Genomic DNA, 144,179 nt, shown 5'->3' with positions numbered 1-144,179 from the left:
AATACACGTATCTGCGGAAAATAAATATCAGTGTGATTATCTGTGATTCGTGTCCTGTCACTAGCTGTACTGCTGAACTGTCTTTCAGGGCATCTATGTTCTCCAGGACAACAAGTTCCGATTACTGAGTCAGCTGTCAGCCGGGAAGCAGTACCTGGAACACGCCCCAAAGGTGCTCTGCCTCCATTTCAACAACTCTACTCTATTCTGACTTACTGCTCTGTTTCCTGGTTGTGAGGCAGCTGATCCCAGACCAGCAGGACTTCACTTGGCTCCAGACCCCCATTCAGATAACTTTTAAACGAGCAACATTGCACAGTTTAGGTTGATTAGCTGTGAGCAAACAGACTGCAGGTTACTCATGTTCCCTTTGTTACGTTCAGGCGCAGGGACGTCCTGGTCACATTCCAACTCTTGATATTGAGCATTTGCTGCCAAGTCACTCTGCATCTTTGATTAGATTGTCGTTGTATTAACAGGTTCCCAGTACTCAGCTTGAGTTGTATATGCATGAGTAGTTCTTCAAAAACATAAAGCCTATGTCACAGCTTCCCTATAGGCTTTCTTATAATGCTGTGTAATGCAGATAACCGTCAGGATTGTTTGGACAGGCTTTAGGCCACTTGTTTCTCCTCCTCCAGCATGGTGCAGTTTAAACCTTAACGTCCTTTACGCGCACACATACTGCTTGGTTTCATGCTCTCTTTAGATCATTCATTGCAAACACACATGATTTATATAGACGGGAGGTCAGGACATCCCAACTCCACTTCTGACACAGGTGACTGTTTGTCTCTCTGCAGTATCTGGCCTTCACCTGTGGTCTGGTGAGAGGAGCTCTGTCTAACTTGGGAGTGAAGAGTATTGTGACTGCTGAGGTGTCTGTCATGCCTGCTTGTAAGACACACATTGCTCGTCCAACATCCAATCAGACATGAGAAATATTGTAACTTTGACTTCTTTTTTTTTGGTTGGCTTTACTCTATGCTTTATGACTGCTTTATTCAGAGAGGGCTTGGGATCCACCAGATTTTAGTTGAGGGGAGAAAAAAACATGTGAAACCCATTTATGCAGAAGGAAATAGTATTTCTGAATGAGAATTGTGGACTAACACATGCTTTCTTTTCTCTCTGTTCTTTATATCTCTGCAGGTAAATTCCAGATAATGATCCAGAAAATGTGATGAGGCTACACTCACTCTGCACTTTATTGCTCTCATACATCCTTGAGTTGCCGCCATTAAAGGGAAATGCCGCCCGTCTTCATCAGTATAATGAATGTCACTCTGCACTGTAGTGTGTCTAGACTTCCACCGTCCAGAGCCCCATTTTAGTAAATATCTGTAGAGTGTTTCCTGCTGACGTGTTGTCATTGATATCACAAGTGGTCAAACACTGTCAATGCCATGAAAATTATGTTTGAGAATTAATTCACATCACATAGATCAGTGGTCTTTTATAATCTTTTATTTTTATTTTTTTAAGAAAATATTTTCATGGACCGGACTTCCCAGTGTAGCAGATAAATATGACATAATTTAATTATACAACCAGCAAAAAACAAATATAAAGTGCATAAATATACAACTCACTATTACACAACATTAGTGAGGCCCTGAGCTTGTTTCTTTGATACGAGCCGGTCCCATCTTGGGGTGACGGGAGACAACGACACCCAACATGTGTTCTGTATGTCCAGTCTACTTTGTAACTTAAACCTTTAGTTCAGTCTACTGCTCAACTAAACCTTTAGTCAGGTCTACTCTGTAACTTAAACCTTCAGTCCAGTCTACTCCGTAACTTAAACCCCGCTTCACAAAGACAGGCTGTTGGAAATGGAAGCAGGCTTTCAGATCTTTTTTGGCTTTTTTTTACTTTTAAGTTTTAACGTACCACGTGACCTCTTGACGTGTGTCAAGAGGCTTAAATGCACAGACAAATGTATCCGGTAATTTTTCTAAATAAAACATATTTCCGACCTTGATAATCAATAAACATTTTTTTCATTCATTCTTTCTGTGTGGCCCGATACCAAGGGATCCACAGACCGGTACTCAACACCAGCTGTCTGCTGCTGCCGGCCCCAGGCTGGAAGATCTGTTGACTGGCTGAGTTGGAATAATACAAATCATTGTAGGATTGAAGTGTTTATTTTATGAGGAATTCAGCACTGTTGCTAGAAAAGCAGACCAGGGAGCCGAAGAGCGACACCCTGTTAAAATACAATAAAATATATTGATTATGGTAGCTTTAATTAGTGCACTGTTTGCACTAAGTATGAAATGACAATGCACTTAGTCCCGCCCCCGAAACACAGAATGGCCAATCATAGCATATACTCATATAATCCCAAAATTCACTCACACTACTCCGCTCCCCGCGATCTCACTGGCTACCGGTGGCCGCCCGCATCCGCTTCAAAACATTGGTACTTAGGTACCGTGCTATGAACAGATTGGGTCCGACCTACATCCAGGACCCAGCTTGTTCACTGCGCTCAGCTTCAGCCAATCAGCTTGTCACTCCGTCACTGCGAACTAAACACCCGACAAAGTCACGACTGTTTGCTGTCCTGACTCCTCGATGGTGGAATGAGCTCCCCATTGACAACAGGACAGCAGAAAGTGTCGACATGTTTCGCCGCAAACCAAAAAGTCATCTCTTTCGACTACACTTTGAATAAAGACAGTAGTATCAGCACTTTGATGGCTCCTATTGATAGCACTTTGTAGTTTGACTTTATTGAAGAAATTGTACTCTCTTGATTCTTGTTGTTCTTAATTCATACTCAAGGTTGAATGCACTTATTGTGAGTCGCTTTGGATAAAAGCATCATCTAAATGACATGTAATGTAATGTAATAGCCTAGCATCGACCAGCTCTGTGTTTGACAGCTATCTATCTCTGCTTCATAAACCCTCGTCAGATGTTCTAAATTTTCAGTCTGTTCCGTGGATCTGGAGCTCGTCATTGTGAAACGTTGTGTAATAGAGGTCGAAGGAGATATACATTTCTAAAATGTTACTTTTTTACATGAAACCTGCGGAGCTAACATCAGCCTTGTATGTTGGAACATTACTAACTAACGTTAGCAGGTCTATGCTATACTAGCTACTGAAGGTATGCTGAACGTCTGCACATTCTGCTTTGGCTTTTTAATGATTAACAGTGAATAAAAATCTACCAACTTGACAGGAACAGAGTTGCCTTCTTTCTCAGACAGTCTGGAGGCTATACTTCAAATACACAAATAAATATGAAATTTCTTAAGGCCTTGGTTGTTATGAGACACCGTTATTGTGAATAAATAAATACAAAATAAATTAAAAAAAAGAGAAATTTGAAAACCGCCTCAAGTTTCCATGGATTGTGGCTGTATGGAACCGGTCCTGCCTGCTGCCTCCTTCTATGGCCCTGCTGATGCCCGTCTTCTCTACTTCCTTCTGCTGACATGGATCGTGGTTATCTGGATCGTGGTCTATGCTACACATATGAATAATTTCTGTCATATTCATGTAATGTGCTGTAACTTTGTAACATTGTTCATTCTGGTCATCGAATGAAATGACAGAATGACATCTATTGCTTCTATGCATCCTGGGAGAGGGATCCTCCTCTGTTGCTCTCCTGAAGGTTTCTTCGTTTATTCCCTGTGAAAGGGTTTTACTATCTTTATTTGGGGAAATTGTTCCTGATCCGATGTGAGGTCCTGGGACAGAGATGTTATGTATACAGATTGTGAAGCCCTCCAAGGATAATTTTGTATTTGTGATTTCAGGCTATACAAAATAAACAGAATTGAATTGAGTTATAAAATTGATACAAACTGTTCATTCTGTACACATGACATCTATTGTTCTGTGAGGGATCCTCCTCTGTTGCTCTCCTGAAGGGTTCTTCCCTTTTTTTTCCCTGTGAAAAGGTTTTTACTATCTTTAATTGGGGGAGTTTTTCCTGATCCAAAGTGAGGTCCCAGGACAGGGATGTCCATGTGTACAGATAGACAGGCAAATTTTGTATTTGTGATTTGGGGTTATACAAAATAAACTGAATTGAATTGAATACAAGCTCTCTCATGGGGTATCACAATAACGTAAATACCCCGACTTCCCTTTCATGATTGGTTGCCACAAAACTGCCTCAGCTGCAGTATGGACCGGATCATGACTCTCTCCTCTTTGCTTGTTCAGCCGAGGGTGCTTCCGCTTTGCCTGCATTTGATCCGTCTGCGCCATCCGCTTCAATCCCGGTTTTCCCATCAGCGTCCCGGCCTCTGGAATCCCCAGAGCAGCCCTGATATGTAGGAAACCTGCATATTCTCTTTATGTTGATGTTCACATACACATTATCACTTGAAATGCTTAATTCATGCTTAATAAACACTTAATAAAGAATGCATACCACAACTTTTATTTCACATATTATGTTATAACTTTTCTCTTTATTGCTCATAGCATTCTCACATGCTTCCATGGTGGATTTAAATCTTGAAAAATTTGACCACTCCACATTTCAATCAGTTGTGTTTTTTTCCCTTTTTAGGTCACACTGTAGGCACTTAGAGGTTGAAGAGAAATACTGCCACATCGTCCATTAAACAAACACGTCTAAGGAAACATATAAACAGTACTGTCATCAGTGTTGCTTTGCTTGTGGCAGTGCAAAGATTCCTTTGGACATTTGTATATGACTAAACTATTGAATTGGGACAGTATTGAACGATTGTATTAAAGAAATATTAATAATAATACAAGTTCAGATTAACCATATTAACCTTAGCAAGAGAGCATCACATGACCAGTTACACAACAGTTGAAAACTGTTTCCCTCTGCATTTGTCCTTAACGTAACCCTCATTCACAGTGTCAAACTGGTTTAGTCCCTGTATTTATGCAGTAAAGTATGGTCTACCAGCTATCCTTGTCACTTTGTAAGTGTTAAGTCCCGGGGAATCAAACCCTGGCGACACGCCTTTCCTATTAAAGAGATAAAAGTTAAAAAGCTGTCTGTCCTGTGCCTCCAGGGAGACAGAAGCACTGTTAACCTTCAGTTTGCAAGGGTATGGGCTCTCAAACACCACCCTGAAAACCCTGTCCCGCAGGTAATCCAGCCGAATAGTGCGGTACTTGGAGGGGACAGTTGTGTCCACCTGTGGTCCAAACTGCTGCATGACCAGCACCCCATCTGAGTCCACCTTAATCTCATAGAAGGTCATATTCCTGTAAGTAAAAAAACCCACATAGGGAGCTGAGTTGGGTGGCGGTCTGAGAATTCGTTGAGCGTTTCTAAAAGCCCTCTCCATTGCGGGGATGAGATAGCTGTAGGCCTGGCTCACAAGATCCTGGTCTGCAGGCCGAACCCCGGCCATCAGGATCACCAGTCCCAGTTTGAGCCGTGGCACCAGGGCGAGGGTGGCCGCATAACCGTCCAGGTCGCCGTCCTTCCTCACCACATCATAGCCAAACTGCTCGTTGATCTCCCAAGGTGTGCCGGTGGAGTTGGCAAAGTAGCCGCTGTGGCATCGAAAGAGTGGGGTCAGCATGGTGTTCAGGGTGTCCTGGCGAAGCAGGGTCCCGCTATATACGCCCAGAAGAGCCATCATGAGCTTGGCCATGTCAGCTGCTGTGGAATACATCTGCCCCGCAGGTCGGTACCAGCCTAAGTCATAGAGGGGAGCTGGCTGGCCATTGCTATATACACCCACAGCCATCTGCCTCCGAATGGATGGATTTAAGTTGAAACCAGTGTCCTCCATGCTGAGCTGCTCCAGAATGTTGTCTGACACCCAGCTCTCAAAATCTGAGCCGGTCACCCTCTGGGCCAAGATTTTGGCCAATAAGGAAAAAGCAACATTGCTGTAGTGGCATCTGAGGTAAAAAAAATAACATAAAGTCAGAAGCTTGCAAGCTATCTCTGGATGCAAAATACAAAAAGGAGCCTTGTTCTATACATTTAAAGAATACAAAAATGCATGGAAAGTCCAAAGTCTAAAGTCAAAAATAGAGCAACATAGGAAGGACACAGAGTCTTACTTGGTGCCGGGATCAGCCACAAGTACATCATCCTGCAACAAATTAAGGGCTGCTTTTGTGTCTCCATTCCAAAGGAGATTAGTTGACCTTAATCTTCTGGGTAACCCTGTAAAAATGTTGAAAAACCTCAGTGAGTAAAACTGGGGAGTAAATCTATAAACTAGGTCCTTTTTTACCCCAAAGTCAGTTAGTTGATCACTATGATCAATACTAAAACACCTGAGACTTTCTCGATCCCAACAGGATGTTTCCTCATAACTTTGATGATCATTCAAAGAACCATCTAGGTTGATTACACCAAGAGTGACATATTTTAACATCAACTTGATCCTATGATTTTGTGTGTATATGCGCAGCCCTCAGTCATACTTCCAATTGACTTTTCCTCTAGCATGAGGGGGATTCGTTTATTAGATAGATCACTATTAAAATTGACATACATTTACAAACCTCAGATGACTTATATAGCTGTCCCTGAAAGACTTGTACCCACAGCAAGGCATCCCCCTCCGTTAATCCCTCCTTTTCATTCTAAGTGCTCAGAGCTGATTAGCTCTATCTCTGGACACAGCTCAGTGTAAATATAGCCTCTCTCTCTGTTCATGTGAGCTCAGGTTAGCTAAGGTGCTGTAGTGGGTAGTAGAGACTTGTCCTTAACAGAAACACCATTGTGTGTATGACAGTATGACATTTTGACTAATGTACTTCCTTCACACACTGCTGCTGAGCTATTTGATGGTGATGAAATGGGATGATAGGATGTTGACACCAGTTACACAATGCAACAGCTTGGTTATTAACTTGCCAATTCAAGAAGCCCGAGACAGTATATACAGCGTTCATTTTTGCTGATGTTCACAACCTCTACAGGCTAAAATCTAAGGAAGTCTTCATCTATTGGATGTTTCTGCACCTCACAATGTATGTCCAATGCAGGGTTTTGTGGTAATGCAGGATTTATATGGATGTATCTTCTGTATCAAAGCTTAAAGACAGGGAGTGGAGGTCAGGATGGTCGATGATGTCGAAGTGCATTTGACTTTCATGAGAAAAACAAAAAGACCAGAAGTTATTGCTTGTTTAGCTCTAACTGCAAACTTTCATTGAGAGCATCATCTCCCCCGTACCCGCAGTACATTTAGTTCCATCCCACAATCACACTTTACAAAGGGATCGGTCGAGTTTGGTCCAGCTCGACACAGTATCAAATAAAATGTTGTTTGTTCCAAAGCATGATGATCAGACTGAATTGCCTTTGTGCTTTACTTTTTTATTTGTATTTATTATTGGATGTAGTTTTCTTTTGCCCAAAATAACCAGTGACAAATAGGTTTTGCCAAAGAAAACTGGAGTTCTTTGGAACAGTGAACTTATTTTTTCCTTGATTGTTTTAAAAGTTGTTTTAGAAGTGGACCTAGAACGACCTGTTCAGCTCTGACTCTTGCTTTTGCTTTTTTTTAAAATTTTATTTATTTTTTTACATTTTTGGCACTTTTGGCCAGGGTTCTGCCTCATTTGCTCTCCACACGGTCTGTTTACCTGCGTTCAACCAAAGCCTGCTCAAACATGATTGGTCAATACGACACAGACTGCAGTGGGAAAACAAAGCACTTCGGATATCAAAGTATCGTCCCATAGCCAACTATTCTGCATGTGAATGAAGAATCTGCAAAAAAGGTAACATGGGGATCAAGTCGAAACAAAGCTGAGCGATTTTGCACTTCTGTTTTCTGAGGAGGGAGGGAGGGGGGGGGGGGGGGTAGCTGCCTAAATAAAGTCTGCTGTTAACACAAGCTGAAGAGATTTTAACATTTTGTTCACCAACATGAAATACTTCAGTAAATATTCCACAAGCTCTTATGGATCTTTTTACGGCTCAATGAGAACGTCATCACACCGACTAGCCCGTCGCCAGCTTAGTGGTGGTGACGTGAAGCCACGCGGACGTTTGTTTATAGCCTAACTTCAGCTTTTTATTTTTGCTAATTGTATTGACACTTGAAATCCTAATAATTGGTGTTCATTTGTGAAAAGGATCTTCCACGGAACCATAGAAGCAATAATCCAAACCCCAATGGAAAAATGCCCATGGGCTTTTTCCATTGGGTTTTTGTTAAGGGCACCAATGAAATGCCAACTTCTGAGTTTGCCTACAAATGTGTCATCCCTGCAGTTCTCACTAAGGAGCATTAAGAGGAGTCAGACGAATCAGTTTCTATCCACAGGTTACTGTGATTAACAAAAGTATGACAAAAGGGTATTTTATATTAAAGAAGCCAACTGTAGCTTTGATGTAGATTATCATAGATCGTCACCTTGTCATTCAACACATACAAAAGTGTGGTTACCAGAGAGCTGGCCGGCCAGCCTGCGTAGGGTGAGTCCAGGTGAGTGGCTGCCGAAGGTCCTGGCTGACGAGGATGCTGCACCACCACCTTTCCACATAGGGTCCTTGATGGTGAAGTTGTCTGCGTATTTGTCCAGTGGGTCGTCCAGAGAGTCCACCAGGCCGTCCTCCCATAGCTTGTACAGCATCAGTGTGGGAAAGATCTTAGAGAGGCTCGCAATTCTGCAATCACAGTGATTAAAGTAATCGTAACACATGCACGTATCCTGCTTTAAAATACAGCATGCCCACTGGTGCTGCACAGATCAGGTTTAAGCACTTCATTTATTGAGTGGTTCAGTCTCATTGATCACTGATCCTATGTTGCACTTAACCTAATTCTAACACTCTAATGCTACGAATTATTATTGTTCGGATGGAGTCGCTAATATTATGGACTGGCTATCGTTATTATGAATGACTAAGTATTTGGTATTGAGACAAATCCATTCAAATATGATATCAAATATTACACAGATACGATAAAAGGGAAGTCCCCTTTGTCGTATCTCTGACATATTTTATGTTAATCTCTTCCACACCAGCTGTAAATCTCACCTGTACACTGTGTACTCATCGGGTGCAGATGAGGAGGGGTCGCTTATGTTCTTCTTGCCAAAGTTTCCATTCCACAAAACAGAGTCATTTAAAACCACGATGGCGGATATGGCTGGCAGCTTGGTGGTGTGAACACTCGCCCTCAGGAGGGCATCGATCTGTTAGGAGAACATTCAGTAAGAAACCTACAAGCATACTCAGCATATTGTCATGATACAATATTGTTATATGATAAAGGAAATGAGATAGAAAGAGTTTGACCTTTTCTAAGGCCACTCTCAGCGATGTGACAGGATGTGTGAGCGGCACAGGCTCGGGAAAGAGAGGGCACATATCCTCTACTGCCTCTGGTTGTCCAACCACTTCTGTGGAAAAGGGGAAAAAACAGAGTTATCATCACATGTGGAACATGTAGACATACGTCATCTGTAACTATTGGGGATACACACCCAGTTGCACAACTAGAGATGCACAGTGAGAACGTTTTAGCAGGTTCTGGACTGTACAACGTCTTGAGCTTAATGTCTTTAAAATAGATTTTAAGAGATTTTTTGACCATTTGTGAGACTTAGATGTTTGTTTTCGATCCTAAAGTCACATATTGACGAGTTCCACGTCATTTTTAGCCTAGCTTAGCGCAACAACAGGACAGGGGTAAACTGCGAGCCTATAGCTCAGTTAAAAGTGAGCCACAACATAAATACGGTCTATTGCTCATGTTGTATCTTGTGTTATCAACACTTGAGGAACACAAACACATTCAGCGTTGAGCGCTTGGTTGTATTAACTAACAGCAAAAAGGAGAAAGAAGTTGGACTTAATCAATATGACATTTCCATGAACATGACCTGCATGCTTCCCTTTATTTGGGATTTTATGAACATGTTTGATTGATAAACCTTTCTTCCCCTTCAATGATTATCTTCTAGTTTTCTGTTGTGTGAATAGTTCTTGCAAACCTGAATTGTGTAAGTCTTGTTTTTTGTTTAGTTATCTTTTCTTGAAAAATCTATTTTATAGATGCACTCTATATTTCTCTCTCATGTAAGTGTAAGAAAACGGCAGGCTTAAAATACAACACGTCACTTCTGTTATGTGCAGCATGTTAAAGTGTTGGCACACTGGCATTATGAAACACTGTAAGACTACAGATAGTGTGCAGATAGTTTTGGTTTTACTTGACCAGGTTCTAGGAAGTCTCATAGAATTGTTTTTCTATGCATAATATATTTTACTGTTTTTTTTTTTTTTTTTTTACTGTTTTACTGTGAGGAAACCCCTGTCCAGTTGGGTGGTTGATAAACTCTGACACATCTGTTACTGGTATGTTATACCTTATTACTAGTACATTACGCTATCTTATAGTCTTTGATAGGACAGTAATCTTCAGTTTGTATATTTACTACACTTAAGGTGCTAAAATCATGATTTATAATATTAGTAGTAATAGGTAGGGAATACAGGTTTTTGATACAACAAAAATGCTAAATGCTGTAAAACAATCATACTGTACCGTTTTTTATGAAGTGTTGTAAATATGTCAACCTGCTTTCATTTTCCCAGGAGTACCAGGTCATAAAGATGAGTGTTTTTTTTTTTAAATATGCGACCTCATGTTTGTCACAGTCAGGCAGTACACTCTGAACACTGAGACAAATTCAGATTTATATCACACACAACGCATGAGCAACTGAAGGATGAAGCTGTTGTCATTTGCTCAGCTGGACTTTTGCTCCTCCGTCTCTCAGCAGAAGTTAAAATCAGCTTTAATCCTGCTGCTACTATTTCCAGCTTTGTGTAATCCTGCTGCCGCTCCTGCAAACGAGCAATTACACCAAAGAAACTCAAGAGGCGCAGGCCAAAAAGTCGTTCCAGGTTGGAAGTTGCAAAGTCATGTGTGGGTGTTCTGAGGGTGTGAAGATGTGTTGGTCTGATGGACTTTACCTGTTTTCAGCTTTGGCATCCTGTACTGCCATATGAAGCAGCAGGTCATGACCACGGAGAGCAGAAAAAAGACAACCATGCCCAGCATGGTCCATTTCACCTTCATCTTGTCTTCTGGTTCTTATGGGTAGCAGTTTCAGTCTACAAAAAAAACAATGTTAGTGTGCGTAAAACGTATTGAAGAATGAGTGTACCTCAACATAAAGCACAAGCCTCATTCAGGTTTCAATGACGTTTTACAAGTTACATTTAAATTCCTCTCACAATTAGCAGCTGCAGGACAGATTCTTTATCTCACCAAAAGAAGGAAAACAAGCAGCAGATGTCTCTCATTGTCTTTTTGGTATTCCTCATCTTTAGACAGCTAAAATCCACATTACATTTTCTGCGAGGTCCACAGGAGGGAAGCCAGCAGGACTGCTCCTGAGCAGTCACTACAGAGCATTACCTATGCACTTAATCCTGTGGCTCCAGATGAAGGGCTGAATCTCCCACTCCATCGTGACATCATAATCTGCTGGGAGATTCAGCCGCAAGCCAAACGTATAGAGGGCTGTGGAAAGTAAACCTGCTAAGCACTCATTCTCAAATCATTTCACATCCTCTGAGGTTAATTCCACACATGCGTCACTCATCCAGCGGATGACTCCATCACCATGTCAGAGGGACGAGGAGGGTTAAATATCACGATTTAGCAGATATGAACAAACACAGGTCTGATGGTTACGTGCAGAGAAAGAGGACTAAATTATATATATTTATTTATAAATGTGCATTTGAGTTGGATGGTTTGTGCTAAGTACTGACTGCTCTTGACAGTTCAGCCTGACAAAGTCTCACTGGATGCTGCTGGTGGTCTTCCAGAAAGTTGAAGGAGGACGCTCCTCATTTGTTCTGGAGTGTCCTCCTGATTAGATAGTAGTTAACATTATTTATTGTCACATGCACAGCAATTTACAGGGCATTTTAATGGCATGGAAAATCTAAGATCTCAGGCTCCCTCCAAAAATGCTTATTAAATAGGTATTAAAATAAACTAAAAAAAAAAATCATAAAAAATAAAATGAAATGAAGCTCAAATCGATGCCACCCTTGTCCACCCTGGCTCCTCCAGTCAGCATCAGTCCTGTTCATCCTTCAGTGTCTGGACTCCAGGGGGATTCTGCTGCCGCAGATGTCAGCATCACGACCTCTTGCTTATCTTAATTCAGGATGGAGTCCAGTCGCCAAAGACTTTGCACTATTCAAATATATTCAATCGTAATAAATTATTGTTAAACTCTAAAACAAGTCTCTCCTGATTGAATAACAGTTAGACATAATTTTATCAGGGATGTAGAAATATGCGTAATGAAAAACATTAAAAGTATATAAATTGACTGTATAATGAAGTGGTTAGAGTTTAAATTGGGCTCGGTGGGTTTCCAGCGCATCACTCATGTCAATGTGAAGTTACTGATGTGTGGATGCTAGAGCAGGTCAGCTTGGTCAAAGTGTCATCCATACACCAGCATCATATATCATATTAGCTGAATCAGGAGCTGTTGTTCAAAATGCTCCATCTTCAAGTTGATACTCCAATGTATGTTTTTGTGTGGAGTTACCTCTCCAACCACTAGCTGGAGCTGTAGACTTCAAATTACATATGTAAATCCATCCTGCTGTCTCATTGTACTCTAAGAGCGTTCAACTTTATTGGGTTGAATTACTGACAAAATCCCTGAAAACATTTTTTAAATCATGGATTATACAATAATTCCTCAACTCACACATATAATATGAACATATCAACATGTATCTTTATTTGTTGAGTCTTAACAGTTATATAATATAGATGTCACTTTATTCACATATAGAAGGTGTTTGTATTGTGTATGTACTTTTTTGACAACACAATGCTCTGTCATTAGCCATCAGTGTCATGGTTTGAGTTTTGTTCCCTGTTTTATTTTGTAGTCTTGTGTCCCCTGTGTCTCTGCACTTCCTGCCCAGGTGATTGCCTGGGATCGTCTGTCTACCTGGTTCCTGATTGTGAATTCCCTGCACCTGTGCTGCCCTCATTGTGTCCACCTGTTGCTCGTTACCTCCTCTTGTATTAAACCCCATTTGTCTCCCTGTCAGTTTGTACTATGTACTCTGTGTGGTCTTGTGTTTCCTGTCTCTGTTCCTGGTTTTGTCTGCTATTTGAATCTGTTTGCTTTTGGAATACCCTTTTCCTTTTGTTTGAATTAAATATTATTTGAACTGTTGTTGGCGTTTGGGTCCTATTTCCTCCATCCCCTGGCAGTTTGCTGGAGTTGGATGTGTTTTTATCGCGAAGATGGCGCTGCCCTTGGGTGACATCACAGAGGTTACACCCATAGTTCATACAGGTGATGGATGTACATACTTCTAATTTGTCTTGCCTCTACCAACTGCAACATTTAAGTGTTAAACACGGTAATGTATCAATCATATCATGCCTAATAAGCAATTTTACTTTTACTTTTGGTATACATTGACGCTAATACTTTTACTTGTATGAATGCAGATATTTGACTTGTAAACTTCACGACACTGTTGTATTACTGCTTTTTTTAGTAAAGGGTCTGAGTTCTACTGTTCTGTTAGTTAAGACTGGAACCTCAACAGTGAGAGCAGCCACAGAAAGGCACCAGCTTTACAGCTCAATTTATGACCCTCAAGTCAGGACAGATTACGTCTGATTGGATCGCTGATGGCATGTCTGACCTACAATATGCTGCATTCCTGTCACCATCTCCCTCGGCCAAGGTTTCCATGGGAACAAGCCCTGGGCTTCTCTAATCTGTTGTTTTGCAACCCTCACTCATCTGGAGGCAGGCTGGATTCCTTTTTGTCGGGCCCATATTCTTCTGCTCTATTTCCTCCCAGAGTATACTCTCTGGCTCTCTCTCTCCCTCTGTCTCTTCCCCCAACCCTCTCTCTTTCTCTCTCTCTCTCTCTCTCTCTCTCTGTCAATTTTAAATTGTTTCATTGGCATGACAGAATCATTAAATCTGTGGTGGCAGTGCGTACACAAACATTCCTCTTGAGTCTTCACAATATTAAAAAGCGACCTCTTTGAATTTCATGTTCGTAGTCACACACTATGTATTTCGTTACAATGTTTTGGCTTTTTTATTTTTGCAATATTCTGCTAGTTGAATATCTGTATGAGTTTGTGTTGTATTTAATGTAATTTCCTCAATTGTTCCGTATATTCATACTTATTTTGTTTCAAATGTTCTAATTGTCAGTTCAGGATTATTTGTGGTTTGGACCAGCCACAAACCATGAAGAGATCAAGGTGCTCCTGTCTTGTTTCCAGGTCTTCTGGTCTTGTAAAGTTGCAATGCCACTTTTGAATTATTCAACATAATTGACAGTGATTATGCAATTTGACAATTTAGTACATTTCTATCACGACACCCAAACGATGAAGCCTTTGGTAGCTGAACATGACTATATAACAGCCTCTACTCTTCTGCTTTCCACCAGATGTTGGCTGCATGCTCCCATTCTGCCACAAGAGCATCAGGGAGATCCAACACTGATGTTGGTGGAGTGGACCAGTTCATCCCAAGGGGTTGAATGGGAATGCTAAATGGACCTGTACTTGTATAGCGCTTTTCTAGTCTTCTTTTTTAGGGTTAAGTGTCCTGCTCAAGGACGCATCGACATGGTCCAGCGGCATCGGAGATCAAACCACCAATCCTCTGATTGAAAGACGATCCTGCTCACCACTGAGCCACAGTCGCCCATATGGGTTTACATTGGGGTTGAGGTCAGCAAGTTCTTTCACACGAGACTGTAAAAACATTCTTTAATTAATGCAGCTGAACTTTACACTGAGGCATTTTCTGAAATGGGAACAGAAATATGTTGACACACGTTTAACCAACTCCATACTTCAGTCTCATGATAACACCTGAGCTGTCCCACACCTCAGCAAACTAAAACCAAAGTTGTGAGATGTGGTAGAAAGCTATGAAATACAGCCAGTAAGTGGAACTTGAGTTAAGATTATTTTGACAAACTACATGGACCACATTCAATTCAAGTTAATGAGGTAAGCAATGTACCTAATTTATACACACAATAAACTATAAAATAAATATTTCAATAAATGAGTTTGAGTTATTTAGAGTCTTCCTTATGCAATAGGCCAGTGATTTTTAGCCACTGTGCTGTGGCACACCACTGTGCCGTGAGAGGTCGTCAGGTCTGCCGTGGGAAAATGTCCAATTTCACTTAATCGGTCCAAAATTATATTATTTAGTTGCCGCAAAGAATTTTCCATTGTTGAGTGTCTGAGCCTGCAATGTAGTGGCTGGCCTATTAAAGAAACACTTCCATGCCAGTAGGTAACGCAATACTTCCCTACCATATATGCTGTATTATTCTACAATGTGACATTTTGTAAGTTTCTGGGTTGTTGAAATGTGCCGTCAAAAAAGATTTTTAAAAAAACACTGCAATAGGCACTGCATGGTTCATTTGTCATGGGATTTATTTCTTTGCCAAACCTCCCGGATCCCCTGATGATTATGCCTCGTGATTCTATTCCCTTCAATGTTTAAGTGTGGTACCTCCTAAAGAGAAATTGTGTTTAGACCTCTGTGGTGTCTAGTGCCCATTTGTTACAGAATGTTTCAGTAAGAGATTCTACTGTCAGCAGGATTCTGTTGGAGACAGAACTAGACCATCTCTGTGATGAACTTCAGTTATTTGCAATGTAGATTTTCTTTCATAGAAACCATCAAAACTTTAGGTACCCAAAATGAAACCCACTGAGGACTGATCCATTACGGCCCATAAATGTAAAACGTGTTTTGTTTACTGTCCTAAATTAGTTCTATGCTCTTACCTCAGGGTTCTATGTTCTGACCTCAGAGTTCTATCCTCTGACCTCATGGTTCTATGCTCTGATCACAGGATTCTATGCTCTGACCTCAGGGTTCTATGTTCTGACCTCAGGGTTCTATGTTCTGACCTCAGAGTTCTGTGCTCTGATCAAATGGTTCTATGCTCTGATCTCAGGATTCTATGCTCTGACCTCATGGTTCTATGCTCTGACCTCATTATTATTATTTAAATGATTGATAATAAAAGTAATTTAACATTTCTTTTAATAAATTGCTGGAAAATGTGGTTTGGTTTTTAAAATGAGAAGATGTTCTGTTTCATGTTTTCTGGTTGAGTTAATTGTTTCTTTTGTTTACTTCCTTTTATCTAACTTTAGCATCTTAACATTGTCCCAAGCAACTCCAAATTTCCCATGAATAATATATATATATATATATATATATATATATATATATATATATATATATATATATATATATATATATATATATATATATATATACATATATATAATATATATATATATATATATATATTATTCATGGGAAATTTATATATATATATATATATATATATATTCTATCCTATAAAGTAATAAAGTATGCCCTCAAATGCAACATATGACCTAAATCATTAATCAACCGATTTTTGAAAACCTGTTGACATTAAAACAAATGTATTTTCAACTTAGACCTCAACCTTTCATTTGCTGCTGGTGCAACTAACATAACTCCTATGAAATAACTTGAACTGGGACAGTGAAACCTGTGGGAACCAACCCCATCTCCCCTAAGATACAACTACCTAACATAGTACATTAGTAGCCATATTTTGCTGTAGTAAATGTGTACAGGCCGGATCAGTACTTTCCCCTGTAACTCCTCTGAAACAGGCATTCATTGGTAAAAAAAAAAAAAAAAAAGTAACGTCCCCTCCAGGACGAGTTCTGGAAGTAAACCCTGCGGTCAGTGAGATGCCGGTGTTGTGTTGTGCGGTATTTTCCGCCCCCTTCCAATTGGTTTCGCCCAAACTGGCCGGTGCAGCCGCTCCTCAGCCATTATCCTCTGCTGCTGATGGTGACGATGAGAAGGAAGATGCTCTGCAGCTCTCAATGAATCCACAGTGAAGGGCTCTGGATGGCTGTGCGATGAACGCATTGGCGTTTTACAGTCCAGTGCCCCGAATGACAATGATTATGGATATCTTGTATTTTCTATGGCTACTGCCAACGGTACGGGCTGTCGAAGGTAAGCAGGAGTTGAACTCTTCTTTGAGTGTGTTTGAATGTGTCGGGACGGCGCGGCGGGCGACAGGGACAGCAGCGCTCCATCATTAAGCACAAAGCAGACTCCTCTATGTTTTAACCGCGTCTTACAACAGGGGGACTCCTGTGGAAAACAGTGAAGTGATGGTGGGGCTTAGCTCTATTTACTGACCTGTAAAAGACTGAGGCTGCCAACATGTTTGTAAACTAGTCTGGAATTATGCTGCTTCTCTTGGTTTTATGTTTTGATCATACAGGAACATTCATCACTCCACTTCCCCGAATTGTATATATTATTAGATGTACTTGTTCACTTTGCACTGGTTATGAATTATGATCAGTCTACAGCCTATACTGTAAGCCTCGGCAACATGTGTGTTCATATGCTACGGTATAATATAGATTTGGTGTTTAAATCATTGCCACATTAAACGGAAGACCACAGAAAGTATATATATAGCTCTTCACTGACCACGAGCTTAATACATATAAAGCAACACAGGACAACATCCAGTGTATTGCTGCCCACTCTGCTCATGGGCAGCAGGAGTATTTTTAGATGTGCTCCATGTCTGTCATCCCTAACATGCATTAACCTTGTTCTGCATCAGTGAACATGCAGATGACTCAGCTTAATAATGGAAATAAAGTTCTATAGTATAAAATAAGAAACAAATCACTACCGTTAGTAGTGTGTCATATACAACTGGAATTCATTTGCTTACCTTTCAAACTCTCAATGATACTTTCTAACTTCTAAATAATAAAAAGCTGCATTAAAATTAAATCACTATATGACAGCATCCAGACAGTTCAGGGTGTTAATGGTGAGTCTGGATGGTAATGTGATTGTTTGAGGCTTCTCTCAGGCTGGAAGCCAAATTGTTTATTTGCCGTCATCAGAGGACAGGCTGCTCCAGCGATAGTGGATCGCTGCAGGGCTGGAACGCTTTCTCAGCCAATGATTCAATGTGTCATTTTATCGTGATGCTAACAGTGTTGAAGCTGTAAATGTGCTCAAATGCTTTTAAGCTACTGTACCATTCAGTCATCCTCAAACTTGATCTCCACTTTCTGCCAGGAGCATGTTCTCTGGAAGCATCCTACACTCCAGTATTCAGCCAAAAATGTAGACACGTGCTCTCAATCTTAATCCTTTACCATGCACAGATATTTTAGACAATAGTGTTTTTTAAAGTCTGTGCAACAAAGTAAAGTAGAACATCAACCTAATCCAGATCAGCCAACATCAGTGTTGCATTGTTGCTCTTCTGTCAGAATGGGAGCAAATCCCTGCGGCCAGGTTCCAACATCTGCCTGAAACCAGAAGTGGAGGCTGTTACAGCAGCACATTGATGCTCATGGTGTCAGACTTATTTGTTTAATTCACAATTAAGGCTGGAATGGCCATTTAGTTTGTAACAACTCTTAAAATCAAACTATGTAGCAGATGTCTTTTCAATTCAATTCAGTTTATTTTATATCGCCCAAAATCACATATAAAAAAATTGCTTCAGAGGGCTTTACAATCTGTACACATAACATCCCTGTCCTGGGACTTTTTATCGGATCAGGTAGGCATGGATCACGATCCAGATAACCACAATCCATGTCAGTAGAAGAAGGTAGAGAGAATGGGCATCAGCAGGGCCGCCATGGCAGGAGGCAGGACCGGTTCCAGACAGCCACAATCCATGGGAATTTGGGCAAAGAAGCAAAGAGGCTTTGGGGAAGAAGCAGAGTTAGTAATGTGCATTGAAGAGACATAAATTCATCCAGAAGGATAGAGAGAAGAGGAGAGGAGATCAGTGTATCTTAAGATGACCCCAGCAGTCTAGGTCTCTGGCAGCATAGGCTGAGGGCTGGACCAGGGAAAATGTGAGCCAGCCCTAACTACAAACCTGAGCCAGCCTTATCTATAAGCACGTTCAAAGAGGAAAGCCTAGTCTTAAATGAGGTGACTGTTTCTGCCCTATGGAAGTGGAAGCCGGTTCTACAGAATAGGAGCTTGATAAGTGAAGGATCTGGCTCCCATCCTACTTTTTAAGACTCTAGGAACCATAAGTAACCGTGCAATCAGGGAGCGCAACTCTCTAAAGGGGTTATATCGGACTATAAGCTCTCTACTGGGGTAATATGGTACTATGAGCTCTCTATATGGGGTAAAATGTACTATGAGCTCTGAGTTGCGTGGGTCCTTATCAAAAAGTTGGTGTATCTCCCTGCTCCAATCCCTGTTTTTTTCAGCTAGGACGTGTTTGGGTAAAATGTACCCTAGTAAGTGATAGAGGTATTACATTTTTTAAATGTTATGTAGGTGAAAAAATGGCAGTCCTTGAGAGTTAAAGGACAAGTTAAAGGACAAGTCCTGATCAAAGATAAGTCAGAGATCCTTTACGATGGTGCTGGATGCCAGAGCAATGCCACATAGAGAAACTATATCTTCATATAATTGATTTCTGAGGTGTTCCGGACCAAGTAAAATAACTTCAGTCTTGTCCGAGTTTAACAGCAGGAAGTTGCAGGTCATCCAGGTGTTTAATCTTTTTAAGACATGCTTGAAGTGTAGCGACCTGGTGGATTTCATCTGGCTTGATCTACAGATATAGTTGCGTATCACCTGCATAACAATGACACTTTAGGGAGTGTTTTCTGATTATATTGCCTAAAGGAAGTATATATAAGGTGAATACAATTGGTCCAAGCACAGAACCTTGTGGAACTGACGAACGGCGGAGATCATCGAGGCTTCATCGTTTACAGATACAAACTGAGAACGTTCTGATGAATAGGACTTAAACCAGCTTAGTGCGGTACCTTTAATACCAATCGACTGGTCTAGTCTCTGTAATAGGATGTCATGGTCAATGGTGTTGAATGCAGCACTAAGGTCCAACAAGACAAGTACACAGATAAGTCTTTTATCTGATGCAATTAGAAGGTCATTAGTAGCCATCTTCCCTTCACTGCTTTATGTGAGCCCCCTCAGACCTGACAGTTCAAGCCAAGTCACAGGACATCCAGTCAGCACTGGTCCTTTTACGCTGCTTTTCTCTGCTCTCCTTCCAGTTTCCTTTCATTCACACACTGGCAGTGTTTTACCTGGAAGGGTACATTTAGCAGCAGCAGTGCACAGATGTTACCAAGTGCTAATCCAGAGTATCATGCCTTCTGAGCTGCCTCTCAGCAGGACTTGTATTGCACGTAATTGCAATGTCTTGTTCCAACCTGCGCTGTGGCTGCCATTCACACTCCGCTGCCTCCACAAGCTCGCACGGAGAAACTGCCGTGTGTGGTTGCATGATAACTGTTTCCTTCACAACAGGAAGACTTGTGATTGGATACAGTACATGGTGCTGAGAGGAAACACTCATCAGCTTTCAGGACTAACGTTACAAAGTGAATCATATTTTCATTGAATTCCTATTGTTGGTGCTGTTGTTTGCACAGTCCTAGTTCAAGTTATTATCCATCTATCCATCCATTATCCAAACCGCTTATCCTCATTAGGGTCGCGGGGCGCTGGAGCCGATCCCAGCTGTCAATGGGCGAAGACAGGGTACACCCTGGACAAGTCGCCAGTCCATCACAAGTTATTATTGTAATATATATATATATATATATATATATATATATATATATATATATATATATATATATATATAGTTTAAAAAATTTTTTTCACCAATTGTGACCTAGGGCAATACATTACGCAAACCATATTCATTTACAACAATAACTATTGTCCAACAGGCATTGTAATTATTATTTCATAGTATAATTATTAAAAAGGTTTTTGCATAGAGTTTTTGCGATTCTTTTCAGCAGAGCTACATTTTTGGGACTATATGTTCTCAGTACTGTCATTTAAACAGTGTTTGATCAAGGTTGGTCAGCACCCTTGTTGTGTTAAAATTCATCATCTCAACAAGCTGAGCATTGTACTGCATACAATGGAATGTTGGAAGTATTTTATTGACTATGCCATTCTCCAGTCAGCAGAGCACCATGGAAGTGTGTCTCCTAGCAACACTGGCTCACAGTCATCACTCACCTGATGTTACAAACACTCAGAGGTTCATTGATTAGACTTTGTTTTTATATTATTATTGATATTTCCTTAAGCAAAATGTGACAAGACTTCCCATTAAAGTTAAAACTATTATTTGACCTTATTCAACCTAACATTTGTCCTCATCGCTTTTTGTTGTTCTTAGATAAAGCCAGCTCGGTCTCAGTGCCCTTTGCTGACGTTTCTCAGTGGAATCAGTTATCTAAACCAATCAATATTTAGTGTTTGGAGCAGCACATTGCTCTTTAGCCTCTGGGAGCACTGGTAGAAAACATTGAGCATCGTTCGTGCCCTCAACAGCGCCTGACCCACTTCTTCACTGGCTCATGGTCACTTCACCAAACTTGGGAACATGATAACAGGATGTGTGTTAGCATGACAAAGAGATGCCACAGTGTTACGTCCATGCCCAGACCCTGTCCACTGTGAAGCAGCAAGTCCATGAAATGTCTCCAGTGGGTTTACGTTTTATTTGAGTCTAGTCTGAGTCTGACATGTCTATTTACATAACCACATGCAATCTACTATTTTTTTAAATCATGGAATCAAATCAGGCAGTTTTGACAGTAAGACATATTAGAGTTCTTTCCTGGTACCATTTTAAACACTATCCATTTCGAAAAGCTGGTTGGATCTGTACTTTTGCAGCACATGCATTTTACATTCACCACCTTAGTGTGATGGACAAATTGAAATAATATCAAATATAAATGACGGAATACATTTGCAAGCATATATTTCACATTACATTGATATGGTGAACAGAATAGTATTTTACTGCAAAGCACTGTATTATATTAATGTTTATTTATTTTTTTGATTGCTGTAAAGTTAATTTGATCAAGGCATAATATTCTTAATGATACGTTTATATCCCACTGGACCAGTGTTTAATGTTCTAATAATGTAGTATTAGTATTTATACAAATCAACATACAATAAATATATTACAATAAAACGACATATACACAGAATAAACATACAAAAAACTTCAGTGAAGGACATTAGAGAATTATTATTATTATTTGGTACTATTTGGAGTCTGACCCTCCTAATGTCCCACCTCACACAAATTCACTACAGATCTCACTACAAAGGCATTTTTTTTATCCATCCCAGAATTTCTTCTAACCTTACTGCTTATCTGTGTCGGGTACAGCCAGAGCAGTCTTCTGGGTGGTGCCCCGGGTGATAAGATCACGCCACAATTTTCACATGCAAATCTACCAACCACTGAGAACAACAACAATACAAATCAGTTGTCAAGTTTGGAAAATAATTGCAGCAGCAAGCAACTGCACAGAAAGTGTTCAAGCCAGTATCAGGAAATTCATAGCGAGCTAAAGGCAAAAGTAAAAAGATGAGTTTGTAGCTTTCTTTGATAAAATATTTAACAAGCTGGCCCTGAGATAGTGTGTTCATAGCTTCCATAGCGTACTTGACTAAAGGCTGCTTCCCTGCTTTTCTTCTAGCTGTTGCTGGAAGCCTCCCATAAACCAGCAGTTATATCCAATGTGCTGGTATAGAGTGTCAGCATGACATTGAGGTATCATTGGCTACTTTATTAATCACTGATCACTCTACATGACTCATAATCCAGTGAAAAGCATTCCTGTTACAGCAGAGCACATTTTTACCTATTTTATGTTCACTCTGCATTTCAGTTAGATTTTCACCTTCCAACATTATTTTTCTAAAATGAGCTGATAAGGGACTTACCCGACTCTAGTCACACTTCTGGCAGGCGTAATAGTATTTCCCTATTGGAAGGACTTTCCAGTACTTCAGAGCATTTCCCTGACAAGACACTGAGACTGAACCCGCTGGAGCATAACTTTTTGTAACGCATAGATCCTCTGAAGCGTGTTTTCTTTCCTCAGGAGATCAGTAGACTTGTGACATCTGCTGAATCAGTCTCTGCACTGACGGTGCCAACCAGAGCCCGATGCCTCGATGAGAGACAGTTAAGTTAGAAGTATTTGACTGTAAGAAGACAGCAGAGTAAATGTAGTATCAGAATGTGAGAGAAGTTTGAAAACCCACACTGGCTGTGTGGGTTCCCTCCATGTTCTCCCTGTAGCAGTGTGGGTTCCCTCCACGTTCTCCCTGTAGCAGTGTGGGTTCCCTCCACGTTCTCCCCGTAGCAGAGTGGGTTCCCTCCACGTTCTCCCCGTAGCAGCGTGGGTTCCCTCCACGTTCTCCCTGTAGCAGTGTGGGTTCCCTCCACGTTCTCCCCGTGGCAGTGTGGGTTCCCTCCACGTTCTCCCCGTGGCAGTGTGGGTTCCCTCCATGTTCTCCCCGTGGCAGTGTGGGTTCCCTCCACGTTCTCCCTGTAGCAGTGTGGGTTCCCTCCACGTTTTCCCCGTAGCAGTGTGGGTTCCCTCCACGTTCTCCCCGTGGCAGTGTGGGTTCCCTCCATGTTCTTGCGTGGCAGTGTTGGTTCCCTCCACGTTCTCCCTATGGCAGCCTCGGTTTCCTCTATGTTGGATACACTTAACATATAAACTGATATACAATTGTTGCATTAATTGTTATCAATAATGCATTTCTATTCAGCTATTGAACTGTGTGGAGGAAAATTCTTTAATATTGACTTTTTATTCCTGCCTGTCTGTAACAGCAACCTGTGTGCAGACAGGACAGCCCTGTCAGCGATCACACCTCAATAACAATATAATACATGTATAATGTAGACCTGTATATGTAAATCCACTACAGACTGGTGGACAGTTGGCTTCTCAGCCCCGGAACTGACAGTGAATACACATCTGCAGTGCTGATAGTGTCAAAGTCCCTCGTCCTTCCTGAGAAGCTCAGTCCAAAGCACACCTTTTGTTTAACGGTTATTTCCTGTGACTCTGTTCCTAATCCGGACCAGAACTCACTCCGGTCAGCTTTGTTGTGAACCAGCTCATCTGAACCAGCCACATTGGAATATAATCATCACGACTTCATGTAAACAAGAAAACACTGCAGAACAACAGCCTGGAGGGAACATTAACATTTAAAAGATGAATCTTAGTGATGCTTACTGATCTTTCTTCGCTATTCCCCAAAAGAGATATCTTTGCAATAAAAATTAAAAAAACGTCTGTTTGAATTTAATTAATCTTTCAGCTCTACTGGAGACTGGTAGGGCAGAACCAAACACCCATGGACTGCTTTGATTTTGTTCTCTTGCTTCTTCTCTTCTTTTTTTCTTCTTCTGTTTACTTTTTGATTCTCACTCTATGCTGCGTTCATGGTTGAGGCAGCTGATGGCAGCGCCCCGCAGGCAGTGCGAGGTACATAAGGACAGTACACCGTGCCCACTGAGGTTCTTCTCTGAGCACACCATCTGGAGAAATGATCAAGGGAAAAAGTGATCTTTCTTTTTTCTCTTTCTCAATGTAGTCCAGGCCTCAAGTGGCCGAATGAAACGTCATCACATTGACTAGTCCGCCTTATAGCTTTGACTCATGCACCATGTATTTAGTCTATAACTTTAGTTAATGTCTGGAACCGATCCTGCCTCCTGTCTTTGCCCTGCTGAAGCCAATACTCTCTAACTCCTTCTACTGGCATGGATCGTGGTTATCTGGATTGTGGTCCATGCCTACCACTCATTATATGAATAATTTATGTCATATTCATGTAATGTGCTGTAACTCTGTTACGTTGCTCATCCTGGTCACAGGACATCTATTGCTTCTGTCCATCCGGGGAGAGGGATCTCCTGTGTTGCTCTCCTGAAGGGTTCTCCATTTCTCCCTGTGAAGGGGTTTTACTATCTTTATTTGGGGGAGTTGTTCCTGATCTGATGTGAGATCCTGGGACAGGATGTTGTGTGTACTGATTGTAAAGCCCTCCAAGGCATTTTTTTAATTTGTGATTTTGGGCTATACAAAATAAACATAATTGAATTGAATTGAGTTATAAAGTTGATATAAACTTGAAAATATTTTGAGAACAAATAGTCCTAGTGACGTGAGGGCTGAGTCACAGGGACCCCCTGGGGTCCAGTGAGGCACCAGTAAACTGGTTTGAACCAAATCTCACACATACATGAGAATCTAACGCCTGATTAGTGGCTTGTTCTAAACCAGTTCAGGCTTTCAAAATGACATGCAGGTCCCCTGTCTCGGGCCCCATGTGGTTTGTTTCAACTATAAGATGAAGTACAGATGGATTCAATAATCTCTCTGCTGAATGAATAGGCTATAATTACATACTATATGATCACAATGTATTGTAAACTTTTAATAAACGGCCCATTTACAACTCAGGCCACAAAATGAGCTAATATTTATATATATATATATATATATATATATATATATATATATATATATATATATATATATATATATATATATATATATATATATATACACACACACCCTATGCTGCAGGACTAATAAAAAATTATCTAATCTTATCAATCAAGAACCTGCTACTTGATACTGCAAGTCACGGTGTGGTTGTGGCATCCCAAGGCAGTTGTACACTTTGCCTGGATGCTAATTTGTGTAAGAGAAGATGTTGCACTGACCAATAAGGGTTGTATGTAAATATAATCTCTACTTGAATCATATCTACAATTTACATAATCACTTTTACAGTACAAGTCAGGTTACATTTAGGACCAAGCCGAATAATATATAAAACCTAATTAAGAAGAAAAACATCATCAGAACCTCACAGGACCCTGTGTTGGATTATGAAAGCTAGTGCCGACAGCAGCATGGCAGGCAGTGCTTGGACATAAAACAAAGTAAATTTGGCTGATATATCCCTGTGGGTTTAATCCAGCGTGGCGTACAGAGCGTGGCGCAGCCTACAAGGATTATGTGTGCTGGACTTGGCCCACTCTCTCCTCCTCTTTGCCCTACTTTTCATTGAATCATGCAGAGAAAGGCAGAACAAGAGCTCTCTCTATATATATACTGCAGGAATGCAAGGACTGATGGAGCCAGTGGGAAGGGGAGGAGCCATTATTGGACAGAGAAATAGAGAGCGAGCTCTACAGGCTACAATGTGGATAAGCTTCACACCCAAGTTTTACTGAAATGTGAATTCCCACCCTAAAGGGCAATTGTGTAGCGTCAGTACTTCTTGAGCAGGATGTCATTTGCGTGGAAGTCAGTCGCTCCGTCACGTCGTTTTGATTTCCAGCAGCATTATCCAGTCAGTTGTGATCTAACTGTGTAGAGACTCCGTAGCTGCATGACGAATGTCTCGTCACGAAAGGAGGGCAACATATACTAATGCACCCCCGCCCTCGCCAGCCCATTCTGTCCCCATTTCTCTGCTCCAGCCAAAGCCAGCCACCTGCATTTTAAATACACAACCGCAGCTTGGCTCTTCATTAATAACACATATAGACCCCCCCCACCCCCCTCCTCTTTCTCTCTCTCTCTCTCTCTCTCTCTCTCTCTCTCTCTCTCTCTGATCGTGACAGATTTCATGTTTGCTGTCTGGTTGGAAAAATGCATCTGAACACAGGCAGTGAGGTGGTAAATTCACAGGTCCATTTAACCTCAAGTGACCCTCCGTTTTAATTTACCTATGTATTTTTGTGCGAAACATTATTATATTACCTTTTTATAAAGATGCAGGTAAGAATCAACTGCACATAGAAAGTGTAAAGAACATCTAGCCAGTACCTGGAATATTGCAAACTACAAATATACATACCACAATCATATATAAAGATTGTACCTGTGACACATTAATACAAAATTGTCACAGCAGACAACAAGCCACCGTATAAATATTGATTTCTTTCCCAGGTTTGCTGCAGTCCTGATTGTGTAATTTTCCTTTTCAAAAACTGCATTCATATGTTTTTGTACATGTCTTTTAGTTTACTAGAGCTGGGTATATAGTTTTAATATTTGTATCCCACAGGCCGATCTAAAATGATAATAAAGCTGACATTAGAAGCAAATGCCAGTATGGGTCTTATTATTCTAATTTAACTGCCTGGAAATGTCTTGGAAACAGATTTTTATAAAAACAGAAAATACTTTTACAAAATATATTAAAACATCTTATTCAATAACGTTGTTTCTGTAATAACATGGTGCTTTAACTCATATAATGAGTTCCTTGTAGATAATTGATGAACGTGTAATAGACCATAAGCTCAGTTGCTGCTGTGGCACAGACACCGGCCTCCTCTGTCTCCCGCTCCCTTCTTGGTAGAGTCTCTGGGAATTGGTTGCGGGTCAGTGCTCATGGCCTCTTTATTCCTGTTTAGCGGCGGCTCTGACACCTGGCTCGTCGCTCCCTTCCAGCTCCTCATTAATCGTGGCTGATGCTAACAGGAAGCGAGCAGCCGGAAAAATGGACCATTTGGGTGCAACAGTGGATGCTTGCATCTCAGCCTGACTCTGTAAAGCTATACAAGACCGACATTAACAATATAAAGTTATAACCTCTATGGAAACATTCATAAATAAGTATTGTATAGTATTGTTCAGTTGGAATATATTCCTTATGTGTAACTTTAAAACTGTCAAAATGTTCAAAAAGTGGCCAATTTGACCCACTTTGTTAAAGAAAACATTTGTATGTATTTCTATGCTGAACATATACTGATTCAGAAATGGTCTAAATCTCTGATTACTGTTATATGTAAGGCTTCGTCTCACCATAATAGTCTCTATTGAGTCACTTGCAAACTGAAGGAGCTGGAATTAGAGAATGTTTGGGGATTGAAATGATTAATTCATTTTATCAAAAGTTGTCGCGTCTACATAAATGTTAAAATGACCTAATATGATTCAAACTCAATTCAGACCTGGGGCTCTCATAATAGCCTGTAACATGGTCTAAGAATAATTCAATTGTTGTTTATTCCTTTCACTGTATTCAAATTCAGGTGGTTTAATATTGTCTTTGTTATATAACCATGTATTGTCACAACAACTGGATGAAGACTATTGACTGGGAATTGTATGTTTGCTGCTTTATTTTGCTGTACAGGTTGTTTCAATTAGTTTGAGCCACTAAAATACATGAACAAACTATAACAATAACCACAAGGTAATATAGAATAAATACATTACATGTTAAAATATTACCAAGTCACCTATCTCTTCATTTGAGAACTGCATTATGTTAGATTTAGCAGCATTTAAAACCAGCTTTAGGTGTGAAAGCAAATCTGAATAATATTAAAAACAGCTTGCATATTAGGGTTGTCACAATACCAAAATTATGACTTTGATACAATACCTGCCTTAAATATCACAGTACCGATATTTACGATACAATACCAGAATTCAATACGATACCATAAATACGATACAATACTGGTATATTTATCTATAGTAGTAATAAATAAAACACCTTTTTGGTTCCCTTTTTTTTACCAGAGAGAGAGCGGAGCAGTTTTAGAGAAGCAAATTATTCAGAAGTATTGAAAGAATCAATACTTAAAACATGCAAAATCGTATCGTTTTTAACGTACGGGTAACGCAGTACCTTTTAAGTATCGGTATACCGTGCAACATTAATACACATTGAAACAATTCATTCATTTTACAATAGCTGCCAATTCATTTTCTCTTGATTGACTTATTGAACTCTCCAGGGCAAAGCTTGGCGTTGGAATATTTAGATTAATGGCCGCTGCCATTTTGTGTGGACACACTTTACTTTACTGTGCTGCAGTTCTGGTTTTGGTCCTCTGTTGGCTGAAGACACGTGGAACTGAAAGCTGCGTGTCTGAGGGTGCTCACTGAATTCCTTCTGCTCTGTTTGTGGGCTAATAGCTGCTTTTATGCATAGACTCATTGTGGGTAAATTGTGTGTGTGAGTTTGTACAGATGTGTGTATAAGGAGCCACTGCCACTTCAAAGTGTTTTATTGTTCACACTGATGTTACTGTTTTTATAGCTTTTATTTATATTTCTTCATTTTTTGTTAGCATTTTATTGACATGCACGCGTTGGTCTCAAATTATTAAGTTGCTGAATTGTTTTGGTCTGTTCCGTTGATTTCACGGTCCACATTTTTATCTGTGTCGCACTTAAAAATGCACTTACTTGTATGAAAGGTGCTTCACAAATCAAGTTTGATGGCTTGATTGATTGAAAAGTCTTTTGTAATTAAGGGACATGGAGGCAAGCAGTGATGATCTGTGTGCTGTACTAACATATGCGGATGAAGAGGTTTTACTCTCAGGATGAAGTCAATAATTCAAGATGTGTTGAATAGCAGCACGCTTTCACGTGGTCATGTTTCTCCTCCCTGGTGGGGGGATGACAGAGATTATGACCTCGCTCAGAGGCTTATGGATGTGGTGACAGAGAGAGCAGGTGTTTCTAGGCAGAGAGAGGGGCTGTCAGAATGTTTTGGTCTTTAGCTAAAATTAGCACTGTATGGACAATGTGATTGTATTGTATATCTTCATCTTAAAATCCAGTTAACAGGACAGGATTAATATGAGCGCTTTCTGTTTCTGTTATGTTGTTCCCGGGGAGTTACAGAATAAGAGCATTCTCTACTAACTAAAAACCAACAACTGGGTTTGAGAGACATGTGCTCTGAAATTGCCATTAAGAAAAAACAAACCTTTAATATCTGGCTAATTTCTATAAATGTATTTGTGTGATTTGTTTATACAGAAATTCAATCTTTTTTATTAATGAAATGAAAGGATATTTTAAATATATAAAAAATATATAAAAAATATATAAATTACAATTACTGAAATTATCAAAATTATCACTGTAATTTTTTTTAACTTGTTTTTTTCCCTGCAGAAGTGCTAATGGATTCAACGACAGCCACAGCAGAACTGGGCTGGACCATTCACCCATCAGAGGGGGTGAGTGGAACAAACCAAGATTAAAGGAACAATGTACATCTTGCGGTGCACAAATGTTGTGTTATGATGTGACAGGAGCAGTGATGACTTATGGGAACATCTTTTGATTGACAGCTGAAAACCTATACACGCCGAGCTCTTTTGGTTGAAATACCTCAAATGAAAGGACAGTGACTTCATCTGTATCTTACTTTAAATTAAACAAATTGTATTGTGCTCTGATTAGCAGTTTAGAGATCACTGACTCAGTGTTGACAGATGTTGACCAAATAGTCTAAAAACAATGAATTCTACAAAGTAAATTACGCTGGTGGAAGAAGTACTTAGATTGTGACTGAAGTAAAAGTACCAGTAAAACATGCAGTAAAGGTTCTATATTCAAAATCATTGTACAACAGTACATAAGTCTTCTCAGCGTCATAGTTAAAGTACACAAGTATAATCAAATACATGTAGGTAAAGTATCAGCAGTTAAAGTACACATGTAATATTCGCTTCATAAAGTATCAGCAGTAATGGTAGACAAGTAGTAGAAGTAGATGTTGTGGTTCTGCAGTAAAATGTCCACTGTGGTAAATATATTATGATGAAAGACATTATTGTTTTTTGTTACTCTGAGCGGTTATTTAATGAGATACCAAAAGAATGGAAAATAATGTCGAATTTGGATTAGCCTAACTCCCAGTTAATCAACAAATGGGCAAAGAGGTGACGTGTGGATAGAGCTGAGGTGAGCCAAATGAAGCACGGTTGCTGAAACATGTACAATTAGCTCAAAGCTCCAAATCTAGCTAACTTAGAGGCTCCTGGGAAAAAGTAGAGTTAATTCATCCAGAAGGAGAGATGAGAGAGAGATAAAAAGGAGAGAGGAGCTCAGTGTATCCTAAGATGTCCCCCAGCAGCCTATAGCACTTCTGAAAATCAAGAAGGTGGGGGTGTAATCTCTCTGACAGAATCACAGGGTGAGTTGCTCTTGTGAATTGCAAGGGGAGTTGTCTGACTCTCCCTCTCCTGACAGAGTCAGCATTAAGTATAAGCGCTATCAAAGAGGAAAGTCTACTCTTAAATGAGGTGACTGTCTGCCCCCCGGACTGAAAGTGGAAGCTAGTTATACAGAAGAGGAGCTTGATAACTGAAAGCTCTGGCTCCTATCCTACTGCATAGCTCTCCAGTGGGCTAATATGGCACTATAAGCTCCTTAAGATATGATGGTGCATCACCAGTTAAACCTTTTTAGGTAATTAGAAGGACTTTAAACTTGATTATTGACCTCGCGGGAAGCCAGTGGAGAGCAGCCAACACAGAAGTAATGTGATTTCTCTTCATAGTCCTCGTTCGTACACGAACTGCAGCATTCTGGAGCAACTGGAGAGACCCAAGAGCCTTACCGGAGCAGCCTGATAATAGTTACAGTAGTCCAGTCCCCAAGTACCAAATGTTTGAATCAAGTTTTCTGCATCACTCTGAGACTAAATGTGTTTGATTTTTTAAATGTTATGGAGTGTTTTCTGATAATATGGCCTAAAGGAAGTGTATACAAGGTGAATAAAAGTCGTCCAAGAACAGAACCTTGTGGAACTCCGTGATGAACGGCAGTGGTCATTGAGGCTTCATCGTTTACAAATACAAACTGAGAACGATCTGATGAATAGCACTTAAACCAGCTTAGTGCAGTACCTTTAATACCAATCGACTGGTCTAGTCTCTGTAATAGGACGTCATGGTCAATGGTGTTGAATGCGGCGCTAGGGTCTAACAAGACAAGGACCGAGACAAGTCCCCTATCTAATGCAACTAGGTCATTAGTAATTGTCACCAGCGCTGTCTCTGTGCTATGATCCTTTCTAAATCCTGACTAAAAGTTCCCAAACAAACTATAGTTATAAAATGGAATAGTTTTCATATCTATGTTCATATCTGTCTAAGAGTTGTTGTGTTTTTTATTAGCTTAAAATGGGTCCTTCATTTCATAATAGAAAGCTTGGCTTCTTCACAGAACCTGCATGTTTCTACAGTCGCCCAGAATAAATAAAACTAAACTGAGTAAACTAAATAAATAAAATAAACAGAATTGAAAACTGGCTCTAGAGAGTGTGTGTGTTAGGAGAGCAGCTGTGTGTGTTATCAAGGCTCAGCTCCTTCTCTAACAACCCTAGTCCCCCCCTTAACACACACACACACACACACACTTTCTTCCTCTCATTCATGACAAACAATCTTTTTTCTTGTTTAGGTTGGAGTTGCCATTTAGAACAGCTCTTGCTGTCAAAGTAATTACTGTGTGTTCATGAATATTTTGTTTCTTGTCTGTCTTCTAGTGGGAAGAAGTTAGCGGGTATGATGAAAACATGAACACCATCCGAACATACCAGGTGTGCAATGTCTTCGATAGCAGCCAGAACAACTGGGTACGCACCAAATACATCCTGCGCCGTGGTGCTCAGCGCATCCATGTCCAGATGAAGTTCTCAGTGCGCGACTGCAGTTCCATACCTAATGTCCCTGGCTCCTGCAAGGAGACCTTCAACCTGTATTATTATGAGTCTGACTCAGACACAGCCACTACATCATCCCCAGCCTGGATGGAGAACCCCTGGGTGAAAGTAGACACTATAGCAGCTGATGAGAGCTTCTCTCAGGTTGATCTTGGTGGCCGCATCATGAAGATCAACAGTGAAGTCCGGAGTTTTGGACCGGTTTCGCGCAATGGCTTCTACCTCGCTTTCCAGGATTATGGTGCCTGCATGTCACTCATTGCCGTTAGAGTCTTCTACAGGAAATGTACACGTGTGATCCAGAATGGCGCCATCTTCCCTGAAACTTTATCTGGAGCGGAAAGCACCTCTCTGGTGGCAGCCAGGGGGGTGTGTGTTCCCAATGGGGAGGAGGTGGATGTACCCATCAAGCTGTACTGTAACGGGGATGGCGAGTGGATGGTGCCCATCGGCCGCTGCATGTGCAAAGCCGGGTACGAGGCGGTGGAAAATGGTACAGTCTGCAGAGGTAAGGACACAAGGACTGCTCTACTATATGACACCTCGGACGTGTTTTCTTGATGCTTATCGCAGCAGATGTGTGTTTTCTTGGGTATGACGCTTACCTTCTTGTGTCTTGTGTTGACAGTTACTGTGTTCTTCACAGTAACTGTGTTCTCCACAGTTTCCCACAGTTACTGTGGAGAACACAGTTAATGATGTGTTCTCTACGTCTACTGTGTTCTCAACAATCAAATCTTACATATAAGTCATTAATTCCATCTTCAGGTTACTGTTATTGTCGAAAGAGCCACATGGAACAGTGCCTCTACTTGCTCAGAGCGCTGTCTTACATACCGTACTAGTCTTAACACTCTTCCAAGCAGATTTAATTCTGCCAGAGGCAAAGTTCAACTCTACTTTCTTTTTTAGTGATTTTAGCTTTTTTGATTTCTTCATTGGCCTGCACTTCTTCTATCTGGTATACCATCCTATTAATATTTAAGTTGGTCTTGGCGGACAGTATTTTTTTTGAGAGATTTATTTTGTCAAGGGCCCCGGGGCCAAAGGTCTCCTCACAAAACTAAAGGTAGCCACTAACAATGGATGGATTCATTTTTCTGTCTCTTAATAGTGCAAGTGACACGTTCTCTCTTGAGGAATATCGCTTTGTAAGGCAGTGTCATGATCAGCTGATCCATCGGAAAGTCTGGGATTGCTCTGAAGGATTTTGGGATGGTGTAGTAATATGATTGGAACAGATAGTGTCTTCTTCTTAGTCAGCATCCGTTTCAGGGTGGAGATAGACCACTCATATGAAAATCTGCAGGAACTTCCTCAGTAGATTTGAAGCTTGAGCTCGTGTATTTAAATTAAAATCTTTTAGATTGCCACTTTAAGAAAGCTGCGTACAATGTCTACACCGTAAATCTACAACATATTCAAACCAAATACTGTAGTTGTATAGTATTGTATAAGTATTGTGGATCCTTTGATAAAGGTTTCCCCTGATTTATGCTTCATTTGGGATTTTTAGTAATAAATACATAAATTTACTGACTGACCCATTGGGGTTGAACACTCATCATGCACATTGAGAGAAGCTATCACAGGCTTTGCTGCCAACAATATTTTAAAGCCTGTCTCCTAAGATCAGGATCTCATCAATACAAGATAGTATTCTCTGTATTAGAAGACATTGTCTTATGATTATAAAATAGTAAGTCGGCATCATGGGTAATTTAATGAATGGAAACAAATGGAGCACGCACATAAATATCCTCAGGGACCCACAAACTTTTCGACTGCACGACTTGATGAAACACTTATTTACACTACTTATATATCTTTCTAATATTGCTTTACATGTTGTTTGTATGGTCCCAATGTTTGCTTCTCTCCCACTGAATGTCTCTCTTTCCTTGTAAATATCTAGCTGCTCCGCAGGCTGTGTTGATGCATTTGTGCATGATTTAGCTAAGCACACAGTCTCACCTTTCTGATTGGTTCAGAGACAAAATGTCATCCATATACAACCAAATTCACGGACCTAGAAAGTTACTGGCGTGAATTTAAAAACAATGCTTTTTTCTGGTCTGGTAAAAAGTCTTTTTCAAAATATGAGCACGGACTCAAAATAATAATAATAAAAGCTGCTCGCAGCTGTGAGCGGGCCCTCGCCGGTTGATGCGACCTGAAACTTGCTTGACCATCAGACACTCCGTACACGAGTTAGATATTCCATGCATGGAGCAGTGCCGTCGTCATGTAATTTTGTAGGGGACAAGTAAGGAGTCAATAAGAAAAGGAGGCGCAGTGAAACCAGATGTAGAGAAAAGTGGGTTCAATTTGCTGTTAGTCGAATACTTAACTTTATAAACCCGTCATTTATATTAATTCCTACTGACTTGGCTTTAAAAATATTGTTAGCTCATTTTAGCTCTTAAAATATTTCAAATGTATATATTTAGCTATAATCCTCTTTAATTTGGTCTCAGAGTATCAGGCACATGCTGGATATAAGAAGAAGGACAAAGTCACCGTGACGGCACCCATTGGTTTGCGGACGATAGTGTTGAAGTCTTGAGTTTGGCTTTTTGTCCATCAAATCTTTATTTTTATTGTAACCAAAGTAATCTAAATGCTGAATAAGGCATTTTAACCAAGGAGGTTACAATTTAACTTTTTAAACGAAACAGGAGCAGTGTGTAAGATTTACGGGGATCTATCTACATATTGAGCGGGTCCTCCTCACGGAGCCCGCAGTGTCACACTGCCATGTTCTACAGTATCTCAGAATGGACAAACTAAAAACTAGCTTAGGAAAGAGCGTTTTGTATTTTCATAATCTGAAGGCCACCGTAGTTCTTCTCTACGCTTGGAAAGGGATGTGTTTGGTAGCAGTTTTCAACCTCCCCGCTAGATGCCCCCTAATGGACAACCTCCCAATCACCTTGTAGCCCCGCCCTAAAGCATTCCCTGCTTTATGGTCTATTTTACTCTAAATGGACCATAATTTACTAAATGAACATCAAGTTGTATTGAAGACTTGAAACTACAGATTGAGACATAAACGCATGTTTACAATGTTTACTGAGGGAATTTAAAAAAATACAGGTTTAAGGCACTTTAGCGTTGGCTTCACTTTTCAGAACTGGCGGTTGCAGCCAAGTATTACGTTTTTTTTTAAAGCAAATTAGTAATACCTGCTTATCGTTTAGAGGGTTGTAGGGTTCTGGTAAGAAAAACACGAATAAATACCAGCGCACTTGTGCTTTCTCTTATTTTGTCTTTCTTCGCTTTTGTAATCCCAGACTGTGTCCTTAGTTCCGCATGTTCTGACGTGTTTTATGATCCTGTGGACAGTAGAACTGACAGCATCTGAAGGACTCCCAGTACATGTCACTATGATGAGCTGACCTTTATAAGATGCTAACATATGCCGGCAGGGAAAATGTAGAGATGAAAAGGCTCGGACAGAGTTTTGTTGAATCTGACTACCAATACTGATGATTCTGATACCAAAATAGCCAACAGCCAACATGATTTTGAATTGACACTATAAACCTTTTTTCCTCCTGACAAACATGCATTTTGTTCATAATCGTGCTGGCCTAATTTCATTTTTCCGTCTTTTCTCTTTTCTTTGTGCACCTCTTCCGCTGCTGAATATCTCCCACACAGCATGTGTATCAGGCTTCTTCAAAGCTGCACAGGGAGACCACAAATGTCTGCAGTGCCCCATAAACAGTCGAACAACCAGCGAGGGAGCAACTAACTGTGTCTGTCGCAATGGCTACTACCGCAGTGACTCCGACCCTCCTCAGATGCCATGTACAAGTATGTATACACAAGACTGTACCAGCAGTGAACACATATCCATCTGACGACACAACAAACACAATTCAAACTGTTTTGTGATCCATTGCACTTTCACGGTAAAGGTGAAGTATCTTGTATGTCGCCTTTCTAGTCTTCCGACCATTCAAAGTGCTTTAACAGTACATGTCTTCATCGACCCATTTAAACACAGTAGGCACAGCCTTCAGGGGCACAAGGACACATCGGCATGGACAGGATAGGTTGATAGGTTCTAATCTGCCGTCAAGGAAAACATAAAATGCTTTAGTCCAGGGGTGTCCAATTGTTTCTTTTACTGAGGGCCACAAACATAAAAATATCCAAAAGTCTGGGCCAACGTTTTCAACATTCTTGAATCACAAACACAGGAGAGAAAACTTACAAACTGGATCATCAGAATGAATTGCTCCCCACTTGCCTCTCATTACACCATGTGAGTAATTACAATGGATACCTCTCGAGTCTGTTCATGAAGAGCACCTGCTGAAATTAAAAATCTGAAGGGTTGCGTGTATGTGTGATATGTTGGGTACTCGTTGAACAACAGAGGCTCAAAATAAACCCAGAAGAGGCAGTAAACTGAAGTGATGGAAAGCAGCAGGACATACATACAAATGAATTATTGTTACAATTACAAAACCTTTTTAAAGTAGTGCCCTGTTCTCTTCCAGCTGTTCCATCCGCTCCGCAGAACGTCATTTCCATCGTGAATGAGACATCTCTGAGGCTGGAGTGGAGCCCCCCACAAGAGGGCGGTGGCCGAGAAGACGTTGTCTATAACATCATATGTAAGAGCTGTGGCAGTGGGCGGGGCGGCTGCACACGCTGTGGAGACAACGTGCAGTTTGTCCCACGTCAGCTGGGACTGACCGACAGCAGCGTCCACATCAATGACCTCCTGGCTCACACACAGTACACCTTTGAAATACAAGCTGTCAATGGAGTGTCTGACCAGAGTCCTTATTCACCACAGTACACGTCTGTCAACATCACCACCAACCAGGCTGGTGAGTCAAACCGTGGGGCGCGACCCTCTTATGGGGCGCAGGGACAGGGACGTAAACGGCTTCCTTGGTACTTTTTTTTGCCAAATTTTTTTTTTTTTTGCACACATAACTTTATTTCAATTGTTTTAACAAAGATGATTGCACATGTTACTAGTTTTTTTTACTAGATTGAGCAATATGGTTTACTTGGGATTTCAATTTTCTTTAATCTATTAATTAAAAAAGCACGGATGGAGGAGTCTCAAAAAGTTGGACCATTTTGTTCCAGTGTTGTTGGGGCAGTGGGGCCCGAACATTTGTCTTCCTCCAATGTAGGGTGTGACAGAAAAAGTTTGAGAACCACTTCTCTTACCCAATATCTAACAGACAGGATTTCACCCTGAGTGATCACAAGTCTGTCCAACAGCTTCAGTAATATGTTTAGTTTCAGTGGTCAGTATTTCCTCTACAGCTTTTAACGTTGCTCCCCCTTGTTTTCTTCTCAGCACCATCAGCGGTGTCCATCATCCACCAGGTCAGCAGGGCCCCTAACAGCATCACCCTGTCCTGGTCCCAGCCTGATCAGCCCAATGGAGTGATTCTGGACTATGAACTGCAGTATTATGAGAAGGTACATCAGCGCTAATAATAAAGAGTTAGTCACTAATCCATAACTTGATAACTTGATTATAGTTAAATCTATTTGTCTGATTATTTTCTGATATCTTATTTCTGGTGCATGTGTTTTAGAACCGGGCTGAGTGGAATTCGTCTCTAACAAGGAGTCAGACCAACACAGTAGTCATACGGAGCTTGAAGCCTGGAACTATCTACGTCTTCCAGGTTCGGGCTCGGACTGTCGCCGGATTTGGACGCTTTAGTGGCAAAATGTACTTCCAAACCATGACTGAAGGTAGAAATGGCAATCAGTTTTACTGAACAACTAGATTGGCGCATACGTTCCCTCCGGGTGCTTCCTAGAAGGTAATCTCATCAATCACTGAACACAGTTCTTGGTCTTCTGTCGTTTCATCTGTAGAGGAATATAACTCCAGCATCCAGGAGAAGCTCCCACTAATCATCGGTTCTGCTGCTGCAGGAGTAGTCTTCATCATTGCTATCACTGTCTTCATAATTGTCTGCCGCAGGTGAGCCAGTAATGTCACAAACTCATTTGTCACTAAAATTCATAACAATAATAGATTAATACAGACAACCATACACAAAGTCCACAGCGCACAGCAGTCAAGAAACACATTACAAAGAACAAACAACACTATAAAATGCCATGAGCAACATGTCCGACATCAGAACGTGCTTAGTTATGTATACAACGTTGTAACACAATGGCTCAAAAACCAAAGTATTATGCATCAGACATAAGTTATTCTTTTCTAATACAAAACCTCAACTTTTGGCAAAACAATCACAAAATGTAAGGTTTACTTACCATCTTTTTCCAGAGCTTCATCCATATCAGTGGATGAAGTTGCACAGTTCCCGGGTCAGATCTCTTGACATGGAAGCCTCTGTGTTTTTGTCTTCAGCAGGAGAAGTCCTGAAAGACCAGAATCAGAGTACACAGACAAACTCCAACATTACACCAGTGGTCACAGTAAGTAACACAGTTTACTGTGCAAAATACATTATGTGTGAGCTTTTGATTTTGGAGAATATGTAAAAAATGCAGGATGATGGTATGTTTCAGTTTTGTGTGTGTAGCTGTTGCTGTCTCTTCTATCTCTCTGTTGAAGTGTCACCAGGAATGAAGATCTACATCGACCCCTTCACGTATGAGGACCCTAATGAAGCAGTTAGAGAGTTTGCAAAGGAGATTGACATGTCTTGTGTCAAGATTGAACAAGTTATTGGTGCAGGTAAATGAAAACAGTGCATGGCAATGAAATGGTACCAGTAAGGACTGAACAGAGGTTTTCAAAAGAGCACATCTTCAGCTACTTTCAAGAACTCTCGAGAAGGGCTCTGAGGGTACTCATTGCTAAGTCCATCGGGGAAGGCATCACGCATGTCATTTTACTCTGTGAATAATATCTAAGAGAAAACTCTGATAGTGACAGAGTAACTAAATGATTAGATCAAGTCTTCCTTGTTAATTCACTGACTGCCCTCACCTTCCTGTCAGGTGAGTTTGGGGAGGTGTGCAGTGGAAACCTCCGGCAGCCTGGGAAGAGGGAGATCCTGGTGGCTATTAAGGCGCTTAAGGCGGGCTACACTGATCGCCAGAGGCGGGATTTCTTGAGCGAGGCGTCCATCATGGGCCAGTTCGACCACCCAAACATCATCCATCTGGAGGGGGTAGTGACCAAGAGCAGCCCTGTGATGATCATCACCGAGTTCATGGAGAACGGATCCCTGGACTCCTTCCTCAGGGTAAAGGACATACGGACAGCTCATGCATTGCACTGCACTGCAATGAGGTTCTCAGTACATTTTATAATCCGTCTGCACATCACATTGACACACAACTGCCGTGGTAAAGCTATACTATGGTAGCAAGGTGGTGAACAAATACTAAACGTTTGACAGCTTAAACACATTCCATGGTATTTTACAGCAAATAGAACCAGGTCAAGTCAATTGAAAGCCCATAAAACATGACAAGTCATCAAGTTAAAGCACTAGTTCAAGTAGCTCTTAAAAGTGTTTCATGTTGTCATCAAAGAAATATTCCTGTGTCTAAAAAATCGTTCATAGGCAAACCTATCTCTGCCATGGTTTTCATTTTTGAGCGGGAAAAATAGTCAAAATGACAAACAAGATGTTATGCTTATCTAAAATTCAATGATATGAATAGTTTATATGGTATTTTGGTATATTGTTGTCATGTAATGATGATTGCTGGGTAATATGTAAGAATCAAAAGTTTCGGCTGTCTTTCTTGGGTTCCTTCCTCCGGTTCTCTTCGTTTACCTCCACAGACATCAAACTGAATCCATCTGGCTTTCCCTCAGAGGAGTTGATCTAAATCAAGCCAATCTACGTTCAGGTTTTGGTTCAAACTGAATTCCCTCCCAAATCCTTTCAGGCTTTAGGCATATCCTGTAACACATCTTTAGGCCTATCCTGTAACACATCGCAGCCACATGCAGGCTACATGACTACCGATTTGGGATATATTTCCCGTCAGCACCATGTTTGCAGTCTCTCCAAATGTAGTCATTTGTGTTCAGTCGTTTACATCATTCATCACAAAAGACAATGTGTATTTTTCTCCCAGCAAAATGATGGGCAGTTCACAGTGATCCAGCTGGTGGGAATGCTGCGTGGCATAGCGGCAGGAATGAAGTACCTGTGTGACATGAACTACGTCCATCGGGACTTGGCAGCTCGGAACATCCTGGTCAACAGCAACTTGGTGAGCAAAGTGTCTGACTTCGGCCTTTCCCGCTTCCTCGAGGACGACGCGTCAGACCCCACCTACACGAGCGCTCTGGTGAGTCTCCATCACAGACTTCTTGGGCTTAATAAATGAAACCAAATGAAACAAAAAACTAAATAACATTGGATCATTTTAAAATTTACATTATGTAATAAAATAAATAGCTGGAAGCAAAACAGAGCATGAAACAAACACAAATAGATGGCCAATCGGTTAATCAGTTAGGGAAGGACTCCTTTTTTTTGTTGGCCCACTGTGTCACTGTTGACCTTCACACTTGTTTTATTCCAGGGAGGGAAGATTCCCATCCGGTGGACGGCTCCGGAGGCCATCCAGTACAGGAAGTTCACCTCCTCCAGTGACTGCTGGAGCTATGGCATCGTCATGTGGGAGGTGATGTCATACGGAGAGAGGCCCTACTGGGACATGAGCAACCAAGATGTGAGTAAAGCCGTCAGTCAGCCAGCAATTCAATGTTACCACATGTTACAGTCGTCACATAGAAAGGTGATACGCCAGCTTATTTTTGACTCAGATCAAATTATTGATAAAAGATGAAACAAATAATAATAAATAAAAGATTGTAAAGCAGCCATGATATAATTGTCTTTGTTTATAGCATGTTTTGAGGGTATAAGTTGAGGGGCTGTATATCCAGAAGGAAGTGTTACAGACTCAACTCAGGCTCCGTAATCAAAATATATGTGAAGTGCTTCTCTCTTCACTCGTCATGTGGAGAGGAGACACAGTATTACGGGCTAGAATTGTTCCGTTAGTCACTTAGAAGGAGACACATATTTCCTCATGTTACATGTGACATTGATTATGTGACACATAATGTTTTAAAAAGAAACAAGTTCAATTTGAAATGCGGGCACCATCTAACATTGTAACTCCTCACATTCTGCTGATAAGATTAGTTCAGTGGTTTTAACCTAAAAATGAAAGTTTGGTTGTTGCTTTCTTATAAGCCACAATTATAAGAAAGCAACAACCAAACTTTCATTGTGGTTTTAAATGTCTGTCTTACCGGTTGAGTTCTTAGCTGGATCCAGTTCCAGTCATGTTCTGATACTCAACATTAGTTTTCATCTAAATTCTTCTAGGTTATCAATGCCATAGAGCAGGACTACAGGTTACCGCCCCCTATGGATTGTCCTAGTGCACTGCATCAGCTGATGCTAGATTGCTGGCAGAAAGACCGCAACAACCGACCCAAATTCAGCCAGATCGTCAGCACCCTGGACAAGATGATCCGCAACCCCAACAGCCTCAAGGCAACGACACCACTGTCATCAAGGTATGAAAGAGAGAGGACCTCCATCTCTTCACAATGTGGATAGCCGCCACCCCTCACAAGTCAACTTTCTCATGGGTTGTTGTCTTCTTCTTTTGTCTCCTTTCACCAGTGTTCACTTACCTTTGCTTGATCGCACCGCTCCAGACTTCTCCTCTTTCAGCACAGTGGATGAGTGGCTGGACGCCATCAAGATGGGCCAGTACAAGGAGAACTTTACCAACGAGGGCTTCACCAGCTTTGATGTGGTGTCTCAAATGACCATGGAGTATGTTTGATACATTTAATAGAGACAGAACACACCAAGACAGATATGGAGATGATACTTAACATCATGATTATTGTTGGTTAAATGTAATATATATCTCATAACCATAATTCTTGCTGTTTATAGATTTGGCAAAAGTGCTTTCATATTCCATTTAGTGTATCATCGTTTTTTCTTGAAAAGAAAAAAGCATTATAGTTGTAGGGTAATTTATCATTAGAAATCTCTGCCGTTAGTCAGCTGATACTTTTCTAATAAAAATGTAAAAAATTCTTTAATGGCTTATCTTTGATCAATTCCAATTACACAGCAACTTAGGAAAATAATAAAGGATAACGTTCTTTTCTTTTTTTCTTTCTTAAAGTCTAAACATAGTATTCAATAATCTTCCAAAAAGCCCCTAAGCAACTCACTGCAGATTTGTAGCTACCGTCATATTAAAAAACAAACATTTAGACTGGAATCGCATCCTCCAGAAAACAGGAAACGAGGAAGGCCTTGAAGTGTCTTGTCCTTTGTGTTCTTTGTGTTCTGAGGTGGAACTGACACAATATTTCTCTTCAGGGACATCATCAGAGTGGGAGTGGTGTTGGCCGGCCACCAGAAGAAGATCCTCAACAGCATCCAGTCCATGAGGGCCCAGATGAACCAGATCACTTCAGTGGAGGTGTGACCTCGCAGACCAGGACCACACATGCTTTGTTTACAGGAGGAAACCCAGCAGCCCCCAGCCACCAGCCACCAACCCTGTAAACCCCCTGGAAGCCTCTGCAACCCCTCCAAACTCTCGCCAGAAGGTGCTATCAGTCTGCAGCACCTGCAGATGTTTGGTAGTTTCCTTGTAGCTGCTGCACTTTCAGGAAAAAGTCACGCTCTGGGCTTGGTGTTGACCATAAATGCAGCCATCTTCAAACAGCTTCGTCCATGTCCATTTGATGGGACACCTTGTTTTTTGATTTATTCTATTCAATGATAACACACTATACGTGGCTCAAACATTCAGTGAGAAATCATTTTCCAAAACTGGCCATGCACTTTGAATTTTTTTCTACAAGACTCAATGTTGTAAATTAATATGAAGAAAGACAATTGGTCGCACCCACGTTGTTTCATGGAGAATTCAAAGGTGCTTACTGGCAGCAGGCTTTTACTGCGAGCTGCAACACAGTGATGTTGGCCCTCCAGATTTTGGCTGAGAGGCCTCATGGCACAGTGCTGGGACTCTGGTGGTTTTAGTTACCTATTCAAACGTCTAATCAGCAACATGTTCTTCTCTTAAGGCTATTTCTGATTGGCTATTCGTGTAACCCATTTATTTATTTTTTTGATTGGCTGATGAGTGGCAACTCACGGCAGAACTCCAGCGCGACCAGCTCATGTTTGCGAGCTGCGGCACATTAAATAGCCGAGAGTTTTTTTTTTTTCAGCGTGAGAAATACGATGTTTGGCGGGAGGGCGTGACTTAAGACCAAAATGTGTGACAGTCACGCTCAATGCGTGACACTTGAGAGCCCTCTAACATTACAGTACTGTTACCCAGACGGTGATTGTGTTGGGTTTTGCTTATTGTGTTTGTTGTCTCCCAGACTGGAAGGAAGTGTAGAGATGTTGCCCTTTAAAAGGGCTATTTAAAAGGTCACCATATGTCATGTCTGTGCTGTGTGTGTCAGAAGCTGCAGATGTTGTTTTCACTGGACATCTGAGACAAATGAAAGAACCACGTATCTGTCAACCCAGAGTCTTCCTTTGTGGCCTCCTCAATGAATCCCTTATGCTGGTCATCTGCAAAATGCAATGACTATAATATCTTAAAAAAACAACTGGTCAATATTTGTATGTCTTAAACAAATCTTCCTGTGCAGAAAGAGAAGAGAGAAAGAAGAGAGAGACACATACAGAGAGACAGAGGTGAGCTCTGATTGGATAAAGAGCCTTAAAGCGGCGTTCTCGGCCAGTGCCAGCTCGCTGGCCCCAGCAGAAACAGACAGCAAGCCATGAGGAACAGACAGGAGACAGGAGCTGGTCGGTGAGAAAATAAGCTGATAGGGAGAAATAATTATAATACATGCAATGTATTTGTGAAAAACAATTACATTATAAAATAGATATACCTTTTAATTATTAAGTTTTTTATTTTAATTTTAAAATAGCTATAACTTTGTGATTCTGTGTAGGCCAGCAGAGAAGGCCTAGCTGGCCCTGACGACCCGCCACTGGAAAATACCATATTTAACCTTGACATACACGTCAACCATCTGATATGCAAATATGAGGTGGCCTTCCCTGTGATTTCACTGTGGAGTGTTCGAGTTATTCAAAGTCAGAGTCAGGAAACAATACATTGCAATCCAAGTCTTCTCAGTGCTGCGCGTGTGTTTTGGAGATAAAGGAGCAAGGCTTGATCTTTTACGAGCAGTTATTGTTATCTTACATATCTACGTATCAATAAACTTTGCTTTATTTGTACATAGACCCCTACAAAAAGCTAAACAGTGTCTAGTTACCACTTCACCAGTAATGTGCAATTGTTGTTTGAGTGTTTTCAATATCTAAATACATCCAAATCCAAAAGTTATCCCACAGCTCAGTTGTGCTGTTTTAGCACATAACACAGGTTGAATAAGCATACATCGCACTCACTTGAGATAAAATATCTCAGTTACCTTAGAAGATGGTTCTCACCTAAAGTCCATGTGTCTGTTACTGTGTGTTCGTTAACTGAAGGATTCATTTGATTCAATGGCCTTTATCATTTAGCCAAACCTCTGTGTGCCCCTTCTTACCTGGGACTACCACAACAACATACAACATCTCGTTCTAGGGATGCATTGGTTAAAGAGATTACAAACTCAACATCTTGTAATTACTAGAAAACAATCTCTTATTTTTGGTCAAATTAGAGATTTAAGTGGGTTGTTTTGTATATTATGCCTAAATTGGAAGGCCAACAGCATTTGTCAGTAGTTTCCACAACCATGACATGGCTGTTAGAATCCATGTGGCTGCCGTCCCCTAGGTTCAGGTTTGATGAGGTGCGGGCAGCCAAAGCAATTTTGGTTCTTGGCACAAGAGTGTAACAGTGCTTCTGCCTTTGCTTGTGACAGACATCATTGTCAACTGGGCCTTTATAGCGGTAAGCAGAGGCTGTATTATTGACCAAACAGCGAGACAGTGTTTCTCCTCTCAGGTTTTCTGTAGGACGTGCAGGTCCTGTGCTGCATATTGACAACATGAAATATCTGATGATCTTCCATGTTTATATTACCTTCCTGGTTCAAAATTAACTAGCTGAGTGACAACAGAAATATTATCCTCATCTTTGGTCATGTGATGTTTCAGTGATTCTTTGTTTGGTATCAAGACATGTTAAACCTATTCCTTCTGTTGTACTCACACAGAACACAGGCTTGCCCATTCACTGTTTAAGTACCGAGTCTGTTCTAACCTGGAACCCATTGAACCTGGTCTGGTTTGTAATTGGTCAGAATGTATTCTATTCATTTGAGGGACAACACTCCTGATTTTGTGATAGAACCTCCAAATCTGTCTGATTTCCTCCCAGCTGACAGTTCTGATCTGCTCGCTAAATCATAATTTGTGAGCTAAAACCCAAACCTCACTTAACATGTGCAGTGCAATCTGAAATTTGTACTATTGTTTATTTCATGTGTTTCTCACACTTTCACCAGGCTGGATGACCAACTGGCAAAGCAAGAAAACCCAGGCCTAAAGGCTGTTGTAGGTTAGGGTTACACATGTATGATATGCTGGAGTTTGAAGAAATGCACTGAACTGACTTGTGCAACATTCAGCGGTGCATGTTTATATTTGAACATATAACCGTTGATTAGCGGACCGTACGAGACTATCTTATCTCATAGTTACATGTCCTGCACACAGTGGGTGTGCTCGGTGTCACACTTCCTGGAGTCAAACAACTTGTTTTTATAAAGAAAAGTGCTTCCACATCTATTTTGAACAAATTATTTTCGTTTTCACATCCTCCCTTTGCTTTTGATATTAAATAAATATTGTTGCATCAGGTTTTTCAATACTAGACTGCACTACTTTGCCATCTTGTGTGATGCAACACTGTAACATATGCACATCTGCATAACTCACATGTTTCAGCTGATCTGGTTCAAACTGGCACGTTTCTTTTAAAATCCAGTTCCTCTACTTTTTAAATATTCAGACCCTGTCTTACAAAATGTGAGCATATAATCATGATGGCTTGGACCAGGATGGGAATATGTGTGCTCCTCCATCAAAATAAGTAAAACACCCTGCACCCCGAACCATCTCTTATTGTTTAAGAGTATTTAAACAATGTATGAATGTCTGCTATCAACATGGGCTCAATTGGATGCACTAATGTGACAAATCTGTTTTCCGAAATGACATATTTATTTTGGAAGAATCAAGAAAGCAAAGTGAATACTTGTTGTTGTATGTGGGATATATTGCAAGTGTCAAATTTTCACACAAAATAACTGGATAATTCAGTGAAAGCTAGCAACTGAAAATACCTACTAGCTATGTAGCAGTGAGAGACGATACAGCATTCACTCGTTCCCTCCACTTGATATTATTTCTATTTGTTTGTTTTTTGTATCATTAAATGACTATGTAAGATTCGATCCAGCCACAGATGCACTCTATAAGAGAATAGAAATGACCTCACTTGCATAGGACCTCTTTATGTACAGTTCAAAGAACCACTCTGTATTGCGTGTGCGTGCGTGTGCATGCATGCGTGTGTGTGTGTGCGTGCGTGCGTGTGTGTGTGTGTGCTGCCCAGTACTCCTATAGAGCAGAAATGGTTCTGCTTCTGGAAGAAGACTTCAGTTTTATTCCTAGACAAGTTGGACGCGTTCACATTCTACACTTTCTAACTGCAAAGGAATGATGGGAAATTTGCTTTCTTTGTGGGAACGAGATGTTCAGATGAAATGAATAGAGACCAACTGATGAGTTAGCTTACCACAAACACATTAGTGTTGCCACTACTTCAGCCAGCCGTTGAGTAACCAGAAATTGCAAGCATGCCAAAATGTAGAAATTTATTTGACTGCACAGAGTCACTGAGTCCTGCTGGTGTTCATCTCACCATCTGAATGAAAGGGAAAAAAAAGAAAAGGGAACCAACTAGTGGTAGAAAAACAAGACATTTCATTCATTTTAAGGGTAGTGTCAAAACTTCAACAAAACTGAACTGAATGCAAATTGTTTTACAGTCCGAAGTCTCAGATTATTTCAGTTTTGTGGAGTACCTGTTCCCTTTTCACTGCACAATTGTCCTTTTTACCTGACCCAGGGTGGCCCTGACAACATTTTACTCTGTGTACACATGAGTTCTAAATGTATTTCCTGGACCCTTTTTTGGTCCAAAGCACATGACCCAGGGGTCAATGTCAGATTCCAGAGGGGTCACCCACAGCCAAACACGCCTCTCTTCTCAGCCCCTACCACTGTGATCTCACATTGACTTTGTTTTTTATATGTTATGCTTTTTCTGTATAAATGTATATTTGATGGTATACCTGTGAATGATGTATCAGTTTAAATTATTTGTAATACTGTTATTGATTTATTTTGTATAAAACAAGAAAATTAAAAGTAAAGAAGGAAAAGAAAACACAACAAACTGAGTTTTGTAGCAACTGTCTTAAAAAAATAAAAAATACAAATCAATGGGGACATGCAGTGTGTGTCGCACTTCATTCTTTGACAGGAACTTACTTTTGACTCAATGAGTTCTGCATGGATTATGAGCAGATTGTGATTATGCTGCAAAGATATACCATCACTCATCAGACAAGATGCCATTCTCCGTTCTGCACAAGAGCTCCTTTGCGGAAGTGTAATTCAAAAACATCTGGAGACAAAATGTCACTGATTTTTAAACAACACTGAACAGCCAAAGGCATGCAGTCACGTAAAGGTGTTCTTCACATTGTGATGCAAGCTCTGGACAGAAGAGGGAAGTAGAGAATCACTGTCATTCTGAACAAAGACAAGGATCACACTCAGTTTATATACTCACACATTCTCTGTTCTATCAGATATTTGAGTTGTTCTGTAAGAACGTTTATGAATCCCATGTTAGAATGTATTGCTGCTCAGACACATGCATAATACTCCATAAATAAAACAGTAATAAAGATGTTTGCATGCCTGTTTATCTGGATTATTTAGCAGCATAATCACAGCAGCTATTCTTCATATTCACTGTGACAAAACACATAACTCACACTGACATAATAATGATGTGGATCTGATACACAACAAAGATAACATAACACACGTAAAAAAAAAACGTAAGAAAAATTACAAAGACTAAGTTCTCTTTTCTGAATATGCTTTTCCCGAATATTTCAAGACAAACTGGAATGAATTCCATTCATATATTGCTCAACACATGTTATGACAAATGTTGGAAGGCGACTTGCTCTATGGACTGACTGCACAGCTAAGACCCAGGCGACGGCTCTGTTTGTTTTGTTGGTCATTTCTTGACCCATAGAGATCAAAATCACTTGTTTTACTGAATGTGGTGTCAACCCTTGTGACATCCTGGGACTATCCTGATTTCAAGAATTGCCTTTTTTCACTTACGTAATATTTTAAAAATCAGACATATTCTCCCTCAAAATGATGCAGAAACATTAATCCATGCATTTGTTACTTCAAGACTAGATTACTGTAACTCCTTATTATCAGGCTGCTCTGGTACGGCCCTTGGGTCTCTCCAGTTGATACAAAAGGCTGCAGCTCGTGTACTAACAAGGACTAGAAAAAGAGATCATCCTGTATTAGCTGCTCTCCACTGGATTTCTGTAAGATTTTGAATTATATTTAAAATCCTTCTCCTCACCTATAAAGCCTTAACTGGTAATGCACCATTATATCTTAAGGAGCTTATAGTGCCATACTACCCCACGAGAGAGTTACGTTCATTGAATGCAGGGTTACTTGTAGTTCCCAGAGTCTTAAAAAAAAATAGGTTGAAATAGCTTTCAGTTATCAAGCTCCTCTTTTGTGGAATAAGATTCCTCTTTCAGTCCAGGGGGCAGACACGGTCACTTCCTTTAAGAGTAGACTTAAAACTTTCCTCTTTGACAGTGCTTATAGTTAACCCCGATCTTTGATCCAGGAAGCTTTCTCTCAGAGGTTGGGTCAGACAACTCCACTCTAGATTCGCAAGGGTATCCACCCCGTGAGTCAGTCAGAAGGCTTCCTCCCCTCCTCCTCTCTCCCTAGATATGCTGCTATAGGCCTAGACTGCTGGGGGCATCTTAGGATACACTGAGCTCCTACTCTCCTCTTCTTATTTCTCTTCTTTTTCTCTTCTCCCCTCGCCTTTCTTCTCTTTCTTCTCTCCTTCTGGATAAATTATTGTCTTTCAATGCACATTACTAACTCTCCTCCTTTCCAGGAGCCTCTGTGCTTCCTTGCCCTCAAGTTTCCATGGACCGTGGCTGTCTGGAGCTGGACCTGCCCCGCCCCCATGGATGATGGCTGTGTGGAGCTGATCCGATGTGAGGTTCTGGGACAGGGATGTTATGTGTACAGATTGTAAAGCCCTCCGAGGCAAATCTTGCATTTGGATGGAAGTGTCTATGATCAGAAATGGTAAAGCTATTGACAAAAGGTATCCATAACTAATGGAGCCAAATTGCATTTTATTTGTTCTTTTTTATTAAAAGAAAATGTGCATGCAACAGACGAGGTCGAGAGGAAAATAAGTATTAAGGCTATTCAGTTTCCTGTCTACTGTCAAGTCATGCAAGGTATTAGCATTCACTATCTGATCATCAAAAGTAACATCCGTGTCAACACCCTGACAGGATTGATTGTCATACAGAAGGAAACAGATCAATCCTTTTTTTTTTCACATGATTTTGAAACAAGCTGATGGAATTCCATCCATGATGGAAGACTACACTGTTAAGGGTCTAATGCAGTTCAGAAGGTGAATGGTGTAGAACATCTCCACTGTCCACTGATCGGAAGGACTCCGCTAACCATCAACGACTTCACCCTTGGAAATTCAGAAACACACACATGCTGAGATGGGGAAGATGTGTTTAATTATCAGCCTCATCAATACACAAACATACAGCTATAGGTTGTTTTGCAGTCGTGAGTCAGCAAGGTGAAGAGCAGTGTGATGCTCCTCAAGCTGTTGTTGCTGACACGTAGCATCTGTGGCCTCTCAGTGAGGAAGTTTAGCAGCCAGTTACACAGCGAGGTGTTGAGCCCCAGCTGGTCAAGTTTGTCGATGAGTTGTTGTGGGATGATGGTGTTGATTGCTGAACGAAAGTCTATGAACTGCATTTTCACATATTAGTCTTTTGAGTTCATGTGGGTGAGGGCTGGGTTGAGAGCAGAGCAGATTGCATCCTCCGTGCACCATTTGGCACGTTATGCAAACTGGAAAGGGTCCAGAGTGGGAGAGGGGGATGGGGGGGGGGATGGATTTGATATGTGACATGACTAGTCATTCAAAGCACTTCTTCATTATGAGGGGGGTTAGTCTGACCTTTGAGGAGGCTTAAAGCAGTTGGTCACAGTGTTTGTATCGGCGACACCAGAGAACACCAAAATCACAACACAGCCCAGTGGCGCTCCTGAGGGCTTGCTGGGGCTAGAGCACTAAATGAGTTCTTGTCACAGCAGTTCAGCTCGGTCCAGTTCAGCTCTGTGCAGTGCGATGTGGGCGCTCAGCCTCTTCCTGACGAGACACTTTTCCTACACAGCGGGAGTGCATTTATTTATGTTGTCATCTCATCGCAAAACAGACATTTTATTTATTTATTATTTATGTATACTTTTTTTTTTACTGCAAAATTCTAAAGCATCAAACTGATATATTTCACCTCCTGCTAGGAAAAGACAATCATGAACAGGATGAACAATTATAGTAAATAAACATAGTAAACGTGACAGGTCGTGTGATTGTGATCAGATTTTTATATAATAATAACGTATAATATATAGCAATAATATAGTCCTGATGAGACAGAGCTGATTAAACATTCAGCCTCATCACAGCCTTCAACTTCAATGTAACTGCCTGAGCAGCAATGACACACCTTATAAAGGTGATATTTCAGCTGCGTGTGACGCCTTCCAAAGTGACATTTCCACGCCATGTGTGCAAATTCTGCTCCTGGCAGATGTTTTGGACCCGTTGTCATGGTGACAGGACCTCTTCTCCATCCCCATCCAGCGAGTGAAAGCAAGGCGAGAAAAAAAAAAGGAGACTGAAGGAGGAGGCAGCGAGGAAGAGTGGGGAAACGGCGGTGATTCCAGAGGACTGCGTCACATGTGAGTCACGGACGGGGATGGAATCCTCATACTCATTGGGGTCTGGCTGTGTGAAGGAGCCCGACAGGGTTTCAGTCAGTGAGGACTCTCCCTGCGGTTCTGCTCCACTGATCCGTCTGATGACAGCGGCAGCTGGTTTACCTCAGTGGCTGACTAATGAGGCATTGAGGGCTGTTCCTGCCAGTCCTCACAGACACAAACATGTCCTGTGGCTTACCCCACTAACCCCGCCCCCTCGCCTCTGGTTTGTTCGTCTCTATCTACCTCAGTGTTAATCCCCCCTACCCCCCTCCACCCCCACCTCCCTGCTCTCTTGCACACTCTCTCTTTTGCTCCTCCCCTCTCTTCCCTCAAAGCCAGCAGGCTGCTATTTGATTCAGACTGCTGGTTACATGATCTCCTGGAATACAACGCTCCCTCGCTATTCCATGGCTTTTCGGCTTGTTCTCGCTTTGCAGGGCAGAGAGCAAGGAAGGATGCCGGCTCCACGCTGAAGACCATCAACATCGCCTGGCCTTTCCTTCCCCTTCCCTTTCCCCTCCTGTGATCTGAACCTGTCTATCCGTCCGTGTCCCTGACCCCTCTTCTCACCCCCCATCTTCTATTTAATGCTGCCGCCCCTCAACAATGATACCATGCATTAACTGGCTGCAGCCTTTCCTTGCCTTGATCTCCTCAACCTTGCTTACGCGAGGCCATATCTGCCCGTCCAGCTGTTTGTGTCCGGACCACCACACTGTGGACTGCACCAGCCAAGGTCTGACCAGAGTCCCAGACTCCATCCCTCTGGATGTTCGACGTCTTCTGCTCTCCAACAACTGGATTCCCTGGATTCCCTCCGACTTCTTGGTCCTATACAGCGATTTGGTCTACCTAGACCTGAGGAATAATACCCTCTCTCAGTTGGAGCAAGGGACACTGAGCACCTCTTCTAGATTGGTCTTCTTGGACCTGGGGAGCAACAACCTGACAGAAATCTCTTCTGGAACATTTAGGGAGTCAAGGAGTTTGATAAAACTGAGGCTGGGTAACAACCCCTACCTAAACATGGTAGGCAGGGATGCTTTCACAGGGTTGACGTCTTTGAGGGAGCTGGAGCTGGAGAGGAATGGGCTCACGGCGCTGGATGTCTCGGTCCTTGAATCCCTGCCCTCTCTCCGGATGCTGCGTCTGGAGGGCAACCCTTGGCTCTGCAACTGCCACTTTGCCAAACTGTTTGTGTGGCTGACAGAGAACCGCCACAAGCTCCCACAGGGTAAGACATACGCTCCTGAGCAAAGGAAATCATTCAATATTATTAATTATTCAATAAAAAAAGAAGATTTTTATCTATGTATGGGAATTTTATTCATGTTTTCACTTGTATTTGTTTTTTTTCTTTACATACTCACTGTTACAACTTCCAACTGTATATCATAGCCTTCATAAGCAGTGCGGAGTTATAGATAATTTGTCAGGATATTTTGGTGATGTCAAGGCTGATATGACAGACAGAGGTCACACCACACTAGTATAGTCCTTTCTGTGGGAGACTGACTGTAAAGATGTGCAGTCGTTGGCTAAGAAATCATTAAGCGAGCATGTAAGCTAGCTAGCATGTCCGCTTTATCAACTGAAGCAAAGGTGCTAACTAATGTAACATTATTCAAACTGGTACTTTACTCTCAACTCATGGAAAATAAGAGAATCAATCACATGATAGTAGGTGACCATGCACTGTATGGGGGAGATCCTTCCTCTTTCTGTAGACCAACATGGAGTTGATGTTAGAACCAGTTTTAGTCTGCTGTAGAAGCTTTTGGTTTCTGGTAATAACAAAACGTCATATTTTACGTTTTTGTTGCAAAGTAACTTCTAACTGCAGCTACTAAATAAGTGTAGTGGAATAAATACTACTAAATTTGCTTGAAATGATCATAGAATATATGTTTGTAGTAGCAAGTACATAGTATAAAAACACAAGGAAAGTAAGTAAGCTGCAATACAAATGTAAAAAAAAACGTCCTAGTTACTTTGATAAGACTTACGTATACATTATATTACTTTTGCATACAGTGCAATAAGGTCTGTAGTTAGCATGTTGCTATATTATAACAGTGTCGGTGAGTCAACAATCAATAAGCTTACGAATGATTTTGGCATCAAAGGTCAATCCAATGCCGAGACACTGACCCGTCACGCAAAGTGTGACTTTGGAAATGGCATGGCTTGTTGGTTTTTAACTGGCCGTGTTGGTTCTGGAGTTTAGAAAGAGTTGCAAGGCAACCATCCTGTATACACCTCTGTTAATATCTCTCAGGACCAACGGGGAACCAGCAACACCTTCACTCAGCACCACATCTGATGCTGTGGCACCACAATACTGACACCACACACCTAGGTCAAGTCTCCTTCCTCTCAACACACACACACACACACCCACACACACACACACACACACACACACACACACACACACACACACACACACACACACACACACACACACACACACACACACACACATGGTTTCTGAAATTGAGTGAATAAACATGTTATGAGTTTTTTGAGGACATTGCCCTGCAGTCACTTTGTATCTGTGGTCCTGGTTACATTCATAAGGTGTTGTGTTTGTGTGTTTGCACCAGTCTGTGTTTGTGTATGTGTATATATGTGCCTGTCTTTTTCCATTTTGTGTTCCTGTGAATATGTCGATGTGCACCCCCATCATTGTTCATGTACTCCTTTGTGTGTGTTTGTATCTATGTGTGTATCTGTATGCACCTGAATACACACACATATTCACATTCCATTAAACAACTGTCTGCCTGGGTGAACTTATACATGTGTTGGTGGACATGTTTTTGTGCCATTATGTGTTTTCTTGTCTGTATTCAGATGGTGTCATGTGAATAAACTTATGTGTTCTTGTTCCTGTGTTTCTTTATCAATATAAATGGTTTGAGAGTGCTCAGTGGCTCACGTGCTGATGTCTGCGGCTTTATGTGTTTGATCTTTTTTATATTGACCTACATGTGTCTCTGTGTGCATGTGTGTGTGTGTGTGTGTGAGTGTGTGTGTGTGTGTGTGTATGTGTGTGTGTGTGTGTGTGTGTGTGTGTGTGTGTGTGTCTGTCTCTGTGTGCATGTGTGTGTGTGTGTTCTATGTGTGCATTGATGACTCTGGCTGCCCGTTGGAGTGCCACGTGACTGGAATATCACCAAGTGATGAGGTTACTGAGTCCCTTTTCATGTGGAAAACCCCTTCTGGTCTTACAGTGATTCACACACACACACACACACACACACACACACACACACACACACACACACACACACACACACACACACACACACACACACACACACACACACATACCACACACACCACACATATGCACACTTGACATTGATGTCTAGTGACTCCTGGGTGCAGCAACGCCACAGACAAATCGGGGTGAGATGGAAGTGCAGTAGACAGAATATTTTGTAGTTACAGTGCATCGGCACCAAAATGAAAAGCCATCTTCATTAAAAAATGTCTGACAGAGACTAAAAGGAATACACAAAAGAGTCAGTTTCTGTAATTGATGTTTGCCTTTGGGTTAAAATAGCTCTCAAATAATAATATTAATACCTGATTTCTGCTATTTTGATACATTCTGGTATGCAGCTGGCTTACTATTGGTGCGTCAGGCGGTTACAGCTCAGCATGAAGTCCACCGTAGCTTCCATATTGCTGCAGGCTACACCAACCGCTACACACATCGCCTCAACAAATGAAACTATGCTTTAGGACTACAGCAGCTACAAAGATAACACCATGGATGGTTTAACATCTGGCCTTGGCACACAATAGCAAGGGGCCCTAACAGCACGATGCTTACCATGCTTATCAGCTGGTTTGTGTTAACTTACAGTTTTTTTCAGGCGCTACCGAGCGTTTATCAGACCAGTGGTCACATTTTAAAAACTTTAAACACAATTAGCACAGCATCGGTCTTTTGTGGCCATACCAGCCACACATTTCATGTCGTTTTCAAACAATATGCGGTCAGTGAACACATTTTCACAATGCTTACATTTTCTTAACAGACAAGCTATACCTCCCAACAAGATGATGGATTGTTTTTGTATTGTTTACGAATGTTAACACACAGCATCCCACAATAGCAAAATCAATATTCCAAACCTTAGATACACTCTAAAAACCTCCTCTGCAATGATATCAGTTCTAAAACAATATACCTCATCTGATAATAAACAAACAATTGAATAATAATGAATATTGCATTTTACATAAATTGTTTCTATTCTCACTTGACATGTCATTAAGGCCATACAGTAATGTATATGTTGAATTTTTTTGTCCCTCTAAAGAATGCAACGTATTCCTCCCTCTGGGGGAAGAGGAAAGCTCCTCACTAATGATCAAGAGCTTGCCATTCTAGAAATGGTTGTTGCAAATAATGCAATAAAACTGAATGACATTCAAAGTAGAATAGTGGAGGACCATAAGATATTTGACAATATCGATAGCATCAGCCCCACAACCATTACGCAGACATTTACCAAACACAGAGTGCAGATGAAGCAGCTCTCCACTGTTCCCTTTGAGAGGAACAGTGAGAGAGTCAAGGAGCTATGACGACAATATGGCCAGGTATAGTGTATATTCAATTCAATGTCAAATGCAATCTGGTCTATTGTCTGACGATGATTTCACTTTTTATTGGTTTAAAATGATCTTGTTAACTGGCTACTTGTGAAACATTCATACACAGGGGTCTGAGATGAAATGCCCCACCACACAGACCAACAAGCAGACAATGCATGCACTAGAAAGGTAAATTGGAAGCACAGTATGTATGTACTGCATTCTCCATCCTCATTGTACACACTGTTTTGGACTTTTGCATATTGTGTGGGGCTGATGCATAACCCCGATGATGACGCGTCTGCAGCTGTCAGAGTAAGACTCGACAGTTCCTTTTGACAATATCCGTGTTGTCTTTAGGAATCTGTCCTTTAGAGAGCATAGTTTGTGTGTGTGTGTGTGTGTGTGTGTGTGTGTGTGTGTGTGCCTGTGTGTGGTGTTTTTGTTACACAACTGTGTGGGTGAAGAGCAAATACAGCTTAAGCAACATTGTATAAGTTGTTTTCTCTGTTTGGCTCAAATGTAAAACCAGGTCTAAAAAATATTCTATATATATATATATATATATATATATATATATATATATATATATATATATATATATATATATATATATATATATATATATATAAACACCATGAAGACTTTGTTTATTCAATTCATCAAGTGAAAGACATGTCATTAGGTACTCTTGACGTGTCATGTAATATCATACAGCCAAACCATGTACACACAGAGCTTCTCTGCATGAAGTTTCTGGCAGAATATCACAGTGAGTCTGATTTTTAGGATGCATTTGCTGTATTGCAAACTGAAACAGACTTTTTCGGGTCTGAGTTGACTACTCTAAAAACCTTAACTTTCTCACAATGCATCTGAACACGGAGTTAAACTGTATTAAAGGAAGCAGTATTTAAGAGCAAAGTGGGATCCTATCCAGGTTAAACCTTTGGTTTGTTGCACTTTGCAATGATTGGTGAGATGACTACTGTTGAAGCTCTAACACTAATCTTGTTTCTTCATTGCTGTGAAAAAATGTAAAACAAGGTTCTGTTTTCATGTAAAAAAAATACTTACCTCAACTTTTGAAACAAAGCAATGCAAACTAATCTTACAACTTCTCATGGTCGCCATTCAAACGTGCAAGTGTACATTTCTGATAGATTACTTTATTGCAAGAGCAGCATAGTTCTTGATTTTACCTCAACATTATTACACTGAAGGAGGGTCGGACCGTGGGTGTTGTAGTTACATGTGATATGAGCTTTTACCAAACTGCCCTCCTCTTGTTCTGTGTTTCTATTCAGTCCTAACGGACACATTTACCCTTTTAAGCAGGAAGTCCAGTACCTGGGTTCCTGTCAGCTGGTTAACTTGTTGATATCTCTTTTCCCAGGTATGGAGGGGATAGAGTGCGCCCTGCCTCTGGATGGGCGTCGTGTTCCCCTAAATTTACTCTCTGAAGATAGTTTTCGGGAGTGCCGTGGTACCCTCACCCTCACTGACTACCTCATCGTCATCTTCTCCGGCATCTCCGTCTCAGTGGCAGCCATCGTGGCCAGCTTCTTCCTCGCTTCCACAGTCCACTGCTTCCAGCGCCTCAGCAAAGGCAGCAAAGGAGACGAGGAAGAGGGCAACGACTGAATGAGGAAGGGAAAGAGGGAATGAAGTTATCAAACATACATGTTTCATACCAAACTCGTGCTCAGAACTCGACAAAACATGAGCACAAGAGAGAGTGTGGGGAAGCGGTGGAGTAAAGGAGTTAAAGGAAAATGCCACATCAACAAAGCTTCTATCTTATCAAAACCAAGACCACATTTGAGCTATCATAAGAATCAGGGACTGGCTTGGAAAACATCAGATAGGCTTGAATCTCTGTGAGCAGATTTGCACTCACAAAACGTAGCAATTTCTACTTCTGCCTAGCGTACTGACGGTAGGGACACTACACAGTGCAATGAAAAAAGTAGTTCTACAGAATCACGTCATTCTTGAAAATATGGATGCAGTCTTCATCATTAGGACTGAGATAAGTAAGTGTATACTAGATGGAGGTGAAGGGACAAATGTCACTGCACACAATAGGGGAAATACAAGTTCTGTCTCCAAATGATACGATGTACATTAAGGAAAGGTCTCCCTGTGGGAGGTGACCTTTAAAAGTACCATTCCTTTACTGTTGGTCCTCACAGGTCTGAACAATATACTTCACAAAAAGTAAATGTGACTCATGGCAGGATCAGATTACGGGTAGTTTTGGTCTTTAGAGATGGTCATTGTGTCAGATGAGACCGTTTGCTGATCACAGTTTCATACAGTCCTGCCGTGATATAGATGACTTCATGTTGGATCCTGACATACTAGACAAGAGTCACAGAACCCACAGCTTCATTTATATCTTCTGCATCTTTGCTCCTAGGGGCCAACACCACAGAACACTCTATAGAAGTTGTCAAATTAGGCAGAAAAAGCTTTTAATTGATTACTATGATTGTCAACCACTACAACACATTATACAAGATAAATTAAATAGTCATATAAATCATAGTCAACGCCAGTCAAAGCAGCTGAGCCGTGCTTGGAAAGTATTTGCAAAACTATTTACAGAAACTGTAGAAACTTCTTGACTTCCGCAAGTTCGCATAGGTTCAAAATTTCCCGAGACCTCTACTAAGAGGGAGTAAGTGCCTTGCCCAACAGCATATTGGTTGTTGAATTTGAAAATGTGTTTTCTAGCGTATTTACAACACTTCATTTTTATTGTACTTTTTTCTCTTATTATTTTTATTCCCATACTGGAACAAAAGCTTCATTTTGCTCCTTAAAATATACTCCAAAAGGATTCTGGTAACTTTGTACAATTGCAGTTTAATGTATGCTGTACGTGCGAATGTGTCATTTGGGTACATTTTACATTTGTTTCTCACAAGTAACTGAAGCACTTACATTGGTGTCATCAACAGGTACCTGTTGGGTGGGGCTGAGATCTAGGTCCTGTCCTTTAAATGTACATTGAATGCTAAAATCATCCAGCTAATTTGATTCTTTGAAATTAGCTTAAGGATTAAGTTGTTGTCTTCATAAAAGTATCCTGCCGTGTGCTCTTATTGTAAACTCATTACATTTGACTGTGGACGGCTCAGACCTGCAGAAGGTACAACGAGTAGGGGGTTGAAACCGTGAGCAGCATTCATATGATTGTCTGAGTGCTGATCATGTGATTGAGGTGTGCTGTGACCTGCCCCAGCATGCATTGGGGCAATAGATTCAGTCATAAGTTTTGTGTCCCTGCAATGTACTCCACGATATTTCAACTATTTCCACATGTAAGTGAGTGACTGATAAGGTTCTTCCTCATGCAAGAGACTTTTAAGTGATAACCATAAGCCTGTTATGAAAATGAAAATATTGTGAAAAGCTGCTTTAATTATGTAAATAATTCTAAACCTATACTTTATTTATTCATACAGCCCCTTTATTGCAGCACAGGTTCAAAATGAATATAAATACAACAATAGGACAGGGCAGGTGAGAGGTGTGCTCCATTCTCTACGATCTGTAGCTTATCCATTGTGTTCTTAGGTACACCAGGAAGTGGAGCATTGCAGTAATTAAGCCTGCTAGTGGTGAAAGCATGATTATGTCTCCTATTATCTGACTCGCAGAGAAATGTTTGCACTTTAACAATATTTATCAAGTGGTAAAAGGCAGTTTTAGTGAGATTATTGATGCAAGATTCAAAATTTAAATCAAGATCTAGAAGAACACAGCGATTTTTTTAATATGGGCCTGCCAAATTAGCGTGAGACATTTTAAGTCAATGCACAGCACCTCTCTCTGGAGCTTTGCTCCAATAATCAAAACTTCAGTCTTAATTTTGTTCACTAGCAAGAAATAATGTGACATCCACAACTTGATATGATCAATGCATTGTATCAATAGGGCTGATGTAATTTAAGTGATGTACAGTTGTGCATTATCGGCATGGCTTTGGAAATGAATTATGTGTTCTCTGATGACGTTTACCAATGGCAGCGTATAGAGACTTGACCACACAAGCTCCATTCTGGGGCCAAAAACCTGCATGCTATGCTAGTGTTAGCTGAGGAATGGTCACCAACGTAGACAAATAGTCTCTACAGGACAGCTACTTCCTAAACCAATCGAAAACTGAGCCAGAGAAAATACGCGTCTGAAGTCTGCTAATGTTGAGTCCATACTAACACCATACTGAGGTATTTTCTTAGTCATCTATGCTCATTCTTATGTCACTACTGCTAGTGCTGTTTCACTGCTGTGATGAGGATGAAAGCAGACTGAAACTTTTCAAATACTCAGCCAACATGTTGCTCATCATTTAGCTCTTGAACAATAATTCCTTCAGAATTCTCATTTTAAAAAAAAGAAGCTGTATCGTGGAAAATTGTTTAGCAGTAAAGGATTTTGGTTGTTTTTTTAGGAGAGGTTTCACAGTAACAGTTTTTAGTATGAGGGAGAAATGCCGGTGAGCAGGGAGTGATTTATAAACGCTATCACTTCATTTCTTGCCTTCAAATAGTCGTGGGGACTGAGCAGGAGGGCAGAGAGCTGATTCTCTCCATTAATTTTCTTGAGGGCTGTCACGTCGCCATACTATACTGTTATTGAGGAGGTGAGCACCCTTTCTATCACAGCTCTAAAGAGCTGTAACATTAAAAATTGTTGTAAGGTAATCGTTGTAATACTTTGGTTTTCTTCTGGATGATGGTTGAGATATCTTCCCATGTCAGGCAGGATGAGATTGAGATCCACTCTCTCTCGCACCTGGTTATAGATGACCAGCGGTACATGCTCTCATTCATTTTCACGGGAATCCAACTCAAATTCTTTGATTTGGTTGATTTTGGCTTACAGATTGTCATTGCCGCACTAGTCAGCCAGAAAGGAGACGTTATTGCCGTACACTGTCATCATTACAGGAAGTGATTCCCTAAAAAGCTGTATCCTCAGCCAACTCATTCAATTGTGTGGGAAATGTAATCATTGGTTTATGAACAGTGCTAATGGTCGAAGAGTTTGCAAATCTATTGTTGATTTTGACAACCTCTGTTTTACCCTAGTGGAAGTCTAAGACCCTGAGACAAAGAAACTACTTGTTGTAGCCTTGGAGGGATGATTGTATTCACATCTGACGAAGCATACTATTAATACTTACCATTTCATTGTTTGTTAACAGTAAAATAACTATGAACTCAAGTTCAATCAACTACCAATTGAACATGCGTTCATGATGGTGATTCGTAAGTGTAACAAGTACTTTGAAGTTGTTTTTATATACATCGGGGACAGAGGATGTCATATGTGTATGGATTGTATAGCCCTCTGAAGCAAATTTGGAATTTGAGATTTTTGGCTCTACAAAATAAATTGAATTGAATCCAAAATGTAAAAAAATGAAATTGACATCCCTGTTATAGCTTTGCTTCCTGTCAAATTACATTTGGTCCAGTGATGTGTGCAACATGCGGGGCCACTAGATACTGCAAATTCACTTGGAGACACAAATTCATATACAAGTTTAATTATATATGTAGCTGACTATATGTAAAGGAATGCCAAATAAAAATGGCATACCATACATTGGTTGTAGCAAAGGAGCTAACGCCGTGACCAAAAGCTGAAGCCAGAAGTGCCTTAACATGACCAATAGCTTCAAATATCTCCTGGGATTGAATTGAGATTCCCATCCACATTTATCTTTGAATATATTAGTCCATTCCTGTCATTAAGGACATTGAGGTCATTTCTTCTCATGGGTTTCTTGATAGAGATTTGATCAAAACGGTTGCAGGGACATCAGAAAGTTATGGGTTCATGACACAAAGACACCATTTCCCTAATTTTCCACTGTATATCTTTATGCTGTTAATGGCACCAAGGGTGATATTGCATATTGTTTCAAATATGATGAACTTGTTTATGTAACCTTTTAGCAGTATGTGGACACATTCATGGTGTCATCCATGGTGTCTTTGTAAATTTGAATATTTCCACCTGATGATAAGGAACATTCATATATATGGTCTGTGTATCGATCATCAGTTTTCCTCACATTCCCCCTCAGAAGATGTCTGATGAATACATTCCATGGGGCTGTTGACATACTCTAGAAATTAATTGCTCAGTTCATTTTTCAAAAGCCAGTTTGCTGTAGCAGTAATTCAGCCCTGTTTTCACTTTTGAGTGGGAATCCCCTTGTCATAAGAGTTAGCTTATGATAAGGTTTTTTTTTCTCGCTGGTTTCAATTGTCTTGAAGAATATGGGACCATAGACCTCAACAAAAGAGCAGTAATTACAGACTGTATACGTATCGGTGCTGGTCTATTTTAAGGGGTTTTCAGTGCTTGACATTAGGGGTTCTGTCAGCCATACTCCCAGTGTTACAGTGCAGTTACTTGGGTGCCAGCTAGGTTTGTAATCTCCAATTTGAAAGGGCTTTATGTGTTCTGATTATTGCGGATGAACAAGGATTATCAGGACTTTTCAGTGTGTGAAACAAAGGTGTGATAACTGAAAAGAGACAATAAAGATATTTTGCTTTGAAATGTGAATGGTGTAAGTCCATTTTGTTCTGTCTGATAAAACTGCATGAGCATCTGTTAACCTGCTTGAGTCTCTTTTAGAAGAACAGAGTCACTGCAAATACACACATTATCTTTACCTCGTCCAACAAGAGTTAAAGCCATCAGGTGACTCAGCCAGAATCTTCCTACAGCACTGATATTGACAACCTTTGGAAGATATGTACAAGATATGTGCAGGGTCTGCTGCTTTCCATGGCATAACAGAGATATGGTAGCTATGCTGAACACCGCTTATATTCATATCAAAACTGAGGGTTGTATGTGTATGAAAGAATACCTTTGTTACCTATAATACCTATATTCTGAATGTCCAATATCAAATCTCCCAACATCTATACATGTATTACATCAAAAAAACAAAAAAATGCAACAATAAATGTGTCACAATATTATTTATTATACATCTGTTCTTTTAAGCAAGCAAGGTGTGGCCAAGTACATATGTTAAAAAGTTTCTGTTTTACATTTGAATGTAAATGTGTTAAAGCACCTTGTCCTACGGTTGAAACGTCGACCAACAGACCTTAATCGACAAATGATATGCTTCTTCCTTGTGAATGCGTTCCAGTGAGGACACGTGGTGTCTTCCAGTCTTCCTGGCCTTTGCTCTCACAGTGTTCTCGGTTATTATCAGTTTGATTCCAGCAGCGGGCCTTGACCTACTTACCGCCTCACTGGGGCAACTGCAGCCTCCGGCTCTGCCCATCACCACTACAGGTATTAGCCAACCTGAGCATAGCACATGTGTGTAGTGGGAGAGAGTGGAGAGCGTCTCCAAGACCACAGCTTCTGACCAGCTGCCAGATTGTGGAATGGTAGTTGTCATGGGGCATTTTCCTTTTTGCTTAAAGAAGAACACTTTTTTCCTCTTTTTTGTCACCCCTTAAGTCCTGTGTGAGGTTTATGAACAAAAAACATTGTTAGTATTTCTTTCACAGAATGTTGTCATAAGGTCTCCCGTTATATTTATCAGGAAACAAAAAATACACTTTTTGGTTTCCCGAGGAGCATGAAGGTTTCTTCCTTTTCTTCCCTGTGAAAGGGTTTGTACTATCTTTATTTGGGGGCGTTGTTTCTGATCGGATGTGAGGTCCCGGGACAGGGATGCTATATGTACAGATTGTAAAGCCCTCTGAGGCAAACTATGTATTTGTGATTTTGGGCTATATAATATAAACTGAATTGAATTGAATAGAGTACATATTGGATCACGTTCCAGATTTTATTAATTCTCTGCCCAATAATATTTAATTTCCATACTTTCCAGCTCGAATAAACGGGTACTGAGTGAGAACACTAGTCTCTATTTTGCACTTGAGACTTAGAGAAGAGGAGGCCCTATCAAACGTCGGGCGATGGGGGGGAATCCTGAGTTCCGAATGATTTTTTTTTAAGAAGACATACTCATTTACAGGTTCACACTTGTATTTTGTATTTCTTCTAGAACATGTTTACAGGCTTTAATGTCTAAAACACTGTCTGTTTTAATACATCTGTATTTACCCCGACCCATTTTTGCTCATTTTAATGGAAGAACTGTGTTGCTAGGCAACAGCTTGGGTCCATGTTTACTTGCTTCAGCAGATGTCAACCACATACACTGGAACTACAAATGTAATGAAACCAACTGAGATTGGTATGTTTAAAATTGTTAAATGGTCTTCCTATTGTAGAGATGTGACATGACATCACACATCCTAACAACTCCTTTAAAGACCAGGAAAGCGGATCACATCACTCCAGTTCTGAGGTCTTTGCACTGACTTCCTGACAAACAAAGATTTGACTTTAAAATCCTGCTGCTGGCACGTCCAACTGGGAAGAGGCCCCGGGGAAGACCCAGGACACGCTGGAGGGATTATATCTCCCGGCTGGCCTGGGAACGTCTCGGGGTCCCCCAGAACGAGCTGGAAAATATTGCGGGTGAGAGGGAAGCCTGGGTCGGTCTGCTGGGTGTGCTGCCACCGCGACCCGACCCCGGATAAGCGGCGGAAAATGGATGGATGGATCCTGCTGCTGGTTTATAAGACACTGAATGGTAAGTGTGTCTGTGATCTGCTGCTACCTTATGAACCATCCCGACTCAGGTCGTCTGGTTCTGGTCTACTTTCTGTTCCAAAAGTCAGAACTAAACATGGAGAGGCAGCTTTCAGCTTTTCTGCTCCACAATGTCTGATAAGAGCTATTCATATTCATATTGAGGGTTTTACTTCGTTCCTACTAATATAGCACTGATACTTTTAGGATACAGGATGAGGTGGCTGTGGCTCAGGGTGTGGGTTCCCCGGCTTCTCCTGTCCACCGCTGTGTTGTATATTAATGTATATAATGATAAAAATCAAGCTTTTATTGTCAGTTTTACTTTAGGCTTTGCCTCTTCGTCAATACTGGGTACTTTTACAGTTGGAACAAAGGTTCAGCCCCCTCTGAAAACAAACCATTACTGAACAGTTTACAACTAATATGGAGCATGAGGATGGATGTATATATTTGGATCTAATTTAGTTTTTCATGTTACCTACTGACTGATTTTTTGTCATTGATTATTTAGTTGCTCTCCCACTAGGGATATGTCCCGGGACAGAGGATTTTGTATGTGTACAGATTGTAAAACCTTCAAAAACAAAATTTGTGACTTTGGGCTGTACAAATAAACTGAATTTAAATGAATTTTGTCAGTTGTTGCTTAACAAGCCTAGGACTGCAGCCTCATAGTTTTCATTTACATGTTTTTGTCAAAGTCGAATCATATTTTAGAATGCGCCGCTTGTATGTATTTTTTTGTGTATATTGTTAATAAATGTTCTTTTGGATCAGATACGTTTTTGGAACGGTAACATCATATGCCATTAAATGAACTTTCATGAACTACAAGAGTGACATGATGTGATGCGATGTGTTCACGTGCCATTCATCTTCAGTAGACTCGACTACTGTAACGATGTGTTCACAGGCCTCTGTAAAAAGTCAATCAGAAAGCTGCAGCTGATTCAGAACGCTGCAGCCTGAGTCCTCACTTAGACCAGGCAAGTGGATAACATCAATTTAGTTCTGAAGTTTTTGCACTGACTTCCTGTCCAACAAAACATTGACTTTAAATTCCTGCTGCTGGGTTTATAAAGCACTTAATCGTTTAGGGCCTAAGTATGTTTATGATCTGCTGCTACCTTATGAACTATCCAGACCCTACATACAATACTTGTTGAAATATCTAAATCTGGACCAAAGTGATGGACCGACTAGTAATAGCATCCCTAAATTTATACCAGGATTTCTATGATAATTGCTGTCATATTTGTGTGGCTAGGTTATGAACCATTCCTACAAGGAAGTGTAGTGTCGAAGTGCTGAATGGCTGTCTTTCCTCCTGTTAAGATTTAGAATGAAAGTTACTGGACTCATATCAGGTGCTGATGTGTAGGCAGGACGACGTGACGGCTCATCCAGATGTGGATGTCTGATAGTGGATCTGTGAGGTGGAACAGATGGCCCTGTGCCATTGCGGGCCGCCTCTGGATTATGTGGGGAAGTGACATAAGAGCCAACCAATGGGCTGGGGGTTTATTTGTGCCTGTGGTAGTGAAGCGAAGGATTCACATCTGCCAGGACGACTTATGCTCTTTCTTGCAACATGTCATGAACGAGGGCAATGTTGGATATTTTTAAACAGCAAGTGATATCAGGAAAGGGTCAGAGAGTTGAGGTGAAATATTTCCCTGATAGATATCTAGAGAAGTGTGTTCAAGTTGACACAGTTTAGCAGTGAAAGATCCCTCACTTCTAACACCTCTCTTATATAAACCATGTCACTTACAAGTTACCATCCAGTACAAACCACATTTCACATGACGGCTTCAATATCTGGCTCTGAAACCAAAGAGGAGCACGCCACGGCCCCACAAGGTGCTTGTGTTGCAATCACTTTGCTCGATAGTGCACTCTTTTCCAACACTTTATTTCCAAGTCATTGTATGTCATACAATACATGTTTCTTGTTTTAAGACATGTTGGATTTGTGTAATAACAGGATTGTTCCATGATGTAGTTATTATAAGAAGACTTGTGGCTGCAGAGATTACACAACGTGGTCTGAATGGATTAGTGTTCTCATTGCATTTAGCAGAGCTGATAAACTGCAGAGACGAAGCTGGGCCAGTAATTACTCATGCAGCTACAAAAACAATGGTTCATCTGAAACAGCAGTTTGCACTGTGGTGATGAAAGCAGCAGATAGTACCTGGAGAGCTATCATATAACATGTGTTTTCTCTAGAATCTATGAAGATTCCATTAAGAGTTGTTATTGTGTTCGCAAAAATGACTGAAATCCTACAATTCTGAATAATATACTGTTCACTGCATGTTGTCACACTACCACAAAACAATGCATCAGCGACCAATGTCTGAAAGCCCTGGTTGTGGATGAGAAGTTTGTTTTCTTTCATAATCATGTTTGTCTGATTGGGCACTTTTTCTTGTTTCTTCATTTACTTTGGTAAAAATATTTTTAAAACATGTAACAATAGGTACAAACAACATAAACACACTAAGACAACTGTCACACACTCCAAGAGACTTGCTTGATGCATTTATTCTCTCAATGTTGCTGTGACCCTGGATGATGAACGGTCAGATTATTTGTCCGATTGCGCAATGCACGCCCACCATCAAGACCATCCTGGTGCACAACGAGTTGCCCCTGTGAGGACAAACTAGAGATCTGCATGTTCCTGAATCAGACCAGTATTATTATTAGTATACTTTACTTCATTATCACTTTCATGTTGAAAGAACTGATGTAATGTGAGTAATTTACTCATTTGGCCTGAAAGGGGTATAGAACTAAATCCAGTTGAGTAATATTTCCTGAGCTCAGCTGTGCACATGCTCAGTAGAGTAAGTTATTGAAATTCAGTTAGTATTTACATTTGTCAGCTATATTTCTTTATTCACAAATTCATCTTAGCAGGCCATTCTTTCTGTTCAGACTGAACACATGTATTTCATTTGGCAATTTGAAGTGGAATAATGTAGAATAATGTAGGTCAATGTCACAAGTATATAAAGGAAACATAACTTTATATGTTATATTTACTTTTTCAAGGCATTATTTTCATATGATCAATCTTCGGTCAAAGGATCTAATGTTTACTCATAGAATTGATGGCATGCAACACCCCATGGACTATCATGCACATGCACAAACAACACAGGTAAATAAATAAACACTGTGTACAAAAAAGGCATATTACTGGATGTTCTTTGTAAATATTAAAGAGAAAGAGAGAGGCTCATCATTCCAAAATTCCTGTTGTTTGGTCATAACACCTTTCATGTTGTTCAAGTTCCTGGATCTTAAACGACAATTGATATCAGAAATGTGCAAAAGATTTGAGAGATATCACTATTGTTAAGTGTTTTAAATTGTAGCTATATTATAGTTATTGTTTACTTGGCTGTATTACAAATTGGACTTTTGGAAACATTAAAGTTCCCTACATTAAAGTCTTTTTTTGTTTTATTTTGTTTTTACAACAAATTTGAGAAAAACTTATAAATAAGGCCCATATCCAGACCTCCGGTAGTGAGACATAGTACAGCCCCTCTGATGTTCAGAATGTCCTCTGCTGACTCCTCTGAGTCCGCTTCACTTATCATCACACAGAGCACCATGTCCAGGGGAGGTTGCACTTCAAAGTCTTCAGCTTCTGCTTACTGGATGCATTCTTATTTATTTCCTTCATGCACAAATTGGCTGACAAGCTAAATTACCTATCTTTCATATCCTTGCACTGCATTTAATATAGTTTAGATTGTTTGTGGCATTCATGGCCTTTATTGGTAGCGACGGAAGAGGGACAGTCAAATGTGGAAAGAAAGATGGAATAATTCTGTCTCTAATGAAACCAGGAATGCTCCAGAGGGGCACAGGTTTGATTCCCGAACCTAGATGTTCCTTCTGTGAGGAGTTTGCCCGTTCTCCATGTGGCAACGTGGGTTCCCTCCATGTTCTCTGGTTTCTCCCACAGTCCAAAGACATGAGCTCAGGTTTACTAGCGGCTGAACAACTATTGTTTACTCACAGGCCTCTCTTCTACTATTTTGAAAGTTGGTTATTTTTACATCTGACATCTCAGGTCTTCATCACACTGTAGTGGAGATCCTATGAGCTGCTGAATGCTCGTTCCAGCTGGTCTCAGTGCAACAGCGACCCCCTGCGGAGGACCCGACAACACGTTGCCTACCTCGATTTGTTTTTTGCGAAGTCAGCCTTTTTTCTCTTTCGTGGCTGTGTACGAAATTTTGATCATTCAGATAACTAATCACAAATACGTCAGGGATATATTCTCACCACTACTATCCAAAACAAAAATATTGTTTTATCTGTCGGATCAATATTTAAAAAATACTACACAATCCTAATTAAAGTTTTATAAATAACTTGTATCGGAGCAATTGCATTACATTGCAATGTTTTTATCTAGCCCAGTTAGCTATTCATACCAGATAATACAGCTGTTGTTAAAAAGTTAAGGATACGGTTCAAATTCGTAGCGAAATACAACAAGTATCACTTTCCCCGATTTACTTTGAACGCCACATGAGAAGAACGGTTTGTTTTCGTCACATGACAGGAAGTATGTGTCGGACGTTCAGCGTTATTAGGAAGTGTGTCTGTTTACAATGCAGCGATACACAACTTTGAAGTCTCGAATTACAACAATTACCCATTAGCTCATGGAGTATTACGCGTGTTTTCAATGAAAACGGACGAGGCTAGTTTCCACCTTAAGTCCTTTTTGCCGCCAGCTGTCTCTTTTTGGTTGTGAGTGACGTTACTCAACCTTCGCGAGCTAGTTTTAGCCAAGTGGCTAGCTCAGTAAGATCACAACCTTGCCCTGTCCGTCACCACAACAACGCTGCGTGTTGTGTTGAGTGCTAATGGTGACAGCTTTTGTTTTAATCTGTTGTCGTTTTATATGTTAGTGAATGTCGGAACACTGCTTAACAGTCATCGGAGTGCAGCCCATTTAACTAACGCTAAGTCCTGTCCTGAGTGGGTTGACGGGACATGACCCGCTGCTGACGGTGCGTTAGGCTGGCATGGATTCAGTGCAGCTGGGTGGATGGAGAGCGAACTGTCGTCTAAGACGGTGAGTGAGAAACACGGCTGTTTGTTTGTTGATGCTAACTTTGGTGACTGCCAACATGGGATAAGAGTGGGCGGTCGATGGTAAGCCTTCGACTCTTTTAGGTCATTCTGTCACTCACTGTAACCTGTCATTGATGCGACGAACGTTTCCTTTTGGTGTCTACCGCCAAATTGTTGCTTGTCAACTTACAAAGGCACTACGTCTTTACAGATTAATAAAACATGTCCTCCGTTTGTCAGACATTGAACCCTATCAGGGCTTCAAACCAGACGGTCGTCAGAATTTCCCCCCAGCCCTTGGAGTAGCTGTCATCAGCCCTGAGCCTCCAGGATGTTGGAGGGCCTTGTTGCCTGGGTGCTAAACACATATCTGGGAAAATATGTCAGCAACTTGAACACAGATCAACTCTCCATCGCCCTGCTGAAAGGTAATCCCACGTGCATCCATCTATCTGGTCACTGGTTAACAATGAACATTTTCCTTCTTCCTACTCTGCCAGAAAATATGCTTGCACTGACTCAATACTTTGGTTGAGTAATCCATCAAAGTGAAAATTATTTCTGCTGAACTGTATTATTTCATCTACCCATTTGCAGAGGATGCCTAAATAACAAGAGCACCTGACAGTACAGTTCAACAGCACCCTTCTAAATGATCAAACAGCACTGAGGTACTCCTGTAGCCAGGTGTACCTAATATACTGGCCACAAAGTGTATGTTATTTCAGAAACAGATTTCAAACATTAAAAACCAGGGGAGTGATCCTTTACGTGAAAACACTCATTTACTCACTGTTATAAACAATTGTAACGGGTTTCATTGAAATGCTCAACACCTGTTGAGGAAAGTGAGTAAGACCAAACGTGGCAAAGACGGTGTTTGTCTGTTTGCTGTCGTTCCTCAGGTGCAGTGGAGCTGGAGAACCTCCCTCTGAGGAAAGATGCCCTTCGAGAGTTTGACCTGCCCTTTGAAGTTAAAGCAGGTAAGGCAGGCTAATGACCTCACAACATTTAATTGCCACTAACAAAACCGATAACTAAAGTGGGGACTTCTCTTTAAGGCAAAGGCAGCATATTTACTGTATGGCGGAGTCGATAATACAGCCTCTGTTTAGCATTCCTCTTTTGACTTGTAGGTGAAATGTCTCAACGAGCCCATCTGTAAGTCTGTTGTAACAAACTGAATCAGGATTTTCCTGTCAGGTGACGTGTGCTGTACAGTAAAGCCGAAGGAGCAGCATTCTTCATCATACATACCTGCTATCACCTGCTGCTTGCCATGTGGACTATGGTGGTTGGACAGTAAGAGGGCGATGTTCAGACACATCTGACCCTCATGTTTATGAAAGGCATATTTCTTTTAAACCACATGCCTCCAGTTTTTAATGTACACTGATGATTGGGGCAAGGTTGAACATTTAAACAACTCATTTGGCTGTTGAAATGTCAATACAACACTTCCAGCACACAGTTAGAAGAGATTATCCCAAACACCATCTAATCTGGATCAGAAAGGCTTGATTTGCATCTGGTTTCGTCAGAAATGACCCACAGACTGTTTCCTGAAGTGTGATCCATGCATCACATTGTCTCTTCCTAGGCTTCATTGGAAAGATTACTCTCCAGATCCCTTTCTACCGGCCTCACAGTGACCCGTGGGTCATTTCCATGTCCCAGCTCAACCTGATCATCGGCCCCGCCCAGCAGCAGGAATATGACGGAGAGAAGGAAAAAGAGGAGGAGAGGGAGCGCAAGAAACGCCTCCTCAAGGCGCTCGAAGACAAATTCAAAGTAGGTGGATGAACACTGGATTCGTGGGTCAAACACTGTGTTTTTGTTTGACCCATTAATGGTAAGAATTAGTCATCCGTCCATCATACTAGTGTTATGCTCTCTATGAGCATTACAGATTTACAGACTTATTTCTGGTGATTTCACAAAGATTTTAAAATGTGATACAAAAGAGAGCATTGCTATTAGATTATTCTGGTTGCAGCAGGAACCGTTTCCATGTCAGAATTATAAACGAATGGCCTTACCTAAGTTGAATAATGGGATCCCATTCAGTAGCTTAGGCTTCTTAACCAAATTTGTGTTCATTGTCTCCTTCACTTATTATTGTGTCTGACTTATGTATATATTTGTCTCCTCCAGAGTGAGTGTGAACAGAGGGGCGAGTCTTACTGGTATTCTGCCACGGCCTCAGCGGTCACTAGGATTGTGGAGAACATTGAGGTAAGCCATCCAATATTACGAGAGCTGGGAATGTATCAAAAACAACAATTGTATTTGTTAGAGCTGTGAATCTTCATGAGGCTCAGGACTCTTAACCCTTATTGTTTGCTCAGTTTTCTATATGACTGCACATGGCTACATTTTCATCAATTAATTTAAGAAACCTGATTAAGTTCTGTCACTGCATCGATGTAGAATTGTCCGCATCGCGGTGCTTCTTGAAATGGAGACATTTCCACACCTGTAGTATCCATTTATTCCAAGCCTATCCTAAAACAATATTCAGATGTCTATATGGACATTGAATCAGGGTTTGCTTGCTGTAATTATTCTTCCTGTTCATATTGACCAAAAAAAAGATCTCCTCCTAAAGGTATCTGAATGTAAATACTGGGGAACAAAATATGAGGCTTCAGCAGTCTGAGTCAGTCTAATCAATTATCTACAGTATCTTCCAAAATGTGCACTAAAAAGGCTTCAGAGGAGGAATCTGGTCTTTTAATGGCCAGTATGACCATGAGGAACAATTCCAGCCAGTAAACCCTGAGTCAGTTTACATATGGCTTGGCTGTAAAAACAAACTGATTAGGAAACAAAAGAACCATACACAACATAGACAAGATGTAACCCATACAAGCGTCAAAATTCCCGAATAAGTAAATACCTTCCAATTAATAATTTGGTAGTTGGTCATTATTGAGTTACAGATTGAACTTTAATTTTCTTATGCCTATGTGTAGCTGAAGATCCAAGATGTGCATCTTAGATTTGAAGATGACTTCTCCAACCCAGAGAAACCCTTTTCCTTTGGGGTTTGCATTAACAACGTTTCTGCTCAGAACCCATCCAAAGAGACGGTAAGGGACTTAAACTCACACTTCCTTTTTATGTATGCTTTTAGTGGATAAGATGACTTATATGTTTAGTGATGTTCATGATACAGATGCTACAGTAGTCAGCTTCTTTTTTTAAATGTAACACATGCAGTAGGCCAGTAATACATTACATTCACTGTAGAAGTGTTTCTTGTAGTAATAACTTAGTATCTTCTGTTTATGATAAAGGTGCTGCAGCTCATGTTGGCTTGATTACTAAATAATTTGATTCTATAAAAGTTGACCAGATGACAAATTTTCTACCATAAGTTGTGTCTCGAAGAGAAAGTGGACTATATTGCACATGCTGCCAAAACATGAACAGTTTATAAGATCTGTCAAAAAAAGAAGAAGAAGAATAGTCAGAATAGTGCCAATGGAGGTGTCTGATTAATTCTTCATCAGAGTTACGGCCAGTGTAAAGAAGCTGTTCCTGTGTCTGGTGGTTTTAGCGTACATAGGGCGCCAGTGCTTATGAGGAAGTTTGTTATCCACTGACAGGTGGTCGCTGGTACGGTGAACTGAGAGAGTTTGTGTTAGTACCTCCGGGATACCTCCGGGATGAAAGTGTTGAATGCAGAGCTGAAGTCCACAAACAGAACCCTTGCATATGTCCCTGGAGAGTCGAGGTGTTGCAGCATATGGTGCAGTCCCATGTTGACTGCATCGTCCACCGACCTGTTTGCGCAGTTTGCAAACTGCAGGGAGTCCAGCATGGGCCCTGTGAGGTACTTCAGATGGGTCAACACCAGTCTCTCAAAGAATTTCATGATCACAGACGTCAGGGCGACAGGTCTGTAGTCACTTAATCCTGTGATGGAGGATTTCTTGGGGACCGTGACGATCATGGAGCCCTTGAAGCAGGAGGGGACTTCACACAGCTCCAGTGATCGGTTGAAGATGGGGGCCAGCTGGTCAGCACAGGCTTTCAGGCAGGAGGGAGACACACCGTCCATACCCGGAGCCTTAGATATGATCTTTTTGAATCCCTTAATATTAAATGTTGTCCCGAATAGTGAGATTGATAAATAATGCTACACGATAAGCGGGCTTCAAATAGAGCTTTCGTTGGTCGATAGTGCTCGCAGGGATTGGCCCCAAACGTCCTGATCATCGGAGCACCCTTCTCTTTATTTATGGGATCACACACGACATAACGATACTTACAACATATGGCATGTTGTGGGGAACATTATGTCGTGGGCGATTCAGGACTACCACATGTCTGTATTTGAGATTAACAGGGATTTTATTTTTATCTGCAGGTCCAGAAGCTTCTCCGACAAAAGCAGCTGGAGATTGAAGACTTCAGCGTCTACTGGGATACTCAATGTGAAATTCTGGGAAGGCTGCCCGCAAATCAGATCCAGGTCAGAGACTCAATGGACTCCAACATTTTGGCTCCCTAGAGCTTATTAGATTGTACTAACGCAAACAGCATTGATTGATAGGGATTTGTTGTACTTAGGGTTAGAAGTGACTTCCAGGTGTATTTAATGCCATACCATAGCTGGTGATTGTCAGTAATGAATCATTGCTAGTGTCATCCTTCTGAAGGATCCTGTACAAGAGGTAAAGTTCCATAGGAGTGGTCTGATTGTTTTCTCACTGCACAGGATGCAATGACCCAGTGCATGCAGAGCCGGGAGCATCAGTACATCTTTGAACCAGTGTGTGCCTCCGCGCTGCTCAGGAGAAACGCCTCCAAGGAGTCTCTGAGGTCCCGACACACCCCTCGAATCGAAGGCCAAGTTCAGCTGGAGCCCATGTCCTTACGACTGTCACAGGTCGGTATGAACACCTGATGCCCTGACTTGTCACAAGGAAGCTGAATCCACAGGTTATACCTCTCAGTGTTATGAGACACCAGCCTGAAATTCCTGGAGGAGACCAATGATCCTTGTACTTCAGATTTTCCATCTTCAAACATAAGCCTATGTAAATAGAAACAGTTGAAATAATAAACAATTCATATTTTATTACTTAAAACCATTTTCCTGTGGGCCCCTGCTGTGACTTGCCGTTTTCCAAAGTCAGCTAAGCACCTTATTAATGAGTTTGTCTTTATTATTTAGTCAAGTTTTATTCATTCCCAGATGCACTGGTGTTTTTAATCTTTATTCAAAACTAAAAGTATTCACTGATTATGAAACACACAATTTTGATTATTGAATTACTTCTTTTTGAAAAGTTATTGTATAATCAACCCAACAACAATATTACAGGTTGAGGGAATATTTAAGGAACCTATATTTGAAAATGTAAGTGTAAGTAATCTCTCACGAATCCGCAACTCCTTGCCTTTAAAAATAATTAGACTTACTTTCTGCATAAATATGATTATTACTTATGATTGCTCCTTGAGTTTTTTAATTGTATTGATCGGTGCCTTCCCATCATGCCACAGAGTAATACTGCACATCTTTTGAAAGATTACAACCTAAAGGAGCTAAATCTGCAATATTAACCACAATAACACAATCATTGACATGTTTTAAAGCATTTTCAGTCAACACTGGTTGAAATTAAAAAATTACCTACTTTGACCTGAATCTTGCTCGTACCATAACAAGCTTGGTATAGAACTGACTGTCTCCTTCCGCATATGTCATCTGACGTGCTTTCAAACGAGTCTGAGGACCAATGAGATCGCAGGACCTTAAAAATAGAAAATAAAAACTCCCGCTTCGCAGTGCGAGACACCAATACTAATCAGTATGATACTCCCACAGTTTCGTAGGTTACAGGGAAGTTACTTTGAGTGAAATCCACTGTTGTTACTGTAGATACATGTAGATACATTAACTTTATATAATACTCACATGTAATTATAGTCAGATCTATCATGCTCTAGATGAAGCAGTTATATTATAAATCTATTAATTCACACTATGTCAGTCATGTTTTTTTACTTCTCATTTTAAACTGTGTTGCTTTTATTTTGAATTATGGCGTTACCTTCTTCGTACCTACTATTAAATTACGATCAATGTACGGAGCTTTTATACGAGTCATACGAGGCATGTCATGTGTTCAGCATAAATAACCATGACGACCCAGTAAGAAGTAAACATCTGAACTGAAAACCCATAAATTGTGTTTTTTGTTATCTACGTTGGCATCTTGACTGTAAGGTAGATGGGCGGGACAACTGAGTGTGATTCAACTCTTGTTTGTGAGTAGAGATGGAGATCTGCAGTCTCCTGAGCATGCTGACAAAGCAGTGACTGGCGGTGTGTTTGTTCTTTTGTAGGTCCAATACCAGCAGATAATGGCATTCCTTAAAGAGGTGGACCGTCGGGAGAGAGAGATGCTTTACCGGAAGTGGAGACCGAAAGTGCCGATTTCTGGGAAGTAAGTTCACTCTTATTTAGTGGGAACAAACAGTCCTTTGATCCTTGAGTCAGATCTGACTCTGTAATACATTGTTTTTATTTGCAGCTGCCGGAAGTGGTGGATGTTTGCCATCCAGGCCAACCTGAGTGAGATCAGGGAGCAGCGTCGGCGAGGCAGCTGGGGCTTTGCCTTGCAGCGGGCACGAGATGCCCAGACCTACACCAGCCTCTACTTCAGAAGGCTCAAAGGAGTCCAACTAAGTCTGCAGGAAGAGGTACTACACTGTAATGATCTATCAACAAACATTTAAGGAAATATGTTGCTCATATCCCCAAATATGAGTCTGAACAACAAACTAACAAATGTGTTTGATATTTTCCCTCTCATTCCATTTATTTTACTTACACAACTCAGAAAAAACGATCTGATTTACCAATGTCACAAATCTACGGAGCACGTGCACAACGCTTTTCCACTGAGAGTTGTATAGTTTATTAGGATGCTCAGGCAGTAGTGAGTTAGCTCACTCACAAGTTAACTAATGGGGGGATATACTAGCATGTATCTAGCAGACTGTGAACTTTATGCTAACTTTATGGTGGAAAATGTATTTATCAAAGAAATGTTTTACTTTAAAATGGATGAAATTAAAGAGCTAGCATGCTACATCAAGCTACATCCCACATGGTCACAGCTAACAAAACCTAGATGTGTTAATAATTTCTAAACTGTTTACTTAGGCAATAAGGTAGGAAAGGCAGTATTGTATCGTTTAATAATGTACTGTTCAAGGATGTTGTTAGGGTGTCGTCTCCTGTTTTATGCGCTCGCTTCCCGCTAATGACTCAAGCTAGAAATGACAACTAACGGTCGCGCAATTTAAAACACCTGTTATTTTCAGCGCACACTGATATAGAACGCTGGTTAATGTAAACAGGCTGTACAGTACTTTATGGCTGAATAATATCCACAACGTGATTCACTCTAAACCAATCAGAATGCTTAATTAATTTGATCTACCCGTATTATAATTTACTTTAGGCTACCACTTGGTGGTTCACTGGCATATCATAAAACACATCAAATATATTTACTCCAGTAATATAAACTCACCTCCATGTAGCCCTTTGGCTCAGACAAAGCACTAATGTTGGCAGTAGGGTGGCTGCACAGAATGCACTGTGCATGCAGAGGATTAATTCCGAGTAATATTGACCCCCTTGTAATATTTCTTGGTGCCTTATCACCGACTGTTAATGTGTGGATTAACATGCAATCAGTCAAAACTTCTGCACTTAGCTCCACAACAGCTCTGAAGTCCAAATCCTCTCACAATACTGTGTACTCGCATTACATTACATTAAATTTCATTTAGCTGACTCATTTATCCAACTTACAATAAGTGCATTCAACCGTGAGAACAAACTCAGAACAACAAGAATCAGGAGAGTACAATTTCTTTCATAAAGTTAAACTACTAAGTGCTACTTGAGTGCTTCTACTGCGCAACCTTCCTTATTCAAGGTGTCTTTGAAAAATATGTTTTTAATTTGCGATGGAAGATTTAGGCACTTCCTGCTGTCCATATGTCAATGGGGAGCTCATTCCACCATTGAGGAGCCAGGACAGCACTCACGTCTGACTCGAACACATTTGCACCTCAAAAACAGACACTAAGAAACTTTCTAGTGCTGAAAAGATCTGTTTATTGATGCAGTTCTTGATCAACAGTAAAACATAAAATGCAACTACATAACTAATGTATTGTTTAAGTCAAATCTCTACTTTCTAGGCTCACAAATGTGAATATGTGGTTGTCTATGACAGTGAATAATATCTTTTGAGTTATGGACCATTGGTCTGACAACCAGTTACTTGAAAAACTCAATTTGCCCTGTGTGTTGGACATTTTTCAGTAATGTAATATAGACCAGATGATTAATATATTCACCACATTAAATGATTGATAGAATCAGTGGATTCAGCAGGAATAAAAATAGGAATTAGTTTCCACCCTAGTGCCGGGTTATACAAGAAAAGAAGCCTTTTTCACAACCAGGTCAGAAATAAAAAAAGTTTCTAGTTGTTCTGAAGGGCCCACACTGGAAGGTGGCCTGGACAAAAAGTCATGGAATTGGCTAGATTCAGGGATAAAGGAAACAATGAGGCATTCTTAGTTGTGTCCCCTACACAGCTTACTATTCACAGAGATGATGTACTTTCAAACAGACTTGATTGCACTCATGCCTGAACTTGTCTTCATCACCTAGAGCGAGTTGGAGCGAGTGGAAGAGGAGCAGACTTTAGAGGAGCTGCAGTGTCTCAGAGAAGTTGTCCACGACTGGTTTCGAAAGCAGGAAGAGATGGCAGAGGTGAGCTGAGATGATTCATGCACAAATTGTTCAGTCGTGTTTAAAATACAATTTCCAATAATTCCAGTGGGCTTTGTGGGCCTTCTTTGTGCTTTCAACTGATGACACAAAAAATGACTGCCACAATCATCCATCAAACATTCACCGAGCCTCTGAACTTAGTTATAATTTCAGTCTGTGTTCTTCTTGTGCCTGTTTTCCAGAATGTGCGAGAGCCCAGCAGTGAACCCCAGCCCTGTTTACACACCACGTCCATCCCCAAAAGTGGGAGCTCAGGAATGATCCAGTACCTGCAGTCTTGGTTCCCAGGCTGGGGGGGCTGGTATGGAGACTCCCAGGACCCAGACAGGCCTGAAGAGCTCCTGCCAAGCCCATCCTCCTGGGACATTTTAGGTGAGAGGTTCACACCTTCTCTGAGGCCAGGGAAGGGCTTTTTTTCATTTCACTTTTCATTTTAATTGCATTATATATTCTGTTTCATCATATAATTAATTGAAGTCTCGACTCTGTATAATATATTATATTGTTTTGTATCATCTGGTATTCTGTAGTGTTGGTTGAAATTGTATTTTAGGCCTTCTGGCTGCTGACCCTGATGATATAATGCTTCTCTAGCAGAGACAGAAGACCTGTTTGATCCGTTAGAGGACTCTAACACTCTGAACACGTTCACGAGGCGAGATCACCTGTTTGCCCGGCTGGAGTTCTTGCTCGAGAAGGGTGGAGTCACGCTCTCCCACCAGGACCGGAAGGGGGACGTGCTGCACGAGAGCGGGGTCATCCAGTTGGAGTTCTCAGGTACACAAATGTTCACATGTGTCAGGGTTTTCTGGGTTGAGAGTGCATCAATATGCCAGTTTGATCAATAGAGTCAGACATTTATAATACAATTCTCTCACCTTTATTCATTCAGGGGAGAATTTTTCTGAGAGCAATGCCCCAATACAATTATTATCTGATCACTGAGCAGATTAAGGGCTTCCCTCTTTTCTTGCTGTTTTTCACTTCCTACACACAGATTTAGGAACCGTTCAGCCACCACTGGCCCATTAGTTAGGAGTGGGTGATCTGGATGAAATGTTGCTGTACGGTAAATGTATATAACCATCTGGATTAATAGAGTTATATAATAAAATATTTTCATTTCAGATTTTACAAATCAAGGATCTTTATACAAAATTATGCCTAAATCCAATCCCATGTTCCCATCCTGCTTATTAAATCGCCCACAACAACCATTGGACATATGTTGGTCTACTGGTTACATTACATTATTTATCAAGGAAAATTTCAATCTTCTCAATTTTCTCATTGACTGTGACCTTGCCTCCATAGGTGTGAACGTGATTTTGGAGTCCCTCCCTCGCTCCGAGACCTCCCTGCTATCTGTTAAGCTAGGTGGTTTGTTCCTGAGAGACTTGACTACTCAGGGCACCATCTTCCCCGTCCTAGTGTCTCCCAAAACGGTAAGCAGTGATGGACCGGGCTGGGCAGAGAGCTCAGAATGTAGTAAAGTTTGAAAATTTCCGAAATAACATGATATTTGTCTTATGTTCTACTGTGTGTTGTATCATGCTTCTCATATTTTCTACATCTGTCAACTGATGTAGGACAAAGTTGTTGTTGCTATGAATCAGCCATCTGGACAGTCCAGCAGTTCCTCTGGTAAGATTTCTCTTTAGTTTTGTAGTCATATGTGGCACTTCAAAGACAAATTCACAAAGAACAAGCTTTTCCATTAGAGTTGAGAGTTTTTCACCTTTGGCAGGTCCTTAAACACTGTATGTCCAGAATCTTTCTTTCTACTTCTGAAAGAATAGTTCAAGGCTTAACTTCATGACCTTGCTTCTGAAGGTGAATTCCACGGCTCGCTCGAGCATTGGATGGGAAGTGAAGTTTAAGTCTGGACTCAACGGGAGTACAGCCGTGGAGCTAGGCCTAAAAAATGCACTATGATATAATCAAGTTAACCTGCCAATCTTTTCTTAATTAAACCGTAGACACTGCAATACTTGAACTGAGCTTGTGGTAGGGTCAGATTGATTTGTTTTATTATTTTTGATACTTTTTCATCACTTCGCCTTACTGTAGTGCAACTTGGCCTCTGCTCAGTCACCTCTACAGAGTAGCTACATTCTGGTTATGTTGCTCACAAAATATCCACAGTTAAAAATATTATACATTATTATACATCCAATCCTGCCTCACATTGGAATAGAAAGCTCCTTGAACCTTGAACAGATATTAGGTACATTTTACTACCTTGTGCTGCGAAGGAAGTAGAATAGATGAGCGATTCTCAAGGTATATAAATGACATGAAGAAAATGGAGTTTCCTTGCTGTATAGTTTGTATAAGTTTAGAGCTTGCTCTGCTGTTATTCTGTCTTGTTCCGTGTGCAATGACATAGGCTGACGTGTTTTAATTTGGAGACAGATGGTTGAAATCATCGACGAATAGGGCAGTCCTCATCAGTATTTTCTGTCCATCCAAAATGTTTAGTCTGTGTGGTGTAATGACATGCATAAAATGTCCCGTAGTTCACATATAAAAGTGTCCTCGAGCAAGACATTTTACCCCTAGCTGCTCAGAGGGCGCCTCACAGGGCAGGTGACTGCTACTTCTGTAAGGATGGGTCAAATGCAGAGAAAAATTTCCCCAAGGGGATTAAATCAAGGATAATTTCTTTCTTCTATATACAGCCTCGAGGGGCACTTGCAGGGCTTTTGACTCTTAGTTTTGTTTATCTGAATCAACATCTCTTACAGTATGGATGTGCAGTGGTGGCAGTGTGAGTATTAACGCACCATACTCCCTCCAGCTTTGATTCAATAGATACCAGTTTGTTTTGTTTTTGTGTTCTCAGGATGCAATGCAGAGTGCTCACCAGTGTTCGAGATGATTTATGAGCGTAATCCAGTGAGGTGTAAGTTTGAGAGGAGACTGGAAGTGAACACTAGTCCATTGAACATCATCTACAACCCACAAGCAATCAAAAAGTTGACTGAGTTCTTCTATAAAGGAAGAGTTCATACCTCAGGTAAGTACTGAAACTCACTGCCCCTTTTTTGGAGTGCATACATTTTATTTTGTAAGAAATTGTGCTGAGTAATCATATCAGACGTAAACGCTTTGTCTCTCTTTATTCCAATCTACATCAGAGCTATTTTGAAAAGTAAAATAAAACCTTTTTGTGCAACAATGCAGAACAAAATGACAGTTTTCAAATTTAATTTAGTTGGAATTTCAACCACTAAATTCTGATTATTAAAAAATACATTTCTGTGTGAAAGAAGTATATAACTTCATAAAATCTCTTACCATAACTTCAAAGAAACAACAATTGCTCACCCGCATTCTGAATTCATTCAAACCAAGTAAAAATAGTAATTTCTAATTTACTTCTGATACCATCAGATTCCTGTATCTGAAATATGCTAACTTTTTGACATTTAGGTTTTGGATATCAGTCAGAGTTGGAGCTGAGAGTAGCCGAGACTGCCAGGAGGCAGTACAATAAGCTGAAGATGCAGACCAAGGCAGAGATCCGACAAACCATTGATCAGCTTCTCGTGGGAGAGTTTATCGTAAGAGTGATATGCTGGATGTAACCTTAAATTATTGGCAGTTGAATTGTTTCTAAATACCACTGATGTGTTTGCTTTATAGGAAAACAGTAAGCGATGGACAATGAGGTTGGACATCTGCGCGCCCCAGGTGATTTTCCCTGATGACTTCCAGTCAGAGAATCCAATGCTAGTTGTCGTTGATTTAGGCAGGATTCTTCTCACAAACTCTCAAGGTAAAACAGACAACCATTTTACCAAATATAAAAAAATAAAAAGTATGGACCCAAATATCTTCAAGTGTTTGCTTATAGATGTTTCTAACTCATACCTGTTGCTATTCCTTGTCTTTGAAGAGGACACCAATGCCAGCTCAAAGGCTACTCAACCTGAGTGGGAAGACATGAGTGATGATGAGTACCAGACACCCCTTGCCACTCCGCCCGAGTCTCCCTCACCTGAACTCGACATGCCTTTCAAAGAACGGCGCAAAAGCCCTGACCTTCCCAGCCTCAGATCCCCAGAAAGTACACAGGCCTACAGCAGAAAGCTTTATGAAAAATACACATTGTCCTTTAAGGATCTCCAGATAATGGTTGGTCGCTTTAAGGATAACTGGAAACACCTTCAAGAGAGTGAGGTTGGGCCTACTCATGTGGTTGAGAAGTTTAATGTGCTGCTGGAGCTTGAGCAAAGACTTCGCTACACATCAGACCCCCAGCTCCCTGGGGCTGTGCTGTCAGGAACTCTACCAGACCTCAAGGTCCATATCAACCTTGAGAAGATGACCGCCCTTAGGAGTTGTCTGGCTAGGCTAAGCAGTCCATCTATGACTGAAAGGGACAAAAGCCAAGAGAAAAGCCCACTTATAAGGTCACCCGACCCCCTTACCCTCCGTCATGATAAGATATTTCAGAGAGATGACAGCTCCTGGAAGCTTTATGGTTCAGCCAAGAACCTGACCCAGAGCGTGATGACATTAGAGCAGCACACACGGGAAGTCCTGGTGGAATCCCGTCTACTATTAGCTGAATTCAACATTAACTACATGCAGCTTGGTGTAGAAAGCGATGGGCGCTACATATCTGTTCTGAAGGTATTTGGCACAAATGCTCATTTTGTCAAGCGCCCTTATGATGCTGAAGTCTCTCTGACTGTCCACGGTCTTCTGCTGGTGGACACCTTACAGACCTATGGCTCCGACTTTGATCTCCTTGTGGCGTCACATAAGAATCTCAGTTTTGACATACCCACGAGCAGCCTCCAAGAGAGCCAGCCTTTGTCCCCTGTGTCGTCTGATGGCAGGTCCCCTGAGCATCAGGGCCATCATACGGAGTCGTCCTCTGGTATTCCCATGGATCGAATCTCCCCCTTCAGTTCTTTTCTCAAAGACCAGGAGGCCCTCATTAAGCTTGAATACCAGTTTGTGAGCTCAGACTGCCCCTCAATGAACCTGGACAGCTCCCTTCAGGTGACAAGCATGCAGGTCAATAACTTGGACATTATTCTCAACCCTGAAACCATGGTAGAGCTGCTCAAATTCCTCCAGAAGTCTTTTCCCAAAGAGGAAAGCACTGGGACATCGTCAGTGCAACAACACACAACACAGCCTAGCAGTGAGGAAGAGGATGGGACATATCAGGTCACCTATGACCAGAACAAAGAGCTGACCGTGGAGATCCACCGTCTTAACCTGCTACTCCTTCGGACAGTGTCCACTGGCACAGTCCTGGGTGCTGAGAAGAAAGGGTTGAAGATTGCCACTGCCTGCATCACTGGCACCAAGGTCAATGTGTCCATGGGCAGTCGGTTGGACATCAATGGTTCACTCGGATCCATGCAGTTGGTGGACCTGACCCAGGAAGGTGGCAGAAGCCAGTTTGTGGTCAGCATTGGTACTGCTGATAGTCCCTCAACTCTTGGCGGAATAACATTCCTTGCTGACACAGGAGGTTCTTCCTCAGAAGCTTTAGATTTTCGCCTTGTGGAAAAATCTCACGGGGAGTGTTCCTTGCAACTTCAAATGGCATCATTGCACTATAACCACTCAGCCAAGTTCCTGAAGGAGCTCAGTCTGTCTGCCAATGAGGTAGAAGACAATTTCCGCTCCATGCTGAAAAGTGCTGCCACCAAAGTGTCAACAGTTCTAGCCACCAAGACGGCAGAGTACAGCGGTATGGTTTCGCTCTTTGAGACTCCCTCACGGAGAACTCGAAGCCTGAGTCAGAGCTGGCCTTATACATTTGAGGAGGAGGAGGATCTTCCCATGGAAGAACCTGAATCCGCCTTAGACACATTCTTGGTGAAGCTGACCCTTAATATCAGCATTGAATCCCCAGTTGTGTCGATTCCACGTAAACCTGGACACCCTGAGCTCTTGGTTGGTCACCTGGGAAGCATAACAATCCAGAATTTTGTGACTGGGCAAGACTCTGAAGGAGAGAAGTTGCAGGTGTTGGTGAGGGATATTCGACTGTATTCAGTCAACATGAGTCATTTGGTCTTGAAGAGGGCACTCAGAGGAGATAAGGCTAGTGGCATGTCACCATCCCATAATGCAAGCATCAATCAGGATGAACCACAGTTCACACGTCATGACTTCTTCGAATCCCTTAGCCGTGGAAAAGGTGACTGTTACAAATGTGTTTAAATGTGCTTGGTAATGTGATCATATATAATGTTTGTATGCAGCTTGTGAAGTATGCTCATGTAATCCATTTTCTTCATCAGCTTTCCATATATTGAAAGACACAACTATACAGTTCACCCTGGAGAAAGTTCCCATTGATGAAGACACCCAGTTCTCCTTCCTCAGTGCAGACGAGCCCTGCAAGAGCACAGGGTTACTAAGAATTGAGGGCAAATTTGTCAACGCTGTTCAGGTATGTACCATATCAACACTGTAAACTCTGAAATATAAACAGCTATTTAAATAATATACAAGACTCAAATACGTGCAGTATTTATATAGTTTCCAGCTTGAAGTAAGAAACGCCAGTTCCAAATATAGGAATTATCTTTATTTCAATGGCTTTTCAGTAAATGGCTTTTACAGCACTTATTCCGTCATTCCAAGAGTCATGTCATACTCTAAACACTCTGCCTGCTCTCTTGTTTCATTTATTGGAATTATTTTTTAGAAAGGTGATTGTTTTTACTCTTAGTAAAAAGAGCAACACAATGTGAGTATAACATGACTTCTGAGGAATAATGTCATAGACATGAACGTTGTCCTGAATTAATCAAGACTACGCATGAGCAGGGAGTATCAACAGCAAATCAAGAGGCTTCTTCCTGAAATAAACGGGAAAATTAGGAATAATGACATCTCTAATTCAAGCCTGTTTTAGACAAAGGCCTGGTTCCTTCTGTAATTGATATTGTTAAAGACTCCAGACAATATGGGATGATTTAAAGTACAGTATAGTAGATTACATTGCATTACATGTAGCAACCATCTTTACACCCGACTTGGAACAGAATTTTTTATATAAAGTTTTTAAAGACCCTGCACATCCATGGTAAACTATTACTGGTGGTGATAGCAGCTCTTATTAGGACAGGACACATCCAAGCTTTTATTATTCCTGTTAGTACATTGAGTTTGGTGACCATCCAGCATAGCTCCACTACCACGTCTAGTTGAGCAAAGGTCTAATCAACCAGAATATGTGATAATATTTGTTAAATTAAGTTACTTTTTTATGTGAAGTTTCTGACTGGGGTTATTCCTTGTATCAATATTTGACACTCTGGTTCTAGGTGTTCTTGTGCAAGCCTGTGTATGAACAAGTCCTCCAGACCTTGGACAATTTGTCCCTGATTGAGGAGCAACGTGTCACACCCAGCCACCTGCCCACCCCCCCTCCACCAACTCCTTCTTCCACCAGACCACATCGTTTTCCAGACCCCCAGGGAGGGCTGTTTGCAAGGGACCCTCCGTATCTTAACTTTTCCCACTCGTCACTCTCCTCCCCTTTGCCTCTACAGTCTCACCAACCTGCTCTGCACACCTCATTCACCCAGCTAAAAGTCACCTTACACGTGGCAGAACTGCAAGTCCAGCTCAGTGCAGACCTGAGTCAGGGCTCCCAGGGCTTGGTCAGCCTGCGTTTCCAAGATCTGGAGGGAGACTTCACCAAAGACCACCCTCATCTTCTGGCAGTCCAGCTGGCTCTGCGCTCACTGCTAATGGAGGATCTTCTGGAACCAAACCCTGAGTCGAAGTACAAACATTTGATGGTGTCTCGCGGAGCACCCAAGCCCTCCACCTTTAGTCCAAAGGAGTACCTTTCCCAAAGCTGTCCATCAGCATCCAATGCCCTGTTCCCTGACATGCCCCGCTCCCTGCCTGCTCACATGGAGGAGGCCCAGAATGTCTTCCAGCTCTACCAGAGGCATCCCAGCACCCCTTCAGCTAGCAGTCGCAAGTCCAAGAGGGAACCGGAGTGTCCCAGTACTCCACCTCCCTCTCCTACCTACCACACACCGTCCCCTCAGCCACCCCCAGACTTTGATGACTCCTTAGTTCACATCAATGTGCTGCTGGTGGACCAGAACCACCCTGAGTTCAAAACACGCTATGGCAGAGTGGGCCGAAGCGTGGACGTGGACTTTAACTGCTTGGACGTTTTGATCACACTGCAGACCTGGGTGGTTATCCTAGACTTCTTTGGTATTGGCTCCACGGCCAATAATCATGCAGTGAAGGTGCCCCCTATGTCACCTCCAACTGAGCCCGGACATCCTCTCTACGAGCCAGATCTCAGTGAGGAGGAGACCACGGAGGGCGTCAACACTAAAGTGGACCTAAAGGTAGGTCACTGGACCGAAATGGCGTGTCTGTGCAAAAGATGCTAAGAGGCTAAGCCCTGCACTCGCTGAAACACCAGCACATACTAATGGTTGCATGCAATTTTAGCAGTGGCTCTCCTAATTCTGCAGCGGCCTGAATGTAGTCGAAACACTGTTCAATTTTGTTCAGAAATGTATGTTGCCCAGAGGATGGTAGCTACTGACTTTGGTGATCATATTTTTTTTTTTTTGGTGTGTTTTTTACTCTAACTTACTCAATGAAAGGATAGGATTTAGAAATGTGGCATGCTTAAAAATAAATCAAATGTCATGAAAAGTGGAGTTTCATCATTGATAAAGATATGAGATGTGATAGTATATGGCTGTAAGGGCTTCATTTTACAGAGATATGTTCTATAATGACAGATTATTGGATGGCAATACCACATCCAGTATGGTGATTACTAACTCATCCCTCTGAAAATGTTTTATTTCTTATTTCTAGTCTCTGTATTTCTTGGTGTGGCTTTGCAGTGAATGTTTGATTTAACCTTTCCATGTTTTAATTTTTAGGTCCATTCTTTATCTCTTGTACTAAACAAGAAAATCAATGAGCTTGCCAGAGCAAGTGTGTCCAAATTGTCTGCTCATCTGGAAATGTTGGGTGCGTATCGACAAAGTTAAATGTACTTAGCTTCGATAAAAATCAGCCCTACACACATCATCATGGCCTTTGGGGAACATCATGGGAACATAAGTAGATGTTTAATATCACTAATGTATGTCTTGTGATGTAGATGGTGACCTGGCTTTACAAGGCAGTTTAGGAAGTTTGTCCCTGAGTGACCTTACCCCACATGGCGATCTCTACAGAGAGCGCTTTACCACACGAGGAGGGGAGGCGCTTATTTTCAACATCCATAAGTATGTATTGCAAAACAGAATTGTTCTGCATGCTCCTGAATAATCTGTCTTTCTTTGACTCACCTTTGTTTCCTGTTCCATTCAGGTACGGTCAGCCTGATCCTTACCTGGACCGGGAATGTGACATCAAGGTGTCTTTGCAGATGGCCTCGGTGCAGTACGTCCACACGCAGCGCTTCCAGGCCGAGGTGGTGGCCTTCATTCAACATTTCACCCAGCTACAGGATGTCTTGGGCAGACAGAGGGCTGCAATGGAGGGCCAGGCGGTGAGTGCTCCAGTCTGCACCAATATCGTTTGATAGTGCTTGATTCAGATAGCAGGCATACAGGTCCAATATACACTGTCATTTTTACGAAGCTTGATTGTGTCCAGACGTCTGTTTGAAAGTTCATTTCATGCGTTTAGCTTGTAGAAAGTCCTCTTTCCAAATAGATGACATGTTGTAAATAGAATTGAGAACAAAACACTCTACAATGGTTCAACTAAACTATAGTTTGTTGTATTCATGAAATTATGGATCAAGAATGAAGACAATTGTTGACATTGTATGGCTATGTTACCTGTAACTATGAAATTCTGATGAAGAGGAGGAAAAAATGTGTCGGCTACATTGAGGTCCATAACTATGTGGACCTTGAGTGACCTTAAGTGCTATCCTCAATTTCGCTAATGTGGTAGAGTGTCTGCCCTGTAATCACAAGGTAGCGGGTTCGATACCTGTCCTCTTCATATGAGGTTTCCATTATAAAACGCATATATTTTTCTACATTTACTCTGAGCGTTCAGACTAAGCCGGACTTTTAGAAACGCAGGACAGGTCTGTTTTTACTAGCTGTCTCATGAGCTGCCACAGAACCAGCAGCAGAAGTTGAGTTTGGAGACGTGATCCACTTCCTGAAAGTATATCTACTTTGCTCAGTTTGCTGCAGCAGTTGAGGAATCACTCTTCTCTGCTCATCTGGAGCGTGATACTTTTCAGCAGATGCTGTGTGTTTGTTCTGGAAGAGTCTTTCAACATTAAAATGTATGTTTGCTCATTTCTATCAGCATACAGGTCAGCGAGCATCGTTTGCAGTGAAAGCATATTAATACGTCCACGCAGAATTAAACTCTATTTTACTCCGTGACTTTAAAAAATATATATTTATCTGTTGATAATTTAGCGAGGGCGGAGTTCTGTGAATCATGGTGAGCGACTTGCACGGGAAACAAGATGTGGTGCACAGTTTTAGTTCAAGAAATATTCATTTTCAGTGACCCATTATCACCTCAAAGATAAGAGTAATTCCCTTTGAAAGATTTTCCACTGGGCAAATAAAAAAAACAAAAAAACCAAGCTTTAATATTAATAGAAATATAAGGTTATTGTAGGGTTAGCACTATTGGAATATCAGTTGAACAAGTCACAATTTAAACCTCAGTCTAGCTGCTGAGTAGAGACTAACTCAATAGTTGAGCCCAGTTTCACCTTTGTGGTTCAACAATGGTCGGGGGTCACTTATGCTTTTCTGGACTGGAAAACAACTTTAATGTCCAAGTTCAACAGTCCAAAACAATGAAAATATTGATTTGGTGTCTGAGTTATAGTGTTTTAAAAAAAATCTTTTTCAATAGTCAATGTTGAAGAAAAGAACATCAGCAGAACAGCTTATTCAAAACCTTTTAATTGTTGTGTGTATCATCCAGGAATATTCTTCCGCCGCTTCATGCTTAGTTTTTTCCTCCTCACCCCCTACCTTGTCTTTTCTCTGTCTCCTCTCTCTTGTCCCTCTCTTCTGTCCTCTCTGTCTTCTGTCTCTCTCTGCAGGTGCGTGATCATCCTCAGCGGGCTTCCAGGGTTCTGCTGGATATTGAGGCCGGCGCACCGGTCATTCTCATCCCAGAGAGCTCATCTTCGCCAAGGGTCATTGTGGCCAACCTCGGTCAGCTGAAGGTGCAGAACTGCTTCCTGCTAGCTGGGGCTCATGGGACTTTTTCCCTCCGAGACAAGGTAGAGAAACTCACCATGGCACATGCCTTTTTCCCTTCTCTGGTGAGTCATGCTGTCTGTTCATCTATCATACAGTGTGGCCTGGCTGTGCTTTCTCTCCCTCTTCCTTTGTCTAATTTCATTGTATTCATTCATGCATTGAATGCTGTCACCCAACTTTAAACATTCAGGATTACCTCACGCGCCTTGGCTTTTGATACTGCCAACATACCGGGTTTCCTGAAGCCCAATAGAAACCCTGCACAGAGGATTTCTTATCATCTTCTTATTCATTATAAGTCACCAAGCTTAGTATGTAAATGCTTAATGAATACAGCATTACCTGATCGTTTACTGTGGTATGCTTCAATAACTAAACCTTGTCAACAACTCTAATTGTCTTTAGCTTTGTGTAATTACTCACATGTTTTTAAAGAATCAGTCTAACATTATTGGTTTTATTGGCTATTTTACCAAGCATCAGAGGAGAAGAAGGTTCAGTGCCCTCTTATCAATGGCCCATATTATTGCTTGGTCTAATCCAGACACTGTTGCCTTTTCTGTGGAAAAACCCTATCAAATGACCAGAGACGGTAGATATGTCTGATAGCATCTCATGTCAAAATGTTTCTAATTATGCTCATGAAGAGTGAAAGGATTTAATGTATAGAGAGTTCAACTCACTGTGACTGCGTTTAAGCCGAGACCAGGTCGACATGTTAAGCCACCTTTTGTCACTCAGTGAGGTGTGAAGAACATTTGTTTAAGAGATAAGTGCTTTTGGGAGGCATCCACCAGATAACCTAAGTTTTGGTCTTTCATCATTGTGTGTTTTTTTTTAAGAATTTTGTTTTGCATGCAAATTCATACAAGGATCCATCCCATTACAAGGTACAACAGCATGCGTTTGCTTTGGCGTGAAGAAATGTTGTCACAATATAACTTACTTTACTTTGATATTTTTATCCCATTACCAAAAACTGTCCCGATAATATACTACGGACAGTTGACCACGTTGTACAGATGTGAGAGCATTTGGTTTGTGTTTGACAGCCATAATGCTGCTTTATTTCAGATATTCTGCTGATTTGGTGCTACATTACTTTAGTTGTAAATATTGTCCAGCCAGAGGCCTGTACTACGAAGCAGACTTTTGGGTTATTGAGGTAACTTCAGGGTGACTCTGGGTTTTTGGTTCCATGACAGAGGTTCACTTCTTACTGGGATAAAGCACCATGGTTACTTATGCTGAACACAAAACCTGCTTCAGAGCAGTAAAAGCTCCGCCTACTCACCAGTCCAGCTCGGTGGGCTCATGGTAAATGAACCTGTACTTGAATAGCACTTTTCTAGTCTTCCGACCACTCAAAGTACTTTAACACTACATTTACACACTGATGGGAGGAGCCACTATGCAAGGTGCCACATCAGTATCGTCAACCATTCATACACATTCATGGTTGTTAGGCTTAGTTATTAAGTCAGATAATCTAAAGATACCCTGGCTATGTTGAACCCTCTTCGTGAAACAGGTCTCTGGTTGGCAGTTTGCAGTTTGCGGTTGGTTTTGGGATGGACTGGGCTTTCTGCGGCGTGTGTTGCATGTATTGTTCAGGAATACACCAACTTTACAAGTACCTTGGATGTGTTTGTGTTGTATTACTTGTCATAAAGTTGTATTATAATGTATCTATGTTCAATCAACATATCCACATCCTGCACCAACACAACACAGACCCACAATCCTTACAACAAAGCAAAAGCAAGATAGTAAAAGTAACATGTAAGACGACACGTCGCCATGTTCTCCACAGAGACCTTTCACAGGCAGCTCTTATGATACAAAGTCATGTACTATGTATACTGATCAGAGAAGTTGGTGTATTTTATTGTACAATTTGATCCTAGAATACCAGTCAGTGTTTCGGGATTTTTACTTTACTGTCATTGAGAATATCTCGGTGTTTGACCCACTGGATCAAATTGCAAACAAATAGGTTAAATAATTCCCTTGTACAATAGTTGATTTCCTTTTGAAGTTACAGTACGAACTTTGCAAAAGACCAACCCACTACTGTGTTGAACTTTTCTTTCTGGCTCAGGAAATAATGACACAATGTCACTGAGTTCTTATTATTTTTATGGAGAAGTCAGTGAGCTATCACCTTTAGCAAACTGTAGGAACATTGACAGACATACATGTTCTCTTAACTTAATTTGACATACATTGGCACAAATGCCCCAGCCCTCCCATCAGTTGTAGCACTGTGCTCAACTGTTTAGAAGTTGAAAATTCTTTTATGTGAAGAGAAATTGGTACCGTATTTCCAGTAGTGAAACAAGGCAGAGAAACACAATCATTAGTATTTATTAAAACCATGGCAAAGTTTGTGCATTTTGTGTTCTTTTGCCTCTTTTAAAAAGTAATCATCTGCTTTGGTGAGGATGTAATGTTCATATTTCTAACTGGACTCAATGTGCAAGCGTTTCTCCCTTTTCCTTTGTCTTGATAAAGGAGCGTGTCCAGAAAGCAGCAGAGAAGAGAAGTGAGCAGGAGAAGCATAGGACCCCACCCTCCACCTCCAGCTCCTCTTCCTCCACAGGGTTTACCCTCGGCAGGCCGCAGGTCCCAGATGCATGGAGGACCACTGAGGGGGTTGAACCTCACAGCTTAGGTTAGCATGACTACATCGTTTGAAGAACTGTTTATACAGTTTATCTACTTCTGAGAAAGTCTTAAAATAGCTGTTTGTGCCATGTGGTGTGTTTTTTCCTTTTAGAAGAGCATGTGTGCCTGCTTGACTGCATTGCTCTGGACCTGCAGGAGATGGATATTTTTGCTGCAGAGCGTCTGCCCTGTCAGCCTAAGGACAGTGGTGGTAAACCTCCTGAGTCCTCAGACCTCATCTTTCCTTCGTACTCTGTCCGCCGCACCGGAGACAACCTGCTGAAAGACTGCTGCCGTCTCAAACTTAAAGTGGAACGCAACCTGGACAAGTACGCCCTGCTTTTTGATTTGTCGTGGCAAAAATTATGGCCTTTTTACAATAGACCATGTCGACGGCTTTGGCTCTGCACATTGCTTTTTTATTCCTACATGAGGGGGTTGCCGGAGGCATTGTGTTTTGGGTTGTCGACCCATCTGTCCTCCAAAAGTCAAGGTCACTATGACCTATCTAGGGATGGCCAATAGAGAGCAGTTGTTCACAATAAGACTGGGCTTGCTTTACTTTGAAACAACATTTTTCTCGGTAAGCAATCAGTAGGTATGAATGCACCCAGTGTCAGTGTGGTGGCTTGTTCCTTGTTCTTGTCCTATTCTGTGCACGTCACTGGACTTCATTTCTTCACTCGCACGTTAAAAGGCTCAAATAATAACTCTATAGGACCATACTTATAATCCAAACTCAGGCTTGTGTTCATGGTTGTCTTCAGGGAGCTGAGCCATGCGGTACCTGACATGTCCATTCACGGAAGCCTTTCGTCAGTACACTGCTCTCTGGACCTGGAGCACTACCAGCTGATCAGAGGGCTGCTGGAGAACAACCTGGGAGAGCCTGTTGAAGATTTCCTGAGACCCTACAACCTACAGGACCCAAGCATCTATGTGAGAGACCAACCATCGGGACAGTTTACTGCAGGCATCGACATCTTTGTAGCAACACTAATCTGCCTTCTGTCTCTTTTAATAATAGTTTGGTCAATGTATGTAATTTTCTAAGTAGTCTATGTAGCCTATATGTCCCGGTTGATGTACTGATGTTTTGTCTCTGCTCAGACGGTGTTGAGTGGAGATGTCTACACCAGCTTGTCATTCCTAGTGGACATGATGGATGTCAGTCTGGAGCTCTTGGACAGCCCCACTCCCACAGAACAAAAACGCTCGTTAGCAAGGTGGGCCTTCTCTATCTTCTTCCATAACACAGGGTTGATGGATATGTTTATTACTAGTGTACACAGACAGACAATAGAGCTTTGATGTTGGATTTAAATACAGAACCCACTCTTCTGATCGAATAATAAAGTTAACTTTTTTTAAATTCAGATATGCATATAGCAGTGTGTTCTTTATACTATATTTTTTATACTATTCAGATTTTTTTTTAAAAAAGAACTTTTTGCCTTCAATATATTGAATTGTAACTTCTCATGATAGTCATCATATTGCCAGATTCTTGCCAACCCGCTCTATTTATTAATCACAACCACTCTAAAAAGTAACTTAACACTGTTTCACTGCCCTTCTTCCTGACAATGTTATTTAAGTATGTTTTTAAATGATAGCCCGTGGACAGATCTTACAGCTCCAGACACTAAAGCCATCAACCATATGTACTGTGGACTCATATGTTGAAAAGAAAGACAAAATGTTTGCTGCCTGTGATGTGTTGCTTCTAATCATCATATGGCATGCAGTGTGTGGAGCTGCGTTCCACAACAAGACGGAACATTTATTTAACAATGCCAACAAGCATTACACTTGCACCAAAGCCATAGTCATCCCTGGTCTCCACACAGTTTGCATGTCTCAGTGTCCTTGAGCAAGACACTGAGCCCCCAGTTGCTCCCCGGGCGCCTCACGGCAGCACACTGCTCCTTAATCAGGATGCGGTTAATGCAGAGGATAATTTCCACAAGGGTATTAATAAAGGATACTTTCATAGCTGGAACAGTAAAATATGTGTAGCTAAAATAATAACATCCCTGTCAATTCACAATCATTTGAAAAATCTAACCTGATGCTCTGCAAAATTCCAACACATGCGGTTACATTAAATATTATATACACTTCCTGCACCAACACAACAAAGACCACAACAAAGCAAAGCAATACAAGTAAAATGTAAGACAGCACACATTATATGATTGAGTTTAAGTCGAGTGAGTTATTGCGATATTCAACAAAGTTATGGCATATTTTCATGGGCATGTTTTGATAGCCACAGATTGCATTGCTGTGTTGTGTCAGACTTGAGCATTGTTAACTTCACCTTTTACCTCCAACGAAGATTTGAAAATACCATTTTGATATTATGTTTGTATTTCTCCTGTAAAGGTTTGACTTTATGAAATCCAAGATTCTCTTTGAGAGTTTGTCCAATGGATCCAAGTCCATCAACTTGGTGTCTCACTCCCTGCTGGCGTACGACACTCGGCGCACCAAGCCGAATAGGAGCACTGGTAGAGCAGGCGGAGCCAGGCACAATGTCTTTGACTGCATTCTCCAGCCCTCCAAAACAGGCACCAACCGGGCGACACTGCAGCTGGAGCTGCATTATAGGTACAGCTGGGATTTGTCAAGCTTAATGGAACGTATCTGAACATAATTAGGAATTGAGATTTAAGTAGTGTTGGGTAGGAAAAGACTTGGTCACATATGTTGTGTTCCACCTTCTGACAGATCCACACGTGACTCCTCCTGCTTCACGGTGGTCCTCAACAACCTAAGAGTCTTCCTCATCTTTGACTGGATTCAGCTGGTGCGAGACTTTCTGCGGGTGCCGGTGGAGAAGGCTTCCGGCAGTACTGAGCCTTGTCAGCGCTGGCCCAGCAACACCAGCACTGACTCGGGCGCCACCACCAGCACCATCGGGGCTGTCATGCCAAAGACAGTCAAGAGCGGTGTGGTCACCAAGAGGTCCACGGTGCCGGTCACCCAGGACCGATGCCTGGAGGTCAAGATTAACGTCACAGGTCAGAGAGTGATGATAAAGAGAAAAGTATACCCTGAACCTTGATTTTAAATACTATAAATAAGGTACTACATACACGTCTGTAAACAGTGACCAATTGGAGCAGACTTGGCGTTTTTGGGGAGAGGGCCTAAAAAGACAGCCTTTAAAAGCATTTTAGACAGAGGATAAATATTTTCCCCCCCAGATATATATTTAAAGAGATGGTATGAAAAAAGAAAGTGTTATTTGAAGGTAAAGCATGTAAACATGCCCTATTACAAACTCCAAATAGAAAGGAGGATACATTATCCTTTTATCAATCCCTTTCGGAGCTTGATATGACCCCTTTAAGTCAGCAAGGACATTTACATTTTGATAATTAGTGTTGTCATATAATTGTGGGTGCCGTGTTTTTCATTTTAAGCTCATTATTAATTATGAAAATGTCATTGAGCTGTGCCTTGACAAAATACAATCTCTCCCTCCTGGATTTGTAACATGGTCTGGCTCAGAATAGGTTGTGGTTGTTGTTATTTTTGTCATCATATTATTAGCAGTATTATTTGTATTATATGAGCTTGTGGTCTGTTTGTATCTGCAGGCACAGAGTTTGTGGTCGTGGAGGACTCGTCTTGTCTGGATACCAACGCCATCATTCTAAAAGGGACCACTGTCCTTACCTACAAACCCCGTCTGCTGGACAGACCCTTCTCTGGCAACCTCGCAGGAATAGAGGTGACCTCACCCACTGTCATAGCAACGTCATGGTCAAACATTTTTACTCGACCACTACAAAAACTAGTTTTACCACTCCTGCCATTCATCCTTTTAATCAAAGAATCACAATCTTAAAGAGTATACTTTGTTAAACAGATAGTAAATGTACTGAAATACTGCTGCTGCTATAATTGCTGTACTGTGCTACTTTTACTTACACTGGCAAATATTTAAATTTCTACCCAAGGAACTGCTGCAATTGTGTTACTTTTGCAAATACTGTTCTATTATTGCTATGCTAAACCAGTACTGCCCTACACAATATATATGTGCATCTTGTCCACTTAGGTGTTCTCGTGTCGGCTGGGCAGTGAGCAGGAGACGGCACTGTCCATCATCGACCCAGTCAATATTCAGGTGGAACTCTGTGGGAGCCCCACATACCAAAGTACCTCCGGTCTACTGGATGCCTTTAATGTTGAGGACATCCCACCGCTGCTGGAGGCAAGGAATTAACCCTCAACTAAAAGAGTCGCTTCAGTATTTCAAGAACTTTTGAAATTGGTTCAGTATTGAGGTCAAACACTGCAGACAACAGCCACTAAACAGGCGGTAATGTAATCAGTGCAAGTCCTAACTGTTGATGTACACTGAAAGGCTCAGATTGTTTTTATAGGTTTCTGACAAAATTATGGAAATGAGCCCATTCTACTTCTTCACCTTTCACTTTCTGACTGTTATTGTGTCTAACCAAGACACACAGAAGTCTCATTCTGAAATCCCATGAGAGGGTTCGACCCAATGAGCACAATATTGGGGGTTTCGGGGGTCTGAGACCACTTAATTAAGACTTTAGACTCTCTGAAAGCTTCAACAGATTGAGTCTCTGAAACCTTTAAATATTTTATGTCTTTTGCAATTGTGTCTAAAATGTCTTTAAAAATTGCCAGCAGTTTGTCACTAATGTATTTTGCACACTAGTTAGACCCCATCCACGCTGTTGATATCATCTCAATATTCAGCCATGGCATTGAAAATACAGAGAGAACACTAAGCGACACTTTCTGTACTCCAACACAAACACTGACAACATCAGCACTTCTCTCCAACTCTCACGTACGTTTCAACCGTCTGGCATCAAGTAGAGTTCAATTCAGTTTATTTTATATCGCCCAAAATCACAAATACAAATTTGCCTCTGAGGGCTTTACAATCTGTATACATAGACATCCTGTCCCGGGACCTCACATCAGATCAGGAACAATTCCCCCAAAAAAAATTTAAAAAAAGGGGAAGAAACTTTCAGGAGAGCAGAACAATAGATGTTATGTGTAGCACATTAAATGAATATGACAGAAATTATTCATATAATGAGTAGTAGGCATGGACCATGATCCAGATAATCATGATCCATGTCAGCAAAAGGAAGTAGAGACGAAGCAGGACTGGTTCCAGACAGCCACGATCCATGGAAACTTGAGGCGAGGAAGCACAGAAGCTTCGGGAAAAAGTAGAGTTAGTAATGTGCATTGAAGAGACAATAATTTACCAGGAAGGAGAGAGAGAAGAGAAAAAGAGGAGCTCAGTGTATCCTAAGATGTCCCCCAGCAGTCTAGGCCCTTAGCAGCATACTTAGGTGCTGGACCAGGGCAAACCTGTCAGCCCTAACTATAAGCTCTATCAAAGAGGAAAGTTCCCTTTCACAAGACTTTCTCCGAAGCTAAGTTTTGCTAGACACAAGAACAAACATCGTAAAATACAAAAAGATCTGTAGGGTCCTTGTAGGGTCTATAATATTGTCAGACACTATCAATAACATGTTCTGCTGGATAGTGTTAAAGCCAAGCACCTTTAGTTGAAATAAACCAATGATGAGGAGTTGCCCAATATGATAACATCCTCCTTTAATACTGGAGCAACTTTAAAACAAAAAATGAGTCACTTCAAGACAAAAATATAGAAAACTAGGGTTAAAAAAACAGTGTCAGTTGTTAAGGCAATACAGGCAACACTGTTGCCTTAAAACAGGCAACAAGTGTTAAGTAACACTGTTGCCTCACACCTCAAGGAGTTAGGCTCCAGCCCTTGAGAGGATGAGCAGGTACAGCTAATGGATGGGTAGAACATGTAAACTAGTGGAGTCATTGTATAAACAAAACAATATAATAACACATCCACCATGTTGAATCTATTATTATCTTCAAATGTTTGACAATTTTGGCGATGTGATTCTCCGGCAGATTCAGTTTCCTACTCTGGACATCCGTCTGTCGTACAACGACATTCAGCTCTTCTTGGCCATCGCTAAGTCCATCCCTACCTCCAGCTCTGCGCTGCCTGCTGACTGTGATACCAGCACCGCACCCAGCACTGAGCCCGTTGCAGCCAAAGACAGCTTCAGGCAGAAAACTGAGGCCCTCATAGGTATGTGAAGACCAGTGATTACGTTATTTTTGCTTGTGGGTGTGTGTGTGTGTGTGTGTGTGTAAACTTTGTGAATCTAAATACTTTTAAAAAAAATTAAAAAGTGTTTTCTTTTGTCTCAATTATCCTTAGTGGGATACATCGTGAATTGTTATCACTTATATAATTTCACTACTTATTGCTGTTTATGAATGTGTGTTGTCTCCGCAGAGGGCCAGCTAAGCCGTTTACAAGACCTTGGCTTCAGGAAAGAGGACTGCAAAAGGGCCCTGATCCACTGTAAAGGTGAGTGAGACCTAACACTGGTTCCCCCTCTTGTAGTCCTGTCACCATTATTTAATGAAAGGCCATATAAAAACAGACAATGCGTCCCCCAGGCCAGTTGGACCAAGCTGCCACGTGGCTGTTGGAGAACGCTGAGAATATGGCGGGCCATGCCAGATCCAGGACTGACTCCGGCTCAAGCAGCCACTCAGCTCCTCTGTCAGGAGTGGAGGTGAAGGCTGAGAGTGTGTGCATCTGTTTCATTGATGACTGTCTGGACTGTGACATACCACTGGCTGAGCTCACCTTCTCTAGTAAGTATCATATACATAAGATACAGCTGCACCATCAAACATATGATGAAGACTGGAGATTATCTTTCTTAAAATAATAACCCATATTATTATGATGATGTAAGAGTCATTATATCTGGCTCCAGTGTTTGGTGCTCAACAAACATTGCTTCTACAATGTAATTAGGAGTCATTCTTCTGGTGTTCACTAACCGTGGTTAGTGTTGCTTAATGTTTCCCGACACTGCTCCTCTTTTATTTCTCTATCCCCACATTTCTGAGTCTGAATCTCTCACAGTTGAAATAAATCCACATTGCTCCACATATCCACATATCTTAAGAACAAGAAAACTGCATGTTGTTCGTCAAACTTTAGTGGGGTGAATACTCCATTAATACTACTTCTTCATACTCAGTGTATTACTACAATAGATGTAGTTTGCAGAAACAGACAGGAGAAGCAGCACATGAGCAAAGTAAAGTATTTTAGATGCGTAAAATAACTGGCATCAGTTTAGGTGTATGCTACATTTAGAATAGTTTCACCTCTTTACCTTGATGTCAGACAGACCTTTCTGACAGGGTACAATCATCTATGCTCTCTGCAAAGCCACAGGGCTCCTTTTTAACAAAACAAATCATTTGATTTGCAGAACCAAGGTGTCTCTGGTCCACTGTTGCTTCAATAAGTTTATTTTGTTTATTTCAGAACTCACTCAGAATGTATTACTGCACTACTTACACAACCAACAGTGCCTTGCAACGAACAAATGATAAATGGTTAAGTAGATAAACAACTGCACATACAGGAAGTTGACGATGACCAGTATGTATCTGTTTGTGATTGTAGGGCTGTATGTGCTGCAGCGCATTGGTTCTACTCAGGAAGGAAAAGCCAGCTTTGCTCTATCAGGAGACTACTACAACAGAGAGCTGTCAGGTAAGATTTACTGATTTACTGCTGGCATCAGAGCATTGATTTCCTGTTTCAATGATGTATATGGTTTGTTCACAGACATCAAAAGAATGTCCTTCTCATAGTTTCGACATCAGTTTAAATGGCTCTGTGCTTAAACAAGGGGAAAAAAACAATCAATATATATAACAATATTGATCGGACCAATAAGCAAACTTCAGTGGTTCAACAGAAATTAGATTGTTTTCATCAATAACTCTGTGGGTGTGGGTGTGCGTGTCAGGCTGGGAGCCCTTCATCGAGCCTTGGCCCTGCTCTCTGGTCTGGCAGCAGCAGGCTGCCGGCCGACTCCATCCTCCACGTTTCAAGATGGGGATCCGAGCCAAGCAGAGACTAGACATCAACATCACTTCGGTCCTGCTGGGTGAGTAAAGGCTAGAGCACGCTCCTCTGGACATCCTCTACACGTCCGCACAGCTGGTTGAATAGCATCCTGTCCGATGATTCAGTACTACTTATCTGGTCCTTCCAGAACAATACAACACCACCAAGAGCGCCTGGATAGCTGACTACTGTAAGGAAGAGGAGCACACACCCCAGTCTTCACCTTCCCTGCCCTGGATGGGCTCCTCAGTCGACCCACCCAGCTTCAGTCAAAGTGAGTTCCAACAACACACAGAACCACAAATAAATCACTAGGTAGTAAGGTACTTTTTCACAGAAATACTTAAAATATCTTTTAAATTCATTTAACGGAAAGCGTTACTCTTTAGTTTTGTGCTACCAGATTTCATCTTTATGATTGTCTTTGTTGTTGAAATTGCTATTACTAGTCAGAACAAACATGCTAACATGGCAAGACCATCTGCATGCAAAGTTAAGTACACTCAGAAGAAAGTATGAGGTGACTATTTGTGTATCTGGTAACCTAAAAACACTAAAAAAAATGTTAGTGACGGTTTGAATTCTGTGATAATCAATATTTTTCTTCTCGTCAACAAATCTCATGTGCAGAGGAAACAGCAGTATTTGTATCCAACTGCATCTTCTCCCAAATAGATCTTCTTTTTCTGACCACAACGTCCACAAACTGTTAAAACACATATATGAGCCACACTGTTGTACTGGCGGACATGATCCTTCATAGTTTATTTTGACTCACTCCCAATGTCCTACTGTCACAAATACTCACGAGAGCAGTATTTCCTAAACCTTGTTTCTGGGGCCCCACACATCACTTTATATTATCTTGAATAAGTATTTGTTTTTGTCTTGTGTTACTAAAAAGCATATAAGCATGAGTCTCACAGCCGAGGAAAAAGCTCTGGTCAGGAGGTCTGGAGGTTCATCAGCTGATACATCTGTGTGTCTTTCTAGACAGCAGCAGGTGAACTGGTTGTAGCTGGGTGGGTTTATTCTTGGAATTTCCTTGAGCTGTGCTCAGGCTCATCACTCTCTCAAACACCCTTGATGACCAGTAGATGTACCAGTGATGCTCTGGGGGGTTTGATCTCTGCTGTAGAGCCTCCTGTTCTAGACCGTCAACATCTCATGTCAGGAATCATGTTTCTTTAGCTCCTCCATAAATGTTAAGACACAAGCCTTTCATATTAGACTCAATGTTTAAAGTAGGCTACATTTATCATAATCATAATAATCAGACTCCCTTGTCTGGCTCAAAGGTGTACTGCAGATGTATATGTTAACCGTTATATGTTAACTGTTATATACATTGACTAATAGACTTGGAGCTGAGAGCCACAGAGTTTTCACAAACATAAACACTCAGTGTTGGTTTTAATATTTCTCGGGGATTTGTTGATGTTCAGAATATCATAGAATAACACCAGATAACTTTAACGTGTCTGGTTTAGTCTGGTTGAAAGGACTTTGGTTGGTTACTTAAGTGGTAAGTGTTGTGTGAGAAACTTGGTTGATAGGTTGTTCTTTTCTGAGCAGTCGTTGGCAGAAGAGTTTTTCACTGCTTTGTTCCAGCCTTTTAAAATGTTTTTTTTTTTTTTTTAAATTTCATTTGCAAGTGAAATTATGTCATCAGCCAATGAAATGAAGCACAGAACCTGTCACTCATCAGCCAAGTTTTACTTATTCCTCAGTTGAACAGGAACTGACTAGGTTTGATATGCTGGTTGCTATGCTGAACACATGGACATAGAAGAGGAGCATGGATTGCACTATTCATGAACATACAGAGTACATGATGATGAGGATGATAAACCTCTAACCCCCCTGTGTGTTCCCTCTGCATGTGTCTTTGTGTAGTAACTCTCTCTCTCTGCTGTCAGGTGCTCCTCTCGCTCACCTTAGAACTAGGAGCACAGCCACCTTGACCTGCCTCGAGCAGCAGATTCACTCCAGAGGTACAGTTCAGAGTTTAGTCTCCCAAACAGTCTCCCTCAGCAGCCCACCCAGCTTTAAAGCTTTCAATCAGTCATCATCAATTGCTCCACAAGAATGCTTCGAACATCTGGCAGTGTTGTTGGGTAATACGAATCAATCCATATAGAGTGAAAAGCCTCAAATATTTCATAGCAGAAAACTGTTTAAAAATTATGAGGTGGCTTAAGACGAGCCATGGACCACAACACTTCCCAGTTTGAGTGCAATCCACTTTTCTTTCATGTTGTTTTCTTTCTTCCTTCCTGGTTCATTTTTCATCTATCTATAGTTTTAAAATGACTATCATTAAATCTGTTGAGCCCCTGAGAGAATTAGAAAGCTGCAAGTCACCAAGTAAAAACATAAAAACAGTGGGTTGGACTATTGGGAGGTACTTTAAGCTTTGATCATGGCTCCCGGTAATATGCTAGTGCCAAAACCAATAAACTCTAAACTCAAAACCATAAAACTATCATTGTTCATTCAGTGTTGGTTTCCTTCAGTGTTGGTTTCCTTCAGTGTTGGGGTCATTCAGTGTTGGGTTCACCCAGTGTTCATTCAGTGTTGGGGGTCATTCAGTGTTGGGTTCACCCAGTCTTCATTCAGTGTTGGGGGTCACTCAGTGTTGGGGGTCACTCAGTGTTGGGGGTCACTCAGTGTTGGGGGTCACTCAGTGTTGGGGGTCACTCAGTGTTGGGGGTCATTCAGTGTTGGGTTCACCCAGTCTTCATTCAGTGTTGGGGGTCACTCAGTGTTGGGGGTCACTCAGTGTTGGGGGTCACTCAGTGTTGGGGGTCACTCAGTGTTGGGGGTCACTCAGTGTTGGGGGTCACTCAGTGTTGGGGGTCACTCAGTGTTGGGGGTCACTCAGTGTTGGGGGTCACTCAGTGTTGGGGGTCACTCAGTGTTGGGGGTCACTCAGTGTTGGGGGTCACTCAGTGTTGGGGGTCACTCAGTGTTGGGGGTCACTCAGTGTTGGGGGTCACTCAGTGTTGGGGGTCACTCAGTGTTGGGGGTCACTCAGTGTTGGGGTTCACTCAGTGTTGGGGGTCACTCAGTGTTGGGGTTCACTCAGGCTGGGTTGCACCAACAAGGATTAACTCTTGAACTAGGTGTAAACCAGGTTAGTGTTTTATTCCAGTTGCACTAAACTTTAAACCTAGTTTAACCTTAGTTTACAATTAATTCTGGGTAAATCTAACCCTTTGGTAATCTCGGTTTAATTTCCATTTAAATCTAGATTAAAATCAAATCTGTTGCACCAGTTATTTTAAACGAGTTTAACGAATCCAGGGTTAACATTTAGATGTCCAACACATCTCTAATTAAATATAAACCAGTTTAAACCTAGATTTACTAACCCTAGATTAAGATTGGTGCAACCCAGCCACAGTGTTGGGTTCACTCAGTGTTGGGTTCATTTATAGTTAGGTTCATTCTGTTTTGGCTTCATTCAGTTTTGGGTTAATTTAATGTTGGGTTTACTTATAGTTGGGTTCCCTCAGTCAAATTTATAACTTTAAGCCTTACTTTTCTTAGCTCGCGTCATGGAATGTACCCCAAATTAAAGAAAGAACATATTTAACAATACAAATTACATCTAAACTATATTCCTTACTGATCACTTACACTTTTTACTTAGTAGTTACCTTTATCAATTATAGACTTCATAGTCAAGTAGCTAAAGCATATTTCTTTCACCAAGGTTTTGTGAAGTTGGACCATAGTGTCGCCCTTGTTGTAGTTTATTCCAACTCTACAGTGGAAAGCCATCGACAGCTGACCTACCTCTTATAGTTGAGAAGATCTTGCTGTAAAGGTTTTAGAGATTCAGTTACATCTACTTCACAACTGACTGAATATTCAGTGGCGTGGTGATGACTAGTCTGAATAGATACACAGCTCATAGACTGTCTTGTTTTTCTGCATATTCCAGACCAATGTTTCTCTCTATTTAGTTTTTTGCCTGAACAGCATGACACGTTTGTCATTTGCTTGGCACTGCATGACCTGTAGTTGTGAATCCATTGTAAAAAATGGACGTGCGTGCGTGTGTATGTGCGTGAGCGTGTGCGTGAGCGTGTGCGTGAGCGTGTGCGTGAGCGTGTGCGCTCGCGCTTCCCAGATCTATTCATGTGTAGGACTATAATTTTCTGGCATTTTGTAAAATCAGTAATATTCCAGTGTGATGGTAAGTATACAGCAAAAATGCGTCATTGTGTACAGTTTTCGGTTAGTGACCTTGATGAACATCATCAGTGATCTACAAATTGCCATTGATCTCTAAATCCTTCATGTTAATGTGAAAAACATGAAAAATGAGCATGAGGCCAAGCAAAGCCAATTATAACTGCTATACTGTTATAATTGCAAATATGACTTTTAAAGGGGTACTCCAGTGATCTCTATGAAGTTGAGGGCACATTTAAGAAGTTATGGTCCCCGGTATGGGTACGGTACACACCCCCAGTTCATAAAGAAGGCTTTGTGTTCGGTTTGCTGTTTGGGATCTCCAACCAGAGTTATTGTGTCAGGGCCTCTCGTGCCACAGAGGATACGATACAGCTGTTTTCACAGGTTGACTATTTGTCTTTGCCACTTCTAAGTTGACCTTCTCTTGTAAAATTTGTGGAGATCCCCTTTAAAGGAGCGAATTCCAAGGCAAGTGCCCTTTCTGCTTTTTAGGTCTCACAACCCAAGAAGAAAACAAGCGCATGACCATACACTACTAAAGTTAATAATAATAATATTATTATTAATAATAATAATTAAGACCAAGCGTATTCGTCTTCTCTCCAATTCAGTTTTCATTTGTGCTTCTAGCCGAGATCAAGCTGTCCAAGAGGAGGCAACCCTTTGTGCCATACGCTCTGCGCAACCACACAGGATGTACCATGTGGTTTGCCACTCTAACTACAACCCCCACACGGTAGGTGCAGCCGTGGGTGGATTACAAAACAACAAAGCTACATCTCCTTGTAGTTGTTTTCTGTCTCATTGTGTTTGTTTTGTGTCTCTTTGAGGTTGTTTCACCCCTGTTCCTAGGGAGTGAGTGTCGTGAGTCTCTTTGTGTCTCTTTGCCGCTGTTTTAGTCTCATTATAGTCTTTTTGTGTTGTTTTCGGATTATCACGGTAATTCTAGGAAAATATGTGACGGCACCACCTATTCTCACTGTCTATTTGTAGAACATTTGCTATGACGATACTGGAGGACAAAGTGTATGTGAACAATGTCATACTGATATTATTAACACCGTCAGATCTCCTTATGGCAAAGATCTGACAATATTTAGTTTTTATTTCTGGTATGAAGATGTGTAGAATAAGTGATATTACTGTTAAACTTCAGAGTGTGAGGCTTCACAGCGTCAAATAAATATCTCCACATGTTCCCCACAGGGTGGCGCTGTCCCACAGCAGTAGTGCAGACTCCATCTCAGACGTCCATAGTCAAGGGACTGATGACACTCACAATGTCAGCCAGTGGAGGGAGGTGCTGCCTGGAGAGGAGATTCCTTTTGAGTTTGAAGCCCGCGAGAAACTCCGCCACCGGTACAGATCTGAGTCACATCCACAGCGCCTGTGGATTGTGTTCAATGAATATGAACATGTTTATGAAACTGTTGTTTTGTTTGGCCATCGGTCTTACTGGTTTGATTACATTTAACTCAGCAGTAATTGTTGCGAACATCTGTGTGAAACTAGAATGTCGTTATAAATAGATGTCTGCTCTCTTATTAGGTCCTGTCACATTAGTTTCTTACTTCTTTGTTTCTCTTTCTCAGTTCTACTTTAAAATATTCTACATCAGCTTTATTGCAGGGATTTGTTATTAAAGCTAATAGGATTGTTGGCTAAAATGAACCCCAGAATATTAATAATAATAATTTGTATAATAGTACACAAATGTATGCTTCTGCAAAGCTGAAATTCGTTACTCTGTGATGACTGATGAACTGCATATAGACACAAGAAGGCCAAAGAACCTCTGCAGCAATCTGGGTTCCATCTTCTTGGCTGGAGTTTATCATTGTATATGAACACCAGTTAGGTGGTCCTTAGCAAATGATCACTCTGCGCAGTGCTTTGGCTTGTCAACGCACTCTAGTCTAATGATTGAGTGAAGGTGAATTGTGCATTCAGTAAATGATGATTATGTATCATTGCTCCTCTGCAGACACACTCATGAGCTGAAGCTGCACCAGCTTCTGGTGCGGGTGTGTGGATGGGAGCAAGTCAAGCCGGTGTCTGTGGACAAAGTGGGCGTTTTCTTCCGTTACGCAGCTCCGGACAGAAACAACTCGTCCAATACTGTGAGCACACAGTCTTGAAGTCCAACGCAACATTCTCGTTGATAATGTTTCTGACGAATTGGCCCGCATTTGATGTAAAACTTGTGTTTTTCTCCCCCTTTTCCACAGGTTGGCAGTCCTATTAGCAGAACCAACATCATCCACCCGCATGTCTATGTGAGTCTTGTTTCTAAATGAGTGTACCGTCTGAGTAAGCATATGCTGCCACAGTAGCAGCTGTAACACTCGTGATGTACCAGGAAACAACTTAGCAAATGGAGCAAAGATAAAGAACATGAAATGTGAAGATCTTTCAAGGTTCAAATAATGTTTAGCATGAACTAATTAAGGCCTGGTATAGTACATGTGGAGATGGAATTACCTGTATTATAAAAGTTTAGCATAAGCTTGGCACACAATGTACATTTACACAGCACTAATTCAGCACAACAACAGTCATGAGTCAACCACCCTCTAATGTTGCTTATCCAGTTTCTTTTACAATGTGATTAAGTTGTTGTCATTGAAACCTAACATCTCCTGCAGATGTTTAAAATTATATATATATATATATATATATATATATATATATATATATATATATATATATATATATATATATATATATATATATATATATATATAAATTTAGGGCTGCACCTGAGGAGTATTTTCATTAATTTCATCAATTTTTTGTGGTGAGAAGGAGGAGCAGCTAGGGAATGTTTTTGGCTTCAAGAATGACTTAGTATCAAGTATCAAGAAGTATCAAGACTTCAGGTGAATATTCAGTTTGACAGCAACATAGCAGATCTTAAAACAGCCAGGTGTCTAACTAAAATACTGTATGATGCTAATAAAACAGGGACATTAGGGAGAAAAAGGATTGTCTCTTGAATTGTGTCCTAACTTTAATGAACTAAAAACAGCAAATGTAGTTAAAGGTAAAGTGATTCCCGTATGTTTTACTGCCATTTTGAGAGTTTTGATCATATTGAGATTAAAATGATGAAGCACAATTCTTTTGCCGAGGATAATCATGACATTTGTTTTATCGTCCCTCGGACCCCTCAGTTCTCAGCCCTGCCTCCAGTCAGAGTGGTGTTCTCCATCACGATGGAGGGCAGTGCCAGGAAGGTCATCACTGTCCGCTCTGCCCTCATGGTGAAGAACCGGCTGGATGTTCCTATGGAGGTCAGACTGGACAGCCCTTCTGCTCCTGACAGTAAGTCTGCTCCCTTTTAGGTCCATTGATTAAGCAGCAATACATATTCAAAAGTCAAGTACATATAAAGACATTTTTTTTATTTGTATTATCTTATTTCTTGTCATCTCATTGTAATGAAGTTAATTGTGTCTCTGTGTTGACAGAACCAATGGTGTTGCCTCCGATCCTTCCTGGCCAGGCCTTGGCGGTTCCACTCCACCTGACATCTTGGAGGCTGCAGGCTCGGCCCAAAGGCCTGGGCTTGTTCTTCTGTAAGGTTCCCATCCACTGGACCAGCGTGGAGCGGCCCGGAGACATCAGCAGCAGCAAGAGGGAGTGTCAGTCAGCAGACTTTGAAGACAGCCTTAAGCGCAACTTCAGGTAAATAACAAGTCAGCCCGACATTTAGTTACTGGTTCCTCCTTATATCTGGAACCGTTCTCCTCAACTCTCTGTCTTTTGCAGGTTTTGTGTAGTCATCAAAAAGGAGAACTACCCGGATCAGCAGCCCGCCAAGACAGTTTCTGGCAGCACTAAGCAGATCTATCGACAGCCAGGCCACACCATCTACCTGCTACCCACCATGGTGCTGGCCAACCTGCTGCCCTGTGACCTAAACTACTACATCAAAGGAACATCCATTAAAGGGGCCCTGAAGCCAGGAAAAGAGGCCGTGCTCCACGCTGCCGACCCCTCGCAGAACATGGAGCTAGGTCAGCGCTCGCCCAAAGTCTTTCACTGGCTGCTGTTTCAACATTTTCCCTGTTCTCACTGCTGGTGTTCATGGTGTGTGTCCTCCAGGAGTCCTGCTGGAGAGCTTTCCCGTGTGCAAAGAGCTGCTGATTCCACCTGGCACTCAAAACTATGTGGTACGCATGAGGCTGTATGACACCAACAAACATCTGCTCTGCCTCACCATCCGCATCGTCTTGCGAGCACAGGGGGCCCTGAAAATCCTGATTTCTGCCCCTTACTGGCTGATAAACAAGACTGGTAAAGTTTTTGTCCTTCATTTGTACATTTTACAGAAAAAGTCTTTGTTTTAGGAACTTTATCATTCCATAATACACCATTCTTCTGTAGGTCTGCCTTTAATCTTCCGTCAGGACAACGGCAAAGCTGATGCTGCAGGCCAGTTTGAAGAGCACGAGTTGGCCCGAAGCCTCAGTCCGTTACTATTCTGTTACACTGACAAGGAGCAGCCTGCTATGTAAGTGTATAAGAGACCAGACTACTCTGTTCCTGAGCATCCATAATCCACACACACACTGATGACATGCCTGTTGTTTAGTGTCTGTCACGTTGACATGTGCACAGGATAAAATCCCCAACTCTACCTCTTGGTCCCACCTGTCATGTCCTTACATTCCATCGTTCCCTGTCTGTCTTGATCCCAGGTGTACCATGCGAATCGGGAAAGGGATTCACCCAGACGGAGTTCCAGGCTGGTGTCAGGGCTTCTCCCTGGACGGAGGGAGTGGAGTCAGGGCAGTGAAGGTTATCCAGCACGGGAACAGGCCTGGCCTCATATACAACATAGGCAAGTTGATACACTCCCAAACATTACAAATGGAAAGCACTGACCAAACAAGTGTGATTGATTGATAATACAATACCCAGGTTGGGCCCTTAGCCTGATCTTTGGATGCATTGTGTTTTTTTGCAAAGGCATATAAGAAGATGCAATCTATTAAAATGTACTCATAGCCTTTCATCAGGACTGTAGTTCTTTTCTCATATAATTATTCCTTCTCTGGATGCTTTGAATGTAAGGTCTGGTCCATCACCGCAGCTCCTCTTTTACCATGATAGAGATCATGTTTTTTGCACTGAATCTACATTAACAATCGTCAGTTATTGGCACACAGATGGTCTTCTGGCATAAAGTAGCACTCCATCTCTATCACATTGCACCAGCTTTTTCTGTCATTTGGATGGACGTAGCAAAGATATCGTGACATTTCTTCTCTAACTGATGATATTCAAGCCAAAATGTTGCAACTGCCACATTACAAGTAAAATGTTTGTGAGGCATTGGTTGATCCCTGTCTGATCAACACAGGCATCAGCGTGCGGAAAGGAAAAGGACGCTACAGGGACACTCACATAGTGACCTTTGCTCCGCGCTACCTGCTGGACAACCGCTCAACACACAAACTGGCCTTTGCTCAGAGAGAGTTTGCAAGAGGAAAGGTAAGAACTGAGAGTAGCCAATCTCAACCCCTGGTTGAGATTGGCTCAAGGATCTTTGTTGCAGACCTCCGAAACTGTCCCTGTTGCTTAGGGAAATAAAATATTCCTGGTTACACTCCAGTTTTCTTATATGTTGGTGGTGAAACGTATAATGACTCTGTTTAAACAGTAAGCGATTTTATTTATATATATATATATATATATATATATATATATATATATATATATATATATATATATATATATATATATATATAGTATTTACAGTGAATATATTGTTCTGTTGAGTCTGTAGCCCTTCCCCCAGTTTGTCCTGCAGGGGGACAATGAATGCAACACAACAGAATGTGGTTCGTCATTAGTGAATACATTTGTTGTAGGGTACGGCCAACCCTGAGGGGTACATCGCTACCTTGCCAGGCTCCAGCGTCGTCTTCCACTGGCCCCGCAACGACTACGACCAGCTGCTGTGTGTGCGCCTCATGGACACCCCCAACTGCACTTGGTCTGGAGGCTTTGAGGTCAACAAGCCCAAGTCCTTTCACGTCAACATGAGGCGAGCTACATATATACATCCACTCTGAAGCACCATCATTTCATTTCAGTAGCTTTACTGTGGTCGTAATGAAGTAATGTTTTTACTTCATTATCTGCTAAGATTATTGTGATTATTATTACTGTGTAATATCAGATCTTTGCCTAGATGTTGTGTTGCTGACTCTACATACTGGGTGTTTTTTTCCATGCTGTACCCAAAACAAATTCCACCCCCGCGATCACAATTCGGTCATGTTTTCACTGAAGCAAAGGGAAGTATTCGACAGGTTCTAAGTGGATCTTGATTTGAACAGGGACACACTGGGGAAATGTTTCTTTCTGCGGGTAGAGATCACCCTGAAGGGAGCCACCTACCAGATATCCTTCTCTGACGCTGACCAGTTACCTGCACCCTTCCGCATCGACAATCTCTCTGAGGTGAGCCACAGCAGCCTGAACTGGGACTACCTGCTCCATGAAAGAATCATTATGGACATACCCGCAAAGACATTATGCTGTACACACCAAAAGTAGTTAAGAGTTGTGAAGAATGATAAAACTAATCTCAAGAGATAAATGATTGAATACAATGAATAGATTCCTTTGTTTGAATCCCTTTAGGTGCCCATCCAGTTCTGGCATCATGGTGTGGCTGACATTAGGCTGCAAACTGAGGTGAAGGCAGGCTCAGTGCTGGACTACGCCTGTGATGAGCCCACACTGCCCCCCTACCTCACGCTGACTGTGAAGGGAGCTGGATCCTCAGAAGTCACGTCTGACATGAACTTCTTCAGAGAATACAACAAGCTCTACTACGAGAACTTCATCTACATCGCAGCCACACACACCTTCTCCCCGTATGGACCAACAACATGACTAATGCAAAATGTAAGGTAGTTATCAGGTTGTTTTATACAGCAGTTAAAGCAGCATCTTTTTCTTGATGCAGGAATGTTGAGAAGAGACCTGTTGGGAAGAAGCGTATGGTGAGTCGTGCTGAACTGGTTCTGGATGTGGACACCAAGACTCAACGGGTCATCCTGAAAAAGAAGGTACACTTGTTAGGTTAAAATGACCCGGTGATGAAGAAAGAACCGACTGTTGAAATCATTGACTCTTGATTGAAATCAAGAGTCATTATCCTACATGTTTAGAGAGGAAGAGCGAACACTGAGATATCTATTGCCTGTTAAGTTAAAAGAATAATCATAATTTTGATAATTGATAAAGTTAAGCACATGCCATGTGAGCATGTAATGTACCTCCTCTGCTTTATGTGATCTCTTTAGGCTCAGGAAAATGATCAGCAATTTTACCACTATCATCTGACATGTTATAGACTTAAAGATGAACTGATTATCAAAAGAAATGTCTATATAGATATTGTACACCATTGGGAAAATATTTATGCATTGATGTAAAAAGCATTGAGACATAGTCCATAATAGGTGTGCTGTAACTTGTCCTCTGATCATTGTGCAGGAGCCGGGGAAGCGCTCCCAGCTGTGGAGGATGACGGGAACTGGCATGCTGTGTCATGAAGGCTCATCCCCGCCGCAGAGCAAGCCGGCACAGCCACGCCCACTGGACTCCTCCCTGGTGCTGGATATTGCAGGTCTAGCAGCAGTCAGTGACAACAGGTTGGTACTGTGTGCAGCTGTAGTGAGTCTATGAGCTCAACACACATGCTTCTCTCAGGACTAGTTTACAGTCAGTTGTGGACATCTATCATGAACAATTTGAATTTGAGAGGTGTCTGTCTCTCACAGTTTTGAGCCATTGATGCTGAGGAGGCCGGACTCCCGCCGCAGCACCACTCAGACGTGGTATTTCAGCTCAGGCATGCTGACCTGTGGCCTGCCTCGTCTGGTAGTGCAGGTGGGTGTGCACCAAACTACTGTATGAAGATAGGAGCTCCTCTCCTCTATGCACTGCTGTGTACTGTTAAAACTCACATACTGTATGTGCTTCAGTTTTGTTTCATTATGTATGACTTGTACTCTTCAGGTTAAGGGCGGGATGGCAGGTCTGTATGATGGAGCAGAGGTGGTGCTGGGACCGGACTCGGGGCTGCAGGAGCCCGGCCCTGAGCAGCAGTTCATCAATCAGAAGATGAGACCTGGTTCTGGCGTGCTGTCGGTCCAGGTGCTGCCAGATGGACCCACGCGTGTCCTGCAGGTGAAAACACAAGCCACTAAAACTGTCATTGACTGGATTAATACTCTTTCAACAGTAGTAGCATTGATACTGAGCAGCAGGTGTATTGTTTTGATTAATCAATGCGAGTTAGTTGAATTTTACTAAAATCTTTTGATTAGAACCCGACGTCTTTAAGTCAAAGAAAAGTTGCAGCTAAAGTTGACTAATCACACATGAAAGAGATGCCCCCCACTGCTCTACAGTGTCCCATGTTTGGACCTTTATATCCTTGTGATGAAACGAGAGGTTTTAAAACCCAGATTCTGAACCAAGATGATTAAGTTTAAGTTAGGGGGATATGTCCAAAATGTTTATCACAATATGAATCCTGTAAACTTGCAAAATAATCAGATTTTTTGATTAATGTGAGTTTGTCTGTGCTTGTTATTATCAATTTAGCTGAAATGATTGTGAATCACAATATGTCGATATGATTTCATCATAATTGTGATAGAATTACGGCTCAGTGCTTGCTGATGGCAACACTGCCAACACAAAATAACACCAGTTGTTACGAGTCTCAGTTACCTAAGTCTTGACAACTTTAGTTTAGTAAAACACAATGTAATAGACTGAAATTACTTGTTTGATGATTTGTGGTTTTGAATATTGCGTCCACATACTTCAATATATTACAGAATTTGAATACACTTTATCTTTAGTATTTCTCTGCTTGCATGCTCAACATCTGATGTTATCTACTTTCACCGTAGCTTTTAATTATGGTGATGGTGAACCTCTCAAACGTGTGTTTGTTCGCAGATCAGTGACTTCAACCAGAGGAGAATGATCCGGAGCGCTTCCTCCACGGAACAGGAAAGGGCCAAAGAGGAAGTAAAGAAGAAAGAGCCTGAGCAGGAGCTGGAGGTACCAGGAACTATTGATTGATATTGATTGATTGATTGATTGATAACTATTGATATTCATGTCCGTCAAATTACATGACTGATTCATTCAGGATATTTCAATCACATCTGTTGAACAATGCACCTGTACCTCGTGCCAGGTGCTGAAGCAGTCCCACAGTGATCTTCACTGCATCCTCTGACATCTGCTCTGTCTTCATTCCCAGGTGTTGGTGAACCTGGAGGAAGGGGTGGGTGTGTCTCTGGTCAACAAGGTTCCTGAGGAGCTTGTGTTCACTACGCTGTCCGGTATTGATGTCCACTTCACCCGCACTGCTGCCAACGAGGTGTTAGAGCTCAGCATTCAGAACATCCAGGTGAGCACTCCGCAGCTGTGGAAACATTCAGTAATAATTGCATTCATAAGTAGTATTGAATAATCCACTGTGCTGGTTTGATCCAGAAGCTTCCTGTGAATTTCTTTTCATCCCTGCTTATTTACATAACCTATACCTCATGGAATTATTCAGACTTAACAAACCAAACATTCCCGCGACAACACAAAACCTAAATATCAACCAACAAAAACCTCCTACAAATAACGCTGTCGGTAAAACAATAAATATACAAACCCAGACACAATACACAGATCCAAACAAGATAACTTGGATAAAATATACAGAGTTTGTCACTCATATGAGTGACAAACTCTGTATATTTTTTCCAGTTCACAAATCAATAGTCTACATTCCATAAACAAGTGTGATTATACTGTAATTTGTTAGTTTTCTTTTCCTGTCCACTATTTTTTTTTAATATCCAGAAATGCAAAATACATGCTCAAAATGGTATTTATTCAAAGCTCCATTCTCAATGGATATCACATGTAAGTCAGGAGCAGAACCTTCTTTACACAATAGCTATTCCAGTATTTTAATGGAGAGTGTTGTGTGAATACTTGGTCATTTGTGTTCTCGTCGTCAGGTGGACAACCAGCTGCTGGGTAGCACCCAGCCTGTGATGCTGTGTGTGACTCCCAGCTCCAGTGACAGCGGTGTCAGCGACAGTGGCCCGGCCCTGCAGGTCAACTCTGTCAAGGTTCCCAGCAGCCTCATGCTCACTGATCTTTTCAAGGTATGTCACACACTGAATCACACATTACTTTTGTTTTCATATCAACACTAGATAATTCATGTTTTCTTGAAGCTCGACTTTTCTGGTTAGCCAGAGACTTTGATGTACTGAAAGCAACCGACTCATGATCTAACAATGATGTGTTCACAGCACCTCATGGTGACGGCCCGGCGCTTCACCGTCATCATCGAGGAGAAACTGCTTCTCAAGCTGCTCAGCTTCTTTGGCTACGGACAGACAGAAGCTGGTGGGTCATCACTTAAACGTCATTGTTAATAATTTTGTGACACTGTGAGTAATAAGGTGGTTTTCACTCACTGTAATAAACTGTAATGAATGCAGAGCTGGAGAAGTTGGATGAAAACATTTATGAGAGGCCCAACGAGGATGCAGGACCTCCCAAACGGTACTACTTTGAGAACCTGAAGATCAGCCTTCCTCAGGTCAAACTGAGTGTCTTGACCTCTCACAAGCTGCCTCCTGATCTCAAGGTAACTAAACATGACACAGCATACGCCTAATAAATCTGCATCTAGCTGATGCAGAGTACCGTCCCCTTTTATAGAGAGCAGCATCTTCTCTTCTTAAGACTTCATCACCTGACTCTAATGACATTGTTAATGCAGAAAATATCCGCTGGACAGCGGCAGTCGATAACGGGTTCATCACGGCAAACATGCATCCTCATTAAATCCGCCACCAAACACCAAAACAAGCAAACACTTAACATGTCACTAAGCTTCTCTAGCTTCAGCCCTCCAGCTCCCACTGAGCTGTACACTGACCAATCACAGCACACGTTAATAGTTGCGGTGGGCCTGTGACAAATCACACGTGCAGACCCTCTAGAAGACGGTTTCTGGTATTCTGACCAGGCCGCTCTTTCATAGAGGAAGACAGGTGAAATGTAATTGAATAAAAATGGTGTTAAACAGGTCCCAAGAACCCATACAAGAGGCCTGGAGGAGCAGAGGAACAGATGAAGGCAGCTATGCAATGAGAAAATGAGCTGTTAGGGAAAATAGTTATAATACATGTAGTGTATTTGTGAAAAACAAATATATTATAAAATAGCTATAACTTTTTCAATGTGTTTGAGGCCAGCAGAGAAGGCCCTGACGACCCGCCACACATCATAATTGATGATTTATACAATCAAGGAAAAAAGCTGCCCTGCCTTCCAATGTTTTCTCATGTGGATGTTTTCTTGTCACTGTAGGCCCTGAAAGGCACCTTGGGATTTCCTCTGGTTCGCTTTGAGGATGCTGTGATCAACATGTACCCGTTCACCAGAGTGCACCCCTACGAGACCCAGGAGATCATCATCAACGACATCCTCAAGCACTTCAGAGAGGTAAGAGGGTTCGGACATACTGCTGTGAATTTATTTGCCTCAGTCTCCAAGTTATTCCAAATATTTTTCCCAGTGTTGTAACATTTGTGACTTTCTTTTGTGGTTTTATGAGTCGTAATAAATTGTTAAGATATTGTTGTTTATAGTGCTTTTTTTGATGAAGAGCTCTCCAGAACCCTGGGGGCCTTTTCTGCTGGAAAAAGACACCATGTGGTCGCAGGCCTTTATTGAGTTGAAATGAAAGTCACCTGTGACCTGTGCTCATGACCCATTTTTATGGATTAAAAACATCTTCCACTATGCTTGATTGTGTCAGAAGAATGTTGAAAGAGTCCTCCCCAAGCATCTCTTTACCTCCTCAATGTGGACGGTCTTCACTATAGTAACAACATCAAGCTCTACATTCATACACTCTATAGTTTGAATAACTAAAAGCATTTTTTCCTCCTTAATATAATCTTTTGTTATCAAATTTACTCTTGGCACTGTTGCTCCTTTTTTCTATATTAGCTTGACTACATTCTAGCTTTATGTGATCATCCAAATTCTTCCTTAAGTCTGAAGTGTTTCACTTCTTTATTCATGACAAAATCAATTAGAGAGATCTGTTCTTGCTTCAATGTTTTGTAGCTGATCAGATAGAAATATAGCGTACATCTAATGAGAAGCTCATGTGGGAATATAATACTTAAGATGCTTTACATAGGGCGGAGACAAACGAGACAAAACAAAAAATAGAAAGACAATGGAGCAAAACAAACAAACAAACAAACAAAACATAATAATAATATTCAGAGTCTACATACCTTTCATTGTACTTGAGCAAACTTTTAGCCTATAAGCTGCTCCTTGGACCGAGTGGCTCCTGTCGGGTCATGACTGTGCAGTGTTTCCTGTCCGTAGGAGCTGATCAGCCAGGCAGCTCAGATCCTGGGCTCCGTGGACTTCCTGGGGAACCCCATGGGACTTGTCAACGACGTCACTGAGGGCGTGTCTGAGCTCATCAAGTACGGCAATGTGGGTGGTCTCATACGCAATGTGACCCACGGTGTGTCCAACTCTGCTGCCAAGGTACACCTCCGATAGCTTTTCTGTGTGGCTATGTTTGTACTCTTCTGTATTGGTTCTATATTCACTGTGCTAAATATTTGACAACATCCTTTTCCGATACACTGATGCATCACAATTTATTTCATTTGAATGTATTACTTGGCTACTGCATTGTTGTAGTATATTGTACAGGTGTAATATATACTTGCAAAGAAATGTAGGTTAGACTTGTAAGAGTGGAAGAAGCCATGGAGTGTGAACACCTTCCTTTTCTGTGTGTCAGTTTGCAGGGACTTTATCCGACGGGCTGGGGAAGACCATGGACAACCGGCACCAGAGTGAGCGAGAGTACATCCGATACCACGGCGCTACCAGCGGAGAGCACCTGGTAGCAGGGATCCACGGACTGGCTCATGGTACAGCCGGATCTATTCATCCATTGCAGTACAGCTAGGGGCCCAAAGAAACACTTAGTGGGTCTCTGAATTAAGACTTAGGACCCCGAACACCTTAAAACTAAAAGTTAATTTATTTCCAGATTGAAAGGTGAGGAGCAGCAGGCAGAAAGAAGGCTGCTAGGATGAAACACACCACCAAAAAGAGATATAGTCAAGTTTATGAGATGCATATGGACATGGCGAGTAGAAACAGCAGGTGTTACAAACATGAGCTGTTCAGTATCCCTAGAAGGAGACCTCCCTGTTTGCTCAGAGGGCAGACATATCTGTTAGGGTCTAGTGATCTGCTCAGAGCGCTGGAGTTTAATAAGCCGGTAGATAGTTTTACTTCCTTTTGGTGCCGAGTCCTCATGACTGAACAAGCTGTGCAGACATTGGTCAGGCTCTGTGAGCAATGTTTTGGTGATCAGTGGATGTGAGTCCAGTGTGTGAAACTGCACAGAAGTCACGTAGTTGTAGTTGTTGTACTTAAGAATAAGATCTAAGGTGTACAAAGTCTCTCTACTTGACCTACAGCAGTTGATAGATACAACTCATTAGATCCTGTGTTGACACAAGATAAGACACGTGAGGAAGTCTGATCTAATTAGTGTTCATGACTTAACAACCGATGAAATCGTTTTTGTCAAAAGAATCTTTCTAACTTTTTAAACTTAAAAAAAATAAGATCTGTTCTTGGGTTATAGATCAGGTGATCAAAATAAAGTTCTGACTTGTCTCACTTGCCTCTCGGGATCCATAGCTGTGGTTTATATGTAGTTCTAATTTCATTGAATGATAACAAGTAGTGTGAAAGAGCTTTGAGTGGTCGGAAGACAAGAAAAGATCTGTACAAGTACACATCCATTTACCATTTAGGTCTTTGTCTGATCCGGGACCCGAACAAAGTGGACCATAAATAAAAAAATGAGTTCACGAAACACATCCCTGATGGCTTCATTAGATCTGTCCATTGGTTGGACTGACCCAATAATTCATGTGAAAAAGTTTATTTAGCCTTGTACATAGTACAATATGAAATCAACAGTGTTTTTGTGCAGACAATCAACTATACAGTGTGTTGAAGCAGACCAGTCATTTAGCAATCAGAACAAATGATCGTGCAGTTCATATACATGAGAAGCTCTTGATGATCCAGCTGTGTCTGAGCTGTCAGCACAGTTCTTCCAGGCTTAGGCCCTCAGTGATGACAGTTCTTCCCCAGGTATCATCGGAGGCATGACGAGCATCATCACGTCCACAGTGGAGGGCGTGAAGACGGAGGGCGGAGTCAGCGGCTTCTTCTCGGGCCTAGGCAAAGGTCTGGTCGGCACCGTGACCAAACCGGTGGCTGGAGCCCTGGACTTTGCCTCGGAGACGGCCCAGACGGTCCGGGACATGGCTAGTCTCAGTAACCACAGGTGGGTTGAGTTTATCACCTGCATTATGCCACTTCACCTTCTGTATTCTACGGAGTCTAAGCGGTTTTCAGGACTCTACAGAGCAAACATTAAGAGAGGAATTTGTTGCAGCATGTAATGACATGTAATGAAGCCTGAATGTTAAGCAGGTGTCGGTTCAAAAGTAAAATAATGACTGCCTAAAAATACGGAAGCAAGTCTTGTCAGAAAGCCGTGAAGCTGTGATTGGTGGTTGAAGTGTCTGTGGTTGCTGTGTTGGCAGGCTCAGTGTGCAGCGGGTCAGGAAGCCTCGCTGCTGTAAAGGACCTCAGGGTCTGCTGCCGCGACACTCGGCCGCACAGGCTGACGGTCAGGAGCAGCTCTTCCGCCTCACTGACAACATCCACTCTGAGTTGTGAGTGTCACTGGTTCTCTACAATCGTACACACTGAGTGACTAATACTCTGATTACCTTCAGTTCCATCAGACTGACTTCTCTGTCTCCCTCCAGCTTCATCGCTGTGGAGCCCATCGACAGCTATTGCGTGCTCATCTCCTCCAAAGTGGTCTACTTCCTGAGGCCGGGAGACTTCGTGGACCGCGAGGCCATCTTCCTGGAGGTCAAGTACGACGACCTCTACCACTGTCTGGTCTCTAAGGATCATGGGAAGGTGTATGTGCAGCTCACCAAGAAGGCTGAGGGCACCAGCAGTGGCGTGGCCATGCCTGGCCCCTCCCACCAGAAACCCATGGTGAGACACTGACGAGTCCTGCATTGGCACCTAGATAGTACGAGTGGCCTAGGTTTACCCAAATCACACGATTCATTTCGCCTTTTTTACACGACCAATGGATTTGAAATAACGCAGTCAATATGTGGTTGAAATGTAGACTTTCAGCTTTAATTCCATGGACGGAACAAAACTATCGCATTAACACTTTAGGAATTACAACCTTTTGTTCACAGTGCCCCACATTATCAGAGACTCCGAAAAAATTCGAAAATTTGTCTAACAAATGGTTTGATGTTACCTCCTTATTATTCTTTCATGACAAATTAAGCAGATAAAAAGGTCTGGAGAGGATTCAACATGTCTCATCTGGTAGCTTGGTCCAGAGAACACTCAGCAAGAGAACCAAAGAGGTGTCAATGCAAGTGAAAGAGCCATTCAAGGGCTGTCAAAGCACACAAAGCTATCAGGCAGGTAGCAGACGCATCAGGATCCACCAAATCAACAGTTTGGTACATTCGTAAAAACAAGAAGTGTGCTGGCAAGCTCACCAACACCAGGTTCTCACCAGGCAATCATTTACTGCAAAGGGCTTTCCTCCAAGTATGACAAATGATCATTATAATCAGTATTATGTTAGTTTGGTTCCTAAAATGTGGGGAACCGTGTAAAAAAGATTTTAATTCCTAAACAGTTCATGCGATATTCCTGTTCTATACATTGACTTAAATCTCAAAGTTTACACTTCAACCACAAATTGACTGTGTCATTTAAAATATATTGCAGTTGTTTAAATAGAATTTTTTTTTTAAAAATGTGTCTCCGTCCAAATGCTGCTGGACTGTATGTTAATTTTTAACTGCATTTCAAAAGCATCAACAAAGGAAAATGAGTCTGTTTGCTTCCATCCACGACTGCTCTGTAATTATTTTGAGTTTGTTGACCGAGATGAGCAGTAGATGAAAATCATTATACCAATGAAGAAGAAGAGGGTGCAACAAGATGCCGTAATTTAGCGCACCTGTCAAACCTCAATGATGAACAATGGAATGTGTTTCATGTGTTGTGAGGAAGTTTTGCAGCATGTTTTGTCTCATGTTCACCTTCATCTCTGCGTGATATGTTTCCTTTCCACTTTTTGCTTTTATCAATACACCAACTTTTCTATTTCTTTGTGCATACTTCAATGTCAGTTGTGTAGTTTTAAGCAAATCTGCAGAAACAACCCGTCTTAATCTCTGTGTACCAACTTCTCCACAGGTCCATGTGAAGAGTGAAAACCTCGCCATCAAAATCTCTCAAGAAATCAACTATGCTAAGAGCCTGTACTACGAGCAACAGCTCATGCTGCCTATTAGTGAGAACGAAGACTGCCTGCTGCTCGAGTCCTGATCACATGACTTTTCTGAGGGACCTTCTCTTAAATCCTAAGAAGGTGACGACTTTTATTGATATTTGTAGGCCTCGGCGTTTTAAAGTGTTTGGAAAACTGCAGTAAAGCGAATAGTCAGACACCTGTGCACTTGGTTTAGTCACATGACCAGATGTTTGGCAAAGCACATACATGCACAGGACATACAACCACACACAAGGCAGTGTTAGTGTGACTGTTTATTTAGAAAACACTGTTCCTCTGTCTTTATACGACTGCTGAAGACATCCCCAGGTGTTCTATGTGTTTGTGAATAGACAGAAATGTAAATAGAGCTACGTACCAATACTATCGAATAGTGTACATACTGTATTAATTATGAAGTATGAAGAATAACAACAAAAGCTGATAATGTTAAATGTAACAAACTGCCTTTGCAACTCTATTTTGTGTATAAGAGACTATTAGTTGGGAGTAGGAGGGGGGGGGGGGGTGAATTGCACTGACACGGGTAGGGAGGGGACATGCAGCCTCCCGGCCTCACACACTGAAGCCTTTTACAGTCACACACCTCCAGGTCTGACGTGTCTCCAATTTTATTTGACAACCCTTTTTTTAATGAGCCGCTTCTTTCTATCCAGAGGTCTCCTCTAATTGACAGTTTGCACTTCCTTTAACTTGTATTTGGGTTTTGATTTGGTGTCAGATGAGATTCTTTTTAGTTGAGTGTTGGAGAGGTGGAGTGGAGGCCAGTCAGAGAGGGAGTGGACTGTGGTGGATATGTGATCCTGTAAACTGATGTTCATGTGGACACTGCTTCAAATAAAGCATCACACTGCAGCGCTCTCTGGGTGGGACCTGTTATTGCGACACAACACCCCATCATTGCATACACAAACCTGTTTGGGGGGACATGATGATTGTGAATATGATAAATCCTGAAGTTCAAAATTACCAGAGATTGTTCGTCCAAAATGCGTCTACAAAACCTTTTCTGCAGAGTCCATTCTCTGCACTAAGTTTGGTGTCTTCGTTCATTTTCCAACAATAATGTAGCTGTCGAGCTGAAATCCCTCCCCGACCCCTGCGTGGCGCTCCATGCTGGTCGCGCTCTTCTCCCTCTGCACCTCAGGAGTCGTCTGGACACAGAGGTCATCACGTCTGCATACAGACGGGAGGTTACAGTGATAAACTTTGACACCACCACTAAGTTCATGTTTTCAGCTTTATTCCAGAGGATATATTACAATCTGTTTCACGTGGTTGTGTTAGGCTAACACCAACGTTTGCTTCTACATCACCTGCACTTTATTTGAAAAGAACAAGTTGTATGTTTTGGGGGTTTTGTATCAGAGGGCTTTACAAGCTGTACACATACGGCATCCTCTGTCCCGGGCCTCACATGGGTTCAGGAAAAACTTTAAAGGGGAGGAAAAAAAGGAAAGGACCCTTCAGGAGAGCAACAGAGGAAGGATCCCTGTATCAGGATGGACAGAAGCAAAAGATGTCATGTGACCAGAATGAACAACGTCACCATTAACACATTCCAACTATTTATTCTTTCACACCAAATGAGAGATCATTGCACATTTTTTTTTACATGATAACAACATGCTTAATTACTAAAAGCGTTTGCGAAGAAACATGGCCTTTTTCAGATCTGATCGATTATTATATGAATTTTTAAAGGTATGCTATGCAGGATTTCCTTAAAAAACAATGTATAGGCCAGTGGTTCTCAAACGGTGGGGCGCGACCCTCTGGTGGGGCGTAGAGGTATTACAGGTGGGCCGTGGGTGGGAGATGCAGATTCTTACGAAAAAAATCATCTTTTTTTATTTTGAGGAATCTTTTATTAATCCTGCAGTGGGAGAAATATTCTCTGCGTTTCACATCCTTTGTGCTGCTATGAAGCACTGGGGCTTCAGTGTCTTGCTCAAGGACACTTCAACATGAAACTACTGGGAGAAAACAGGGATCCAACCGGCTTCCTTGGTAATCTTTTTGGCCAAATATGAGTTATTTGCACATATATAACTTTATTTGCATTGTTTTAACAAAGTGATTACACATATTATGAGTTTTTGTCAGATGGAGCAATCTGGTTTACTTGAAAGAGGTTTTAATTTTCTTTAATCTATTAATTAAAAAAGCACAGATGGAGAAGTCTCAAAAAGTTGGACCATTTTGTTCCAATGTTGTTGGCGTGGTGAGGCCCGAACATTTTTCTTCCTCCAAAGTGGGGCGTGACAGAAAAAGTTTGAGAACCACTGGTACAGGCCAATACCACTGTAATCCCTCAGTCAAGTCTAATGTGTGCTGGGTATCGGGCCTTGAACTCTTTGAAGGTAGAAGATAGAAGATTGGGAGCATTGTGATTGACTCTCAACATGGCGAATCCCAGCCGCTGAGTCACAGCTAAAGAAGCGAACATTGCAAACAACAGCGCTGAAAGAGCTAACAGTTTGAACCTGAGGGGACCCGGAGGGCCGGCACTCCGCTTCTGCAACAACGCACTCCACCACTGAGGCTCATGGGAAGTTATATCAGTACCAACTGCTGTGTGAGCACTGTGAAAGCGGCGGCTAGCCAGTAGGAAACACAGCTGCCATTCACATCATGGTTATCGCTATCGGTATTGGAATCATTTCAAGGGTATTGGCACCGGCATCGTCATTTTATAGACGACACCTAGCCCAAAGATGTGTGGCCGTGTCTGTATCTTCAGAGAACCGTCCCTCTTCCTGGATGTTCTTTTTGCTGTTTTCGGGATGTTTCATCCGTTGGCCACTGCCTTATATCCCTCACATAGCTACGGAAATGCACCAAAAAAAAGGCAAACATAGCGACCAACGCCAAGCTAGATACAGTAATTTGGAAGCAAATGTTCTACGAAGGAGCTTTTAATTATTTCCATCCGTCATTTAAGCATTGAAACGTTGTGTCATCAGCACAAAGCCCTTTACAGTCATGGAGTAACAGAGAGAGAGGAAGAGATTCTGCTTCATGATGCATAGATATTATGTGCACCCTAAAAAAAATGAATGAAATCAACTGTTACAGACACATTTCCATAATTAACCGTATTTGATGCAGTCTTCAGAGACTCTGGAAGGGCAGCAAACACACGACTCAAACAAATCTTACCAGTCACTCTGGAGCAACAGGTGAGCAGCTGTGTTGCATGAGGAATACAAGTTACTAAGGTTCCAAATGTGTGGATTTCTGAGAAATTAAAAAAACTTAAAACTCCGTCAGCAGATCCTACAGAATAACGGAGCTGACCAACTTGATGGGTCTGTTTCTGGTCTAGGCAGCCCTTAACTCTGATGGTCACAGGTTAGTGGATCTGTCTGCCATCCACGTACTCATTAGAATAATATGTTTGTCTGCATGAGGTGACATTGCTGATTGGCCAGCCTCTTACTTATCAGGATCTCCAGTGCTATTATTCTCCGGATCTGGTGTGAACCCTGCAGACTTTCACAGGTGACGTCACACAAACGACATCCAACTTTTCCCTCAGTATGGTGCAGTAGGAGCAAGTTAAAAACTCATAAACTGCCAGAGCAGAGTAACCCATCAGTAAAGTTGCGTCCAATGTGAAGGATGCTGAACTGCATCTGGATCGTTACTCTGTGGCTTGTGATGGTTCAGTATCTCTCTTCTGTCCCACAGTCGAAATCCTGCTGCATCTTTAATGTTCAGCGCTGGTGGAACAGCTGGGTGGGGGTTTAGCTACTGCGGGGTCATTAAAGAGCCAGGGCCTCAGGTAGACGTGTGGAGCAGCAGCAGAGCCTCGGGTCACGTCAGCTCGCAGGTGAAGCTCAGCAGCAGCAACATGGAGGTTAACGTGAGGGAGCGCCAACTGGCCGCTGCGTCGATGGCTGCAAACAGAGACAGCATGCACGACAGAGCACTGCTAGATTCACACAACGATACATCGTGACTGTGACATGTTGACTGTTACAACTTCATCCAAGCACTTTGCTAGTAAAAAAATCTGTATATGTGATTATTTTAACAACACATTTCATGTTCAGACCAAAACCAGAGGAAGAGAATATATCAGATATTACCTTCCTTTGTGCTGTAGAGCTCCATTGTTATCCACAAACTATCCAACTACATCAGTGGTTAAAGTGTAAAGAGTGTGGTCTGGGTTTAGAGAGTGTGGTCTAGGTTTAGAGAGTGTGGTCTGGGTTTAGAGAGTGTGGTCTAGGTTTAGAGAGTGTGGTCTGGGTTTAGAGAGTGTGGTCTGGGTTTAGAGAGTGTTGTCTGAGTGTAAAGAGTGTGGTCTCGGTTTAGAGAGTGTGGTTTCGGTTTAGAGAGTGTGGTCTCGGTTTAAAGAGCTACGTAGTCGAGAGGCAATATTGACTTTTGATTTCACGAGAGCACCAGTCTGCTGTGTACAGTCTGTCTTTTCCTGAACCCACCCCTTTTCCTGTCTTCACTATTTCACCTGACTTCCTGCTTTGCCTTGCCATACCTACGGCTCCATAGGGTGGCTTAGGGCCACTGAACCATGTCATAGGTGATGACTTCAGAGTGAGAATGGATTCACTATGTATATGAGACCAGAGAGTTGGTGGTGGACTTCAGGAGGAAGAGAACGGCTTCCCAATTGCTGAGAGTTCTGGGAGAGGACTTGGACATGATGGAGGACAACGAGGTCCTGGTGTCTCCATCGACAACTGACTGAAGTGGGAGAACAACAGCACACGCTGTCTACAGGAAAGGGAGGAGTCAACTCTTTTTCTTGAGGAAACTTGGATGCTTTAATGGATGCAGCAAGATGTTCGAGATATTCTACTGGTCTGTTGTGGTGGAGATGTTCTACCAGTCTGTTGTAGCTTGTGCTACTGCTAGTGCTTTGTTCTTCTTCATAGTCTGCTGGTGAGATTTTTTGTTATTGGATTATTAGTTAATTTAAGTTAATATTAGTCTATTTTATTTTTCTATATACAGTATATCGTGCATTTGTTTTAGAGGTGTTTCAGTATTGTTTCTGAGATATCACCATTTTTCCATCCTCTTCATGTGAGGAACCGAACATGTCTAACTAACCCACAAGCCTCACGAGGCGCCGCCATGGAGAAAACCTCGGGCAGAGTTATGAACTCAACATCTGCAGTCAAAAGGAAATCTACTCCACAGCTGCTCAGCTGAATCTATAACACAAGTGATATGAAGCTTGACCTTATTCCTCCACTCTGAGTCGCATGGAGGGAGGCGTGTCTATTTACATCTCTACCCTGTGATTGGCTGATTGGTGGGAGGGCAGTGACATGAGGACTATGACAATGAAAACAAAAACATTATAACTAAAAGTTTCTTTTATAAAATGAAATCCCATGAAAGAAAAATATAAAATTAAAATGAAGAAAATAGATAAAAACACAGATTTAGTTAAATATATTAAAAAATATTTCACAGTAAGTGCCTGAAGTGATTATGACTTTTTAGTCATAATCACTTCAGGCACTTACTGTGAATATTTATATACCTACCAATCAAATGTTCTCTTCCTTTCTTCAGTCTTGGGTTGTCTGTAAAAGCAGCAAATGAAATTACATTTATTGTGAGCTCACTGACAAAATAATAACCAGAACTGGTCCCCTCACATGACTCACCAAACACGATAAGGCGGGTGTGGGTGTCTGTGGAGCCCAAAGGATTCTGGGCCGTGCAGCGGAACATGGAGCCATTGAGCTCTGCAGGAACTCTCTCCAGGACCAGTTCCCTCCCATCATGCTCCTCTCTGCCGTCCAGCAGGCGCCCCCCCACCTTGGTCCAGGTGTATATAGGCTCGGGGAAGACCTCGCTCTGTGGGAACACACACACACACACACACACACAGTAACAGACACACGCGCACATACATAGGTGTGTGAGGAGAGAGCTGCAGGGTCTCTGAGTCATGTTCTAAAAATGTACACAAACATCGACCACAAACTCTCCACGTAGCTGCGCTCATCCTGAAGGTTTGAGATTCAACCCAATAAAAACAGAATTAAATGTTGCAGTTGGTGTCTGGCTGATGATAGCAGCCTGTAACACAGAGTGAGGGATGAAGTCCCCCGTCGGGTCTCTAGTGGCTCTTTCAGAATGAAGAGGAGCGACAGTGTTTCTGCTGGGTATGTTTTGCTGTTTATACCGACACTGAGGATTGAAGCAGGCATATTTTAGACATGCCATCATTTCTGATTCTCTCTCTTTGATACGTAGAATTATGTTTTGTTTTTTCATCTCCTGTCACTCTGTCACTCCTCTTCTCTCCACATTGTTCCCCCGCCCATCAGCCTTTACCTACAGAGACCGCCCACTTCCATTGTCCCCTTGACAGGGACATTACATCCACCCACAGAGACTGAAATAAGACAACAACACTTAAGATGAGTAATCCAGAGTTACAAAGTTTTGAAAATTAGTTAATTTTGTTGAATTTGAATTGTGAAAATGTTGATTTTGCACATCTGGCATCACGACAGGACCAGGAGTTTATCCCATAACTGGGACAGCCTTTCATTTGTTGGATGTGACCGCATGCCCAGCCGTTACTGTATTGCTTATTTGTCAAAATAGTGATGAATGGGTGAATGATGACATGTAGTCTAAAGAGCTTTGAGTGGACAGAAGAGTAGGAAATACGTACATTTAACATTTACACGATTTAACATTTGTAAAAGTATTTTCATTGATGAGAGAAATCTGATCACATAAGAATATATTTCACTAAAAGATAGACTTTCCATTAAAATGTGATTTTTAACATTTGGAAAGATTTTACTGACAATACTGACTGATTCAGGTTGATTCCCAAGCAGGTTGTTTCAGAGCCTCGGGCCCTGAAAGCAAAGCCTCCGTCGTGTGGCACTCTGGCCCTTTGGCCCTCTGGCCTTTTGGCTCTTTGGCCCTCTGGCTCTTTGGCCCCCTGGCCCACTGGCCCACTGGCCCTCTGGCCCCTGCCCTGCCTCAGGCTCTGTTCTACTGGAGGACTGGCAGTGAACGAGAAACTGGATTTGGATTGAAGGAATATTTTAAGATATTGGAAACATGTGATCGTTACAGAGGGATGTCATTTGCATTTAAATGTGTTGTGGAATACCATCATTATCATAACAATGTTAATCCATCTAAAGTGTCCTTGGGCAAATTCCCTGCTGCTCCACGTGCTTTTTTCAAAAGGCAAAAATAACAGGTCTATTTATATTCTGTGCAACGTATTAAACATCACATCTGCTAAACAATGAATATGAAATTACGCGGTGTGATTTATTGTAAGGTCGCAATACTGTACAGATAAATCCAGTAATTGAGCATGTCTGCTTGTTTAATACATTTAAATGTCACTGCAGTCACAAATGTTATTATAATGCCCAATATAAAAACCCACCATTTCAGAGTTTTCATGAAACAGCCAGGATGGAGAGCTTTACCATTGTCCTGCTTTCAGCAGCTTCCTGTACCACATGACAAGAGATGTAACTCAAGTCTCTCAAGTTGATTTTCAAAAGGGACTGAAAGGAACTGAAACCAATTGTTGGCTGGAAGGAAAAAATTCAATTCAAAAACTTTCAGTACACTTTGAAAAGTGCTCGAGATGTGCCTTTTCTACTCGGTTCTCTCAGTTCCCCGCCCATTTGGGGATATTTTATGACCTGCACGCATCAGTCTATGTTCAAAGAGCCACTGTGTTGGGAACTCACTGCAGAAGGTCCCAGCTGGAAGCCCTGAACAGTGATCCGCACTGTGTCTCCCACCTTGGCCTTACTGGGGCTCATGGACAGCTTGGGTCCTCTGGGAGCAGCTGATGAGGAAGTAAAACAGCATGTTGGACTTTCATATGTCTGAATAATAGGAAACCTAACACATTACATTGTATGTGACCTAAATGTGGCATTTCAAGGATGTACCCACCCACTCAGAGAACAAGTCCACCTCTGTATACATAACCGTGGTGTAAACCAGCTGAAGAGAAGCGATGCAGACGCTGCTGGAGGCTCAGTGTGACCCACTTACTGCTCATTGTTTCCAGTTCTATTTGAATTAATGGATTCAGTGCCCTTGTTAATTCTCCCTCGACTTGAATTTGTCCTCCAAAAAATGTGGTTGTTGATGTTTGAATCTCCCCAGCTCTCATTATGCATCTCACTAGGTCTCTTAAAACTGCACATGAACTGGTTATTGCGAGACTCCCTGATTGTTCCTGAAGCAGGTGATCTGACTATACGCCTCTTTCCATCACTGCTCCAATCACAAGAACTCAGACTGACCACTTATAGACTTATACATTCCTGACTCCAGCCAAAAGTCCAGCCTCTGAAACATGGAACTTTATAGCTTTTGAAGTATTAGTAAGTGTGCAACCTTTGTGCCACAAAAGAGTGTAAAGTGCACCAACAGGATGTAGCTCAAGCTGGTGGGTTTACAATAGTGTTGAACTATCTCAGTAGTGGGTGCACAGGGGATTGTATGGCTACAGCAAGGCATGATGGGACAGTGTCCACCACTGCAATACAGTAAGCTGCACTCTGTCGCAGTGCTTGAGTGAATTTTCACTACTGTTTAAGGTCATAATACTTCCATCTCAACCGCTGGCTCTTGATGAATGATGAACCAGGTTTGCATTCATACATTTAAATAGAGTATCAGTAATATGTATGTTTGTTCATTGTGCCACAGCACTACCAGAGAATGGAGAGTGTTGGCATTACAACCTGACCTGGTTAGCTCAGCCAGTGTGTGCTGTTGGTGACTCACCCAGTGTGACCTCGGCCTGCATGGGCATGGACAGAGCCGGGTGGTTGACCTCACAGCTGAACAGAGCCTCGTTGTCCAGCTGGGGGTTGAGGCTCCAGGTCAGCATGGCTCTCACCTCAACGGTGCCATCACCTGCTGCCTGCTGCCGGTGCTGGAAGTAGTAGAGCGGATCGCTGCTCTGGACCCAGCGCGGAAACTCCCGGCTCAGCACCGTCTCGGGGATCACCTCGCTCGTGGTCTCAGGGTCCGACTCTGAGCCTGGCTCTGGGCCCTTTTCAAGGGCATCTTGGCCCAGCCGAGCCAGCTTCCCCTCTTGTTCCAGAAGGGTCAGGGACTTCTGGAGTTTGGTGTCATCAAGGTCTCGACTGGTGAGGGCCCGGGAGTTCCAGTGCTCCGCTTGGCTCCCGGCCCAGCTCTTTTCCAAACCTGAGCCCTTGCTTTGGTCTTCCACTGCAGAGGAAGACTGGGCAGTTGGCACCACGTCAATAAGCTCACCATCCCGCTTGAAGTACACCTGAAAGGCCGGGACAAAGACAGGTGAGCCAACAGAAAAACAGAACCTCCATTGGGATGTTTGCTGTGTGCTCTCAGTAACATACGGGGCAAGACAAGTCAAAGGCTTTGTCCCAAAGAGTCACACATTATAGTGAAGGAGATGCTGAGAAGTCAACTATGGTGTTCAACAGGAACGTGTGGTTGTGAACTAAGTGCAGGCAACAGTGTACTGAAGGGATGAGGGGGACTGGAGTGTCCCTGTTCCTCCTCATAAATCATTTATCCTCTCAGTAAACACTCCAGAAGAGGAGTTATAATCCCAGCTGTCGTCATTTCAGATCACAAAGCTGACAAGAAGACAGTCTGTGTGTGTGTGTGTGTGTGTGAGTGTGTGTGAGTGGGTGTGTGTGGGTGTGTGTGTGTGTGTGTGTGTGTGTGTGTGTGTGTGTGTGTGTGTCTGAGTGTTATTATTCAAGACATATGCTCGTTTTCCAGCTTCATACTTGTATTTGAGGTTTCTACTGAACGTCTTCGTTCATAGCTCATCTGATGCAAAAACCAGGACATCATCCCTCACTGGGTTCCCACCAGCCATGTACGTAATAGCACATTTCATTATACTCAAAACTTGATTATATCATGTGTATATAATGTGCTTAACAGCTTTTATTACATTATATGATTATTATGATATCACATCTTATGCCATTTTCATTACATTATCTGTTTTACACAACGTCTAGCACATACATGTAATGAGGTCATTTAAAGCAAATGATCAGAACACATTGGTGTATCTGTGGACACATGTGAGTCGGTGCAGCTTACGGTGAGATGCTGCTGTGTCATGTGACCAGAGCGATTGGTGCTGCCCATCATCATTAAACCACAACTACAATAACCTAATGCTGGGCAGAGGTGACCCTGGCTAAAGATGGAGCGATGTTAAACATGCAGTTCAGTAGATAAAGATAGAAGATGAATTGAAGTGGTGTTCTATGGATGATTGCATGGACATCTCTTCATCTCACTAATATGTTTCCTGCAATCCGGACATGACAAATCACTCCTCAGCGGACTTTTATTTGATCCCATATGCCGCTGTGCTCTAATTCCCTTCCACCAATCCTCAATATATTTTCCTAAGAAGTCACAGAGAGGGCAGACCAGCGCTTTGCTGTGGCATTAAGCACAGCCATTGTTTGTTTGTTTTTGTGTGTGTGAGCACTAAACTTTTTAAATCCACTCATGCTCCCAAGCTTTCCTTCCTAACACACAAAGCAGTGACGCAAACATGATTATGGAGTCCTTCAAGAGGGATGAAGAGTCAAAAGGCTCCGTCTCACCATGGGAGCTGGCTTTGCTCCTGTAACAATGCAAACCAGAGTGAAGTTCTGGGCCTCGTAGCGGCTGAAGGGAGCCGGGCTGTTGGCTGCCACCACAGAGATAGACTTGGGAGGTACTGCAGAGAACATACAAAGCATTCAAACATACAATAAGTACAGAGGCAAAAAGCCACTGTGACAATGAGCCTGCAGGAAGCCTCTGTTCAAGTTACCACATGTTCATGACTGAGCGTTAGTGTTGGACGCTGTGTTTCTAGCAGTCCACTACTCTGTTTCAAACTGACAGACCTACCTACTAATATTGGATTGTCGTGAAGTTGGGTACAAATGTCAATGGTGCCAACAGGATGAATCCTCAAGAGTTTTGTGACCCCTCGACTTTTCCTTTAAACATATGTTTTATAAGATTCATGAGACTCCCTGGATATGAATACATACCTATGACAATGAGGGTGATGCTGCCAGAGGCTAGAATCACTTTGTCTGTGGAGCTCCTGTCATATATCCCCACATGACACTCATACAGGCCATCATCCTCCATCTGGACCTCGGGAAGCCTTTACAAAGATTACACACAAAGATCACCTCTCATGTTTAAGGTCTTGGGTTCCTGAGATTAGAGATTGTTGTAAAAAAAAAAAAAAAAAAAACCTCAGTGTGTTTGTTTTTATCTCACCCTATGAAAAGACAGCATGCTACAGGTGGGAATGTTCCCCAAAACCTTCAAAGGATTTGTCTCACCGCACAGTAGACTGGTAGACCAGGTCCTCTCGTCTGCGGTTGTCCTCCATGTTGGAGTAGCTGGTGTTATACATGGCATCATAGGTGAAAATCTTCTGTTTGGCACTGCCTCCTTCAATCACCTGAAAGGCAAAGGTTAATTAGCATCATTGAGTTTGAATACAGTAGCAGTGACCATGTGGACTTCAATGAAGTCTTATTGGTCTAGATTGGTATAGTTGGGATGAGCTGAAGCACATCAATAGCTTGTCTCGGCACTTTGAATCGTTTCAATCGGCAATTGGACCTTCATGTAAGTAAAATAAATACATAAATACAAAACAGTAATGGATTGTTTTGGCAGTAGGATATGTTCTTTCATCAGTTTACAGATTATGTCTCATAATACAGAGCTTTGGGGATAATGCTTTATGGGCTGTGGAACAGTGGTCAGCCACTGGGGCTGCAAGGCTGCGTGTGCAGCCAGATCTCTCCATGGCTAAGGCGGCAACTTTAACATGCAGATCATTGATCTGATTCCTGAATATTTGGGTCAATGTCAGAACTTAGTGAAAACTAAGTGCTTTGTGTTGGCACATTAGAGACTCTGTGTCTCTAATATTGCCTTAGATTTAGGAAATAATAGAGTGTCAGTATTTCTTAGCTAACAGTAATAGTTTGATCATATTCAAAATGGTAGTTCAAAACAAATTGTAATCCCTGACCTTTCAAAGGGTTATCCCCATATTGGAGCCCCGGGGACTACGAAGCCCCTCACGCTCACCATGGATTATTTGAATTAAATGTTATTTATTTTTCAAATCTGAAATATTTTGACGTAATTCTGGTTTAGCAGTGGAACAATGATCTTCTTTGAGATCCTGCACAGGATGGGAAGCGGTAGCATGCACATGTATAATATTAAATCAAGAGCATTGATTAGTCATTTGCAATTTGTCATTTGGTGTCATTGTTTGCCTGTTACCATTCTGACATTAGCAATTAACTAATTATCAGTTAAACACTTCTGCTATAATAATAAACACAGGCTGCTAGCTAGACTTTGGTACCAACAAGCACCAAACAAGTCATTATCAGTCACATATTTCCCAAGTCTAACACAAGAACATCATTTTTGACAAAACAGTGTTACAGGAAAACCTGACCTGAATGTATGACGCTACACTTATCATGTTTATTTTCTAACTGACACATTGAGGGATGAAGAAAGAGAACGTTTCATCAAGAGACAAGTTGTTACTGCATTAAGTTCACCTGTGTGCTCACCCGAAACCACACAATCTCTCGGAGGTTGCCATCTGTTTGGAAGTTGCACTTAATTGTGACTGTGTCTCCAATGACAACAGGAGGAATAGGTTTAATGGAAACGGTTAAATAACCTGCAAAAAAGAGAACATGACATGTTGAAATGACATTATATTCCCCTGTAGGGCTCCTTGGAAAGAGGTCTGCTATGACAGCATGGCTGGATAACTGTATCGCCTGCAGCCAATCACTCAGAGGCTTTGATCTTTGCCTTGACTGATATATGGCTGATCCAGACGATTGGTGAGTTCATTCAGCCTCTGTGTCATTATCAGAGAAAAGTTCTGTTCCGCTGATCTTGAACTGCTTTCAGTTTCATTACGTCCTCGGTACTTGTCTCGGGTGTCCAAGTCCTTGCTGTTTGCTTCTGGATCTGTATTTTAAAGCAACATGGCAGCATGTTTTGTCAAGTGAAGCTTGAGAAAATGAAATAAAATCCGAAATCAAGAACAAGCTAATCAAAGGATAAAATTGAGAGACAGTTCCGAACGAACAGTCTATGTCGCTCTGCTTAAAACAGCATGAGAACTATTGTTGGGCTCAAGGAAGTAAGAAGGAGGGAGATGGAGCTTAACAGCCACAAATCAGACCAGCAGCCGGCTCGGATGATAATGAGTTTTATGTGAGATTTAATGTACATAAACACTCTGAGCTCAGAAATAGCCTCTTGTGGGCTCCTCTTTTAATCCTCCCTTGATGAGCGTAGTGTGATCACGTGTTTGAAAGGTTGTAGACCCATGAAATCCCAGGCTCAGATTATATAGGTAGTAGAGCAGCTAGGTCCCATTTTTAATCATATCTCCCAACTGTCACTTACTCAGCAGATGGCTCTATCTCGATGGAAGCGGTCTGTTGTGGTGCCCGTTGCCAAGGGCAATCAACCCGAAGCTGACGTCAGGTTTTTACCTCTTGGTTATGAAGACATTTGTTAAACTAAGTGTCTTCTGGACTCTTTTCAATCTGCTTACAGGGCCAAGGAGTATGCGAGATGCTTCCGTCAGCTTGCTTCACCTCTTATATAAATACTGGCAGGGGTGTCAAACATTGGGCCCGCGGGCCACATCAGGCCCGTCACGTCATTTTATGTGCCCCGGGCTGAAAATGAGTTGAACAACTTTGACCTAAACACTAACTTTTCCTGAGTTTGTTTATACTACAGCCAGACAGCACACATGGAGTGTGTTTATGTGAACGGCTGTGTGTTACGATGTTATACTGTCTGTTGTATATTTTGCTATGTGCTATATGTTTACTGCAGCAGAATTAACCCTCTCAGGACACATCGTACATTGACTTGGCTTGACTTGAATCTGTACAGTGAAGTGAAGTGAAAGACGACCAAGGGGTTCACACCGGCTTAACATATACAACTGGTGCATTAGAATATACAAGTGTTCATATTATTGTGACCACCCTTTGATAATGGAGGGATACATTGATGTACTATATTTCTAATGTTGTTCATCAAACCTAAAACATAAATTAGTAGGATCTCAGAAAACTCAAACAGAAATTGTAATAATGACTGTAGTGCATTATGCAGGTACTAGTTCCTCCAGGAGAAGAGGAGCTGAATTAACTTGATTCGTAGGACATTGTCAGGCTGAATATGTAACACAGAGACACCTCGAAGCACAGAGAAACTGCAAAACAAATGTCAGAGAGCTGAAGTATGAGGTACAGGAGTCTAGAGCAGATGACACTGGAAGCTTCAAGGAAGAGTTGCAACACAGTATATATATATATATATATATATATATATATATATATATATATATATATATATATATATATATATATATATACTGTGACCCTGACCTCTGGAGTCTCATAAACACCGGGACACTCCTTACAAGAAAGCACATGTAGAACAACAACATGTCAAATTTAGTGCTGTTGCTCATGTGAAAAATGTTCCCTTGCCAAATTTGTAGAAATTTGTAGAAATTACAGAATACACAGGATTGTTTCTAATTGTTTAAATTAAGAGGACTGTTACAACCTTAAAGCTACTTTAGAGGAGGAGGAAAAGGGAAACTGGATGTTACAGTTGAACCTACAAATAGAACATTATTCACTGTTTTCAAGTATCTGTGTGTTTGTCCTAATGACTTTCATCAAACAAACAGCAGCAGCAGTATTCAACACAGACGTCTCCTTGAAGTGCTCCACATTTCTCTGACACTTGAATATTTGATCGCTTGGATTTGGATTACTATGGATGTTTATCTGCTGCTGCATTTCTTCATGACACTCTGGCTCTTGAGATCAGCAGCTCAGCATCGGTTGGTGCTGTCAAGCAGCAAAGCGTTAATCATTCCATCCATTAAGGCCAGCTGACCCAAGCGAGTGACCCTGACCTCTGGAGTCTCATAAACACTGGGACAGCTCTCGTCTCACTGCTGGAGGCTGTAATCCCAGCAGCAACACAGTGATCACACAGTTACATGTGCTGTTAAATGGTTAATACAAGATGTCTTCTTCTATAGAACCACATCTATGTATGACACTCTTTACAAGAAAGCACATGTAGAACAACATTTCACGAATGAAAATGTATATTATATAATATGTAACTTCTACGCAACGCGCTTTCTTCACATAAATACATTGATGTCACATGTTACATAACACATATTGAATCCACAAAAAGGTTTTTGTGGCACGTTTAAAAATGTGAAATGCAAAACCTCAGATGAAAACATTAATTTGACATTTACATGTATGACATTTGCAAAAAGACATTTTCTAGACCCTTTGACAGTTGGCATCATCAAAGATATGATTGCACATGTAGAGAAGTTTTTACACATTGACAAACTGTTACTAGCATCAAAATGTCTGCTTGTTGCATATTTGGTTGTCCAAATCAATATTCCAACAGCTGACTGTCAGAATAACTACCATTTCAGAACAACAGGTGTTTCAGTTTGAATCGTGACAGTGTTTTTGGGGACTTTCAACTGAAAGCATCTGTTTTTGCTCAAAGTAATTTATGTAACTTGGTGGTGTAACGTTAGCTAGTAAACAGAAATGAGTCAGTATTTTAAAATGATTGACGGCTTTTATGAGGACACCTACATGTTCTCTTGGTGTTTTCAACAGCCTCTGTCACGACGAGCAACCACGATGCATCGGGATGAGGGTCACGAGTTAACAAGATCAAAACACCAGCAGCATATTTGGCTGCCAGCTTTTACACTGGTGACGACCACTGGACTGACCAAACATGCTCTCATCGTCATGGTGTTCTACGTTCTGTACATGACCACGGATCACGTTCTGTACATGACGACAGATCACTTGTAGCTCTTAACGTCACTGGTGCAACGTCACAAGCTGGTTCACTCCAACACACGTTTATACGGGGAGGCTGCACGAGAAATAGAGAGAGCAGGGCCTCGAGGAAAGAGTTTGGATTTGACGAGACAATACGATGGTGTGTGTGTGTGTGTGTGTGTGTGTGTGTGTGTGTGTGTGTGTGTGCGTGTGTAACATGTAAATTCATGATTTCAATGTGAAAAGATTTATTTAAAATGTGCTTTCATTTGTAAGGGACTGACACAAAGCTCCAGGCTGATGTAGTCTTGACTGTGTGTGTGTGTGTGTGTGTGTGTGTGTGTGTGTGTGTGTGTGTGTGTGTGTCCCTCATGGACTGGGACCAATAGCAAAGGCACCTTGCAGCTGCTCTGGTGGCCTCCTCACACTCAGCCTCACCTCCACCACACCGGCCTTTGCTGCATGACGTCAGTCGCCTACAGATTATTTTTCCCATGTTTTTCCTCTTAATCCTCCCTCCAGCTTTTCATCCAGAGAGCCAGACAGTTGCCAAGCTCTGGTCTCTCCACACACACACACGCACACACACACAGTAACACGCACGCACGCACACATACACACACACACACACACACGCACACACACACACACACACACACACACACACACACACACGGCACACACACATGGCACAGAGATTAACACATATCAGAATAACACTGAAATGATACTCAAAAGTGATTCATAAAGTCTTCTGTAAACAACAGAAAGCAATCATTTAACTGAGGGAAAGCATATTTTGGAATGAGATTAATGTTATTGAAATGAGATGTTGGGGAGTGATATCTCTGTCCCTCTCAGCTTAGGTTTGGCTGTGGACCGCAGCTGCTCGTGCCCTATTTTAATGTGACAAACATGAAAAGGACAATTCAACAGCTTGGCCTTTAAAGTGGGCTCTGAACTGTGAAGTGTTTGGTATTCCATGCCAATACAAAGAGGAGATAAAGCATGCAGCAAAGAGCCTCCATTCTGCTCTTTTCTGCCCTGCTGTCAGATGAAAGACTCCAGCACACCAGCAAGTCCAAAGACTACAAAAGATGGTGCATTAGGAATGGTGGACGTCAGGCAAAACAAAAGAAGCTTTGAGTGGGAAATACGAGGTTCATCTCATGCTAATACCCGTCTTTGATCACAGAGCTGCCTTCTATATTCAGCGCAGCTACATCTGTCATCTAGCTAACAAGCTGCCAAACCTCAGGACCAAATGTTCACCTGAAAGAGAACGATCATTTGAAACTCCTTTCATCTTCTGAACATCAGGAATTATTTTCCTGAGCAAAAGACTCAACATTCACCACCCTACAAACGTAGACGCACAGACCAATGTCATATCTATGTGTTAAACACAGAGCTGGATCCGTTAGCTTAGCATAAAGAGTGGAGGCAGCGGGAAACCGCTAGCCCAGTTTTGTCCAAAGTTTTTTTTAAATACTCCTGCCAACACAATTAAAGGTCACTCATTATCTGTTCGGAGTATTGGTCTTCCCAAATAAGATTAAAAAAATATTATTATTATGTTAGATAACATGCAGAGATGATGGTATCTGCAGCTCATTTGTGGGATCGCACTCTGACTTTCCAGTGATCATGGCAGCTCTGAATGTAGCCAGTATAAGGTATCTTCATGCTCGCTCTAAGTCTATTTTGGGATGCAATGAAAAATAAGGTTAAATGAGTAACGATTAAACTAATTATTTCTTCCTCTGCAAAAATGGGCAACTTTCACTCTGCTGCAAAGCTTTATGTGTGTTTGCTCCGTGAATTATTATCTAAATATCGTTTTGGGCGACTGTGGCTCAGTGGTTAGTATGCTCGTCTTTCAATCAGAGGATTGGTGGTTTGATCCCCGGCTCTGCTAGTCCATGTCGTTGTGTCCTTGAGCAAGACCTCTGACCCCTAATTGTTCCCCGTTGCTGTGTCTACGAAGTATAGAGCCAAAATGTAAGTCGCTTTGGATAAAAGTGTAAGCTAAATGACTTGTAATGTAATATAGACCTTTGTGTCCAAAGGCAGATAGTGGTTGCTATCAGTGGACATGATTGCTTCTTTGTAAATTGGCCCCAAAGAGTCTTTAACCCTTCAGCATCAGCTTTGAGGAAAATTATTCAGCATCAACCAAAAGAAACTGCACTAGTGCGGCTAACAACTAAAGTTTGTGTTTCTTAGAAAGATGTGTTGTGAGTATTGTGTTGAGGAATCACAGTGTGTACCGCTGAGCAGCGCTTCTGCACGCTGCGCTCATCACGGCACCATTTTATTATATGGCTCCAGCACATAATTGTTGTTTCTAAATTTTGGTTTGTAAACAGATTAAACAGCTCAAACAGCTCAGAAACAAAATAATTTTATTCAGAACGCATGAGGATGTTATATCTGTATTTAATCAATAAACTACAGTTTTTATCTTAAAAGCAATCTTATTATCAATATTTTATTATGATTATTGTGTTTTTTAAAAATCTTTTTTCCTCAAAACTGTCCCTGTTCAGTGTGTCAGTGCTCATAACTGTCAGTGAACGGCTCCATTGCTGTGGGAAGAGAGATTTATTCATAATCCAAAATTTACACAGAGACTCCCAAGATCATAGACAGAAAATAGTGAATTCTGCTTTGGGATTAAAACCCATGAGCAGTTTGCTTTAAACAGCCACAAGCATTTAATCACTGCAAAGTACAGATTACCTTTCTGCAATATGGGTCAGACAATGGGCTTTTCATCCCTGAGGGAACAACCTCCAAACAGCATTAGGTAACTTAGATGACATCTCTCCTGCTCCGAGGTCACAGCATCAGGCCGCATTACCCTCTGAACTCCCTTTGACACAACACGTCCTTCTTTTCTTGTTTTATTTGTACTCATCATCGCTACTCAACAGGATGTGGGCTGGACGATTTAATTATGATCAAAATCAATATTATTGAATGTTCACATATACTTGACATTACAGCACAAATGTCTCTAAAGTAGAACACATGCGTTGATGTGTTTTCGACCTACAGGCAGCCACAGTTTGCATTTATCTCATCATGGCTCGGACGCTGTTTATGGTTCTACAGCAGGTGCGCGGTACTTTCAGGTGTGACGAGACGTGAACTTTGTCCTGCTGTTAGTCAGACGAGCTACACCCTCGATACATTGCAGTGCTATCTGTAAACACATCGTGATCTTCAAAATCATCCAATACGAACACATTTCTAAGGAATATTGGACTGTGCATTGTGAATATAACTTTTTAACTTCAAGTTCCCGTTCACTGCCCAGTCAGTTCATGGCAATGTGAGTCCAAACAGCTTTAGTTCAGAATGAGAACTCAGAGTCAAATTTGAATTGGCAGAATCCACTTGATTGGTCTAGTATTTCTACACATACAAAGAATTTCATACGTTTTTGTTGTTAAGATTTTTATTTGGTTGGGGCCTGGAGGAGTGGACCCCTGAAGTGTGGGCCCTGGACCTTGGGTCTCAGCTTGCATCCCGACTGCTCTTACCACGTCGCACTTATTGTTTGTAGAAACATCTGCACGACAATGATAAACAGAAACTTTGACAACAATCAAAGCAGAAATCATGTTTCCTATAAGGCATCGGCCAACACAAGGCAGCTGCAAGTGTCGGCAAGCTGATTTTCATCCTGAATGGAAACCCACAGCAAATACAGAAACACCTACAAGAGGCTGCCGCATTTAGATTCCAGATTCACTGAGTTACTTTTTTTTTTCTTCCTGATGGTCCTCAGTATAAAACCTCCACCTTATATAATAACCATAGAAATAAAACAGGAACAACCATTTTTATTAGTACTGTTGCCATTTTGACCGTTGTAGTGGGATAACGTCCATAAAATCCAAACAATTTACGGCAAAGTCCCGGACTCACTGAAGCTCGGCTTTGCAGTGAAAAGTAAAACCAGCAGTGAAGTAAAGAGCCCGAGCTATTGTTTAAAATAAAATAACTGAATGCTTCACTCTCACACTCTTGACACAGTGTAGGACAGCACATTGCTATCGCCAGACAAGCAACCTGGTTTAGCTCCTTTTCTGTAACCAGGGTAACATTAAGTATGGTGGAATTAACAAGCTAGCTAGCCCATAGTGGACGGGTGGCTAGTTGCCTTGCTTGCTAATTACACCACGCTACACCGGATACAGAAAATGGGTCCAACAGGCACTTGATGATGTCGTTAAGTTACATTTCACTGATGCTATTTATCCAAAGCATCTTACATTCTTGCTCTATACACCGTAGACACAGCAACGGGGAGGAATTAAGGGTTAAGTGCCTTGCTCAAGGACACAAAGACAGGGACTAGCGGCTTGAACCACTGATACTCTGATTGAAAGACGGGGAATGCTAACCACTAAGCTATGGAGCCACAGTCGCCCCGGTGACTAAGGTGACAAAAAAAAACTAGCAAGTGGACCTTGATTTAATTTATTATTTTTAGGGCTGGGCAAGTTAACGCGTGAATATCGCGTTAACTTCTCAATCGATTATTGGCGTTAATTATTTGATCATGCATTTTTATTTTTTTGCTTTTACTTTGAAGGCGATGCAATTTATGTATGTGTGCTGGCTTCCGTAGCCTCACCTACAGTGTTGACTACTTGCCGACCTGAAAGCATGTATTATTCTGTAGTTTCAGTCCTCAACGAGCACTGCGCGAGCGAGTCGCTCGCCTCACAAAGCGATCAGTCTACCTGCAGGCTCGCCCTGCGAGCTCAGCGTCCAGACTGAACATTAATCGCGCATGCGCAAAGCCGCCACTGACACCTGTCAGCTGTCCTTCACATCTCCACCTCATTCAACCAGACGTTAGTGCACTTGTTCAAGACAACACAGACTGGACTTTTCTCACTGAGGAAGAAAAACTGAACTGAACTGAAAACTTGAAAAGCACTTATTGCTTTTGTCTTTAACATACATCTTTAAGTTAAGCAACAGACTGAAAATGGACAAAGGAAGGAGTGGTTTGTCCCTCACAGGCACCCTTACTACTGAACGGTACCTGTTCAGAAAAAAAAGAAAGCAGATTTATAAACTATATATGTATTTATGTTAACTTGCTGTTGCTGTTATATTGTTCTGATAACATTACTTTAAAATTCAAGCTGCAATACACTAGTTTTTACTTTATTAGTGAATTTGGCGCATAATGTGATTAATCGCAGAAAAATCATGCGATCAATCAGTTTTTTTACAACTTTGCCCAGGCCTAATTATTTTTTTTAACTACTTTATACAATTTTTTTTTTTATCAATTACAGATGAACAAAAACACTGCTGTGACACAGACACACACACACACACACACACACACACACACACACACACACACACACACACACACACAGAGACTTCCAGGAGACGTGACCTAACCCTTATCATAAAGACTTCCAGCCTAATCCTCATCATTACCCTTCAACGTTAAACCAAGACTTCAGGATGTACATTTTGTTCCCTTTTTATCCCTGAAAAGGAAGGTGAGACGTCCTCAGAAGGCAAAACATAAACACATGCATTCCATTGTTGGAATCCATTATAAGTAACGAGTTGCTCTTAGTCGATGGCATTAATCATCATCACACCACAAGCGTTCCAGCTTTAACATAAACCACAAATGAACACACGAGAAACCACATTTCAGGATATCAAGATATTTCTGTATAGGCACCTTACATTCCTTAAAACATGAGAAAAACATCTTCCAACACCTGAACCTGCTTCTTATGGAATGTTTGAATGATTTTGATCAAATCAGAAATCACCTGGGATTTTTGAAACTAGGCTGAAATATTGTTAAGCTCCCTGCCAAGGTGTCTATTAGAACCAATGCTCGTATGGTAAAAAAAAAAAAAGAAGAAAGAATTCTTACATGACAATGATCATCATGAGGCCAATATCATCAATATCAAACATATAGACGCAATAACAAGTGTACGTTTAACCCACACACACACACACACACACACACACACACACACACACACACACACACACACACACACACACACACACACACACACTTCCTGAAATTATTCCGTGAAGCTTTCAGCCTTTAAAGGCTCGGCTCTAAACTTTTTCTGCCCTGCTCTTCACCGCAGCCGAACCGGAGTGTGTCCACTTACCAGCAGCCAGACGGAGAGAGAGAGCAGAGAGGAGGAGGCAGCAGAGAGCGAGAGGACCAGTCATCCTGCTGCGTGCTGCTGCTCACAACCGAGGATGCTCCATCTGTCATCAGAGCGGAGGACCACGTTTGATCTCATTCTTTACACTGAAGCTGCTCGCTCTGCGCCGGTTTATAACAGCGATTACTGCTGCGCTCTCTCTCTCTCTCTCTCTCTCTCTCTCTCTCTCTCTCTCTCTCTCTCTCTCTCTCTCTCTCTCTCTCTCTCTCTCTCTCTGTGTCTTTCTCTCTCTCTCTGTCTTTCTCTCTGTCTTTCTCTCTCTCTGTCTTTCTCTCTCTCTCTCTCACTCTCTCTCTCTCTCTCTCTCTCTCTCTCTCTCTCTCTCTCTCTCTCTCTCTCTCTCTCTCTCTTCCTGTCTCTCTCTCTGTTTTTCTCTCACTGTCTCTCTCACTGTCTCTCTCTCTCTCTGTCTCTCTCTCCCCCTCTCTTTACCTGCTCCTTTTTGTGTTCTATGTTATTTGTTTCTTTTTTAAGTTTGTTTGTCATGTATGTGTGTGTGTGTATGTTTATGTGCGTGCGTGTG

The 144,179-nt window shown here is 41.6% G+C and overlaps 6 protein-coding genes across 11 annotated transcripts in view; 4 read left to right on the top strand and 2 right to left on the bottom strand.

Moving 5' to 3' along the window:
• trappc6b (trafficking protein particle complex subunit 6B) overlaps window positions 1-3,192 on the top strand; it is a 4,191-nt gene extending 999 nt beyond the window's left edge. The window contains exons 4-6 of the mRNA XM_068598529.1: window positions 89-172; window positions 804-897; window positions 1,153-3,192. Coding sequence (XP_068454630.1) covers window positions 89-172; window positions 804-897; window positions 1,153-1,184 — 210 coding nt within the window. The 3' untranslated portion in view covers window positions 1,185-3,192. The remainder of the gene's footprint in view (window positions 1-88; window positions 173-803; window positions 898-1,152) is intronic.
• Window positions 3,193-4,888: 1,696 nt separating this feature from the next.
• LOC137801048 (putative beta-lactamase-like 1) lies at window positions 4,889-11,026 on the bottom strand. 2 transcript variants are annotated; one of them, XM_068598447.1, is made up of 7 exons: window positions 10,916-11,026; window positions 10,704-10,719; window positions 9,238-9,317; window positions 8,977-9,134; window positions 8,381-8,601; window positions 6,033-6,138; window positions 4,889-5,867 (listed from the first exon to the last, which is right to left on the bottom strand). In XM_068598447.1, exons 1-7 carry the CDS (start codon window positions 11,024-11,026, stop codon window positions 4,889-4,891), a joined length of 1,671 nt encoding a protein of 556 aa, XP_068454548.1. The 2 variants fall into 2 exon arrangements, with proteins under 2 accessions (XP_068454548.1, XP_068454547.1); XM_068598446.1 differs by lacking the exon at window positions 10,704-10,719 and having other exon boundaries at window positions 9,238-9,341; window positions 10,921-11,026.
• A 5,846-nt stretch (window positions 11,027-16,872) lies between these two features.
• Window positions 16,873-46,954, top strand: ephb2a (eph receptor B2a). Its single transcript, XM_068597113.1, has 16 exons — window positions 16,873-17,033; window positions 29,876-29,940; window positions 32,259-32,943; window positions 36,099-36,254; window positions 36,947-37,282; window positions 37,768-37,892; window positions 38,012-38,174; window positions 38,301-38,409; window positions 38,809-38,876; window positions 39,016-39,138; window positions 39,405-39,652; window positions 40,500-40,715; window positions 40,953-41,102; window positions 41,768-41,961; window positions 42,071-42,226; window positions 42,791-46,954. The coding sequence occupies exons 1-16, from the start codon at window positions 16,934-16,936 to the stop codon at window positions 42,897-42,899; spliced, it is 3,003 nt and encodes a 1,000-aa protein (XP_068453214.1). The 5' UTR covers window positions 16,873-16,933; the 3' UTR covers window positions 42,900-46,954.
• A 4,973-nt stretch (window positions 46,955-51,927) lies between these two features.
• lrrc38a (leucine rich repeat containing 38a) lies at window positions 51,928-58,303 on the top strand. Its single transcript, XM_068597131.1, has 2 exons — window positions 51,928-52,814; window positions 57,591-58,303. Exons 1-2 carry the CDS (start codon window positions 52,187-52,189, stop codon window positions 57,836-57,838), a joined length of 876 nt encoding a protein of 291 aa, XP_068453232.1. The 5' UTR covers window positions 51,928-52,186; the 3' UTR covers window positions 57,839-58,303.
• An 11,177-nt stretch (window positions 58,304-69,480) lies between these two features.
• Window positions 69,481-122,328, top strand: vps13d (vacuolar protein sorting 13 homolog D). 5 transcript variants are annotated; one of them, XM_068597104.1, is made up of 71 exons: window positions 69,481-69,646; window positions 69,808-69,974; window positions 70,214-70,401; window positions 70,879-70,956; window positions 71,574-71,764; window positions 72,128-72,208; window positions 72,949-73,065; window positions 74,349-74,453; window positions 74,700-74,870; window positions 76,337-76,437; window positions 76,525-76,693; window positions 78,690-78,791; window positions 78,995-79,184; window positions 79,407-79,589; window positions 80,127-80,257; window positions 80,402-80,456; window positions 81,658-81,831; window positions 82,248-82,378; window positions 82,461-82,593; window positions 82,714-84,984; window positions 85,088-85,239; window positions 86,120-87,172; window positions 87,725-87,815; window positions 87,949-88,075; window positions 88,161-88,341; window positions 89,884-90,066; window positions 92,561-92,720; window positions 92,826-93,042; window positions 93,481-93,652; window positions 93,824-93,939; window positions 95,102-95,326; window positions 95,447-95,739; window positions 96,322-96,455; window positions 96,786-96,941; window positions 98,678-98,861; window positions 99,072-99,146; window positions 99,239-99,439; window positions 100,269-100,358; window positions 100,618-100,758; window positions 100,867-100,992; window positions 102,638-102,712; window positions 105,555-105,660; window positions 106,131-106,283; window positions 106,909-107,044; window positions 107,153-107,200; window positions 108,098-108,248; window positions 108,395-108,611; window positions 108,696-108,943; window positions 109,032-109,223; window positions 109,314-109,440; window positions 109,628-109,770; window positions 110,293-110,423; window positions 110,804-110,979; window positions 111,275-111,398; window positions 111,582-111,817; window positions 111,910-112,012; window positions 112,443-112,600; window positions 112,730-112,838; window positions 112,968-113,138; window positions 113,922-114,026; window positions 114,232-114,381; window positions 114,989-115,138; window positions 115,289-115,385; window positions 115,481-115,629; window positions 116,358-116,492; window positions 117,396-117,563; window positions 117,826-117,958; window positions 119,205-119,400; window positions 119,663-119,794; window positions 119,891-120,131; window positions 121,371-122,328. In XM_068597104.1, exons 3-71 carry the CDS (start codon window positions 70,305-70,307, stop codon window positions 121,500-121,502), a joined length of 13,149 nt encoding a protein of 4,382 aa, XP_068453205.1. In that variant the 5' UTR covers window positions 69,481-69,646; window positions 69,808-69,974; window positions 70,214-70,304; the 3' UTR covers window positions 121,503-122,328. The 5 variants fall into 5 exon arrangements, with proteins under 5 accessions (XP_068453205.1, XP_068453206.1, XP_068453204.1 ...); XM_068597105.1 differs by having other exon boundaries at window positions 69,481-69,974; window positions 79,410-79,589; XM_068597103.1 differs by having other exon boundaries at window positions 69,481-69,974.
• Window positions 122,329-122,777: 449 nt separating this feature from the next.
• LOC137800099 (immunoglobulin superfamily member 21-like) lies at window positions 122,778-143,666 on the bottom strand. Its single transcript, XM_068597126.1, has 10 exons — window positions 143,597-143,666; window positions 134,082-134,206; window positions 132,828-132,949; window positions 132,525-132,643; window positions 132,087-132,202; window positions 130,246-130,759; window positions 129,192-129,292; window positions 127,116-127,308; window positions 126,993-127,031; window positions 122,778-125,369 (listed from the first exon to the last, which is right to left on the bottom strand). Exons 1-10 carry the CDS (start codon window positions 143,658-143,660, stop codon window positions 125,287-125,289), a joined length of 1,476 nt encoding a protein of 491 aa, XP_068453227.1. The 5' UTR covers window positions 143,661-143,666; the 3' UTR covers window positions 122,778-125,286.
• Between the last annotated feature and the right edge of the window lie 513 nt (window positions 143,667-144,179).

The sequence above is a fragment of the Clinocottus analis genome, unplaced genomic scaffold (assembly GCF_023055335.1).
Source record: "Clinocottus analis isolate CAN_PGR_092001 unplaced genomic scaffold, fCliAna1.0.p SCAF_4, whole genome shotgun sequence".
Lineage (NCBI taxonomy): Eukaryota > Metazoa > Chordata > Actinopteri > Perciformes > Cottidae > Clinocottus > Clinocottus analis.
The sequence above is the reverse complement of the archived record's forward strand: the minus strand, read 5'-3'. Positions and strand labels throughout refer to the sequence as shown.

What these genes read in the sequence shown, in the direction of transcription:
- LOC137801048 (XM_068598446.1), bottom strand. Translation starts at nt 11,026, where the DNA reads ATGAAGGTGAAATGGACCATGCTGGGCATGGTTGTCTTTTTTCTGCTC. An exon ending in GATGCCAAAGCTGAAAACAG is followed by an intron (nt 9,342 to 10,920) that starts GTAAAGTCCATC and finishes CCTTTTCCACAG; the next exon opens with AAGTGGTTGGACAACCAGAG. An exon ending in GTGGCTGATCCCGGCACCAA is followed by an intron (nt 5,868 to 6,032) that starts GTAAGACTCTGT and finishes TTTTTACCTCAG; the next exon opens with ATGCCACTACAGCAATGTTG.
- vps13d (XM_068597104.1), top strand. Translation starts at nt 70,305, where the DNA reads ATGTTGGAGGGCCTTGTTGCCTGGGTGCTAAACACATATCTGGGAAAA. An exon ending in CTCCATCGCCCTGCTGAAAG is followed by an intron (nt 70,402 to 70,878) that starts GTAATCCCACGT and finishes GTCGTTCCTCAG; the next exon opens with GTGCAGTGGAGCTGGAGAAC. An exon ending in GACAACATCCACTCTGAGTT is followed by an intron (nt 119,795 to 119,890) that starts GTGAGTGTCACT and finishes GTCTCCCTCCAG; the next exon opens with CTTCATCGCTGTGGAGCCCA.
- LOC137800099 (XM_068597126.1), bottom strand. Translation starts at nt 143,660, where the DNA reads ATGACTGGTCCTCTCGCTCTCTGCTGCCTCCTCCTCTCTGCTCTCTCT. An exon ending in CTCTCTCCGTCTGGCTGCTG is followed by an intron (nt 134,207 to 143,596) that starts GTAAGTGGACAC and finishes TCTTTTTTGCAG; the next exon opens with GTTATTTAACCGTTTCCATT. An exon ending in TCCAGCTGGGACCTTCTGCA is followed by an intron (nt 127,309 to 129,191) that starts GTGAGTTCCCAA and finishes GTGTTCCCACAG; the next exon opens with AGCGAGGTCTTCCCCGAGCC.
- lrrc38a (XM_068597131.1), top strand. Translation starts at nt 52,187, where the DNA reads ATGATACCATGCATTAACTGGCTGCAGCCTTTCCTTGCCTTGATCTCC. An exon ending in CCGCCACAAGCTCCCACAGG is followed by an intron (nt 52,815 to 57,590) that starts GTAAGACATACG and finishes CTCTTTTCCCAG; the next exon opens with GTATGGAGGGGATAGAGTGC.
- ephb2a (XM_068597113.1), top strand. Translation starts at nt 16,934, where the DNA reads ATGAACGCATTGGCGTTTTACAGTCCAGTGCCCCGAATGACAATGATT. An exon ending in AACGGTACGGGCTGTCGAAG is followed by an intron (nt 17,034 to 29,875) that starts GTAAGCAGGAGT and finishes TTTTCCCTGCAG; the next exon opens with AAGTGCTAATGGATTCAACG. An exon ending in CCATTCACCCATCAGAGGGG is followed by an intron (nt 29,941 to 32,258) that starts GTGAGTGGAACA and finishes TCTGTCTTCTAG; the next exon opens with TGGGAAGAAGTTAGCGGGTA.